This window comes from Castanea sativa, chromosome 11 (genome assembly GCF_040712315.1).
Source record: "Castanea sativa cultivar Marrone di Chiusa Pesio chromosome 11, ASM4071231v1".
Lineage (NCBI taxonomy): Eukaryota > Viridiplantae > Streptophyta > Magnoliopsida > Fagales > Fagaceae > Castanea > Castanea sativa.
The window spans coordinates 62122747-62266925 of record NC_134023.1 but is presented as its reverse complement, the minus strand read 5'-3'; the positions used below and the strand labels follow the sequence as shown (position 1 = coordinate 62266925).

General features: G+C 35.0%; 6 protein-coding genes, 3 long non-coding RNA genes and 3 pseudogenes across 9 annotated transcripts; 6 read left to right on the top strand and 6 right to left on the bottom strand.

Moving 5' to 3' along the window:
• Positions 1 to 13713: 13713 nt before the first annotated feature.
• On the top strand, positions 13714 to 14631 carry LOC142614702 (uncharacterized). Its single transcript, XR_012840514.1, has 3 exons — positions 13714 to 13817; positions 13978 to 14062; positions 14311 to 14631. It is a non-coding gene; the product is annotated as an uncharacterized LOC142614702 (long non-coding RNA).
• Positions 14632 to 20181: 5550 nt separating this feature from the next.
• On the top strand, positions 20182 to 22564 carry LOC142616884 (protein neprosin-like). The gene is made up of 7 exons (XM_075789641.1): positions 20182 to 20328; positions 20523 to 20609; positions 20718 to 20939; positions 21056 to 21223; positions 21323 to 21376; positions 21606 to 21752; positions 22202 to 22564. The coding sequence occupies exons 1-7, from the start codon at positions 20182 to 20184 to the stop codon at positions 22562 to 22564; spliced, it is 1188 nt and encodes a 395-aa protein (XP_075645756.1).
• A 59856-nt stretch (positions 22565 to 82420) lies between these two features.
• LOC142616883 (uncharacterized) lies at positions 82421 to 84748 on the top strand. Its single transcript, XM_075789640.1, has 2 exons — positions 82421 to 83269; positions 84539 to 84748. Exons 1-2 carry the CDS (start codon positions 82421 to 82423, stop codon positions 84746 to 84748), a joined length of 1059 nt encoding a protein of 352 aa, XP_075645755.1.
• A 4260-nt stretch (positions 84749 to 89008) lies between these two features.
• On the top strand, positions 89009 to 91172 carry LOC142616882 (protein neprosin-like). Its single transcript, XM_075789639.1, has 7 exons — positions 89009 to 89149; positions 89344 to 89430; positions 89539 to 89763; positions 89878 to 90039; positions 90142 to 90201; positions 90327 to 90473; positions 90810 to 91172. The coding sequence occupies exons 1-7, from the start codon at positions 89009 to 89011 to the stop codon at positions 91170 to 91172; spliced, it is 1185 nt and encodes a 394-aa protein (XP_075645754.1).
• A 4539-nt stretch (positions 91173 to 95711) lies between these two features.
• On the bottom strand, positions 95712 to 97311 carry LOC142614733 (uncharacterized). Its single transcript, XR_012840530.1, has 4 exons — positions 96929 to 97311; positions 96580 to 96727; positions 96026 to 96127; positions 95712 to 95775 (listed from the first exon to the last, which is right to left on the bottom strand). It is a non-coding gene; the product is annotated as an uncharacterized LOC142614733 (long non-coding RNA).
• Positions 97312 to 97447: 136 nt separating this feature from the next.
• Positions 97448 to 100250, bottom strand: LOC142615357 (uncharacterized). The gene is made up of 4 exons (XR_012840725.1): positions 99967 to 100250; positions 99417 to 99591; positions 97863 to 97921; positions 97448 to 97575 (listed from the first exon to the last, which is right to left on the bottom strand). It is a non-coding gene; the product is annotated as an uncharacterized LOC142615357 (long non-coding RNA).
• Positions 100251 to 109979: 9729 nt separating this feature from the next.
• On the top strand, positions 109980 to 112557 carry LOC142615493 (receptor-like protein EIX2; annotated as a pseudogene).
• A 4558-nt stretch (positions 112558 to 117115) lies between these two features.
• LOC142614715 (GRAS family protein TF80-like) lies at positions 117116 to 120167 on the top strand (annotated as a pseudogene).
• Positions 120168 to 120372: 205 nt separating this feature from the next.
• On the bottom strand, positions 120373 to 121141 carry LOC142617609 (dirigent protein 22-like). The gene has a single exon (XM_075790521.1). It carries the CDS (start codon positions 121038 to 121040, stop codon positions 120489 to 120491), a length of 552 nt encoding a protein of 183 aa, XP_075646636.1. The 5' UTR covers positions 121041 to 121141; the 3' UTR covers positions 120373 to 120488.
• A 5202-nt stretch (positions 121142 to 126343) lies between these two features.
• On the bottom strand, positions 126344 to 126903 carry LOC142614509 (dirigent protein 22-like; annotated as a pseudogene).
• Positions 126904 to 129675: 2772 nt separating this feature from the next.
• Positions 129676 to 130594, bottom strand: LOC142617504 (dirigent protein 22-like). Its single transcript, XM_075790391.1, has one exon. The coding sequence runs from the start codon at positions 130557 to 130559 to the stop codon at positions 130005 to 130007; it is 555 nt and encodes a 184-aa protein (XP_075646506.1). The 5' UTR covers positions 130560 to 130594; the 3' UTR covers positions 129676 to 130004.
• Positions 130595 to 134966: 4372 nt separating this feature from the next.
• Positions 134967 to 135809, bottom strand: LOC142617673 (dirigent protein 22-like). Its single transcript, XM_075790627.1, has one exon. The coding sequence runs from the start codon at positions 135786 to 135788 to the stop codon at positions 135225 to 135227; it is 564 nt and encodes a 187-aa protein (XP_075646742.1). The 5' UTR covers positions 135789 to 135809; the 3' UTR covers positions 134967 to 135224.
• Positions 135810 to 144179: the final 8370 nt, after the last annotated feature.

Genomic DNA, 144179 nt, shown 5'->3' with positions numbered 1-144179 from the left:
CAATATTTTTTCCTAGCCGTGCCTCAAACATCCTCGTCATCATCCTTTGGTAGGTAGCCCCTGCGTTTTTCAAGCCAAAAGGCATTACCTTATAATGATAATTTCCCGTAGGAGTGACGAATGCCGTCTTCTCCCGGTCCTCAACGGCTAAAGGTATCCGGTGATAACCTTGGAAAGCATCAAGAAAACTCATCCGAGGATGTCCAACAAGTAGCGTCAACCGGTTGATCAATCCGAGGCATCGTGAATGAGTCCTTTGGGCAAGCCTTGTTTAAATCTCGTGAAATCTACACATACTCTCCACTTCCCATTCTTCTTTTTCACCACCACGTATGGGCTAACCATTCAGATAAAACACTTCTTTGATAGCCCCGCCGCTTTGAGTTCGAGCACTTCCTCTCGACGCTTCCGAATGTTCCTTTGAGGACCTCCGAGGTGGTTGCCTCCTCGCACTACGGCTGGATTGACCCTTAAATGATGACATATGAAGTTCGGATCAACCCCGTGGCCTCATACGCGTTCCAAGCAAATACATCCATATTTTTCTTTAAAAATAAAATCAGCTCTTGTCTTCTCTCCCGCGGCAATTGAACTCCAACTCCGGAAGAACTTTTCAGATCATTGTCTATGATAATTTTCTCCAATTCTTCACACGTTGCTTCATCTACCTCGGCTATGGGAAGAGGCTTTGATTGCTATGCTTCACCGTTAGCCGAGGACGGGAGTACGGCTCCGGTCGACGCACTGTGTAGCCGTGACACACCGTCGAGCCACGTACCGACTCCCAAGTAACTCCACCACCCGATCTCCGTAATGAAATTTGATTTTGACATGCAAGGTTGAGGAAACAGCCCCTAACGCATGCAGCCAAGGTCTCGCCACAATAGCCGTATAGGGAGAGTAGGCATCGACCACGATGAAAGCTCCGTCTACGACCTCCGGACCGATTGCACAGTACGATCTGTCCCTTTGGAACGGCAGCCCTCCCTTCGAAGCTTATCAAGGGTGAGTCATATGGCATAAGATCTTCAACTCTTAACTTCAAGCCTCTAAATAGGTCCGTGTACATGATATCCGCACCACTACCTTGATCAACCATTACCCTCTTTACATCATAGTTCCCAATCGAGGGTTACCACTAAGGCATCATCATGAGGCCGGATGGTCCCCATCTTGTCCTCTTCGCAGAAACTTAGACCGGCAGGATACTTGCCTTGATCCTCTTCGCCGATCCCGTGACTCCTCGGCCAATGTTCGAGCAATCGACATTACCCCGAAAGGAGCCGAGCCGAGGCCCTACTGCGTGCCGCAAAATGACGTTGATAGTACCTAGGAGGTCTCGGATGAAGGACCGTCGTGGTTTGCCACTCCCGATTGGTTTCCTCGCCCGTTGGGTTGGTTAGCTGCAACCGGCTTCAGCCTTTCCCTCTTTAACCAATTGTTCCAGATGATTCCACAAAGTGCGACAGTCCTCGGTGGTATGACCTCTCTCCGGTGATAATGGCAAAGTGGAGATTTTGGTTGCGTCTCAAAGGGTCCCCCGCCATTTTATTTGGCCATTTGAAAAAAGGCTCATGCCTTATTTTCTCCAACAGCTCGCCGCACCGGCTCCCCGAAGACGGTGTTGACCACTTGTGGGGGTATGTGGCCAGCCCCGCCCGGAAAAATCCCGCGTAGGCCTATTGTTGTTGTATCGGTCCGACTCCGAAATCCCTCCTTTCTTGTGGGATAACCTTCGCCTTGCCCTTTCCCCGTGCGATCTTCCTCAACCCTTTTGTACTCGTCGATGCGATCCATCGGCCGACGTACGCTTCGACAGTGTTTCTTCGTTAAGGATTTCCTCAAGTCATGCTCGTTGGTAGGCCGACCTTGAAGGTCCTTATTGCTACATCGTCAAAGTCTCCGTCAATTTCGTTGAACATTTCCCAAGCACCGGTCCGAATATGTTTTCGTGGTTTCCCCTTTCCCTCATGGCCATGGATAGTAAAGAATCCAATGGACGAGGAACTCTACCGCACGTGATAAAGCGAGAACCAAATGCCCTAGTAAGCTCTTTGAAAGAATCAATGGAGCCTCGCCCTTAAGCCGTCAAACCATCTCATGGCTACGGCCCTAGGCTAGAAGGAAAAATCTTGCATAACAAAGTTTCATTCCCAGAATGCACCGCCATTCTCTCGGTCAAGTGGCTTACGTGCTCTACGCGGATCCGTCCGACCATTGTAAAGAGTGAAGGCCGGTTGTGTGAAGCGCCGAGGCAACCTTCCTTCTTCCAACTGCGCGCGAAGGGTGACCTCGGAGATTTGGTGCAATGCTCTTCCCATTGCGTCATTTCCTAAGCCCCTAGGGGGTAGTCTCCGCCACGTCTCCCATGCATTGTCTTCTTCGGAAGAGGCATATTCACCCGGGGGAGTTCTGGATCTTTGCCCGTAATTGTCATCCCTGATCCTTCCGAAGAGGGGCTCCGGAGGTCTGAGGAGTTCTCCTTCGCCTCTCGTGGCGCAATCTCCTCTTTAGGCCGTCAATCTCCTTCTCGCATGGCCCCGGCATTTCTTTCATAAGGAGCTCGCTTCCTCCTTGCGAATGACTTGCACTTCTGATGGTATGTGTAGTATGTACACTTCCCTCTCGGTTCTCTCCGTGATCAGGATGCAAGGAGAGATCCTCACGCTGAGAGCCCACGGACTCCGCACTGCGTTGTGGTCCTGATCCTACCATGATGTCCTAAACTTCCTTAAAGACTAAATTCCCACAGACGGCGCCAATTGTAAGGACACAATTCAAGTTCCCAAACTACGACTGGGAGAAAAATGGGCTTGAAAGACCTTTCTTTACAATGAATTTGTAGAGGATGGGCTTGTAATTTAGATTTCAAGGATGGTTTAGACAATTACAAAAAGAACGGGCTTTGGGCCCAATAGAACAGAACAAAGAATCGTTTGCAAAGAGTAAGACTGAGAAATCGTCCTCGGATTGTGTCCGAGGATGGTTTCTAATGATATTTCTCAAGTTTGGATACAAGTGTTGATTATCATTTACTATTGGCTCTATCTCTTTTACTCAGAAAAGTCCCTCCCTTCTTCGTATGCCTTTCCTCCTATTTATATCCTTTCCTTTCCCTTCATCACCTTCCACTTTTCTGGTTGCAATCCCCCTTTTTGGATACTTGTCCCATCCATTCTTCCCTAAAGCTTCCGCCGGGATTAGGGACCAAGTTCCAAGCTCGATGTTCGAGTCCCATCCTTCCATCTATACGATCGGCCGTATCAATTTACAGAGCTTTTAATGTATGGGCGGTGGTAGCAGCTTTATTTTTAGGCATTCCACCGTTCTTTCTCTCGCCCTCCACGTATACCGTGCATCCCCATAATTGTAGGACTCATTATAATATAACCCAGGGATACCAAACTTCTCTTTCTATGTCCTCGGCCTTGAAATCCGAGGACAAATCTACTCCTCGGACGTGTTTGGATATGTAAATAGTCCACGACCATTTTGATGTCTTCGGATTTTGGGTTTCCAGCCCAAAATACTTCGTTGGGCCATCCTTCATATACTATTGGGCCCAATACCCCTACAAAATCTATGAACAAGGTAATTAAAACAATCATATTTCTACTCTTCAAAAAGTCACCAATTTTTGTTTTTTCAAAAAAAAAAAAGACCTTTTACATTTCCTTGGAAAATCATTTGAAAAAAAAAAACTTTGATATACCACTAACCTAATTACTTCATACTTAAAAAAAAATTAAGGCTCATTATTACTTCTGTTAAGATATTAATTATGGGTTTCTTAATTAATTGAGACCAGACTAGAGAAATGCCTTTTATATTTCTTTGAAAATTTAGAAGAAGAAAAAAAAAAAAAAACCTTTGACATACTGCTAACATAACTATTTCTATAACTATTTAAGACATCTATGATATCTATTTCTTATTGATAATCATAAAAATTACAGCTACTAAGGGAACATACAAAGTAATAAAGAAATCATAAATAAAGGAAAAAAAAAAGTGAAATCAAACGTCAATTAGAAACTGTTAAATGGAAAATAAAGTCTTCTCCAAAAAAAAAAAGAAAAAAAGAAAAATAAAGAAGTGGTCAAGAGGAGTAAAAAAATAAAATAAAGATGACTATATAGAGGACATTAAAAACTATACAGTGCAATAAAATCAACCATTGAATTCACTTAATTAAATCAACAATCAACAATTAAACATAATAATACAAAATTTAAACTTAAAACTAATCAAACTCTAACTAGGAAAATTATATTTACTATCATAACTAAAAATGAGATGTTCTCTAATTAATAATAATAGAAATCATATAAGAAACAAAGTTGAAAAATTTTATAATCTCATTTTTTGACATTTCTTTTAACCTTTTATATATATATATATATATATATAATCTTCATACATCATGACTTTTAAAAATCTAATGAACAATTCTACCTCTCATTTAATGTCTATGTTATGCAAATCATCAATCAGTAAATATATGATAATAGTAAGAAACGTTAAAGATGAGAACATGAAATATATGATGAAACTAATTATAAAAAATAAAAATAAAAATAAAACTCTTTACAAAGTTTAGGGACCAAAATAGTATTTTACCTAAAACATTATCATGAGCAACGTGTGGGCCTACAACTAGTATTAATAAAAAGGAGTAGTTGCTTAGATTTTATTTTATTTTATTTTTTTTTAGAAGAGTTGCTTAGATTCCAACCCTATCAATTTTCATTAAATAATCCCTAACACAGCCATTTAATAACTACTGCTACTTAACATGGATCACACATTGGGACCACCATTTAATTACTACTACTAATGAATATAGATCACACATTGGGATTTAAATCAACAGCCCATCATTTGCAAAACCAAACCTAAAATCTAATAAGTCCCATAAAATCCTACATTAATCAAAGCCCAAAAAGCTAACATATCATAGGCCCATAAACTTAACTCTTGGTTGAGTTTTCGTCACAAACATTGATGAATATTGACTAACACAACCAATATGATTCTCATCATTTTGAGCTAAAACAACCCCCATCATGTCCAAAACCAATTCCAAAGCCTCCTACCAACTGCCACAAGATCCTAAATTGATCAAAACCTTAAACTGGATAACGTTTCATAGTCAAATAAGCCTAACCCAACCAATCTGATCCCCACCACTTAAATTACTACAACTAATCCACACAGATCACACATTCTGAACCAAAATCAACCACCCATCATTTCCAAAACCAATCCCAAACTCTCCCATAGCTGCCACGACATCCTACATTGATCAAAACCCCAAAAATGGCTAAAATTTCATAGTCAAATAATTCTAACACAAAAATGTGATCGCCACCATCTAATCACAACTGCTATTACACATAAATCACACAATTTGGATATAAATCAAACCCCAATCATTCCCAGAACCAATCCTAGAGTCTCCCAACAACTGCCACAGGATCCAACACTGATCAAAACCCCAAAGTGGATAACATTTCACAGCTAATGTGACACATAGAGCACAAAATTTGAACCCAAATCAACCACCCATCAATTCCAAAACCAATCCCAAGCTTATCCAAAAAGGAAACCATTCTTAAATTTGACCATTGATAGTCTCCTTTCATGTTTATGAGGTCTACACTCATTTTTATTGTCACTTTGCTTGGATTATCTTTTGAACGGTTGGCCATTTAAGATTTAACCATTTTTTTCCTTTACCAGTTTATGTGGAGTCACCTTTTCTTCGTTGTATTGATATCATTAGCATCTAGAAAAATTATCATTATATAATTGTCGGGGACATTTTTGTGACAAGGGCCAAAAATGCGAGAATGACCTAAATCTCCCCTTTAGTTCTTTAAAAGTGATTATTTGTGGAGAATTAAGCCCAAAATTTCAAATGTATAATGAACAAGGCTAATGGTGCTTTAATAAGAGAAAAAATTAAAATGCCAATAACAAAAATGCTGAAAAATGCATAGAAACACGACTCGGATTGCAACCCACCAGAAAAAATGAACCAATCTCAGCCATACCCACCTCTTCTATAGGCATCGGTCACAACAGGAAAAAAAAAAAAAAAAATTCACAGAACCCAAAACCCGAAACTCTAAAACCCAGAACACAAAACACGAGAGAGGATCACAACCCACCAGAAAAAATGAACCAATCTCAGCCATACCCATCTCTTCTATAGGCAGCGGACACAACAGAAAAAAAAAACCCAGAACCCGGAACTCCCAAACCCAGAACACAAAACACGAGAGAGGAGAAGGATGATGCCTGATGGTGTCTCTGATGTGGTTTTGTTTAGGTTTGATCATTGATGTGTGAATTTGGATTTGGGAGGAGGATGGTGTTTGGGTTTGAAGAGAAGAGAGAGCAGATGAGAAAGAGAGAAGGAAGAGAGAGAAAAAGAAAGAGAAATAATGAGAGAGGAGAGAGAAATTCTGGGTTAAAAAGGGGAGAGAGAGAATTAAAAAATTATTATTTTTTATACCATTAAGCTATAGTACCATCTCACAAATAAGATGGTATTGTAGCACTATGCCAAAAAAAATTTGGCCTTTGACATTTGGACCCTTCCGTTGCTGGGCATATTGTGGGCCTGAATGCCAAATGTATCTTACATTTGGCATTTGAAAGGCCCACTGTGAATGCTCTAATGGGCCATTTGATAACGTTGTTTTAGTAATATTGTTTGTATTTTTTGGAAATATGTGTGGGTGAAAAAGTGTGTGAAAATGCATGTAATGTTGTTTAAAAATTGAAAACATTTTGTTAAATTATTCTATCAAACGACTCCTAAGTTTCAAAAATGAATGACTAACTTAAGTAAGGCTGTATTCAAAAAAAAAAAAAAAAAAAAAAATTAAGGAAGTCTGTGAACACCTTGGAAAATAGACCTTTGTAATCCCACATGTTAAGGGAGAGAAAACAAAAATTCTAAAACCACGAAATAAAATGTATAATTTTTGACACAATTGTCTATGTGACAGTTTGAATGGAGAAAAAATAATTAGTTTATGTGAAAATAATAGATAGTTAATTATAGTCTATCAAATAATTGTAGTAAAAATTGTGACTTTTTATATTGTATCAGAAATACTCAAGAAAATTGAACGACCCAAAATTTTCGTCTGAATTCAGATCAGTTTTTTGTTTTGAAAATCGAAACAATCTAAGACTGATTGAGATGTAATAACTTTTTTTTTTTTTAAATTTTTTATGTTGGTTTCATAATTCGTAGCCTATATATATGTTGGTGTTAGGGCAGGATGAGGCAACCGACTACAGTGCACTCAAATATTCTAAGGGACCCCTCATGGCTAATCACACTATAAAGATATGCTCTGATATATTCCTTTCTCCAAGTTTTTTGGACACAATTTTTCAGCTAGTAACCATAATTAATCTGAGCAAAAAAAAAAAAAAAAAAGTAATGTATAAGAAACAATCATTTAGTTTCTTTTTATTTGTTGGTAGAATTTGTTAATACTAAATGGATATTATTGTGTGTTCGTTTAGATCCCTTAAACCAGGTTGTTTAACCTAATATATTAACCAAGTGATTACTTAGATTAATTATTCAGATCTAGGTTAAACACAAATATATCATATTATGCAAAGATGCGGAAAAGTAAATAACATATGATATGATGACCCAAGAAAACCAGTTTCAAGGTAAAAACTTGAAGATGATTTGACTTATCTATCCTAAAAATAAAACAAATCCACAATAAGAGAGTTGGAGTTTTTACAATCATATTTAACCCTAAATCTATTACTACCTCCAGTAGTAACTTACTGACATAACCACATGCAAACTCTGAATCCACAGACTCCTTCTCTCCTTGGAATTACACCAACACAAGCCACCTTGCTTATGACTTTGTGATTCTACTAAAATATTTAGCAACACAAACTTTCCAGTTTGTGACTCCAAGACCACCCTTGAAGGTTTAGTTCATTAGCAGTTGTTGAACTTGTTGCAGCAGCTTCAGATCTACCGGATCTAATGATATGAGAATGATTTTTGGATCTCACAAGAGCACCTCCAAAGTCTCTCAAAAAGCTCTGAAAACATAGTTAGAGTTTTCTTTTATATACCAGAAGTGTTTCACTTGAAACCCAAAACGTTTAAGTAGAGTTTGGGTTGAAATAAAATTCTGTAGAAATTTTATGTCTGCAATTTTCGATCGGTTAGATCTAATTTTTGATCGGTCGAATTTCATTGAATTTGAATTCTTTTTTCTGCAGTTTGTATGTTCTTGTGTTCTGACTTGTACTACCTTGAGCATTGTCTAATAAGCTCTATAGACTCTAAGATTTATACCTAGACAAGTTTGTGCTTACGGTTTGCCAATTGTTCTAAACTTTTAGAACCTAACAATTATTTTGAATTTTCATGAATTTCTTTTGTCCATTACTTTGTCCCCTCAATTGACTTCCTGGCTCTGTCAAATAGAGGAAAGAATATGAATTTGGCACTACATTGATGCTTTTATTATCAAAACAGTTAAGGGACAAGAGCCAACTCAATATGGATTTTACCGCTAATTAAATTTATGCTTTCATGACTGATATAAATTGGACAGGTCAAATTTTCCATGACTTCATAGATCATATTAATTAGTCGCAATGTTAGAAGTTAGGAAGGGTGAAAGACATTAATGGGAATACTTGAAGCCACTAGTAGTAAAATTGTCTGAAATTTGGTGTCCTCAAGGGAATTTATAAAACCACAGTCATGATATGGCTTATGCTACTTTTTGTCTCACATTATGCAAATAATATATTATTGTGCTGGATGGTACGCATGTTAGAAATCAACACTAACTCTCTTGTCTCTAGAAATTTCTAGAGTTTTACTCAATTTGCTTCTCTCCAGAATTCTCTAGAAACTTCTAGAACTTCTCACACAATCTCTCTCTAGAAATTTCTCTCTAATTCCAGACATTTCTCTCTAGCTCTCTTTTTGGAATTCTCTCCAAGACAGTTCTCTAAAAGCTTCCTTACACTAGTGAATTTTAGCCACAAATTTATAAGGTGTCTAGAAGGTAGGAGAATGGCATTAATTTAATGCCAATAAAAAGGGAGATGCTAGAAGCTTCAAGTCGGTTTCCTAACTGACATACATCTAGTATAAATAGATGGAATGGTGTGAAGGGAAGTGTTTTATAAAGCACCAAGTGAGAGATGTGTGAAGTTGTATGAGGTGGTGAAGTGTGTGCCATAGGTAGCAAGTGTGTAGAGTGAAATAGAGTCAAGAGCTAGTGTGTGTAGGTGTATAGAAGTGAGGTGTGTGCAAGTGTATTTGGTGAGTAAGTGCCGTATTTATAGTGCACTTGTGTTAGTGTATGGGAATCAAGCATTAGTGCTTGTAAAGTGTTGTAATTCAAAGAGTCAAGTTTTAAATAAAAGTTTATTGCTCAGTCTTTTGTTCAACAATCTAGTTTCAGAGCTTCCGCTAACTCAACAACACATGGGGAACATGGGGACCTGGTTCGAGTCTTGGGAAAGAGGAGGGGCATTTATGTGGTATTTATAAAAAATTAAAAAAGTTGCATATTTATGTATGAGAAGATCTATATAATATATCGAATGCTGATAGTTACATACTGCGTGTATGGGACATAATTGAAAATACTATTTCACAATTGTAACTGAAATTGTGTTTTCAATTATTGTGTATAGCTCAATATGTGCAACAATGATTAGTGTAAAAATTTTCCATTAACTAGAGCATGAGAGAGAATAGAATAAACAAAAGTACAAGTAGTACAACCAAGGGTTGTGACTCAGTGAATAGGTCAGCAATGAATAGGTCAGCAAGTTGATCATGAGAGAGAACAGAATAAACGATAGGGTAGGTTGGAGTTTCATGTTTCTATTTTGATAATTTTAAAGTGGAGTTTCACATTCCATTCCAAGGTTCCTTCCCTTGCATGTATCTTTTTTAAAGTGGTAGAACTTCTTGTTTCATGCCACTCTTCTGATCTCATATCTAAGAAAAAGCATCAGAATTCAGAATTACACAGAATCTTAGAAACTGGCAAATCTAGATTCTCGTTATAAAGGACTTGTTTTAGCGGATTATTAAGGCCTTTAATGATAATAAATAATTGTATTGTCATTGTTAAGAAGTTATTTCATTTTATTTTCAAGTCATCTCATCTCAAATTTTTTTTTTTTGTTTTTGTTTGAGAAACATATCATCTAAAATTGTGCTAATAAGATTCTCAAAAAAAAAAAAAAAAAGCTGTGCTCATAAGCTAGTAAGCAACAATACTAATACAAGCAAGTTACCTTAATAATAATAATAATAATAATAATAATAATAATAATAATAATAATAATAATAATAATAATAATAATAATAGCACAACTTTCTTTACAATTTTTAAAACAATTAAGTGGTGGGCCCCAATATAAATTAACAAAAACAAAACGATTCAATAATTGTAAAAAATATTGTGTTAATATAGTCTTACTCTATTAGATTGGGTGTGGTTTGTGTTTGAATTTGTTCTAGTTTCAAAATATAAGAAAAGATTGTAAAGTGTAAGATTACATGCACTGATAATATTCCAAGAATGATACATTATTCTTATGTTTGCACATTATTTGTGTTAATAGTACATCGTCTTTACCACTAACATTGAAAATAGAAAATAAATGTGAAGTTGTGATTTACAACTATGTTTTGTTGGCTTTAATTCCGTGTCAAATTTGTTTGTATTTTGTTCAATCATTTCCCTGCATTTTTGTGGGATTTAATGCAAGGGTTGAGTGTGAGAGTTGGGTGAAAATTTGTGTAAAAGCTATGTTTTAAAAACTAGACCAGACCGGCCGGTCTGATCGGTTGAATTGGGAACTGGGAACCGGAGGCTAGTTCGGTTTGAGAAAAAGGCCTAAAATCGGTGAAACCAGGAATCGGAGGCAAATTCGGTTTTGCCTCCGGTTTGGTTTTTAAAATCATGGAAAAAAGTGAAGTTCACTACGTGAGAAGCACATGCTGAAATTTGAATAGTTTCTGCCAGGTTATATTTTGTAAGTCCCTTCGCGACTCAGGCCAAGTTACAAGTGACCCACGTAACTCGTTGCTTGAACCTTTTTGAAATGTGTTTTTCTCATTTCTTTATCAACACTATATAAGCCCACATTACCCACGAAATTGTAAGGAGCTTTTAAGAGAGAAAACCTTAGAAATACACTTGAGAGTTAGAGATAATAAACCCACAATCATCTACACAATTTCTCTTAAGTTTTATTCTATTCCTACCTCTTCAATTACAAATCCTTAAGAGGTCCTAAGCTCAAATGCTTATCTCACCCATTCTGAGTGTTGAGAGAAGATTTGGTAGTGTGAGAAGCATTGGAAGAAGCCGTTGAATGGTGGATGCAATTTGGAGCTAATTGCGGGATCTAGAGAACTAGTGAAGAAATAGCTTGGTAGCTGGAATTTGGAGGGTTCAAGTATTGGGTAGTGTATGTGCAAGTTACATTTGAGCTTATATAGAGAAGTGAAATAAGTTATCTAATAGTACATCGACATGAAAAAGCTTGAAAAGATGCTAGCTTTGACATGACATTCAAATAAGAAAAAGAAAGTGATGGTAGGACATGAAAAAGAGGCACATTTAAATAAGAAGAAGAAACTGATTACTAAAGAAACACAAGATGTACGTGGAAAACCCTAAAGAAGGGATAAAAAACCACGATTTGAGCAAGAAAGTAACATTCTTGCTATGTTTTGATTGTATTATGTGTAAAAAGAGACCAATTTCTTACAATCAGGTTGTCTTTCTTTCCTACCAACTCTCCACTCTCTTCTCAAAATATCTACTTGGGTTCTTGCCTTAATAGCACAATTGCATGTTCCTCTTATACTATGAGGAATTTGGCTGAGTACAAAGACATGTGTCAAGTCATCATATTCTATTTTAGACCTTTTCACAGCTGTGATATTATCTGCTGACTAAAGGATAAGAACTGTGCTAACGTGGCATTGGGACCCGTAGGTAGGTGACTTTGCCACTGCTTAGGAGACAAGTCTTGGACATTGAGAGGGGCATTAGGAGTACTGTGATTGATATATGTGTCTTTGAGGTGGCCCATCATGCATTCAACCAATAAGGGCTGTCCTTATAGCCACTGACCTTAGAAAGTCACTATCTCCCCTTTTGGTGAATACTTGAGTACCATGTTAGGTGCAAATCTCATTTCCTTCCTAAGGCAGTCACGCCTTTAGCACTAACTAAGACAAAATCTCTTAACCAATGCTTCCTCTCCCCTTTCTCACAGCCGTTCCACATGTAAGGTTTAGATCCAACCACTTATACATTCTTCCATGCCTTAATGGTGTAATGTACATGTAGATTAGGTTTGAAGGGTCTTTTTGATATTTATGTACTTCAACTTTATTCACTAGTGGATTGATTTTGGCTTGGAGGGCCACAGAGAGGTTTTTCGTTGAGTATTTCGATTTCCTTTTTGATAACACATCTCAGTATTATCTTGTATTTGCATCTCTCTTCCCTTACTCTTTAAGCTTTATATTTATTGTTGGTTGCTTGTGGTTATGGCTTAGAGAGTTGTTTCGGTTATTGTGTATCATTTACTCTTGTTCTACACTTAGATAAGTTAGAGTAAAAGCAATTAAGCATTGTTTTTAAAATTGGAGGTCTAAACAAACTATAGTGTTTTACACTATTTGAGCTTTCAATACACACACACACACACACACACACACACACACACACACACACACACACACATATACACACACTAGCCTTATCATACATGCTTTGCGTGTGCAATGAGACTTTTTATTATTATTTATTATTTTGGATTTAGTGAAATAATGTTTAAAAGTGAGATAGAGATAGTGTTTTAATTTTTAGGACTTTTCTCTGTGTGAGAGTTGATAAAAGTTTGGAAGCCTAAAACTTAGGAACTTTTAAAAAAATAGTAAATTATTATTTCAATTAGTTTGTGTTTTTAAATTTAAAATTATCTAACTAAAAGATAAAGGTATTTTAGAACGTTTAAGAATTTGTGTGAGGATATTTTAGCACGCAAAATATTAAATATATATTATTTAATATTTAAAAGCATAAATATAACATTTATTATTGATATGCTCCTATTGAGCTATATCAGTTAGCAGTCCATTCACTTTAATTTGGTCCATTTGGTCTACTTCAGTCCACTTTGATCCATTTTGGTGCACTTAAGAATGGAAAAAGACATTTGAGTTGAGCCTTGAAGGTATCTATTCTAAATCCAAATTTATTAGAAAAGAAATATCTCTCTCAAACTTGTTGGTAGTAAAAGTAAAAGAAAGAAAAAGAAGAAAGGTGAACATAGAATTATCAATTATTCATAAATGTACGAAAGTGCTCTTAATTAATTTTGAGGGGTTTGATAGCTAGACAAAATGATAAGGGCTAGAATATAATTCCCCATATTGTTTTCTGTAGATGTATTTTATATGCATTATGTCCAATCTAATTGAGATTAACATTAGATTCTGATTCTAGAACGTGATGAAAAAAGAGAATAAAATGCTAGCTAGCTGTGAAACAATAGCCAAAAGGGAAAGCAAGCCCTCCACAGTGAAATTCCTTCACCCACTTGAATGCATATATATTTTATACACTCTAAAGTGTCAAGAAGAAACTCAGTTGTGTGGAAATACATCTTTGACAAGCTTTAGTGTTGCTTTTGCTTTAAAATGGAGCAGCAGAAAGAGCAGCAAGATGCAAGTGACAAGCACCAGCCACAGTCATCAGGTCTTGTCCATCCTTGTCTCTCTCTCTCTCTCTCTCTCACACACACACACACACACACACATTCACATTTTCATGTAGTACTAAGTTGATTATATTATGTTCTAGACAAGAGTTCCTGGTATTCTTGTAATAAATTATGCCACCAAAAAACAACCAACAGAAAGTAAAGTTACAGAAAATAAAGGGGAGCCGAAGCAAAGTGTTAACCTTGGCCACGAACATGAGAGAACTTTAACTGAGAAATGGTAAGATTATTATTTATTGAACTATATCATCATCATCTCAATTTAATATTCACCAAAAAAGGTTACTCCTTTTTTTTTTCATCATCAACACGAATTTTTCTAATAAAACCAATAGTTCAAGACACTACAAAAAAGTAAAATAAATAATGAAATAAATCAGTTGCACAAATTTCTTTTCTTCTTAATTGTCCACTTCATTATTACTTCTTTTTTTTTTTTTTTTTTTGGTTTCTTTGTCTACTTTGCAGCCTCGATATTTTATGCTGTCGCTGTTTCTGTAAAGAATCTTTCATTCCAAAATAAGAAGTCGCAAAAGATGGATCAATGCTGATTACTTCAGTGTTGCAAAAACTGGCTACTTTCAACTGAAAAGTTCACGAGGCATGGATGACCAAAATATCTAGTGTGCTTCTAGTATATTATTGTTTCAGATTTTTTTACTATGCAAGAGTGGATCTATAATTTAGTAAGTAATTTCGTGAGACATTTATCTGTTTCTCTGGATCTCAAAATTCTGTTCTTGATGTTCATCATTCATCAAGATTATAATCCTCAAGAAAATAACATAATGTAACAAAAATGTATATTTTCATATCTACACTAAGGCTTGTGTCTTTACATTTTTTTTTTTTTGGTTGCTAGCAAGTTGTTGTAGTTGATATATCTAGCCATAATGGGTCCATTTTCAGAGACTGGATTTGTTGTGTACTTGTATGTCATTCCGATGAAATTCTGTTTTTTGTTATTATTTTTTCTTTTTAAGAACAGGCATATTGACCTTCCCTGATAATAGTAAAAAGTTTGGTGTGTACATTTTGATACCTGCCAAACTGGGGTGAACGCATATACTTGAGAATATGAATGGAATTTGCCACTACGTTGATGCTTTCATTATCAAACCATTAATGGTCAACTCAATATGGATTTTACCACCATATTCACGCTTTCATGACTGATGAAAATGGACAACTCAGGTTTTCCGTGACCTTAAAGATGTCTTAAGTCGATTTCAAGAAATAAAAAAGGTAAAAAGACATTAGTAGAAATCCTCAAAATTGGTAACAAATCACATGAAACTTGGTATTCTCAAAAGAATCGGCGTAAGGATATTTAACATTCATAGAACCATGGTAATGACTTTTACAACGTCTCAACCAAAGTCCTTCGTTTAGGCCTCTATTTATTGAATTTACTAATTATAGTAAAATTTTTCATATTATAACTTTCGATTTTAAAGTTAGAATATACATCCCTACTCAATTTTGGGATGTTTCCTAGAGTGCGTAGTATAAAAGCATATTTTTGTAATTAACACGAAGTATACATAAGGCTTTTCTGGTCATTTAAGATTTCTATTACAAGGAACATATATTATGGGTGTGACCACCCTGGATTTGAAGTAGGAGAGGGTGGCAGATTCCGAGCAGGTGAGGGACCTCTTGGTGGCATATTTCATTTGGTATCACGAATAATTTGATACTTATTGTACGTTTGGTATGGGTTGGGTTGGGTTTGCGTTGGTATGCCAAATGCCATAGATGAGACCAAGCCTTTGTTGGACAATAGCAATGGAGTGAATAAGAAATTGATATTTTCTATGTTTACTTGAAGGTGTTATTAAAAGTGGTAAAAATCCTGAGTTCCACATAGGAAAGGAAAGAGATAATACATGAGTTTATATGCTCATTAGTTGGACATTGGGTTGGGCTTTTGGCATATGTGGACTGGGCCTACTTGTCTAAATAATAATATTTTATTATTTTAATTTTTGAGTCAGTTAGTCTGTGCACAACAATTATTACTGAAATAGAAAGCCTGTTCGGTAACGTATAATTTTTCATAGTCCTTCATTCATAGATTTTTTTTTTCCAGAAAAATCTCCTAGAGAGAATATTTTGTGCATTTCATTTTGTGTCAAAGAGAGAGAAAGAGACATTGAGTAGTTTGTAGAGCACGAACTTGTGTGCTTTTTTTTTTTGTGCTTTTTTTTTTTGTGCTGTAGATCATTTTATCTTGGGAGGTAGATGTTTGTGAGTCTCAAAGCAATACAGTGATTGTATGAGGGGTAAAATCTGCTTTAAGGAGATTGTGTCAAACACATGGCTTGATTTGAATCATTCATTCTTCACGCATTTGGTTTGTGAGTTTTTAATTGTATTGTAGATTTCTTTTTATATAAGCAGTATCTATTTATTAGTTTTTCCTATCACATCCTTTTTGTGTTATTGCTTATTATTAGATCTATATGTTGTTCCCTTTTGCTTAATCACAAAGTAAATTGTTGAAATATATCCAACAATTTTTACCCAGAAGGGCTTTCATTCGATGAGAACAACATCTCTTCAAACTCCAAGCCCAAATTACTCAACTATGGCATTTGAATGGAAGGTGCCCGGATGGAACCATTCCCATAAGAAGAACTAAAGAAGAAGATTTATTAAGGGCAAGTTCTGCAGCAAATTATGGAAGGAAAAAACACCATACCACCCCTAATGATATCGTTCAAAGTATCTATGAGGTAAAAATTAATTTTTAACCATATAATTAATAGATTTGAGCTCAATGGTATCTGCTATAATGAAGAACTCAAATCGACATTCACAACCTTATTTTCCTCGTTGAGTTTCTAGTATGGAATACTTAGTGAAGAAGGAGATAGGTATTATGGAATGAATGCAAAAATAAACGTGTGGAAACCCCAAACCCACGCACCAAACGAGTTCAGCTTGTCTCAATTCTGGATTAGAGGTTTTGATAGTAAAGATGCTATTAAGGACATATTTTATGTAATTGGCTAATCCTTTGACAAAATGTACTTTACTTGTAATTGGGTAGATCTAGGATGAGTTGAGTACTTCAAGAAACATGTTGTTCAAGTCTAGTATTAAAGCCATGAAGATTGGACCAAGAAACAAGTGAAGAGAAGTTATTCATTAAAGTTAAATAGATAGCTTGACAGCTGCCAACAGATAGCTATCTATCGAGATTTAATGAGTCTTGACAGCTCTCGACAAATAGCTATCTATCGAGGTCTCGACAGCTATTGACAGATAGCTATCTATCGAGAATTACGAAATCAAAATTTTCAGATCTAATTTTCGGTCCGTGCTGACATGTATGTATAGGGTTTCTTTTCTCACAACCTTAGATATGTATAAGGCTTATTTTAAAGGCTGTCACATATGAGAATACAAGGAGAACATATGCAAAAGGTGACCAATGCCTTATTCTCTCTGAAAGGTGACCGATGCCTTATTCTCTCTGAAAGAAGCTATTGCGTCTTTGCGTCTTAGGGTTTTGTAACCAAGTGCTGACGAAGTGAAGAACTTTGTAGCCAACATTCTTTTTCCTCAAGTTGGTGAGTGAGTCATGTACTAGGATTCGTGAAAAGAAGTTAGTCACGTATTGGGATTCGTGCATCAAAAATGTGGCGTTCATATATTGAAGAGTTTAGAGGTTCTGAAGCGGTAGAAGGTTTCTGCTGTAAGTTCATCTATGGGGATTGTAAAGTCTAGGTACAAAAGTTTTGTATTAGATCTGAAACTTTTCTTTACTATAGTGAATTGCTTTTCAAGAAGGTTCCCCCCCCCAGGTTTTTTAATGTGAAACTAGTTTGTTTTATTGGTTTTCTTGGGTCATCATATCTTGTTTTATTTACTTTTCCACTATACATGATATTGACATGATATAGTTTAAGATGTTAGGAAATGGTAAATTTAATCACTTGACCATAAGTCTAACATTCTTGCATTTGCTAGTAAACACAAACTCGCTGAAAGTTACTTCTATTGGCCGACGGAAAATTATTGTATATTTCCGGAATACCATAAATACGTACTCTCTCCTCTCACATGAATGGTAGGTCCCACTAATTAAATTCATGATGGGGTCTACCATTCATATGAGAGGAGGGAGTATACATTTATGGTACTCTGGGAGTACCTAATAATTTTCCCCGGCCCACACAGAGGTATCATAAATCAACTCCATTTTACCAAAATTAACAATTAAGGAAAATACCTCTATTTTTAAGGAATCCAAAGTTTATGATAACCCTAGGTTTACTAAAAGATGAACTTACCATATATAGTCTGACAGATTGATTAGGACAATAGTAGAGTAATATGAGTCAGCATTCCCCTGTTAAGGTATTTTATATCAACTCCATTTTACCAAAATTAACAATTAAGGAAAATACCTCTATTTTTAAGGAATCCAAAGTTTATGATAACCCTAGGTTTACTAAAAGATGAACTTACCATATATAGTCAGACAGATTGATTAGGACAATAGTAGAGTAATATGAGTCAGCATTCCCCTGTTAAGGTATTTTATCACCTCATGGATTGAATGCAAGACCATCTGACTTAATATCAGATAAACTTTGATTGTCTTATCATTTGTATGCCAGAATGATCTAGTTTGTCCTAGTCCTAGTTGACAGCAAAATCATTAATACGCCATTGCAAAAAAAAATTTACTACCAAAATCTTAGAAATTAACGTGACAATGAATAGTATTGCACTCACATCAACGTCATATTAAATAAATTATTATCATTATTGTTCTTTGTGGTTTTTTTTAGAAACATTCATATTGAGTTTGAATATTAACACGTTGATTTTCAAATCCAATATATTAAAATTATAATATTCCTAAGGCTAAATATTATATGTGTCAAACTAGTGAATTACCATGATATCGAATCTTAAAAAATCTAGTCACTGAGTATGACACATGCTGTTGGGTATACAAAAAATTAGCTACCAGGAGTACGATTTCACACCATAATTTTTCACAAAAATTGATAATTTTTTTTAAAAGTTTTGATATGAGTTCACTAGTAGTGTGTGTCTATATATATATATATATCTGAATTTTGATCAATGACGATAGTTAATAGGAAATTTAACAGGAAGTTTGTACTCATAAGCTAACAAAATTTAAGTAAAACAGATAAATCAAAGTCTCATTTAGGCATTGCCAAAAATAGGGTGATCGTTAATATACATTGATAAATAGCATGTGGAATAGTATAAAGAGGATGAACAAATGCATGTTTAAGTATTGCAAAGGGAACGGCCAAAGCTAGATATTACTGCCAATTGATTCGAGTATTAGCTCCATTTTACCAAAATTAACAATTAAGGAAAATACCTTTATTTTTAAGGAATCCAAAGTTTATGATAACCCTAGGTTTACTAAAAGATGAACTTGCCATATATAGTCAGACAGATTGATTAGGACAATAGTAGAGTAATATGAGTCAGCATTCTCCTTGTTAAGGTATTTTATCACCTCATGGATTGAATGTAAGACCATCTGACTTAATATCAGATAAACTTCGATTGTCTTATCCTTTGTATGCCAGAATGATCTAGTTTGTCCTAGTCCTAGTTGACAGCAAAATCATTAATACGCCATTGCAAAAAAATTTACTACCAAAATCTTAGAAATTAACGTGACAATGAATAGTATTTCACTCACATCAACGTCATATTAAATAAATTATTATCATTATTGTTCTTTGTGTATTTTTTAGAAACATTCATATTGAGTTTGAATGTTAACACGTTGATTTTCAAATCCAATATATTAAAATTATAATATTCCTAAGGCTAAATATTATATGTGTCAAACTAGTGAATTACCATGATATCGAATCTCAAAAAATGTAGTCACTGAGTATGACGCATGCTGTAGGGTATACAAAAAATTAGCAACCAGGAGTACGATTTCACACCATAATTTTTCACAAAAATTGATAATTTTTTTTTAAAAGTTTTGATATGAGTTCACTAGCAGTGTGTCTATATATATATATATATATATATATCTGAATTTTGATCAATGACGATAGTTAATAGGAAATATAATAGGAAGTTTGTACTCATAAGCTAACAAAATTTAAGTAAAACAGATAAATCAAAGTGTATGATCGTTAATATACATTGATAAATAGCATGTGGAACAGTATAAAGAGGATGAACAAATGCATGTTTAAGTATTGCAAAGGGAGCAGCCAAAGCTAGATATTACTGCCAATTGATTCGAGTATTAGCTATTTACTCATGGCACTGCCTTGTGGAGGTGGGAGGACGTGGTCGAGGGTTAAAAAGATGGCCTTGTTCTTGTTCTTTCTTGCACCAATGTCATCAGTTGGAATTGGAATTAGGGACACTAACACCGTCTTTAGTAAGAAACCAAAACCGGAGGTTTGGAAGCAATTGAAGCGCCTTAACAAGCCTGCTCTTAAAACCATAGAGGTTATTAATCACTTCATATAACATGTTTGTGTTCTATATGGTATTTTTAGCTTTGGTCTTAAAAGAATCATTCACTTTTGTGGGTTGTGGTGTCTCCATGACCCCAATGTTCAATAACAGTGTAATTTTATTACAACACTGAGAATTTAGACTAATATCTATGTGTGTGTAATGAGAAAATGTATTTGATACAGAGTCCGGATGGAGATATAATCGATTGTGTAGATATCTACAACCAGCCAGCTTTTGATCATCCTTTGTTAAAAAATCACACAATTAAGGTGACTAGTTTAATTAACTAAATTTCATTTGGTATCACAAATAATTTAATACTTATTGTATTGTGGCATGGGCCGGGTTTGCGTTGGTATCTATGCCGAATGCGATAGATGAGACCCAGTTCTTATCCAGAAGGGTTTTCATTTGATGAGAGCAACGACATCTCTTCAAACTCCAAGCCTGAAATTACTCAGCCATGGCACTTGAATGGAAGCTGCCCAGAAGGAACCATTCCCATAAGAAGAACTAAAGAAAAAGATTTATTAAGGGCATATTATGGTAAGAAAAAACTCAGTACCATCCAAGACGAGACCGATACAAGTATCCATGAGGTATAACTTAATTTTTAACCAATATAATTAATAGGTTGGAGCTCATGTTATTTACTATAATGAAAGACTCAAATTGACATTCACGACCTTTGTTTTTTTTTGGGTTGAGTTTCTAGTATTGTCAGATTTCGGAGGAAGGAGATACGTATCATGGATTGAATGCAGAAATCAACGTGTGGAACCCCGCAGTCATGGCAGAAGACGAGTTCAGCTTGGCTCAATTCTGGATCGCAGGTGTTGATGATATTGATACCGTCATTGATACAATTGAAGCTGGCATCATGGTATATATAATTTCATCTATCACCTTTTCTATTAAGCACATGCAAAACATTGAATTACTAATAATTTTTTTTTTTTCCAAATTATTTGTGGAGAAACAGGTCTACCATGATAATTATCACGATTACGAGACTCATATCTTCATTTTTTGGACTGTACGTGCTTTAATATTTGACTTCCTTGCTAGATCTAGTCATGTTTATATTGTTTTTTTTTTGACAAGTCTCTCTCTCTCTTTTTTAATCATGGCTGCAAAGTGATTCATATCAAAACACATGTTGCTACAATATGTTGTTCTCTGACTTCGTTCAAAATATTGTTTCTTTTTTGAAAAGTGTCTATTTTTTTTTTTTTTTTTTACATTTATTTTTATCATTGCTGCAGAGTGATGGATATAGAAGCACCGGTTGCTACAATCTAGAGTGCCCTGGCTTTGTTCAAGTCGACCACCGGATTGCGGTGGGGGCAAGCGTCGCGCCTTATTCCGTGTATGGTGGTGAACAGCGTTCACTCAACTTCTTGATCTTTAAGGTAGTACAATATTTCAATTTAATTACATCACCAAATACTTCTAATTTTTGGATATACATATATGATCATATCATATGTAATTTTTTTTATCTAGAAAAATTCAAAGTAACAAATGTTACAGATATGTTTGAAAATTCTTTTGGTTTTAGTTGTAACATTGTATGTTTGAAATTCTTTTGGTTTTAGTTGTAACAGTGTGTGTTTGAAATTATTTTTTCTTGGTTTATTTATTTTTATATACAACTTGTTAAATTTAAAGTTTCAATTTTTTTTTTCTATACACAATTTATTTTTACCTGACTTTTTTTTTTTTCAAGACAGTGAATTTAAGTGTCCATGTTGTTCTGCATAAAAGATTCATTTTTTGTTTCTCTTTCATTAGTCTTTATATCTTCATTTATAATTCAGAATATTACAAACTGATTTGTATGCCATGTACAATGAGGTAGGACGATTTTGATGGAAACTGGTGGTTGTACCTTGCGCATAAGTATCTATTGGGATATTGGCCAGCCTCCCTTTTCTCGATCATGGCTGGTAGCGCTACTTATGTTTCATGGGGAGGAGAGGTGACAAACACACAGATAGGTGGGCAGCACACCACAACACAAATGGGCAGTGGCCATTTCGCTGAAGAAGGGACCGCTAGGGCTAGTTACTTCCAAAATCTCGAAGTTATAGACGCTCAACTAGTTCGTCGGGGTCCCAGGAACATTGTCACATCCGTTACGAAACCCAATTGCTATAATCTCGTAAATCATGAAAACTCCTTTTATTTTGGTGGTCCTGGTAGAAGCCTCCAATGTCCATGATCATTTAGATTATTATTTCAAAATTAATGAGAAAGGGAAAAAAATAAGAAGAGGAACATTATTTTCTTTTCTTCATGTCACACCAAATGTACGTACAATCCCTATGTGATTTGAAACTCTCTGATTCATTGATGAAAATAATGAGTTTCTATGGAGTAGTAAAATTTTGAAATTATGTAATTTAATATAGTGGAAGTTAAGATTACATTTGAAACTAAGAAATCTCATCCTCTTCTGAATTCATTCTATCTTTGTTGTTGTGCTTTAAGAGTGTGTCTTTTCCATTATATGTGGTGTATTAGTGTCTGAGAATGTGATTATGTAAAGGCCCACCAACTTTAAAAACACGGTATCAGATCTAGTCATCTAGTAGATTTATGGTGAGAATGACATTTTCCAACTAGATGGTGCCATTTTAATTTTCATGGGTTACCAAATTTTTTTATTTTTAATTGAAATATTTGAATGAAGGTGTTAATCAAATCCCAACATGTATGGTAGATAGTGGTAAAGCATGAGAATGTCCAAAGAAGTTTGGGATGAACCTACTCTCATGCAGTTTATTTGTCCAATTATTATCTCACCTAAGGATTGTACGAGGAAAAACCCCACATAGCAAGCTTGGAGCTGAAAGAATACTACGATTTCTCACTTACGTTTGTTTAATAGCATTGCATATGTGCCTGTACTGGATCAAGAAAGGTCCAAGTTAGATAACCATAGTGAGAAGTATGTGTTTATTGGTATAATACAAGCGCCAAGGGCTCTAAGTTGTGAAATTCAAGCACTAGAAATCAGTTGGGATGTGGAATTTGATGAAAAATGCATAAGCAATTGGAGCACCCAACACTACAACAAATCAGACTTTTTTCAAGGGTCAAAACCCCTAAAAAAAGTGTTACAAAACCTTGAAATAACTTATTTTAAGAGTCCAACCGACCCTTGATAACCTTTGAAACATATACCATCGAAAAGGAATTTTGAAGGCCTTCGTGTCCCTCAAAACAAGTGCTCTAATCTTATTTTGAGGGTCAAGAGACCCTTAAATAACCTTTTACCAAGGTTTAAAAGATTTATATTTACAACTCTTGATATATAAGGTTATTTAAGAGGTCTCTTGACCCTCAAAATAAGATTTTATTTTATTTTAAAAAAAAAAAACCCACAATCATGCACAATATAAATATATATATATATATATATATAATATTCATGTTGAAACTACTATATATAATATTAGTGTAAAGCTTAAAACAAGAAATTAAATGACTGCACAAGAACCCAAATACGCAAAGTGGAAAGTATCAACAATCTTGTATGATCAAACAATCATCAGAGGAGAGAAACATCTATAAAATCCCCTAGGAAAATTTCAATTTACCATGGCTTTAACAAATTTTCAGGACAGTAGATTTTGCATATCATCCTTGATATCAACTAAAATTTGTACAAAACCTATATGTCTAGTTGCAAACAAATTTATTGTTTTCTTCCCCTTCCCTTCTTGGTTGGCTGTGCATCTATCTGTTCCTTCCCAGTAACTTCTTCTACATCCGCTGCACAATGAGAAAGCAGAACAGGTTTTAGTTAGTATAACTTGTATCAAGCATATGTTGACTCATTCAATATCATTGAAATTAAAATTAAAATACACAGCATTAAGCCCTGCAAAAGTGGAAGCTTTGTGCATTGGTTTTGACTATAATTTCACAACTACCACCAAGATCTTCTATATGAAAAATTCCAAAGCTCCAACTTTTAACACTACCTTCAACAACAAAAAAAAAAAAAACGCTTTAGTGAATTAAAGCTTATAGATTTAAGATTCATTGGCCCCATATCAACAAGAAGCATGCATTGGTCCCCATTATTCTCCGCCTTCTGAAGCAATGCAGGTAAGAATAGTATCCAAATGGTAAATACACAATGAAAGAGAAGGGATTACAGCAGAAGAATTATACCTTGTTCAAGCTGTTGATTTTCACCCGAATCTGACATCAACGACTCCTGAAAATCATTGACATATAGTGTCAATCCCATACTAATGATGCAGAAAATATAACAGAATATGTAGCCAAATTTATCGAAACTACTACAAATTTGGGATCTACACAAAAGACCATAATCAACCAAAGAAAATATCCATCTAATGCAGGTCCAGAATTATCAAAAATATACACGTTGATACATATAGATACTACAATGATATATATACACACACAGATACTTCTGTGACACTAAAGAGTGTAACAACAAACATTCAACTATATCTCATTCCTGGCTTTTACACAGCCATGCCCAAGCATACATTTCAAGGATTTGGTGGGATTGGAATTCTGTTTTGTAGAGACAAGTTCATCTCAGTATCAGCAAGGCATGAGACCCTAAAACAAACAATTCCATTCCATCTAAAGTTGGATTAAATTTTAAAAAAAATCTTCAATGAGGGACTCACCTTAAGTTGTCCTCAACCAGAAAAGAGTACTAAATCCAGTGGAAAAGCCTGCATAAAAGAATATTTCAATGTAGAGTTTGAGAAATTATATAATACAATAGAATAAAGTGACTGCTAATATAACTTTTCAAAACAGTAACAAGGTTTGGCTACAGAGGGACCAATTCCTATATAAGCAACAGCTTTCTAGGGTCACACCATTTGAATTTGTTAGGAGTCTACATTATTGTTGTAGTCCATTGTAATGATAGAATTGTATACTGCACAGCACTGTACAGTAATCCGTTGTATACTGCACTGTACTATAAACTGACAGTTGTTAGCTATTGATTCAGTTATTTAGTTAAGCTCACTGGTGGGAAATTGATATCGATGTCTTGTATATAGTCCACCAGAAAGAATAAAAGGGGTAACCAGAAAATTAACTACAATTCAGTTTTAAACTTCTTCTCTATTCTCAGAGGCTGATTAGCCTCAAAGTAATCTTCATCATCTTACTCAGCTACCAAGAGCTTAACAGAATTTGAAGGTTCACTTGTATTTCAACCTTTCTACTAAAGAACTTCACTTAATCACAATCCATGTTATAACATGATCTAAAGTATTTCCATCGGGGAGGGTGGTTCAAATCCCTAATTCCCTCAACACTATTTATCAAATTGTCTAAAAAATAACATGAACTAACATTAACATAGGATCTATACATTCGAATGCACCCTTCAAAACTAGGTATGAGTACTTTTGACTGAATTTGCTTTGTCATTTCTAAATCAAATATCAAGGTATGGGAGATGGTCATAAGAAGAAGATAACAGTGCTAGTTGTGTGTTCCGCTGTGATTGCTTCTGGAATGCTCTTAGCTAGCTATTTGATTTTAAGAATCAGGAAAAACTTAAAAGGTAAACCTTCTCTTCAATAAGAGCCTAGACTTTTTCATTTTTGGTATGGATCCCTTAGAACCTATTGTATTAGTAGGGAATGGCATGTGTAATTCTGTTAATATATATACAAGTCAATGAGTTTTGACAGATATCAACATTATGCTACTTGCTAAAAAAAACAAAGCAAAATCCTACATCTGAAACTTCAAATTTACCGTTCTTATCTCTTTTGTCTTTCTTTTCAACTGTGTTATTTTACAGCCACTAGAGGATGGATACAGAAACAAAGTATGCATATACCTTTGGATAGTTACAAACAGGAAAACTAATAAAAGAATCGCACCGGCAATTGATTTATATTTTTCAGCTCAGGAGGAAGAGCTGACTATAGGCTACTCTAATCCTTTAATCAACAAAACTAAAAAACAATAAAAAACAACAAACTATAGGCTACTCTAATCCTTTAATCAACAAAACTAAAAAACAATAAAAGAATGAAGGGTAGGATACTAGGATGCCCCATGAAGATTAAAAAAAAACTAATTGCAACATCAGCTCAGAGAACAGGGTTCTCACTAGGTATGCATTTAATTTAAAAAAAAAAAAACTAAACCCACCATCAAATTTCCATTACAGTCAAATCACACTCAAAATTCTATAAAACCAAACCAATAATTCACTTTGAAAGACAAATAAACCCAATTCACGCTGTGGATGAACCCAACCAAAACAAATAAACCCCCCTGGTTTCATTTACTTACCACTAACCTCCACTATCAGTAATCTCCCTCTCAATTTCCACAACCCAAAGCTGGGACCCATGAACCTAACATTCCCATAATCCCATGGCAACACCCAATCACAAATGTAGCAAACATATAACCAAAAGCTCCAAAACCCAGTCTACGTCATTTAAGCCAAGACCTCCAGATTTCCTTTTCATGCACTTAGACTTCATTTTTCCCCCTCTTTCTCTTCCCACTCACCAAAAATATCCCCCACAGCACATAACCAGCTCTGCCATACCCAACCAACCTCACCCTCAGTCAACCGACTGCAACAATCACACACACCACACATTAAACACAAAAACTGCACACACATACAGTGCAAATGATGAAACTTGTGGTCATAGACATGACAACTGAAAAATACAAGAAGCTTACTAAATTTCTTTGATATACAGGCCTTTGATGTAACTAATATTGAATATAGCAATTCAGAGCAGATTTCTCGTCTGTTTCAAATTTCAATTAGCATAACACAACCATTAAATTTCTCGATCTTAAATCTCTAAGATCTAGCAAAAAATTAGATGAGAAATAATTTCCATTTGTTTGAACCAAATTTTACATGGAGTACTTGAAACAGAGTATGAAGTAATGAAAAATAATTCTATGGATTTTCTAAAAGAAAATTGAATCTAATCACATAAACAAGGAAAATATGCTCAGATGTAAATTTCTACTAAAGAAATTCAAATGCGATTTTCCGTAATTGAAGTTAAAAGATCAGAATTCTGATGATGATTACCAGAAGAAGCGAGTCCTAGTTAGTGATTTCAGCTTCCTTCACTTTCTGTGCTACAACCTGACGAAAACGATTACGTTACAGTGAGATTCTAAAGCGAATGAACAATTAGAAATCGAAATAGGGAAATCGATGATGAGCTTAGTTTTCTGAGAAATGTGAAACGAAAATCATGGGGAAATCGATGAAAAAGTGTGGATAAACCAAAAAAACAAAAAAAAAATCAAAGACGAAATTAGGGTTTGTGATTCGTACCTAATCGGAGCTGAGAAACGGTGTCGTCTAAATTGGTAGAGAGATGAAGAGTCAACTCGTACCTAATCGGAGCTATGCAATTACGTACCAAATCGATGATCGTCGAGCTCTATGAGATCTCCATGATCGTCGAGCTCTGTGAGATTTCTATGCTCTGAGAGTGATAAGAGCCATGATTTCTATGATCGTCGAGAGCTTTGAGATTTCTATGTGTTTGTTAGCTACGTTGGGCTATATTTTAAAATTTTGTTGTGGGCTTTTTTCAAGGGATGAAAATTTTGTTTTGGGCTTTTTTCAAGGGATGAAAATTTTGTAATATTTTATTGTGGGCTAAAAAAATTGGCACCTTTTTTTTTCACATTTATTTCATGGATGTTTTAACTTATTTTGAGGGACCAAATAACATTTGAAATAAATTTTAGTAATAAAGCCCTCCACATTTTTATTTAGAGGCTGTATCGACAAATTTTAGTAAACCCTCGATAAAAAAGGGTTGAAATAATTACATTTTGTTGTAGTGCAAAAAGAGGAAAATATAATTTTTCCTTCAATTTAATGAGGATGAGCAGATGAATGAAGTTCTGGAAGAACTTCCACTCTTTCTTCATCACTAGTATCTCTTATTTATAAAAGTTCATCCTCAAGAGTCTTCCTAGTTTCCAAGGTATTTATGAGTCAATGGAGAATAGAGATGATCTCTCTCTCTCTCTCTCTAATAAGTTGTGCAAGACTTGAAATGAAAAGTGCTACAAAAATATAGGCTAACATCCAAAACTGACCCACTAATTTTCAACTTTTGTCATTTCAATCCTCTAAATTTCAATTTTGTCATTTAGTCTTCTAAGTTTCAAGTTTGTCAATTTAGTCCTCCATTAAGCTTTCGTTAACTATTGCCGTTTACTAACCAATATGACGCCGTTTTGGACTCTTTTTTATTTATATTAATTCAGAATTAAAAAACTTAAATTACAAAAAAAAAAAAAAAAACTACCCTCACCATATCCTAGCCTCACTGATTTCTAAAATAAAAAATTAGGGGGTTGAGGGACTGACTGAGGGAAAAAGAAAGAGGGGGAAAGAGAGAGTGAGAGATTAAGAGGGGGAAAGGGAGAGGGAGAAACCGAGAGATCAGGATGAGGAGAGGAAGAGATCGGGAGAGAGGGTGAGACCAAGAGAGGTTGAAACCGAGAGGGAGAAAGGCAAGCGACTCCGCTCAACTCCGTTGCTTCAGGCGGTAGCTCTCCAACTACTGCTTTGGCCATCTACAGCAATCACAGTTCATATTCAGGTCACTTTAATGTTTATGTGTGCCATTTATAAGCACATATAAAACCACAGTAAGCCCAATCTCCTTTTGCTTATAACTTGTCTTTCTCTTCAATTCACAGGCGAATGAGCATATAACATTTAAACACTGCTATTCTTAAAATTGTAGTCATTCATCTTTAAAGGCACATACATAACCAACTCAAATGACTTTCTCAATCTTATCCTTTGAAACATGATAAATATACTTTCCTTGCAAGTCTTTGTTTTCAGGGGCAAGGGAATGATTATGGTTTTTTTTTTTTAATAAATTTTTTTAATTTTATTTTAAATAATATATTTTTTTAATTTTTAATTAATAAAAAAACCCAAAATGGCATTGTTTTGGTTAGCAAACGGCAATAGTTAGCCTAACGGAGGATTGAATTGATAAAATCTAAAATTTGGTGGACTGACATGACAAAATTGAAACTTAAAGGACTAAAATGACAAAAGTTAAAACGTAGAAGTTCAGTTTAGAATTTTATCCAAAAATATAAAAGGTTACTCGACGTTTATTTGAACCTTCACTTTAGTCTTTGTAGTTCCAAAATTCACTGTTACAATAAATTCTGTTGGAATTTTCATGTGTGAATAGTGTTGTTAGTTTTGTAGTGAAATCTCGCATTGGATACTAATGAGAAGGGATGCTTAATATAGTATAATTGGACCAAAATTTATTGGCTTAAAATTCTTGGTTTAGTGGTGACCTTATATGTTATATTTTCCAAGGTGTTTTCTCCCTAAAAACCAGTATCCAAAGTCGATAGTTTAAGGACAATTTTTTTTGGTTGATCCCACCAAGTAGAATGAGAAAGACTCCCATATCAGCTCCACCTATGTTTGAGTAAAGGTTCTACTAAGTGTGTCTTGGTGACTCCTATAGTTGTGCAAGAAAAAATCTCATGATTGCTCCACCCATGGTTGGATAAGGGGTACTCTATTGGTGATAATTTTTGATACCATATTTTTTCCGCCTTCAATTAATGTGCGAAAATGTCAATTTAGGCACTAAAAAGTGAAAGAAAATGTGGTATTACATGGAAAAGTTTTTTTTTTTTTTTTTTTTCCAATCGGGCCTTGGGTGAATCATTCTAATGATTCAAGAGCTCAAAATCCTAAACTTTCTATCTTTGGCTAAGTTTGACCAATGTTGACAACCCTAGCCAGGATTAGTAAAAAAGTTGAAGTTTTGATAAGACCTTTTGATTGACAAAAATTTATTACCATCTTAAAGATCATGAAATTACCTTCAAAACAATAGTTGATGGGCCAAAATCAAAGTTAAAATGGATAAAATATCAAGAAAACAACAAAACCCTAATTAAAAGTATTATTTTTCATGAAGGCATGATTTTCAAACCCAGACTGGATTGTACAGTTCGAACCAGTTAACTAAGAACCTCTCACAAATATGTTTTTTTAACCCTAAGAACCATTCTATGCTAAAAAGTAGGAAACTATTTGAACTGTGGTTGAACCACCAGGGTATGAAAAAAAAAAGTATGTACAAGCTCAGAAAAATTTTCATTTAGCAATACCAAGGGAGTCGATTTCGTATCGTATCAGCCGGTATGGCTGGTATTTTTCTTACCGAAACCTAAACTTGTATTAAAACACATTTGTTTCGTGTTGGTTCAAATATAGGTCATATTAGGTTATACCGGCCCTACTAGAGCAAGTATCATATTTTGGCCGAAAAACTTATACCGGTTCGGAATAGAAATATTAAGACTTTCAAATCTGAATAAAAGAAAAGAAAAATTCGCTTACAGATCAAATATCAGTAATATTTTGATTTATTTTCCCTCACATTGCCACTGCGAGTACGTTGCTGAAGTTGATCCCATTTCTCCAAGCTCCCTTCTTCTTTCCCATACGGCCATACCAAATGCCTCTTTCTTCTGTTCTATTTCATTTACCTTTTCAAATTCTTTTTACCTGTCTTTTTTTTTTTATGTGCTGCGTCTATTGACACAAGGTTAATTAAACAATTTTATTTTATTTTTTACTTTTATTGTTTTGTGTGTCTGAGTCAGTGACCCATGTGAACATCAAATCAAACTTAACTCACTTTTTCTTTTTTCCATTTTCTTTTTTTCCCCTAAGTTCAACTATGAACTGTACACACTAATTGCTATTGTTGTGCAATTTTGAAAATGACAAAGAAAAGAAAAGAAAAGAAAAAATATATATTTATTAAATGAGATATGAGTTTATAATTTTAAATATTTTCATTAAATTGTATGAAGTTTGACTTGTTAATATATAAATAAATAATTGTATCTATAAATGTATACAATTAGTGGTAATTTCGAAACGGTATATTGGTATTAATCGGTACCAAAATATCTCATTTTTCTGACTCCAATATTAGCGGTGATCCCATTCTGCCATTTTGGTTTTCCTTTGATACAATACTTTCAACATCAACAACAGGGTTTTGTAGAGTCCAATCTCAACTTCTTTGTAACATCAGCTAGAGAGATACAGGAATAACATAAACAGATGTTGCGTAGCCTAGTCCTAATGACATTTTTTGCAGCCTAACAATGAAATTATGGGCTTGCTCTGAATTGAAAGTAGTTGAAAAATGCTTAGCAACATGCCCGAGGAGCTTACATTTGGGGTTTACCAATCTTGTATTTTCAACAACCTATGTAAACGGATTATTTGGTAAGGATTTCCCATTGATTAATCATAATAATAAACTAATCCAGAAATTCAAAACCAAAAATCAAAACTCTAAGTAGGAGTCGGAAAATTAAGAAGCAATTGGAATCTATATATCTACCAAAACTAAAAACCCAAAGAGAAGGAGAGAAAAACCTAAATAGCTAGCGTTCCAAAGAAAGAAAGAAAGAGAAAAGAAGGTACCTATGAAAGAGGAGATTGGTGGTGAATCAAAAGCAAAGCCAGTCTTCCAAATTAGAACCATAGAAAAAGGAAAAAGAAAAATGGTATGAATGGCATATATTAGAAAACATAGAGGTTGTGGGTGTTAGGTTCTAAAGATTTAGATTTGAATATTTAGAATCACATTTGTATTGTGTTGGCAAACTGAGAACAAAACATGCCTAGTCTAGGTTTTAGGCAATGCTTAAATGTGGGTATTTCAAGGTTCAAGTCTAGTTGAGTTCAGAAAAAGGGTCTGTAATTCTACCTTGCTCAACCGATCAAGAATTAGGCTTAATCGATTGAGAATTGCAAGCACAATTTTTTTTTTTTTTTTGTAGAATTTTAAACAAGCCTAAGCCCGCAAAAACGTTTAGGGTTTTATCTAAACTTCTCCACATATAAAAGGGAAACCCTATCCACGTTTCGAAGACTTTTTGGAAGACGTGTGTTACTCTTTGTGAGATCTGAGAGGTTTTATATCTTCCAACTACACAAGAATCTACCGGAGCAAGAACTACAATCAAGCGTTGGTAGAACATAATTGCTGTAGCAAGATCATTATTGATAGTGATTTGAAACCTTTGAGTGGAATCTCAAAGTCACAAGTAAGGTAGCTTGGTTGTTGTAAATCCGAGAAGAGATTGCACGTGGTCGTGTTAGTAAGTTACTACATAAGGTAGCAATAGATTTATGGTTAAATCTGATTGTAAAAACTTCAATTCTCTTATAGTGGATTTACTTTACCTTGAGGATAGTTAGGTCAAACCCTTCTTAGGTTTTTACCTTGAAACAGTTAGTTTCATTAGTTTTCTTGGGTCATCATATCATGGTGTTATTTACTTTTTCACTGTTTTGCATGGTATGATATATTTGGGTTTACCCTAGATCTGAATAATTAATCTAATTAATCTAAGTAATCACTTGGTTAATACATTAGGTTAAACAATCTAGTTTAAGGGGTTTAAACGAACAAACAAGTGGTATTAGAGCGGGTTAGCTCTTGTTTTTAGGTTTCTTAACCTAGAGTTGATCCTTGACCTCTACTGTCATAGAACACGGTCGCTCTCTTATGATCCCTCCACACTTTGATGGAAATAACTATGCTTACTAGAAGGTTAGGATGAAAGCCTCGTTGAAATCCATTGGTGAGAAAGTATGGCTGTCTGTTGAGAATGGTTAGGAAAGACCAACCACTGCTATTAGTGAATGGACTGCTACCCAAAAGGAAGTAGTATGCTTTAATAGTAAGAATATGAATGTGATATTCAATGCTGTTTCTATGGAAGAATTTAAGAGGATCTTAAATGTGGAGATTGTTCACACTGCTTGGAACATCTTGGAAACTGTGCATGAAGGCACTGAGGCAGTAAAAATCAATAAACTGCAGCAGTTGACATCTAGATTTGAAAGTATTAAAATGTTTGATGATGAATCTTTTGATGAATTCGATGCTAAGTTAAATGATATTGTCAATTCTGCGTTTAATTTGGGTGAAATATATGATCAACCTAAAATTGTTAGGAAAATTCTTAGATCATTGATTGATGATTTTAGACTTAAAGTGATTGCCATAACTAAAAGTAAAGATGTGGATTTTATCCTTGCAGATGAACTTGCAGGAACTCTTCAGTCATATGAATTTGATTTACCAAAATCTAATAAATCCAAATCTATGATTTTAAATTTTGTTGATGATTGTGGATTTGATGATGAACTCTCATCTACTGAGATTGCTTATCTTACTAAGAGCTTTAGAATTTTTTTTTAAAATAATAATAGGAGGGCAAGAAATAGAAACAATGTTGACACTAAGAATGTGAAGAAAAATGACACTGCCAAAAACAAAAATGCTTTAAAATCAAAATATAAAGTAGGTCAATCTTCCAATAGTTCTTTGGGACAATAGTGTTATGGTTGTTAGGGTTATGGTCATTTGAAATCTGAGTGTCCAACTTTCTTGAGGTCAAAAGGTAAAGCTATGGTTGTTACTCTAAGTGATGACAAAGTTTTTGATCATGAGTTTGAATCTGTTTGTTCATCCAACTCTTTTTGAAGTTAAGGCACATAAGGATGTAGTTCCAACTTCTACAAGAACTAGGGTGGATCTGAGTGAGTCTAAATCTAAGAATCCCAATCAATCTAGAAGCAAGAAAACCACAAACCTCAGTGGTTTTGTCACTTTTGTGGTGGAGCTGGGCATACTAGACCAAATTGCTTTAAGTTGCAAGCTTTATAGCAATCTTCCAAACAAAAAGTGCCTATGCAAAAAGCACAAGATTATGTAGCACTCATTCATGAGTTGGTGAAGGTTCTTAACCTTTATACCAATATTGGAGCTAAAATTAGGATAAATTCAAATAGAAATCCCAACTCCAAGTTTGCATCTAAAAAGGTTTGGATGCAAAAGACTCAACCTTAGTGAATTTGTCTGACATGGTTCTTGTGTTAATTCTTTCTATCTCTTGTGACCAAAATTTGTTTTTCTTTAGGATTGCATTTGCATAACATTAATACATTGCATTCTAGGTTTGTTTTGTTTTATGTTTTTTAATTTAAAAAAAAATATATATAGAATTAGATTTTTTTTTTCTTTTTGTTGGTATTATACATCTTCAAAATGTGTAATTGAGATTGGCCTATGAAATTTACATTTCATGGCTGTGTACCTTGTTTAGCTTTGATGAGCTTTATTTTTTTTGCACTTTGCTAGTTTGTGCTATGTAGTGCTTATATTGTGTGAGTTGTTTATGGCTTTTAAACACATGCTCTTGATTTTGAAGTCACAAACTTTTGATTGTAAGGACTAAAAAATCCTAGGAGAAAGGCATAAATAACCATCTTACCACTGTTACTTGCCAATTATGAACATCTGTGTGCAAATCATAAAAGCCATGGCAAGGTGTAGCACTTGCACAACAAAATTATTAAGATGTTATTGTACATTAGTAAAAAGAAGCAAAAAGCAAAATGAAAAACAAAGAAAAATATACTTCAAAAGAAAAAGAAAAAGAAAAATTAAAAAAAAAAGCTACATGGTTGCAAGTGTGTTTTCTAGGAGAAGTGGGAGTTATATTATGTAATTCTTTAGGTGATAGTAATTTTCAAACTTATGTGATTAATATTGTAGAAATTGTACTTATTTTCTATCTACATATCACCTTGTCAGTATCTCATACACTTACAAGATGCACACACCACAAACAAAACTTTGTTAAATATGGTATATGTGATTGTGTGTTAAGTTTTGTGGCCTTCCAAAATTAAACATTTTGATGTGTTCAATGCATTTTGGGGAGTGAGGAAAGAAAAGATTGAGGAAATTTTGGAAAAGTTGAATTTTTCTTTGAAAAGTTTGGTTTTGGAAATCATTTGAAATCATGAATATGCATCTCATATATTAGGTTCTAAGAAATTAGGAACTAATGTATTAGAGCTTCAATATGTATATGTTGGCAAACCATGATCAAAACATTTAGTCAAGATTTATGTTGCTCAAAGTATGTATTTGTGTAAAGTTGAAATCGAGTAATTGTAGGAAATTACTATTAAATTTCTGCAAGGCTCGATCGATCGAAAATTAGACTCAATCGATCGAAACTCATGCAGATTGTTTTTCTGCAGAATTTTTTCGTGTAGGGTTTTATGTTTTATGTATCATATAAATAGAAAAACCCTAGCCACGTTTTAGAGGTTGTTGATATGTTGTGTGTGTGAATCTCTTATGAGATCTAAAGGTGTTTACCTTCATACTTAAGTTATCAAGATCAAGATTGATGTTGAGAGCTTGCTGATTGCTTCAGTTGCTGTTTCAAGAGCTTAAAGAAAAACACAAGTGGGCGTACTTGTGGATGCTGTGGATCTGAGAAAGAAGTAGTCTATGTACTTGGAACTGTCATGTGGTTTTGGTAGTAAGTTTTCTACTCGAGGTAGCAATAGGATATTAATGGTCTAAGTCGCTATTGTAAAACTTCAATTCTTTCATAGTGGATCTTGTTTTACCTTGAGGATAGCTAGGTTAAATCCTCCTTAAGTTTTTTACCGGTTTGGTTTTCCTGGGTTATCATATCATTGTGTTCTTTATTTTTCGCATTGTTTACTTGATATGATTTACTTGTGTTAACCTAGATTTGAATAATTTACCTAAGTAATCACTTGTCTAAATAACTAGGTTGAACAACTAGTTTTTAAGGGGTCTAAAAACGTACAAGTGGTATCAGAGTGGGTTAGCTCTAGTGTTTAGATCTTTTGATCTAAGAGTTGATCCTTGACCCCTGTTGTTATGGAATACGGTCACTCTCTTATGATCCCACCTCACTTTGATGGGAACAACTATGCCTACTAGAAAGTAAGGAGGAAAGCATTCTTGAAATCCATTGATGAAAGGGTTTGGAATTTCAATGAATACGGATGGGAGAAGCCGACTACTCCTGTAAGCGAGTGGCAAACTTCTCAGAAAGAAGCAGCCGCTTTTAATAACAAAGCCATGAATGCTATTTTCAATGCTGTTTCTATGAAGGAATTCAAGAGGATCTCAAATGTTGAGGTTGCTTATACTACTTGGAATATTTTCCAAACTGTGCATGAAGGCACAAAGGCAGTTAAGATCAATAAGTTATAGCAGTTAACAACTAGAATTGAAAGCATTAGGATGTCTGATGATGAAAGTTTTGATGAATTCTATGCTAAGCTTAATGACATTGTTAATTCTACTTATAATTTGGATGAAATTTATGATCAACCTAAAATTGTTAGGAAGATCTTTAGATCTTTGACTGAGGATTTTAGACCCAAAGTTACTGTCATTACTAAGAGCAAGGATGTGGACTCCATCCCTGTTGATGAGCTTGTAGGATTTCTCCAATCCTATGAGCTAGACCTACCCAAGATAAACAAATCCAAATCAATAGCTCTTAAGTCGATTGATGATGTTGATGGGAATGGATTTGATGATGACTCTCTTCTATAGAGATTTCTTATCTTACCAAGAACTTTAGAAACTTTCTCAGGAACAATAACAGAAGGGCAAGAGGTAAAAACAATGTTTAACCTAGGAATTTTAAGAGGAATGAACCCACTAAAGTGAACAATACTGATAAATCTAAAGAGAAAGTAGGTCAAACCTCTAATAATTCTTTGGGTCAACAATGTTTTGGTTGTCAAGGGTATGGTCATGTGAAATTAGAATGTCCTACATTTTTATGATCAAAGGGTAAGGCTATGACTATAACCCTTAGTGATGATGAAGTTTCTGATCATGAGTCTGGTAGTGATGAGGATGGAAACTTTATTGCTTTCACAGCTATTGCTGAAATTGATGAAAGTGTTGTTGTTGAAGAGAGCCTTTCTGATGGGGAACTCTCTGAATATTCTGATTTGCAAGAAGCTTACAATAAGCTGTGCAAAGTTGCTGCGAAAGATGCTATGAATGTTAAAAAAGGTTTAAAGAAAATTACTTCTCTTGAATTTGATAAGAAATATCTGTTGTTGAAATTGCTTGATGTGCACTTTAATTGATAAAGTGAAGACTAAGAACATGATGTTGACTAACAAGATTAAGAAATTGGAACTAGAATTATTTGTTGCTAGAGAACAAACTAATAGGTCTACTAGTTCTAAACTTGATCACATGCTGAGTGTTCAGAAGTCTCCTTTAGACAAAACTGGTCTAGGTTTTGTAAAAAGCATCTCTTTGTCTAAAACTGATTCCACAAATTTTGTTCCTTCTTCTGAGCCTCCCGTGAGTGAGATTGTTAAACCAGTAGAAGTTACATTTCCTAGGAAGATTATGGTTGATCTTAAAGAGTTTAAGCGTAAGACTCCTAACTCGCCTAAGGATAAGTTGCAATGATAGACCTATATGGCTTTGTCTTTTTTGTGGAAAGTCTTGGCACATTTGTCCAAACTATTTCAAGTTGCAAGCTACTAAGCATGCAAATAAGCCAAAAGTACCTGTGCCTCAAGCACAAGATCCTATGGTACGTATTGGTGAGTTGGTAAAGGCATTAAACCTTTATTTTAATCCTGGAGTTGCTCATCATTCTAATATGAATAATAACTTCAATGCTAAAGTTGCATCCAAAAGGTTTTGGATACAAAAGGCTCAATTTAATTGAGTCTTTTTGACATAGTCCTTGTGCTTCATCTCTCTATTCTTTGTGACCATTCTTCTTTTGTTGTTTTGGTTTATTTTTATTTTTAGGATTTGCATTGCATAACATTCATGCATTTCATGTTAGGTTGTTTTTGTTTTTTTTTTTCAAAATAAAAAAAAGGAAAAATGTGTTTTGCATTATTTTTTTTGGACATGAAATCAAGGCTAGCCATATTATTTTTAGATAACATGTTTATGTCCTTTGTTTAGCATGGATGAGCTTATTTTATTGCACTTTACTAGTTTTGACTATGTTGTGCATGTTGTGTGGGAGTTATTTATAGTTTTAGATCACATGATCTTAATTTTGAAGTCATGTGCTTTTGATTGTAAGAACTAAAAAATCATAAGAGAAATGCATAAATAACTATCTCACCACTATTTACTAGTCAATCATGAACACTTTAGTGCATATCGTAAGATTTTGTACTCAAGAAAGTGTAGTACATACACAAAAAGAACATAAGGTGCAGCCTCGGTTATAATGAATTCAAATATAATAAAATTGGTGTATACATTATTGGGCTATAAAAAATTCAAATTGAAATAAAAATTGGTGTGTACATTATGAGGCAAAATCAAAAAACTTACATGATTGCAAGCTTGTTTTCTAGGAGATGTAGGAGTTATATGATGTAACTCTTTAGGTGATAGTCACTTTCAAATTCATGTGATGAATTCTATAGAAAATGTGATTGATTTCTATTTACTTATCATCTCACATGTATCTCTTGCTTTTGCTAGTTGCACACACTACACAAATCACTCTTTACTAAACATAGTAAATAATATTGTGTGTGATCATGTTGTGGCCATCCTAGATTAAATGTGTCCAGATTCTAATGCAAAATATGTTTTAATGTTTGTGTTTTGAAGACAAATTAATTGAAAATCTTGTTTTTGGAAGATTTGGGTTGAATTCAAGGGTTTTTGAAAAACTTTTCATTTCATATTCATGCATTTCATTCATAACACAATGTGTTTTGAGGAATTTCTGCATTAAAATGTGTTGTTTTTCAAAAAACTGATTTTTCAAGATTTTCGATTGATCGAACTTGTTGCTCGACCGATCGAAAATGCGATAAAAATTTTGGTTACAATTCGCCTGGCTCAATTAGTGCTCGACTAGCGCTAGATTGACTGAGGGTGTTCTTTGATCGATTGAATCTATTTTTTCGACCGATCGAAAATTGATCAAAGAGTTTTTTAAAAGGCTTTTCTCACGTGCTCAACACACAATTCATACTTTTTCAAAAAGCTCTTTCTCTCTTCTTCTTCGACCGATCCACTTCAAGTCAAATTTTTGTCGTTTTCTTCAGAAAATTTTTAAAGGTTTTTGTCTTCAAGTGCCTGTAAGACCTTATTATCCTTTCTTTTTCATTTTATTTATATTTTTCATGCATTTTAGGTGTAATTTTCGAACCTATAGGAATTTGGGGTTTTTGATTTTTAAGTTGGTTTCTTTCAAAAGTAATCATTGGGTTTTTGTTCTTAAATGCTATAAACATGTTTCCCATGCATTAATTTGATTATTTGGTGGTTTGAGATCAATTTGAAATTCTAGGTCTTGAAACTACATGAAATTGGGAATTTTGTTCAATTGGACTGTTATTGGTAAAATTGACTTGTGTAATTGATTGATTAATTCATTAGATGATGTTTCCTAACTAGTATGATGGTTAATTGCTCAATTTAGGTTACTTTTTGAAATTAAGTTCTTCAAAATTTGGGGTTTTTTATACTAAAACTCTTTGTTCAAGTCAATTGTTGGTTTCTAAAGTATAATTGAACTGTTTTCAATGCATTAGAGCATGCATCATTTGTTCATTCAGTTCATGCATCATATAGAATGATATTTTCTATTGTTGTTTTCTCTCTAACCCTGTCTGGTGCAGACTACCCTTGGTTTTCTTTGTTTTTCTTTCTTTGGTCTAGTTGGTCTTTCCTTTCCTACCCTTAGCATCATAATTAGGAAGACTAGAGCCAATAAGAAAACCACCTCCTCTTCTACTCTTGATTTCTAGAGTGATAGATTCCTTAGCCCGAAAAATCAGGAAACCTTTGAGAAGTTGAATGTATATAGGAAGATGTGGTCTAAGAGGAAAGTGATTTTAGATGAGGTTGATCTTGAGATTCGTATGAGTTTTGATCGTAAGGGTTGGTTTCCTCTTTTAGATGTAGATCATCCTCCTCTGGCTGTTCTGATCGTAGGGCGTACTTGTGGATGCTGTGGATTTGAGAAAGAAGTAGTCCATGTACTCAGAGCTGTCACGTGGTCGTGGTTGTAAGTTTTCTACTCGAGGTAGCAATAGGATGTTAGTGGTCTAAGTCACTATTGTAAAATTTCAATTCTTTCATTCTGGATCTTGTTTTACCTTGAGGATAGCTAGGTTAAATCCTCCCTAGGTTTTTTACCAGTTTGGTTTTTCTGGGTTATCATATCATTGTGTTTTTTATTTTCCACATTGTTTACTTGATATGATTTACTTGTGTTAACCTAGATTTGAATAATTTACCTAAGTAATCACTTGGCTAAATAACTAGGTTAAACAGTTGGTTTTTAAGTGGTCTAAAAACGTACATCATATCATCCAAATAGTTTTTCAAATGATTCTGCAAAAAATTTTTTAGAATTTTTGAAAATTTTTCTGTTCCTTTAGATTTCAACTTATCAGATTTATTTTTCGACCAATCAAAATGTGAAGAAGAAAAACAGCTTTTTCTTTTAAAAGTTTCAGGTTTCTTTGATTCCTGCTCGATTCCTTTTGATTAGTCGAGCAAAGTTTCATGTGAAACTCAATTCTTGCCTGATTCCTCTTGACCGCTCGGATCTCGCTTTTTAAAAAGAAATAGAGATTAGATATAACTTTTTCAAAAGGCTATTTTTGTCTATCTCTTCGATTCCTCTCTCGATCCCTTCTCTCTAATTTTTTTTTTTGTCGTTTTCTTGGTCAAAGATTCAAAGGTTTTCATTGTACAATTAAGGTAAGACATTTTTGTCCTTTCTTATTCATCTTTTTACAAGTTTTCACACATTTTTCATTGATTTTTTAGGGATTTTCACAATTTTGAAAATTTGGGGTTTTTGATGATTATGGACTATTTGATAAAATCTGAACTATGGGTGTTTGTCTATTCATCATACTAACATGATTCACATGCTTAATTTCAAAATTTTTGTGGTTTAGTAAAAATTTCGAAATTAGGGTTCTAAAAGATGAAATTGATATGTGTTATTGAGAAATAGGGGATTTTGTGAATTTGAGCAAAATTGAGTGAAATTGACATGTGTTATCTAAAAGATGACTGCCGTTGAAAATTAGACAAAATTATACCAAACCTTATAAAAAGCCTAAACCCACTTATTCTCTTACATATTATGACCTAAGCATGATCCTTTCTCACGTGTAGATGAAAGCCATGATGTTAGGATTAGTGCCCTTAAATCCTATTGTATGATGCTATATATGATATTATGTATGGCATTATGTGTGACATTGTGTATGACTTAATATTGTGTTTCATAAAGTTGTTTTATTATTATCTAAAATAATGGTAATATGAATATTTGGACATTATCATATAGTCCATGAGATGCATAGTATGTGATTTATGTGATTTAGTCACAGAAGATATAAGTCACAAGTTCTTTGTAAACTCAGAATTTATAGTTTGTAGTCGATGATGAAATTGGGCATTTCATCTGCAAAGACTATAACGTATCAACTAAGATGATTTGTCTTGATCATGGAAGTGGAGACTTCTAGTTGATATGTTTTAAGAGTTAAGACATATTGAACTGGACTGCTGTGAGATTTATTATTCCCCTAACGACTGTCAAATGAATAATAAATCTCATGACTTCTATTTGCATGAACTCTTAATCCTGAGAGAATAATGGACCTAATCATGAAGTGTAGGTTGCTTTGATATATCAGGAATGAGATCTAAAGTAACGGTCAAAATCTCAGTATGTTGGGCAGCCACATTTAGTGTTGATGGAACATATATTCTCAAGATGGAATTCATAGTTTCTTAACAGAGATATAAAATATTCTCTTGAGATAAGTTTAATGGGATTAGTTATTCAAAGAGTTAGGCCTAACCATTTTGGTAAGAAATTACTAAAGTATATATTTATGAAATTGGATTTCATAAATATATGATGAATAACTTTAAAGGATTAAACCGGGTACTCAAGGATAAGATGTAGTAATTTACAAAGTGGTAGTCTACATTCATGACTTTGTATTACTACAAATATTTTATGAAGAGGTTGCATGTATAATAAAATCTTGGGATATAATTTATTAATAAGGCCTAGAATGCAATTATATTTATATAGTGGTATTAAATATAATTAATGGAAAGTTTGGATTTGTCAAGAGTTGACAAAAAAACCCAAGGCCCATTAGAGCTAGTGTCTTATTGGTCCTTTTTGGTTCCACTCCAAGCCACACACTAAAGTCGAATTGAAAAGGCCCAATAGACCAGCCCAATTAGATAATCAGTTAGTTACAAAGGGAGAAATATACAGAATTTTTATGAGTGATATAAGAAATGGTGTGTATTGAGAGTGAGACACACTTTCATTCTCTCTTTGAAAACTGATCGAGAGACCACACATCTTGGGCATAAAGTGGAATTGGAGTGAAGATTAAAAGTGTTCCCAAGTGCTTCTAATCTTTATTTTGAATTTCTCCACATCAAGGTACGCTACCTTGTTCTTAAATTATGAAATTTGCATAGTGCATGTAATCAATCATGAATGAAATAAATCCTTGTTTGTTGCTTCCGCTATGTGTTTTGTATGAGATACAAAACCAGATTTTCCAACACATGACTCTAACCCATTTACAAGTTAAAAACTCTCTTTCTCCTCTCCCATGTGTATATGAAGCTTGAAAGCCAAGATCATGACTCACTTAGAAACTCTCTTCCTCCGTACAAGTTTCCCTTTAGACTACATACACTCTTCAATTTCTTTACAAACAACAGTTCGCAATCTAAATTCACTGATCCCATTTGACAAAACCAACGTTCCTACTCATTTTTCAAGTCTTAATTCAATTTTCTTATGTAAACTAATGGAGATGTATAGCCAAGGAAAATATACAATCACTTAAAAAAAGAAGAAGGAAATGGACGATCTAACCTCAACAGTCTCACCACTCTATTTTCTGTTCCTCTTCCAAAACTTCTCTCTCTCTCTCTCTCTCTCTCTCTCTCTCTCTCATTTTGAGTGGTATATTAGGATTCCCCAAATTGAAGATAATATTCAATCTTAACAATGGGCTACACATTAATTGTAAGGATTGTCTTCTAAGATAATGATTACTTCTTTTGCTGTGTTATAGAAAATGTCAAATGGTATGCGATAGTACATAGTCACTAATAGTCATATTGCATTCAAATATATTCATATTAAATTTTAAGTTGTCAATGATGCTATGGTACTTGGTATCAAGACCAATTTGTTGATATGACTTTTGATATGCTCCTATAGCTAATTGAGAAATTCATAGCAAGTTGAACCAAACTGTTTGTGATACCTTCGAGCTAATTGAGAATTCTAAGAGCATTTGTCCATTTTAGAAATCTAAACAATTTATAGGATTCTAGCCAAAATTATTTGGCATATAATCTAGATGCAAAAATAATTTTGGTATATATGGTAGAAAATAGAGAGGACTACAAAAACTTTTAGTTAAATGCATACCATTTTTTTTAAGTCTTCCTGTAGTATATACATGGGTTGGCTTAAAGTAGAATTTCATTGGCAAAATTAGTGGTAAGTTCATTTAATCAAATCCATAAGCAACAAGGATTTGCCATATACTATAAATGTTATTTCATTCAATTATTTAACTATATATGTAGTACTTTTTATTATTATTGTTAGTTCTTGATTTATATTTTTTTAATTAAAAAATTATTGTGGTTAACAATATATACTTTTTTTTACTTATTATAGCAAATATTTGTTTATTTAGATGTTTATTTTTGTGAATCCTCTTCAATATCTTCTTGCTTACTTAATTCCTATTGATGTAAATAGTGAAGATTGGAATCCTATAGAAACTAGGTTTATTGTTTCAGTTTGAGACCAACATAATTTAATTATACTTTTTATGCAAAACTTGATACCAACATACGATGCACGGGTTTTGAACTAGTTCTAATATAATAAAACATTAAAAAAATTTAGAGAAAAGAGAGGTGACGTGGAAAGTTGTGGTGCGAGCAAAGCTTATGTGGCATGATATTATGAGTGAAAGCTCGGATTTGTGTTAAAATAACAAAAGCTATTCATACCCCAAATTAAAATATTATGGCTCGGTTGATTTTACTTTAACTTAAACTAAGTGTGGAATAGAGTAAATGCGAGCGAACAAGTATTAAAACTACTTCAAGCCATATTCATCAAATCATAGTAGTAAAATGAAAGCTAAAAGAGTAGGGAAGAGAAATGCAAACATAAGATAACACGTTGATGTGTTATCGAAGAGGAAACCGCAGAACTTGGCGAAAAACCTTTCCGCTACCCTCCAAGCCTAATCTGCCCAGTGCACTTAAGCCCTCCAAGCTCCTACTCCAACAAGGCTTCTTAGAATTGTGTCTTGTCTAGTTTTCCGGATCCTACAATGCGCCCAATTACATCCGCTTGGCTTCTTTCAATGCTTCCCAGTAGTACCAAAACCTCACTTGACACTTAGAATGGGTGTTGTAAGTGTTTAGGCTATCAACCTTTCAAGGATTTGGATATGGAGAGGTAGGAGTTGAGGAAAACCATAATGGATTTTGTAGATGATTGTGAGTATGAAAATCTTTGTCTCTCCAGGGTTGTGGCTAGGGTTTTCTCTCTAAAAGCACTCCTCTCAATATATGGGTAATGTGGGTATATATAGTATGGGTAGAGACATGGTGTATCAGATATAACAAAATAAAAAAATAGAATGTTTTGTGGGTATCTTGCGGGAAGGCCTTACCCACGAAATACTCGCGAAAACCAGCTGTCACCATTTGTCATGACTCTTCTCATTCTAGTCATGTGCTGATCACATGGCTTCACTTCGCGGGAAGGCTTCTCGCGAGCTACCTGCGAAAACTCCTTTGATCTTCAATTTGCCTTGAGTCTTCACACTCTCTCACACACACAACCCTTACAAAAAAATTCCACATAAAATACATGGTACTTAAGATTGAACAAAATTGCAATCAAATTTGGCACGGAATTAAAGCCAACACAAAATAGTTGTAAATCACAACTTTACAATCTTCCCTTTGGCTATTCCATGACAAAACCCCTAAAATAGACTCTAGACTTAGATGCAAGTTTGGGAACAGTGGCAAAACTCACTCACACCTAATTTAGAAGCTGTGAAGCACTTGGATGTATACACCTGTATCCTGAAACACTCACACACAAACAAAACTTTTATTAGGCTTATGACACAACGTACATATAGGAACAAGTAAAATGCAATCAACGTAATAAGCAATATATAAACTATGAAGCATAACTTGATCATATAGGAACAGTCATTAAAGAACGACTACAATGATCATTTAACTAGTAAAAGATCATCCAGACACACAGTGAAATTAAGAGCAATGCAATAATCAATTGCATGTCCAAACACATAACCAATGCAAAACATCAAAGTATTTACCATTAGGGATACAAGATCCAACAAGGGCACATGTGTGTAGTACTAAAGATAATGTATGCATTAATCTAAAAGTACTTTAAAAAGCTACAAAAGCAGAGATAAAAATAAACAAGGTATTGAATATAAACTGAAAATTTTAAACCAAAGTACTTAAAAGCTTTAAAAGAAAGCAATGTAAATAAAAACTAAGAGACAAAATATTGTGCTTGTGTGCTTTTGATTTTGATTTCCAATGCTCCCCCTTCAATCTAGCTCTTTCTCCCCCTATCATTACACTCCCCCTATCATGGACCATCTCCCCCTTCTTGTCATGGAATAGCTAGTCTTCATCTTCCTCTAGCTTCCTTTGAATTTGATCCAATTGGGTTTGGAGAGATGTGAACTTTGTATCGAAGTGAATGTGTTGGGAGCGCATGATAGATGCAAGTCCGAATAGCTTAGTGCTGATGTCATGGGTAGATAGCATGATGTTGTCTAACTTCTCATTATAGGAATGAGAGATAGAGCTTGAACTAGCATGATTAGCATGACTCTCTTGCTTGGTTCCCTTTCGGGTGTGACTAATGCTAGCATTAAGAGTGCGGACGCTGATTGGATTTGGCCATGGGTATGGTCTCTCATCTTCCAACGGATGAACGCCTTTGAGCTTCAGAATTTTTGAGATAAGGCAACTAATGGGAAGGCAGTTCCTTGAGGCAGTCCTCTCAGCTGTTTCGCTCAAGATGTGGAAGATATGAGAGCAAATATCAATCTTTTCATCATTGATCAAGTCATAAAGAAATAAGGCCCGTCTGAGATTCATATAACCGGTGCTTGAGAGAGGATAGAATTTATGGAGCATGATTGTTGTGAGCAGCCTCAATTCGGGTGATAGTGATGCAACGCTTACCTCTTTTCCATTGGAAGCGAATTCCAAGTTCTCTCCTAGAGTTTCCCAAAGTAAATCCTACTTGGGATCTAAGTCATCATACACTAGAGGCTTTGGAAGCATAGGCTGGTTGATACGCAGTATGTCAGCAAGATAAGTGGGTGTCACTGTGAAGCTCTTTCCTCTAACCCAACATTTAAGCTCATCTCCCTCAACAATTGCATTCCCATAGAATTCCTTCACCATATTCTCGTACGGTTTATTAATGCTTGATAGAAGGAAATTCCAATCCTTGGTAGCAAACCATTTTGGAATGCTCGTATCAAGAAGAGTTGCTTGCTCAACTGCCCTTTCAACCAACAAGAGGGCATCATTGAAATATTTCTCATAGACTTGAAATGCGGCGAATGATCTGAACTTGTCAACATCATATAATCCTATTGATGATCTTGTCCTTTTTAGCTTCGGGGTAAAGCTATCAAGATCAATCATGGGTTCTTTCCCTTTGCTACTACTCCCTTACACAGCTGATTTCTTGAAGGGAGACATTTGCAAAAGCAGAGACAAAACATAAAGAAACAAGTACGAAAACACAAACACAAGAACAAAAACTTGATTGGTACCAAGTTAGTCCATAAAACAACTACAAAGTCCTAAACGGAACATAAACAATGTCATAAAATCATGTTATAAGTGCTAAACATGTAATAACATAGATCTAGCATGATTGAAATGCAAAACATGATAAGTGAACAAGTGTGTGCATCAAGTATGCATGTGCTGTGCATATGTGATGCATAAATAAGGCATGACAAAACACATATAGGTCAAAGCGTGTAAAACACACAACCAATGATCAAAACATGATAACCAAGTCCAATCATGGTAATCCCCAAAGTTTGGTACTCATTGGAGTCCAAAACAACACCAAAATGTCATTTTGGCGTTTTATCAAACACTTGATATGCACCTATAAAACTAACATGTAGGGAACGCATGAACATGAGTGAATCTTGCCTAAATACATGTTAAAATGCCATGATTGGCCAACACAAACACAAAAAGATCAAATGGGACAAAGCCAAATCAAGAAATTGAAAATTTTTTCACAAAATTTAAAGTTCCCAACCATTTTACAAAAATGAACCCAACTTAAGAAAACCTAGAATCTAAGGCATAATCTAAGTAAATAAGGAGAAAAGATTGAGTAAAACATACCTTAGAGAGGATTTTTGAAGCAATTGCACTTGAAAATTGTTGAGTTTTTGAGTGAAAATAGGTTTTGGGTTGTTTGAGGCTTGAGGGAGGCGAAGTGAGGGAAAACAATTGAGTTTGAAAAAATTGTCTACATCAGCCCTTTAAAACTGAAAACATACGTTTTTCACGGGTTAGCTTCTCGTGAAGTTACTTGTGAAAAATGCCTTTGAAGCACAAAACTTTTCGCGGGAAGACTTTACTTGCGAAATAGTTGCAAGACAGTTGTGAAAGTTTCTATATGAAATTTGTGTTTTCAATATTTTGTCTAAACCCATTTTCGCGGGAAGAGCTTAGTTGTGAGCTTTTCGCGAAAATGCCTCTGAAGGAGTTTTTGTTGAAAATCATGAAAAATGCAATTTGAACAAAAACTCAAAACATGAAAGCATAAAAACACTTTAAAAAACATTATAAAATACTCAAAAATCTTTTTGGGTTTGATCGACAAGCAATTGAGTATACACGTCACATTTGAGCATGTACAATCACACAAATGAAATAAGTATCCATTGAACAATAGACTTGCGTGCTGTGTGTGTGTATCAAATGTGGAATAGTCCTTAGTCTAGAGTGAAGTTTCAATGATCAATTCAATCAAGTCATACACAACTAGTACTAAGTCAAGTGGTCTATCTCAATTATAGAAATGAGCATATATGACCTCCCACAAGAAAATGATTACATATTTTTGAAGCTTTTCATTTGGCTTCTTTACAATTCATAATATTTGATAGATTTTGAGCAATAAATCTCATTTTGAGATCAGTGCCTGAAATTTTTGATATTTCAACTTTGAGAGTAAGCCTTTGGCTTTTTGAGGCACCATACATTTCAGTACAAGTCGCTTTCCCTTTTTCCTAGTTAAATACTAGTTTATGCTACAGCTTTTGCAACTCAATATCTCTTTTCGAGATTTTACATTTGATGAGCTATAGAGCAAAAACATAAAAATGTGGGAAAATATATAAGAACAAGTCTATGCATGTGTTAAAACCATCAAGACTATTGACTAAACATTCATGACAAGCTTGAAGATCGATTTACGACAATCACATAGATTTCAAGTTTTTCCCACAAAAATAGATGTGCGTACAAAACAAGCTAAACTCGTAAATGCACTACGCCATTAGTACGAAGGTACTAAGCCAAACTCACATGTGATAAATACAACACAAGCGATCAAACTTTTTGGAGATCTTTCAATTTTTATGGGTTTTTGAATTTTTTTTTTCAACACACTAAAAAACAGAACAAGTAAAGTAAGATCAACAAAAACAAGTACAAAACAAAACTTGTAAAAGAAACATGCTATAAACTGGAAGCAAAGGCACAAGTGGATTATGCATGTCATGATGCATCACCCTACACATTGGAAGTATTAATGCATGGACATAGAGAGTGATCATACATGAGTACCCTTCTTCACCCACACTTTACGAGTGTTTTGGATGAGACCCTTAGATGGAGGGGTACGACCAACATAACTTTCCAACCTCGAAGTGAAGCTAGCAAGGCATAGTGAAATGTTCTTCAACATTTCCATAACGTATCCAATGAGATGTCCCTCATTTTCTCCCTTAGGTTGTGCTCCCTTTGGTCTTTTCTTTGAACTTTCTTGACCACGCATAGAGTCAGCCTTCTTGAGTGCATGAAGCTTGAAACAATTAGGCCTTGTGTGCCTTTGAGCGCCACAATGATGTCACACATGCTTCACTTGAGGCCCCCTTTGGTTTTTGCGTAATGACTTCCTTTTATCATTTGATTTTGCACCAATGATTCTCTTTACAGCAGCAAGCATCTCAGTCTCAGGCTTCACTTCTTTGAGTTTCTCAACATTCTTGGCTGATACGAACCTCACTTTCTTCTTAGGTCCGCTGCTGGAGCTTCCTTCTCTGGTATACCCCAAACTGGTCTTATCATGTGAAGATTTTTTTTGAGGATAGCACGTTGTCAAGTTTCTTGGTGGAGATATGCTCAACCTTAACATTAGCTTGGATTATTTTAAGTTCAAGAAACTTGATTTTAGAGTAAGCTTTAACCAACTCTCCCTTGAGTCCTTCTACTTCACATTTTGCTTCCTTAAATTGCACAGTGGTACACCTATGTTCTTCTTCAATCTTCTTCATTTTTCTCACAGCATGGTTCGCAACCTTGTCATATCTTCCACAATCTTCTAGCAAAGAATCATATGCTTCTTGAAGGTTATTCTCACCTTCATTTTGGCATACATCTTCATCTTCCAATTCTTCAACTTCCTCACCCTCGGAATGTACACCAAGTTCATCAACCAAATTGCTCAAATCATTCTTAGAGTCAACAAAGGTAATTACCATGAAAGCCCTATAATTTCCGTCACTGTCACACTTTCCTTCCGTGTCTGAATTTGAGCTTTTGGAGTTGCTAAGAGTAGTGGCAAACACCTTACCCTTTCCTCTCAAATAGTTAGAACATTCTTTCTTAAGGTGTCCATGGCCATTGCATTCGTAGCACACGGTTCCTTAAGGGGGTTGAGAGTCCTTCCCATCTTTTTTCTTGAACTCCTTTCTACCAACTTTAGAGGATGAAAACTTTCCTTTGCTGAAAGACTTCCCATTGTTTTTCATCTTCAGAAATTTTTGGAAGTTCTTGGCAAGGAATGCTACCTCCTTCTCCACATCATCTTCTTTGGAGGAGTCGTCCACTCTCTTGTTGATGGTTTCAAGAGCAAGTGATTTGCTTGGCCTGTGGGAAGATACTCCAAGCTCATATGTTTGGAGAGATCTAATGAACTCTTGAATCTTGATCTCATCCAAATCCTTGCTTCCTTCTATAGCTGTGACCTTTGCATGGTAGCTCTCTGGTAAGGACCTCAAAATTTTTCTTAGCATCTTAGCATCCTCAATTTTTTCTCTGAGATTGAGCTTGGCAATCAAGATTTCATTGAGCTTCCCATAGAATGAATCAAATGACTCATTGTCACTCATCTTGAGCTCTTCAAATCAGGTGGTAAGCATTTGCAGCTTTGTGTCCTTGACTTTCTAGGTACCTTTATAGGTAGTCTCAAGAATCGTCCATGCTTCCTTGGCGGTCTTCACGTGAGATAACCTATGAAATTCATCAGTAGACATACTACAAAAGATAGCATTAATTGCTTTACTATTAGCATTTGCCAAAGCAAAAGCTGCCTTGTTCCATTCGGACTTGGCTGTCGTGGGCCTAACATACCCATTCTAAATGGAATCCCACACGGACTCATCTATAGTACAAAGAAATACCCTCATACAGACTTTCCAAAACGCATAGTTGCTCCCATTAAAGAATGGTGGAGCATTGAGCGATTATGACCGATCCATTACAAAAGGGGTCTAGGATCACACTTAGGTAATGAAACCACATCAACCCGCTCTAATACCAATTGAAAGTTCAGATTTGTGTTAAAAACACAAGAGCTATTTAGACCCCAAATTAAAAGATCACGGCTTGATTGATTTTACTCTAAATTAAACTAAGTGCATAATAGAGTAAATACGAGCGAACAAACAATAAAACTACTTTAAGCCATAGTCATCAAATCACACCAGTAAAATGAAAGCTAAAAGAGTAGGGAAGAGAAATGTAAACACAAGATAACACGCTGATGTGTTATCGAAGAGGAAACTTAAGAACTCGATGAAAAACCTCTTCGCCACCCTCCAAGCGGTAAATCGATCCACTGGACAATAAGTTGGGATACATGAATAGTAAGAGACCCTTCAAGCTTAATCTACCCAGTGCACCTAAGCCCTCCAAGCTCTTACTCCAACAAGGCTTCTCGGAACCATGTTTTGTCTAGCTTTCTGGATCCTGCAATGCGCCCGATTGCATCCGCCAAAGCTTGGCTTCTTCCAATGCTTCTCAGCAGCACCAAAACCTCACTTGACACTCAAAATGTGTGTGGTAAGTGTTTGGGCTACCAACATCTCAAGGATTTGGATATGGAGATGTAGGAGTTAAGGAAAACCACAATGGATTGTGTAGATAATTGTGGGTATGACAATCTCTATCTCTCTAGGGTTGTGGCTAGGATTTTCTCTCTAAAAAGCACTCCTCTCACTATATGGGTAATATGGGTATATATAGTGTGGGTAGAGACATGGTGTATCAGATATGACAAAATAGCAAAACAAAATGTTTCGCGAGTATCTTGTGGGAATGCCTTATCCGCGAAAAATTAGCTATCACCATTTGTCATGACTCTTTGCATTCCAGTCATGTGCTGATCACATGGCTTCATTTCTTGGGAAGGCTTCTCACAAGCTACCTGCGAAAACTCCTTTGATCTTCAATTTGCCTTGAGTCTTTACACTCTCTCTCACACACAATCCTTACAAAGAAATCCCACATAAAATACAGAGTACATAAGATTGAACAAAATTACAATCAAATTTGGCACGGAATTAAAGACAACACAAAATAGTTGTAAATCACAACTTTACAAGGAGGTCAATTAGAAATCAACCAAAAGTTAGAGGTTTCAGTTTTATAGTATAGTAGTCAATAACCCATGCAATGCATGCAAAAGCTATTGAATATAAGATTCAAAAAATAATGTCATGCACTTGAGAAGTTGTCAAATTAAACAATGTTAACGACAAAATCTATTTTACAATTTCTTAAGGTAGAAAGTTGTGATTGGAGAACTATGAAATTCATGTAAACCTACCACTAATATTGCTTCTAACACTACTCTTATGCACCGATCACAAGTTCAAAATTTTATATCCTAGAACTAATTGATTATTAGGTGTCTACTGCAACAGCTATGCTTAAAAGGAAAGCAGATAAAAGACAACTCATCCTCATGTTCTCCAAAACCAAAATCACATACAGTACTTGATTATATCATTATTGATAGGTTCCTCTTGGTCAATGTTGGCACTGTTCATGATCTTTAAGTCCTAGCATTCATCATTAGCCTTAGCATTCTTCAAAGTTCTCTAAATAGTTATCATTCTATGTTATCATTCCTTTTGATATATAATGATGTTACAAATTAATCAAGTTGATCCACCACCCCTGCGATACAATTGAAGCAGCCTAAACGTTATCAATATAACCGCTATCTTACCTATTCAGTCTCAAATCTCAATGCCAGAATTTATCGATACAACAACAATCATTGATACACCACAATTGATATCTAATGATAAGTTATAAATTAATTTGGTTCATCTTCCAATGATTGTGTCAATGATTGTTGTTGTACCTGTAAATCAGGAAACATACCATTCATCTAACATGGCATTTATGTTCATATTCGTCCAAAGGCAGCTAGTATATCACAAGGCAGTAGCATCGATAAAGTATTAACATTGATCAACCAAGTATTCAAGCATGGAATCATGGCATCAATTAAGCATGTTCATTATAATTATCAACCAACTCATGTTAATCAATCAAATGCATATTCATATCCATATGCATGACTTGCCTCACATACTGTACTGTATCATATCACTTATGCATCAATGCATGTTCATGTTCATGTGCATGTTCATAGTGTTCATCCAAACATAAACCCTAACCATACAATCTAAGCAAATAGCAAGTAAAATATGTTATTCTACTAATATAAGACTTAATAATGTGAAATATGACCTAGACAGAAGCAAAAAAAAGAAAAGAAAAAGAGCATTTAAACTAGGTAAAAAGAAAGAACCAACAAATTTGGGTTTCTAGGCTGAACCTGTGTACACGTGCAAGAGCATGCGTACGTAGGGTCATGGAGATGCGTATGCATGCACAAGCTTGTATACGCATCCTTGCCAGAAACGCAGTAGACACAGACACCTAATAAAGCCTAATCTAAACAACCTAGCATGCTTTCTAATCAATCAAACATTAAACCTAAACTACGGCCAAAATTGGCTTTTACCCTTTTTTTTAAAAAAAAACTTTCCAGCATTTTGCCCTATTTTTCAAACTATTTAAGGAAATGCCCCAATTTTGAAATTCGATTTTCTAAAATTTGAGTTCCAAATGTAAAACTCGATTTTTGGACAATTGAGTTATAGCAAACGTGGATATAGAAATATTTTTTTTTGGAACTCGAGTTTCATGAACTCGAGTTCCAATTTTTTTTTTTTTTAATTTTAATTTTCAGTTTTGTATAACCCGATTGTCCAAAAATCAAGTTTTAAATTGGAACTTGATTTTTAGAAAATTGAGTTTCAAAATAGGGGTTTTTCCCTAAATAATTTGAGAAATGGGGCAAAATGCTAGAAAGTTTAAAAAAGGGGCAAAAGTCCATTTTCTCCCCTAAACTACATAGAGGATTATTAGAATAGAGAAATAGTTTTTAAAACAACAAGAAAAGAAGATAAAGACAAGAACAAATACCTCTCATTAAAAGCTTCTGTAGCTTGATTTTGGCCTTTCCCCTCAATTAATCTACATAATAAAATACCTAGAGGGTTAGTAAGTTTAACTAGAAGGCTTTGGACTAAAATAAGTCCTAGCCAAGAAACTTTAGTTTAGGATGATTTTCAAAGTAAAAAAAGTCTCTCTTGAATCACTTTTTGGAGTAGATACTGTGTGTTCAGGAAAAGGGCCGTAGGGCCTTTTGGTAGTTTTCAAAGAAAAGCGGCATAGCTATCTCCAAGTGATGTGAGATTAGCTCCACCACAATTTTTATAAAAAACTTTCCTTACATATTTTTTTGAAACCCCAAGTGCATATGGATGCTTGTGGTTGTGTATGCATGGATTAAGGATGCATACAAACCCTTAGGGTTTCTGCAAGGTTTTTCTCTATTCCAAAAATATCCTTCAACTAAAGAGTTTCTATATCCAGGCCCTAGATCAACCCTAGACCTCCTAGTGTTATCATAATTGGGGAACAAAGACTCGAGTTGTAAGAGGTATAAAATAAGTTATCTACAGACACAATTGGTTTGCCTTGAAGTACCTACAAAGGCAAGTGTGTGTAGCCCCAATTTTCTCCTATGGCTTCTCAATGATTAATAAATAGAAAAAAAATAATAAAAAGAAAGGCGACTAACTTAAAGAAAGCTAGGGCCACATTGGAAAGACAGATCGCACCTGTCTCTCTTCATTCTTTAGGGAGATAATTTTCTTGGACGTCCCATTGGGACCTAAGTATAATTATAGGAGGAGAAAGGGTCCATGCCTCTTGCATATGCTACACGTTCCATATGATAGTATACTGATGTTTCGGAAAAAATATTTACAATAATGCTATATATCCTTGGATGGTTGTTTTTGTTCCATATGAGTGATTTGACAATTAGTAAATTTCATAAAAAGAAAAAAAGAAAAGAAAAGGAAAATTTGAGCCGCAATCCATAGCCAATAAAAGGATTAATTATAAAAGATGTAGTTTCCCATTCACACCGACTTTGAAGGCTGTATGAGAATATCTGATCTCATTTGTAAAGGCTCATATAGTTACAATATGTAGTCTATATATATATATATAGAGAGAGAGAGAGCTTATTTTTAAGTGGTTATCCACAATATGGAATATATAGAACTTGATTCTTAAGTGTTCATCCACATTATTTTCATTTGATGATATATTGACATTTGTGTTTTTTTTTTTTTTTCAATAAAAGAAATGAGAATGTGTATTGCTGTAATTCTTTTTTTTTTTTTTTTGCCTTAAAAGGGAAAGGGGATTTGTTAAAATGTGTGCTATTTTTTGTTTTTTGTTTGTTTGTTTTTTTTTTTTTTTTTCAACAAAAGAAATGAGAATGTGTATTGCTGTAATTCTTTTTTTTTTTTTTTTTTGCCTTAAAAGGGAAAGGGGATTTGTTAAAATGTGTGCTATTTTTTGTTTTTTGTTTGTTTGTTTGTTTGTTTGTTTGTTTGTTTTTTTTTTTTTTTTTTTTTTTTTTTGTTTTTTTTTTTTTATCAGAAAGCTATGAACACCTTGGAAAAAGTAAATGCACACTCTCTTGAATTGCCCTGTTGAGGGAGAGAAAAATTCACTACCAAAAAGATTGCTATTAGCGATAGCTAGAGTTCGGCGTAACAACACAAAAAGCTGTCGCAGATTATTAATGTTGATGGAAAAAGGATATTGATGTTCGTCAGCAAAAGTCTCATTGGTAATACTATATTACTAACAAGGTCGTCACTAACAGTCATTTTCGACAGCAAAACTCCGTCGTAAGTACTTCATACGAGAAACTTAGATGATTAAATACCTTTGGCGATGAACTAAGGCCATTGTTAATGCATAGTTTTGATGAATTAATGCCGTCATAATTACTTCGTTTGTCATTGACAATACAACTTCATACAAGGAAGTTGGATGACCAAATACTTTCTATGACGACCGCAGGCCATTGTTAATACCTATTTTTGACGAATAAAAGCCGTTGTAATTACTTGGTTTGTCATCTACAATGCAACTCTATATGAAGAAGTCAAACAACCAAATACTTTCTGCGACGAACTATGACCATTGTTAATACTTGTTTTTGATGAATAAAAGCTGTCGTAATTACTTGTTTTGTTATCAAAAATAAATTTTGTGATGAACTATAGTCGTCGTTAATATAGTTTTCCAATGACTAAAAGCCGTTGTAAAATACTTGGTTTATCGTTAACAATACATTATCAATGTGACCTTTAAAACTATTTACCACATCACTAATACATTATTTGCAACGGATCGAAAGACCAAGGAAAGAAAGAAGAATGCAACAAAATGCAAGTGCTGCACCAAACGCTAGTGGTTGTTTCTTGTTGTAAGTGAATGCAACGAAAAGACCCGGAAATAACGAATAATGAAACAATTCATATATTGACATTTCATACTCAATTCCAAATTTCTGCTTTGTTATTCCCATCATCCGGTAACCACAGGATGATCCACAAGAAAGGTGGCAGGATTCGAACCTATGTCCAGCCCGCCCCTGACCTGCTGGGTTGGGTGGCCGGGTTAGCACCCCTCGTCGCCTCTGTACCCGAAACAGATGCGCTGCACTACCCAGTGCGTAACCTTCTCTCCCTTACCCCTCTTCTGGTTATGCCATTACCAATCGCGGGTAACCCCCGGGCCGGCCGCCTCTGACCTAATAAGAATGATTCTCCTTATGACCAAACAAGGACCAGCTGACTTACTTCTCGAGCGATAGTTCCACGATCCCGACCAGCAACTTGTTGGGAGTAGGGGCATCCAAGCTTGCCCAACCTAGTAAAGGGGCTTGGAGATAGAGGGTTAACTCTGTTGATAATAAAAGAGAGATCATTTCTAATATTTAATTGCAAGGAAACATAAATCTCCTAAAAGTTTCTCCATTCAAATAACAAGCACAAATCCATAATTATCTAAAACTAGTAAGTGCATAATTCAATAAAAACAAAAATATTAAGAGGTCTACAAACTAGCATAAGATGTTCATTAATACATGAAAGCTATACATTTTTTCACCAGACTTGAAAACATAAATATTGGAAAATCAATCATCATCTGAGTCATTGTCCTCCTTTTGAGAGTCATTTTCCACCTCAGAGTCATCTTCTATGTTTTCGTCCACATTTTGATCTCCTTTTCCAGCATTGGTTTGCAAATTGTATTTACAATACATATTAAAGATATAACTAAAACATATTAATTTAACTACATCAACAACAACCCCCATGATGAATGACAATAGTATTATCAACATCGAAGAATTAAGAATCCTTACTATTGACAATAGTATCATCAATAAACCAATAGGGCAATTACAACTTATCCACTTGTGGTTTGGTTGAAATTTAAGTCACCTATCTGTGATTTGAAATTTGACACTTTACTCACCTACAGTTTGATTGCAATTTAAATTGCCTACTTATGGTTTGAAATCCCATGATGCAAGCGTTCTGCTGGATTCTAATTTTTTTTTTTTTTTTTTGATGTGATGCTGGATTCTATTTGATCTTGTACTTTTATGTTTTTTGTGTTTTTGGAGGAGAGAGACATAAAAGTGGATTAAAATTACATATTTAACCCTGTTTTTAATAGGGATGGGTTACAGGACTCTAAGTGAGCTAACCTTGGGTGGATAAAGTGTTAAATTTCAAATCAAAAGTAGGCAACTTCAATTTCAGCCAAACCACAGGTGGGTAAGTTGTAATTTGCCAAAAAAAAAAAAAAAAATCCTTACTACTAACAAGAACCTTGTAGTTCTCCTGTGAATGAGAACTCTAAAGAATACATTTGCAACCAATAATCACATTAATTAGTGACATTAATAACATTTTCATAACAAACACTACAAATCATGTACTTTGAATGGATAGGTAAAGAGATACTAATTTCAATAACATATTTTTAATCTAAATTTAGTGATCCAAATAATTGAAATCTATATATAATGAGCAACTTCACAAGTTATTTCAACAACCTCAAGAAAATAGCAAAAAGATTTAATTTTGATTGTACTGTATATATATATATATATATGTATGTATGTATGTATATAAACTAAAATAATCTAAATAAGTATATATATATATATATTTATATATATGTATGTATGTATGTATATAAACTAAAATAATCTAAATAAAAAATAGTAAAACAAAAATAAATAGATAAACTACGTACTTATGTCTTATCTTTCTCATCCCTAATGTTTCCATCTCTCCCCCAATATTTTTTCCTTCAATATCTTGACTTTTACATAGTTTAGACGCTAAGTTTTCCCTACAAACTTAAAATTTAAAAAATTGGGATACTAGAGAAAGAAATTTGAATTCTATATTCTTTTTCAAAAGAAATTAAGATGGGTTTAGATCCTCTAGAATTCTTCATCAATCCACTAATAAATCCCAAAATTTTCCTTTAAAAATAAAAAATTCCTATTGACATTTGATAGGAGTACTTTTTTGTCTTTCAAAAGATTGATTTAAGTATGCATTTGTGAATTGATGATGTGGCAAAATCTTAATAATTTATTTTAACGTAAAGTATATATTTGGTCCCTATCATTTAAAATATATGTCAATTTAGTCCATAACCTTTCAAATATGTCAATTTATTCCCTAAACTTTTGTTATTGAGTCAAAATGGTTCTTACCGTTAAGTGATGAGTGAAAAATGTTGATGTTACTAACAGTGAGAATAAAAAATTATTTTTATTATCACTAAATATATGATATATTCTTAAGATTAAGTAATTTACTATCCTAAAACAGTTTTTTTAGGGTAGGATTATGTTCGAAATAAATGATATATGGGCTTGACACCAGCACCCATGCCAAACACACAACCATGAATAGGAGGTCCAGTCACTTCAAAGAATATTTGACTATCATTAACAATCTCACCTTGTGATGCAGTCTTTGATTTTCTTGCATCTATTTTTTTTCCTATAACAACATTAATAACTTATTAGATATATACATACTTTAAATTCAATAAGAATTTTTTTGGAAAAAAATAAATAACATACCAATAATTTTTGTGCTTTTTCACTGGCAAATGTAACACCATGCATCCTTTTTCATATGCATCAACCTGAAACATTCAACTGGACCTCGTTTGCAACCATTCTTCTCCTCCTATTACCATTTTAAAAGGAAAATAATAATATAAATCAATTCAATATACAAACTAATGTTATAGAAATTTAACATGACAATTTTATCATGCCAATTCTTTTCTGCACTTAGTCATTGGTACATAACCTATAGTCACAATGATAGCTTGATTTTTTGAGCGATTTTTTTAATTTTTTTGTTTTTTGTTTTTTGTTTTTTGTTTCTATCACTTTTATTCTGGTTACATTATTTGGCGGATGCTTGTACCAATTAATTCTACACATTTCTTGGACATCCCTATTTAATATTTATTAAAACAATATTATTTTATTTATTATATTTTAAATGGGAAATTAGATTTGGGCACCATGACCGGAAAGTGTACACCCTTTACAAGAAATGCATAAATTAAATCGTATTGCATATTATATGGAGGTAGAATTTACTAGGATTTGATGGTGAAACTGGTTTGCTAAAACATGCGCTAGTATTTTGGACGTACTTCTTAAAAGGAAAATATGATAGTAATACACAATAAGGTCTCCTTTAAGAAAAGTATTAGAAATACTGCCTGAATTATACAATCATCATGATATTCAAATTAATCTTAAATTAAACAATAGGATTGATCTAGGGTTCAAATTTTTTGAGATTCTGCCACTCACACCCCTGAAAGTTTTTCACAAGCAAATATCCCCTGAACATATTCGCAATGAAGAATACATTTTGGGCTTATTTTGTGCTTTTAAATGTCCAAGTCTCCTAAAACTTGTTAGTGCAACTTTGCTGACATTTATTTTTGAAATTCTCTTGCATTTGCTAGTTAACTGGCCGACACAGACGAACCATAAATCAACTCCATTTTACCAAAGTTAACAATTAAGGAATCCAAAGTTAATGATAAATAATCCTTGGTTTACTAAAAGATAAACGCACTATATATAGGACAAAAGGATCCATGTCCCTTCTGTTGCACACGTTTCATGTGACGGCCAACTGTTCTTACAATTATCTATGGGGTAGATTGAGATTGACTGTCAATCACTCTTTACATAGATCTATCAATTTTTTTCAACCACTCACAATCAACCACATAAAACAGATGTAGGAAAGGGTGAGCAAAATGGTGTGGTCCTACAATTATTGTTTGAAATGCAATTTCCATGGTGTATGGTTTGTAGCTCTTTGAAGAAAGGCTAAATATTTTCATATTCTTATTTTACATTCGCCATGTTACGCAATATATATAATTGAAGTAAATAGATGGACCAAATTGACGAGATGTCCACTTTTAAAACGTGAAATTTTTTTGGATGTGGTTTTTTTTTTTTTTTTTTTTTTTTTTTCTTTCTGAGAACCACCCTATCTCTAAGTTAATCATGGATGGCAACTACTAGAACTAGTTTTATACGTGGAGTTTTTGTTTAATAGCCACAACCAAGCAAGAAGCCAAAGATTCGTCCGTAAGGGAACCAGTGGTATGAAGTAGACTTAAGTGGGCAAATAGAGGTATGAAGTAGACTTAATTGGGCAAATATCAATTCACCTAATTTATTTTTACAAACAACAACCAAATTATCTTATCCTTTCAAATAACAACACTGGAATTGATTTTAAATTTTAAAGAAACATGGTTGTGGTGGCTTCCGTGTGAGACTTGAGAGTAGTAGGAGCATCGAAAACAGTTCCACTCTTGGTTGTGGTCTACTTTTAGGAGTATTGGGCCCTAAGATTGAAAATTTTACAGGCCATAATGGTGAAGAGGCAAGTATGGAAAATAATAGTAGTACTTCTGCAAAATATTAAGACTATGCAAGAAGTAAAGCCTCTGAGTAGATTCAAACTATGCAAGAAAAACATTATTTTTACAAAATTGTTTCCAACAAAAAAAAATCTTTTAATCTTGCAATGACTATGCGAGAAATATTTTTCATTTTTGCAATGACTTATATTTTCATGTTATGGCAATATATCTATGCATCACTTGAATATAAGTTTTATATCATTTATTTGTATGAAATTGTTTTTGAGATATATCTTTGGCGAAAACACCAATTTGGTCCTTACATTTTGGTATCATAGTCAATTTGGTTCATACACTTTGGTAGTAGCCAATTTAATCCATGTTATTTTAACTTACAGCTAATTTGATCCCTATTGTTAACTCACAAATGGAAAATGCTTACGTGGCTAACATTGTGCACAGTCGGCACACTTAAAGCTTATGTGGCTATAATAAATTTAAATTAATATTTAAAAATTCCACATCACCATATGAGTGAAATTTTTTTTTTCTTATTATCAAAAAACAAAAACAAAAATCTTAAATCTAAAGAAAGAAAACTTAATCCTTAGCCTTAATCCTTATTTTATTTTATTTTATTGTTCTCAATTTCTTATGCACTTATACAGTTATACATTCTTGACAACAAACTATGCATGAACCACCCAAATTTTGGATCTATTTATTTCTCCCTCACTAAATCACACTAGCTCAACAAATCAAAACCCAACAAAATGATCAAACACATCTAATATAAACTAAATCAGATCAAGAGAGAGAGCCCAAATAGAAGAGGACAAAATCAGGGTTACAACTTGCTCCTCGCCGTTCACTAATAGTAGCCACCATTTGCTTGCTCTCTTCCTCTATTTCTAATTGTAAAGTTGTGATTTACAACTATGTTTTATGTTGGCTTTATTCCATGACAAAAAGTGTTGTATTTGCTCTAATTTGTTCTTTGTATTTTTGTGGGATTTTATTGTATTGGGTTTAGTATTAAGTTGGTAAAGACTCAAGCTTAATTGAAGATAAGTGCATTTCGCGACTAGCTTGTGACTAGCCATCCTGCAAAAAGGGAATATGAGAAGCACATGACTGGAAGTTGAAGAGTCGTGCCAGACTGTCAATTTCATGAGTGTCTCGCGGGTAAGGCCTTCTCTTGAGATACCCGCAAAACTCTCTGCCTGTAGGATTTTTAAGTGTGACTTTCTTACCCTTCACTCATTCTATATATACTCTCATTACCCACAAATGTGTAAGGAGGCCATTTAGAGAGAAAAACCCTAGATAGGTTTTCAACAACACATACATACACCCATCTTTTAGAGAGAGAGCTACTAATCCTTAGTGAGAAATCATCCTAGCCTCTTTTCCTTCCCTCTTCTATTGTCATACCTTGAGCGGAGATTTGTACCCAAACACAGCTCACACATTTTCAGAGTGTAGAGAGTATTTTGGAGTTTGGGAAGTTTTGGGGATTTGCCAAAAGAAGCCGGTGAGGCTTGGCGGATGCAATCGGGTGTATTGCGGGATCCAGAAAGCTAGAGAAGACATGACTCCGTGAAGTCCGTTGATAGCAGGAGCTTGGAGGGATCAAGTACATTGGGTTGACTAGGCTTGAAAGGTCTTTTGTTATTCGTGTACTCCAACTTTATTCTTTAGTGGATCGATTACCGCTTGGAGGGTGGTGAAGAAGTTTTTCGTTGAGTTCTTCGGTTTCCTTTTCGATAACACATCGCCGTGTTATCTTGTGTTTGCATCTCTCTTCTCTTACTCTTGTATTTTACTTTTATTGTTTGTTGTTCATGTTTATGCACTAGAGTAGTATCGGTTGATTGCGCTTCATTTACTTTTGTTTCCACACTTAGATAAGTTCGAGTACAATCAACCGAGCCATAATTTTTTTAATTTGGGGTCTAAACAACTCTTGTGTTTTTAACACAAATTCGAGCATTCAATTAGTATCAGAGCGGGTGCACTTGTTTTGGTTTCATTACCTAAGTGTGATCCTTGACCCCTTTGTGTGTTTTGCCTTGGATAGTGTTTTGTATGCTTCTATGGATGTTGTTGAGTGTAACATGCCATGTGTTTGTGAAAATGCCTCTATGAGTGTTAATCCTCAATATTGTGATGACATGTTACATGACTCTATGAGTGTTGTTGATATTTCAAATGTCAAACTCTTGAAGAAAAAGGTTAAGAAGTTTCATGAGAATTTGAGCAAGTTCACTAGTGAAAAGGATGATTTGATTGCTAAGCTTGATGAATCCAATAAATTGGTTGAAAAGTATAAGAAGCTTACTGAAAATTCTCTTGAAAAGCTGAAAGAGTTTGAATGTTTGAATATGGACTTGGATGCTAAACCTGTTTTGTCTAACAAACTTGTTAATGAACTAAAATGTGAAAATGAATCTCTTAAGATGCATGCCAAGGGTTTGATTGCTAAGCCTATTGCTAAAAAGGATGAAAATATTTGTTGCAATCATGTTGTGGTACCTGATTTTGTGCCTAGTGTGAACTCTACATCTAAAGGCAAATCGGTGTACATTCCTCCACACAAAAGAAACCAAAAAGTGGAGAGAAAGGCTTTTAAGCCAAAGCCTCCGTTTAGGTTTGAACCTAAGGTTTTGGATGGATCTAAGTTTGTTCCAACTTGCCACCATTATGGTGTGATCGGTCATATATGACCTCAATGTCCCAAGTTGAAGAGAGAACAAAACCATGTTGCTAGATCCCTCCCTAAAAAGTCTAGTGGACATAAACCCATTGTTTGTCACCATTGTGGTTCCTTTGGTCATCTTAGACCTCATTATTCTAAGTTTCAAGCTCTTAAAAGAATTAAAATAAAAGAGAAACTTGAGCTTCTTGGAAGTTGTGCTTTGTAAGCTAAACCGGTTTTGTGGGAAAATGGTAAGTTGTTGAAGAAATTTTTTGATGTTCTTACCTCCTTGTCTATGTGCATCTTTGGTTCTCATTCTTCCAACTCTCGTCTCACTTCTCATGAGACACTCATTCCAAACAATCATTCCGTTTGGATGAGGAAGGGTTCCTATGGTTGAGCTTTTGCTCTTTTGGTCCTTGATCTAATTATTTCAATCTTTGTAGGACACTTCATGCATTAGATGCTTCATTGTCATGCATTTGTGCACTATGCATCTCTTTATATGCATTGTTTTTGTTTTGATCTTACTTTTATGCATTTGTTTTGTGTGAGTAAAAAAAAAATCCAAAACCACATAAAAAGTGGAAAATTCAAAACGTTTGATCGTATATGTTTGAGCACATGTCACATGTGAGCTTGGCCTAGCACTTTTGTACTAAGGGCGTAGTGCATTTTCAAGCTCAACTTGTTTTGTATGCACATCTATCTTTGTGGAGAAATCTTGAAATCTATGCGTGATTGATGTAAATCGATCTTCAAGTTTGTCATAAATGATTAGTCAATAGTCTTGTTGGTCTTGATACATGCATAGACTTATGCCTATATCGTTTCCCACGTCTTTATGTTTTTGCTTAAAAAGCTCATCAAATATCAAATCTTGAAAAGAGATATTGAGCTGCCAAAACCGTCACACATACTAGTATTTGACTAGAAAAAAGGGAAAGTGACTTGTATTGAAATGTATGGTGCCTCAAAAAGCCAAAGGCTTACTCATAAAGTTGAAATATCAAAAGTTCAGGCATCAATATCAAAATGAGATGTACTTTGTTCAAAAATGATCATATGTTATGTTTTGTAAAGAAGCCAAATGAAAAGCTTCAAAGAAATGTAATCATTTTCTTATGGGAGATCATATATGTTCATTTCTATAATTGAGATAGTCCACTTGACTTAGTACTAGTTGTGTATGACTTGATTGAATTAGTCATTGAAACTTCACTCTAGACTAAGGACTATTCCACATTTTATACTCACACACAACACACAAGACTTTGTTCAATGAATGCTTATTTCATTTGTGTGTTTATACATGTTCGAATGTGATGTGTGTGTGCTTAACCTTATATGGATTAAACCAAAAATATTTTTGTTCTTTTTCTTTGCTTTTGGAAGTGATTTGTATCACTCATGTTTTTGAAAGTTTTTCAAGTTGTTTTTGTATGAAAAAAATATTTTCTGGATGTTTTTGTGACCTATTTTCATGTGTACGGTCAACTGGGAGTTATGTGGTCCAATTTTCAAGTTTTTCAACCTTGGACAGAGAGTTTTGCTACTATTTCGCGAGTAACTCGCGAGTAAGGCTTACCCGCAAAAAATTTTGTGAGTAAGGCTTACCCGCAAAACTTCCAACGAAAATTCCTAGATCAGCTTTTTAAAAGGCATTTCGTGGGACATTTGTTTTAAATGTCTCCCGTCTTCTCCCAAACCTCTGTTTTAATGTTTTTACATCAAACCCAACTAAATTCAAGTGTTTTTCATTCCATAAACATCTCTAAGGTAATCTTTAACTCTTTTCATTGATTTTGATTTTTAGATTATGTTTTTGGGGGTTTCATGTTCATAGTTGGGATTTTCTCAAATGGGGGTTGGAGAACTTAATTTTTGTCAATATTTTTTTATTGGGCTTTGTTTTAAATGATGTTTTGCTTTGGATGTTGGCCCCTTGTGGAAAAAATAACATGTATTTAGGCAAGATTTTCATATGTTCTTGCATTGTTTAACATACATATGTAGTGTGTAAGTGTTTGATAAAATGCCCAAATGACATTTTCTCACTGTTTTGGACTCCGATGAGTACCAATTTTTGGAGATCACCATAATTATTCATGTTTATCATGTTTTGATCATTGGTGGTGTGGTTTATACACTTTGCCCCATAAGTGCTTATTTATGCCTATGTCATGCCTTGATCTATTCTTTGTTCCATCATCCTTAGCATGTCATGTTTACTTTATGCTTTGTAGCATTGTCTTCTTTAGATGTTTTGTCTTTTATTTGAGCTTCATTTTCTCATTCATCTTGCACCCCTCATGCATCATCGTTTTCCTTGTTCATATCTTCTTTTCTTTCCCTTATTCCTCTTGATTCACTTGTCTATTCGTGACAAAAAGGGGGAGAGTATACCAGGAAGTATACCGATATGTTTCTTCATTTCTATATAACTCATGTGCACATTCTTAGGGGGAGAAATTCTACCCCATGCACATTCGTAGGGGGAGAAAGCCATAGGGGAGATGCATATACTAAGGGGGAGAATACATCTTTTTGAAAAAACATTGTTTTGCTTTGTTTTATATTATGCTTGTTTTCTTGTTACTTTATGTGCTTTGAGTTACATTTAGTATCTATGCTTTGTTGCTCTTATTGCATTGTGTTTATGTGTTGAAACACACTTGTGCCCTTGTTGGATCTTGTATCCTTAATGTAAAGACATTATTGTATTTTGCATTGGTTGAGTGTTGGACATGCATATATCCTTATGTCTTTGTGCTTTAATGATTGCATGTTCGGATGATCATTTGCTTTGCTATATAATCATTGTAGTCATTTTCATATGACTATTTTGGTGTATGATCAAGTTGCTCATATGTTTCAAATGATGTTTACTTGATTGCAATTTACTTGTTACATTATACTTGTCCTTTTATCACTGATTTACCTTGAGGGTCTAATGTGTTTTGTGCAAGTGTTTCAGGTTACAAGTATATATGTTCCAAGTGCTTCACAGCTTCTAGATTTAGGTGTGAGTGAGTTTTGCCATTGTTCCCAAACAAGCGTTTAAGTCTAGAGTCTGTTATAGGGTGTTTTGTCAAGGAATAGCAAAAGGGGGAGATTGTAAAGTTGTGATTTACAACTATGTTTGATGTTGGCTTTATTCCATGACAAAAAGTGTTGTATTTGCTTTAATTTGTTCTTTGTATTTTTATGAGATTTTATTGTATTGGGTTTAGTATTAAGTTGGTGAAGACTCAAGCTTAGTTGAAGATCAGTGCATTTCGCGACTAGCTTGCAAATAGCCATCCTGCGAAAAGGGCATATGAGAAGCACATGACTGAAAGCTGAAGAGTCATGCCAGGCTGTCGATTTCGCAAGTGCCTTGCGGGTAAGGCCTTCTCGCGAGATACCTGCGAAACTCTCTGCCCGGAGGATTTTTAAGTGTGACTTTTTTACCCTTCACCCATACTATATATACCCTCATTACCCACAAATGTGTAAGGAGACCATTCAGAGAGAAAAACCCTAGATAGGTTTTCAACAACACACATACACCCATCTTTTAAAGAGAGAGCTACTAATCCTTAGTGAGAAATCATCCTAGCCTTTTCTTCTTCCCTCTCCTATTGTCATAACTTGAGAGGAGATTTGTACCCAAACACAACTCACATATTTTCAGAGCGTAGAGAGTGTTTTGGAGCTTGGGAAACTTTGAAGATTTGCCAAAAGAAGCTAGTGAGGCTTGGCGGATGCAATCGGGCATATTGCTGGATCCGAAGAGCTAGAGAAGACATGACTTCGTGAAGTCCGTTGGTAGCAAGAGCTTGGAGGGCTCAAGTACATTAGGTAGACCAAGCTCGGAGGGTCTCTTGTTATTCGTGTACTCTAACTATAAACTCTAGTGGATTGATTACCGCTTGGAGGGTGGCGGAGAGGTTTTTCGCCGAGTTCTTCGGTTTTCTCTTCGATAACACGTCACCGTGTTATCTTGTGTTTGCATCTCTCTTCTCTTACTCTTGTGATTTACTTTTATTATTTGTTGTTCATGTTTATGCACTAGAGTAGTATTGGTTGATTGTGCTTCATTTACTCTTGTTTCCGCACTTAGATAAGTTAGAATAAAATCAACCTAGCCGTAATTTTTTTAATTTTGGATCTAAACAACTCTTGTATTTTTAACACAAATCTGAACATTCACTACTTATTTTGGACTCATCCAACTCCATAATGGAAGCCTTTGTCATTTTGCATGAGGATGTAGTCATGGCTTACAGCCAAGATGACGTCGACGGCTAAGGCTTAGCCCAAGACAGTTGCCTAATGGGCATTGAGAGAGAGATGAGATGAGATTGGCTACTTGAGATGGATTTTGGGTTTGCCTTGTGCAACGATGTAGTGAGATCATAGTCATTGGAGAAGTAGTTGCCTTGAGTGATGATGATGGATCTAGGTTTGTTTGTGTGTTTGTGGGGGTGGATATGGGTTTGGATGTAGTGGATTTGTAGTTTGGTGGTAGTTTTGGACTGTGGATTGGGTGGTTATGGATTGTGGTTAGCGGTGGTTTTGAATTGTTAGGCTGGTGATACTTTAGGATTGGTGGTGGTGAATCAAATTGCAAATTTGTTGTTTAGCTACCAAGAAATTGCAAAGAAAGTAAAAAAGAAAATCGAGAAAATTAAAATGAAAATATGTTAGGTTACTAGAAATGGTAAGAAAATTAAATAATAATAATAAAGAAAATGATAAATTTGGTAAAAGGATATATATAAATGATGATGTGACTTCTTTCTCCATTTAATAAAAAATGTTGATGTGGCTTCTTTTGCCATCTAATTGCTAACGGGACCCCTAAAATTTTAATACATGAACATTGGACATGCCAACATTGCACACTATTGCTTTGCTCTCCTTTTTTCTTCTCCTCGTGGTAGGAGCTCTCCTTCTCACCACGGGTGAGTCTTTTTTGCTCTTTATCTTCCCTAGCTTTGACTCCAACGAGGTAAAAGAGCCAAGATATCTCTTTTCCTTCCTCTAGAGTTCTTTTCTCCTACACCCGGGCTTAAAAACTAATATCACCCGTGAAACTCAGCACTCACAAAGGGCAGAGGTGCTCTGTTTTCTACATATCAAAATAGAGCCTCTCGCGACTTTCTCCTTGTGGTCGGAGCTCTCCTTCTCACCATGGGGGAGCTTTTTTCTACTCTTTTTTTCCCAGATAAGACTCCATTCCTTCCTTTAGTGTCCCTCCTCCTTCACCCTCACCCCTAAGTGAAGGACTCAGACGTTATAGAGCAGATTCAGAACATCACCTTAACACCTGACGATGATGAAATTATTACTGTTTGAGCAGTCCATAGAGAAAAAACACTAGAGGAGTATTCCCTAAGCCTTATTGGCAAGTTCTTAACCAACTGGCCTATAAACCTCAAAGCTCTTAAACCTCTCCTCCGCTCGGTGTAGAAACTAGGCAATGATCTAAAAGTGGTTGAAGTGGGGGCTGGGCTGCTTCATTTCAAGTTCTCCCTGGAGAGTCAAATGTGATGGGTGTGGGGCAATGGCCCATGGAGTTTCGACAATAAATCTTGATCTTACGAAGATGGGAAAAGGGGCTAACTCTCAAGACGGTAAGCTTCACGCACCTGCCGATGTGGGTCCAGGTCTGGGGACTACCTTTCGACCTCATCAAAGAAGAAGCAAGAAAAGACATCAGCCGAGGCATTGGGAGAGTGGTCGTGGTAGATAGCAAAGCGCTTGCCTCGGAGCAAGCTCGATTCCTACGGGTTAGAGTTGAAATTCCCCTCGACAGATCGATTCGCAGAGGCAGACAAGTAGAAGGCCTAGAAGGGGACCGTGTCAGGGTGGCTTACAAATATGAAAGACTTGTGGGCTTTTGCTTCCAGTATGGCCGACTGGGCCACGAGGCAGCCCGCTGTCTTCACCCATGTGACGATACAGCGACGAGCAAACCGTACAGCGAGTGGCTTAAGGTAGGTACCAAAACAAAAAGGGAGGGGCCACGGAGCAAGGCGAACAGTCCACCACGGTCCGGTCAGGTGTCGCAGCCCTCAGCCTCGAATAGAGCAACCCCGATCATTGTAACTCTACCAGAAACAGAGGAGGACATGGCTAACAATCCTGAGATTCACGGTACAATAAATGCGGACATGCCACGTCTCTTACGAAAATCGTGGACCAAATGACAACTGAGCCAGAAATGTTGAAACCCGGCCCTTCATTGAATGAGCATACACCAACCTAGGCCTGCCACCCACAAGCCAACCTACACCTCTAGAATTCGAGCTCTGAAATTTGGGAGGGGGGGGGAATTTTTTTACTGTACCTATCTCGTACGACTTAGGGTCCGTTTGGATAGAACTTATTGCTGAAAACTGAAAACTGAAAACACTGTAGCAAAATAATTTTAAAATGTGTAAATAGTACCGCGGGGGGGGGGGGAATTTTTTTACTGTACCTATCTCGTACGACTTAGGGTCTGTTTGGATAGAACTTATTGCTGAAAACTGAAAACTGAAAACACTGTAGCAAAATAATTTTAAAATGTGTAAATAGTACCGCGGGACCCATTTTTAATGAAAAAGTGGCTGAAAAGTGAAATTTGTGGGTCCGTGAACAGTGCACGGATGCACTGTTCACGGAAGACTGGTCAACATCTGCGGCTTGGAAAAAAAAAAAAAAGAAGCTTAAAATGCAAAACGCAAAACGCAGCCTTGAATCCAAACACATTCTTAGTGATACATAAAGAGTTTCAAGAAGTTCACGTGCCTATCAAAAAGGAAAGTCACGTGAGAGAAGCAAAGCAACATGCAACCTCACGTAACTATGCATGTGAGGTGGGACCCAATAAAACTAAAATATTACACCAACAGTGGCTATGGGAAAAAAAATAAATTGGACTCAAAGCAAAGAAAAGAAGGACACGTCCATGGACCCACTGGTTCGGGTAGGAAGCAAGAGAGTAGAGAGGGACCAAACTAAGGATCCAACTGATGTTAACATGGCAATACACAAAAGGCATAAGGGTTTGACCGGCAAAACTAACCCAACTTGCGCAACGATGGCGGCTGCTCCCTAGCCCCGCCAGTCACCATGATCATTATAAGTTGGAACTGCCGGAGGCTTGGGAATCACCGAGCAATTCAGGTACTTACCGACCTAGTAAGGAAAAACAAACCCACAATTTTGTTCCTTATGGAAACAAAGTCGACTAATAAATGAGATGAAATCAGTAAAAACAGAACTTGACTTCCTGTCGATGCTTTGTGTACCTAGTGTGAGGCGAAGTGGGGGTCTTGCTCTGCGATGTGGTGGTTAATACCCAAACCTACTCCCTTACCACATTGATGTGAGGCACCTTAAGGCTCAGGTTTCACTCCCTTGGCTGTGCTTGGGTGATTTTAACGAAATTGTGTGCTCTGAGGAAAGAAATAGCCGAACCCCAAAACCACTACAGCCCATGCTAGAGTTTCAAAATACTCTCCTACAATGTGGTCTAGTGGATTTAGGTTTTCAAGGGTACAAGTACACTTGGAGGAATGGTAGACACGGGGAGGCTTTTGTGGAACAACGACTTGATAGAGCTTGTGCTACAGAGGAATGGCGTGAGCTCTACCCTCAGACGAAGGAAATACATGCGACAACTACCTACTTAAACCATGACCCCATTATGCTGAATACTGAACCCATCCAAGTGCACCATCGCCGCAAAAGAAAGATGCATCGTTTTGAAGAGAAGTGGGCAGCCCACCCCGGGTGTAAGGATCAGATACGGTCTTCTTGGATGCAAAACCAACCTGTTGGCAGACCCATGTGCCTCTTTGAAAAAATCAAAAGGTGTCGGATGGACGTGGTAGCATGGAGCAGAAACGCATTCGGGAATACTCGGGATCGAATAAACTCAAAGCAAGGGGAGTTAGAGGAGTTGATGGTAGCAGGATATGGAGATAATCTGGAGAGAATACATGAAGTTAGGAGAGAACTCAATGAGCTACTGCACCATGAAGAGGTTTTTTGGCGGCAGCGCTCTCGGTCCATCTGGCTCCCGGCGGGAGACAAGAACACAAAGTTCTTCCACCAAAGAGCAAGCCAGCGACGTTGAAAGAATACTATTGAGGGGATACACAATATAAATGGGGAGTGGTGCACAAACAGTGAAGGGATAGCAACTACTACAGAGGAATATTATAAAAGTTTGTTTACAGCTTCAAATAATCTTAGTATGGAGGGTGTGATGAATGCAGTTGACAGGGTAGTAACTGGGGGGATGGCAGAGAACTTGGTACGTCCATATACAGAGGAGGAAGTTCGGGTGGCCCTCTTTTAAATGCATCCATCTAAATCACCCGGACCTGACGGTATGTCCCCTTTCTTCTTCCAAAAATATTGGCACGTTGTGGGGCACAACGTCACTGCAGCAATGCTATCTATGCTACACTCAGGGAGATACTTACATAAGATGAACTATACCCATATAGTGTTAACTCCCAAAAAGAATAATCCACAATATATTTCGGAGTATCATCCTATTACTTTGGGTAACGTAGTGTCAAGAATTATTTCTAAGGTTCTTGCGAACCATTTAAAGCCCATACTACCTAGTGTCATCTCCGACCAGCAAAGTGCATTTGTGCCTAATAGACTCATCATCGATAACACTACAGTTGCATTTGAAATGTTGCATAGGATGCGAAATAGAAGAAGAGGGAAGGTTGGGCACATGGCAGTCAAGCTAGATATTAGCAAGGCTTATGATTGGGTGGAATGGGAGTTTCTTGAAAGAATCATGTTGGGATTAGGGCTTCCGGAGCAATGGGTGCATTTGGTAATGTTGATTATACGATCAGCCTCGTACTCGGTTCTAATTGACGGCGAACCACAGGGCTACATTACTCCCTCAAGAGGTATCAAGTAGGGAGACCCGCTGTCCCCGTACCTATTCCTCTTCTGTGCCAAGGGGCTCTCCCCTTTGTTGAAAAAAGCAACCGATGCCCAACATATGAAAGGACTTCTCTCATGCCAGGGGGGTGTAAGCATTTCACATCTTATGTTCGCCGATGATTGTCTGCTGTTTTGTGAAGCTAAAACCGAGGAGTGCCGCCAGTTGCTGAACTTGCTCACTCAATATGAACAAGCATCGGGGCAAGCTATTAACAGGCAGAAAACTACATTGCTGTTCAGCTGTAACACTTGCCGAGAGACCTAGGAAGAGATACGAATCTTATTTAATGCACACGTAATTTCTAATTGTGAGAAATACCTCAGGCTGCCCATGGTAGGAGGCAAATCAAAAGTGAGCACTTTCAAAGAACTCCAGGATAGGGTTACCAAAAAAGTGATGGGGTGGAAAGAACATATCCAAAGCAGGGAGGGAGGTTCTTATCAAAATGATGGCCCAAGCCATCCCTACATACTCCATGAGCATTTTCAAGATACCTAGAGTAGTTTGTGATGGCATGAACTCAATTTTAGCTAAGTATTGGTGGGGTCAGACCCGTAATGAACGAAAAATTCATTGGATAAACTGGGCGAAGCTGTGTACTCCAAAGGATAGAGGAGGAATAGGTTTCCAAGACATTCACACTTTCAACCTTACAATGTTGGCGAAACAGGCATGGCGATTGATCCATGAAACTCACTCTCTATTCTACAGTGTCTACAAAGGAAGATACTTCCCCACATGCTCATTCATGGAGGCTGAGGTGGGGAGCAACCCCTCTTATGTGTGGCATAACCTACTCAGTGCCAGGGAGTTGCTAAGAGAGGGATCGATATGAAGTATTGGGGACAGGCGAATGGTTGGCAGTAAAAGCCATAAATGGTTGCCTCACGCCCCCAAAGTTCCAAGAAGGTGTGGACTTGTGTCTAAAAGTGAATGAGTTTATAAACCCACACACCAATCAATGGGATAGGGTAAAGATTAACTCATGGTTCCTGTCACAGTCAAAGGAAGAGGTGCTAAAGATTTATTTGGGGAATGTGGAGGCTCGGGATAAGATGGTATGGAATGAAAACAAGTCCAACACGTTCTCAATTCGAACGGCTTACCATGTAGCCCTTCGATTGAAGCAAGGGTTGGGTGGTGAGCACTCTAAAGCACGAGATGACAAACGGGTTTGGAACAGGCTATGGAAGCTACCCATCCCGCCAAAAGTCAGAAATTTGGTGTGGCGGGCTACATCGGACATCCTACCCACCCATGTTTGCCTACCTCGTAGGAAGGTCCCCATTGACCCAACGTGCGTGATATGTGGGGCACAGGATGAGACCGCCATCCATATATTATGGCAATGCCCGCTTGCACGCAATGTTTGGTCACTTGTCAGGGGGAAGCTGCAGAAATGTGATACCTCGGCCCAGTCGTTCCTTAGCCTAACCCGTTCGTTGATGGAGAAGTTGCCCAAAATAGACCTTGAGACGTGGGCCATGGTGGCTTGGTCCATCTGGAATGCTCGGAACCAAGTGCACTTTGAAGCAATCCAAACTCCTCCCCATGCAATCCTCAAGGGTGCAATCTCGCTTCTGAATGACTACCAACGGCTAGCATGTAGCCTGCATGGTCTCTGAGCACTGTGCTGTTTCATGTGGACACGTAAAATAGCACAGAAATCTTTGTATACTTTTCTTTTGTTTATGTGGACACTGTGCTGATGGTCCTATTTTTTAATCTTGTTGTTGTAAGGTCATTGTGCCGGTGTCCTATTTTTTTAATTCTTGTTGTTGCAAGGTCAGTTGGGTGCATGGTCAGAGAGACCCATCCTGATAGCTTTATTTCCTTGATTTCATTTTATTAATATACCTCTACATTTTTCTATCAAAAAAAAAAAAAAAAAAAAACATTGCACACTGTTAGACACATAAACATTTTCTGTTAGTATTTTAAGGGTAGGGACCGAATTAATTGTAAGTTGAAAATAATAAGGACCAAATTCACTGCTACCAAACTATAATGACCAAATTGACTGTAACCCTAAAATGTAGGGACTAAAACGGTGTTTCCACCTATATCTTTTTCAATCTTGATAGAATAAACTTTGATTTCGCAGTGACTTATATTTTCATGGTATATGGAAATATGTCTATGCATCTCTTGGATATAAATTTTATATCATTTTGTAATTTTCTATGTGTGAGTAGTGTAATTTTTATAGGGAATCCTTTTGATCACAGAAGGAATTGGATGGTGCATATTTATTTTTTGGTTTTGGATCCATAGGAGCGACTCAAAATTTTGGGACTAATACTTTGTTATTAGAAGGACAAGCACTCCTCATATAAAAAGTCTACAGGATGTTTAAAACTACTCCTAAAATAAATTTAAAGACATATAAGGAAATTTCATTTAGGCATTCTTTTAAAAAAATTAATAAATTTCTTTTACAAACTTTTCTCACTTCCCACTACATTCTTATCACTCCTTCAAAAAAGAAAAGAAAAGAGATTCTATAATTTTTGAGACAACAAGTCTAACATAATAAAAAATTTTGAGACACTATCCAAAACTTAAATCATTACTAAATTTCTCATTTATCTCATATTCTCTGATTTTACGATTTTTTTAAAGAAAAATTTAAAATGACAAACCTCCCAAATTTTTAGCTTGTGGAAAAGTTCAAAGAGGACAAATTATTTTTCCTTAATTTTTGACCAATCCTAAAAAATAACACAAAACAAAGAATGGCAGTAGTTCAAAAAGGGCGAATTACTTTTCCTTAAATTTTGACCAATCCTAAAATATGACAAAAACAAAGAATGACAGTAGTTTATAGGAAATTTAACAGGGAATTTGTACTTATAAGCTAAAAAAATTAAAGTAAAATAGCTAAATTAAAGTCTTCTTTAGACATAGTCAAAATTAGAGTGATCCTTAGTTTAGAAGTCTATTTATGCATATATTAATAAATAGCATGTGGAATAGTATAAAGAGGTTGAACAAATACACATTTTAATATTACCAAGGGGATGAACAAAGCTAGCTGTTTTTGCCATTTGATTCGAGTATTATCTACTCACTCATGGCACCGCCTTGTGGAAGTCTATATAGTATATAGTAAGACTTGTTGATTAGGACAATAGTGAGTACGTAATATGAGTCAGCATTCCCCTTGTTAAGGTATTTTATCATCTCATGGATTGAATGTAAGACCATCTGACTTTATATCAGATAAACTTCGATTAGTGTCACACTGGTGTCACCCGATTGTCTTATCCTTTGTATGCCAGAATGATCTAGTTTGTCCTAGTCCTAGTTGACTGCAAAATCATTAATACGCCATTCCAAAAAAAAATTACTACCAAAACCTTAGAAATTAACGTGAAAATGAATAGTATTGCACTCACATCAACATCATATTAAATAAATTATTATCATTATTATTGTTCTTTGTGTGTGTTTTTTTTTAGAAACATTCATATCGTGTTTAAATGTTAACACGTTGGTTTTCAAGTCCAATATATTAAAATTTATAATATTCCTAAGGTTAGATATTATGTGTCCAACTACCATGATATCGAATCTTAAAAAATATAGTCACTAAGTATCACACATGCTGTAGGGTATACAAAATATAAGCAATCAGGAGTACAATGTCACACATAATATTTTTTCACAATAATTGATAATATTTTTTGTAAGTTTTGATATGAGTTCACTGGTGTGTGTAATATATATATATATATATATATATGTATGAATGCATGTATGTATGTATATAGATCTTATTATCTATCATTAACAATTTTCCAATTCGTTATAAAATTTTTGTATGATAATTGTTATGAGTTTCAGGTGGTTTGACTTGAAGTCTGATTGTCCAAAGGCTTTGTTAACAGCAAAGTCAAGTGTGTAGCCCTAGTTTTCTCTTATAGCTTCTCAAGGATTACAACAAGACTAACTTAAAGAAAGCGGAGGGCCATATTGGCAAAATGGCGCACACCGGTCTATTTTCAGGGAGAGAAAATTTTCATGGACATCCAATTGGGACCCAGGTATAATTATAGGACGAGAAAGGATTCGTGCCTCATGTGTATGCTACATGTTCTATGTGGTTGATTGTGATAGATCTATGTAAAAGTGACTGACGATCTATCACCTTTTTTCTATCATTCACAATCAACCACGTAATACATTTGTAGGAAGAGGTGAGAAAAATGGTTTGATCCCAGAATTATTGTTTACAATGCAATTTCCACTACGTCTGGTTTGTAGCTCTTTGAAGAATGGCTAAATACTTTCATATACTTATTTTACATTCACCATGATACACCATATCTATAATTGATGTGCTGATGTACACATTTTAATATACAAAAAATGTGATGTCCATTTTTAAAACACGCAACTTGGATGTGAAATAATGAGTGTGAGGGAATTGTTACCCTATTTCTATTTTATTCCCCTAAGAACCACCCTATGTCTAACTTTAACATGGATGGCATCTACTAGAACTTTTTTCAATAGATCGGTTTTTGTTCAATAGTCACAGGCAAGCAAGAAGCCAAAGATTCCCCATAAGGGAACCGAAGGGATGGAGTAGACTTGAATGGGAAATATCATTTCACCTAATTCATTTATGCAAACAACAACCAATATAACCTTTTCTTGTCCAATAACAACATTGGAAATGATTTTAGGGAAATGCTAATAAATGCCTTTAGGGCATTAATTAATAATCAATTTAAAGCAAGCTTTTATGGGAAAAATTTTTTAATATTTTGACAAATTTTTTTTTTCATTTCCCATAAAAGTGGTTTAAAATTTTTTTTAAAACGAATTGTTAATCAATACCCTAAGGGTAATCGTTAGCGTAACCCATGATTTAAAATTTTAAAGCAACATGGTTGCAGTGGTGGCTTCCACGTGAGACTTGAGAGTAGTTGGAGCGTCCAAAAGAAATTGAAAATTTTAGGAGTAATGGGCTTTAAAATTAAAATTTTTAAAGGCCATAATGTTGAAGAGGCAAGTATAGATAATAATAGTACTACCTCTGGAAATATTAAAACTATGCAAAAAGTAAAGAAATAAATCTCCGAGTATATTCACAAGAACAACATTATTTGTACAAAATTGTTTCGAACCAAAAAAAAAAAAAAAAAAATCTCTTTTAATCTTGAAAGAAATGTATTTTTCATTTTGCAATGACTTATATTTTCATGTTGTGACAATATGTCTATGCATCACTTGAATATCAGTTTTATATCATTTATTCGCACGAAATTGTTTCCAATTTTGTTTTTCTTAATTTTAAAATAAGTCTTTTTCAATCTCGATAGAATAGATTTTTCATTCAAAATGACTTATATTTTCATGGTATATGGCAATATGTCCACGCATCTCTTGCATATAAATTTTATATCATTTTATTTATTTATTTATGTGTGAGTAGTGTAATTTTTAGGGATTATGTAAGTGTGCGTTTGGGACAAGCTCAAAATTTTATCTTATTTGCAATTTCAATTTATTTTTGCTACTATTTATGGATCCTATTACACTTTTTGTTACTATTCATGGACCCCATTGTACTATTCAACTAACTTTTACTTTTATCTACAACACTGTTAGTAAAAAGTTTTCAATTTTAGCTAAGTCAGTTTGAAGAAATTGGATGGTGCATATTTTTTGGTTTTGGATCCATAGGTGCCAACCCAAAATTTTGGGACTAATACTTTGTTATCAGAAGTACAAGTACTCCTCATATAAAAACTCTACATAATATTTAAAACTACTCCTAAGTTAAGTTTAAAGACATATAAAGAAATTTCATTTAGGCTTTATTTTAAAAAATTAATAAACTTCTTTTACAAAATTTAAACCTAATCTATTCTCACTTCCCACTAAATTATTTTCTCTCCTTCAAATTGAAAAAAAAAAAAAATGAGATTCTCTTATAGTTTCTGCCTCAAAATTAGCCCATAAGTCTTACACCACCAAATTTTTTGAGACACTACTAAAGAGTTAAGTCATTACTAAATTTCTCTTTTATCTTAGATTCTCAAATTTTAAGTTTTTTTAAAAAGCAAAGATTAAAATAACAAACTTCCCAAAATTTTAGCCTGTGGAACAATTCAAAGAGGACAAATTATTTCACTTGAATTTTGACCAATCCAGCTGAAGAGGATAAAGTAGGAGACGGATCTCTCTTCGTGAAGCACGATGGTACGGTATTGGCATGTGGATGGTTGACGGGTCAATGCTACAAGGACACGTAGTGGACGGTTGTAACATTTGGTCTCCATCCGTATTGATTAGGCTTCATGGATTCCTAATCGGAATCAACTTGCATCTCGCGATAAGTCTGATATGGCTTTGCTTGATCTCCACACAAACGTGAATAAAAGGAGTTCTTGCGTTACACGTTTGACCATAATCAAAAGACTCCTATAAGGAAAAGAACTCTATAAGGAATGCAAAATCAAAGAAGTGTTATTCTAAAAGGAAAAGGTTTCCTAGCCAAGGCATGGATGATAACCCTACACCAATATAAATACCCCAAAACCCTCGTAAATTAAGATACACATAATTAAGTCGACTCTGGCACTTTAGGGTTGTGAAAAACTCTAACTTGACCTTCGGAGGGTTTTTGGCCGGCACCACACTGGTGCTCTCTGTTAGGTCTTTTCTTTTCGTTTTGCAGGTGTTGTTTCGATTCAGAAGTGCATGCAGCTTACTGGTGACTTTTTCAGTATCATCAGTTAGCGCTGTCTGTGGGAAGGATTTAGCCTTTGCTCTATTCCTGAGACAAAAAGTTGCATGGTACTTACCCGATCGATGGCAACAACCAACAATCAAGGCGACGAACCACACGCCACAGCTCTAGAGAGGCAAGTCCAAACGCTTGCGGCGGCGATTGAGCGCTTAACCAAGCAGAATCATGATTTAGAAGAGCAACTGTAGCAAAGGAATGCACACCCAAGCACACCAGATGAAGACCAGGAAGGTGCTAGTGTGGAGGGGAGGAACGCGGAAGGGCCTAAGGGTAGCAACACTCCGACTAGACCGGAGCGGCAGGAAACCAACCGGCCATCCATCTCGGACACCTTAACAACTCACATAGCAGCTGAGATGCAGGAGATGAGGGAACGTATGGATGTGATGATGAACTCCCTTAGAGGACGAATCTCCAGCGACCTGGACGACCTAGTCCATAGAACAAATTCACCTTTCACAGCGCTCGTAAGTTCATGCCCCCTTCCCCTAAAATTTCGCATGCCTCAGGTGGAGAATTACGACGGATCCAAGGACCCATTGGATCACTTGGAATCTTTCAAGATCCTAATGCATCTTCAGGGTGTACTGGATGAAATCATGTGTAGGGTTTTTTCCACCACGTTGAAAGGACCTACGAGGGAATGGTACAGTAGGCTGACACCTAATTCCATCGGCACTTTTAAGGAATTAGGTGCACAGTTCGTATCACACTTTATCGAGAGTCACCGGCATAAGAAGTCTACCGCGTGTCTAATGAACATTAGGCAATGAGAAGACGAGACTTTAAGATCAAACATAGCCCGCTTTAATAAGGAAGCCCTCTTGATAGACGAGGCAGATGACAAGATACTTGTAGCAGTGTTCACAAACGGGCTGCGAAAGGGTAAGTTCCTGTTTTCTCTGTACAAGAATGACCCAAAGACTATGTCTGAAGTGTTTTATAGGGCAACGAAGTACATGAACGCAGAGGATGCCTTATTGGCCAGAGAGGAAAAACCTAGAAAAAGGGAAAGACAGGAAGATATACAATCGGATAAGGGATAGAAGATGGCTAGAACAAGAGAGCGACGATAAGATCGACAACCCAAACTGCCCACTGGAAGATTCACGAACTTCACCCCTCTCACAGCCCCAATCGACCAAGTGTTAATGCAGATCGAAGATGAAGGAACTCTGACGTTTCCCGGCAAGCTGAAGGGATACTGCCGTTTGCATGGCGATCATGGCCACGATATAACGGACTGTTACGACTTAAAACAACAAATTAAAGCCCTCATTAGGCAAGGAAGGTTGCAGAGATTTATGAGGAAGAAGAGAACGGATCAACTCCAGGAACAAAATCAACGACGGGAGAACGAACGTCCCAGACCGCCCGTAGGAGACATACAGATGATTGTAGGGGGCACTACTTCTGCAGGGTCGTCCAAAAAGGCCAGAAAGGCCTATTTGCAGATGGTTCAAAGCGTCCAGTCGACAGGTTCCTCACTGAAAGTGACATGACGAGATAACCCCAACATCGGGTTTTCGGAAGAAGATGTGCAACGCCTTCACCACCCACATGACGACGCGCTCGTCGTCAGTATACGGGCAGGGGACTACAACATGCATCGAGTTTTCATGGACAATGGAAGCTCAGCGGATATCCTCGACTACCCCGCATTCCAGCAAATGGGGATTAGTAGGGAATGACTGGTCCTAACGAATGCACCCCTAGTTGGCTTCGGAGGGACAAGGGTTTATCCTTTGGGAGTCGTCACACTGTTTGTGACGGTCGGGGATTACCCACAGCAAGTAACCAAGGATGTAGCTTTCCTTATGGTCGATTGCTCTTCTACTTATAACGCCATCCTTGGACGGCCCACTCTCAATGCATGGAAGGCTATTACCTCGACCTACCATCTAATGGCCAAATTCCCCACCAAATATGGAGTTGGAGAGTTGCGTGGAAATCAGGTAGCTGCACAGGAATGCTACATCGCCATGATGGAAATGGATGATCACCTACAAGCAATGAACGTTGAGGAACAGTGAACAGTGGCAGAACCGGTGGAAGAGCTAAAAGAAGTACACCTGGATGATTCTAGGCCCGAACGGATCATAAGAATTGGCACCTTAGCCAGCGAAACAGTCTGACAAGCGCTAGCATTATTCCTCAAGGAAAACCAAGATGTTTTTGCATGGAGTCACGAGGACATGCCGGGGATAGACCCGTCGGTCATAGTTCACAGATTGAACGTGTCACCTTCTTTCTCCCCAGTCAGACAAAAGAAACGAGTGTTCACTCTTGAACCAGATCGAGCCATAGCGGAAGAAGTACAGAAGCTATAAGAAGTGGACTTCATACGCGAGGTGTACTACCCTAATTGGTTGGCAAATGTAGTAATGGTTAAAAAGGCAAATGGGAAGTGGAGAATGTGTGTTGACTTCACAGATCTGAATAGGGCCTACCCTAAGGATAGTTATCCACTCCCACGTATTGACGCCCTAGTAGACTCCACTGCACGACATGAACTCTTGAGCTTCATGGACGCCTTCTCCGGCTACAACTAAATTAAATTGGACAAAGTTGATCAGGAGAAGACCTTGTTCATAACAAGTCAAGGGCTTTTTTGCTACAATGTAATGCCTTTCGGGCTTAAAAATGTAGGAGCCACATATCAGAGATTGATGAACAAGATGTTCACACACTAAATCGGCAAAAACATGCAGGTTTACGTAGATGATATGTTGGTAAAAAGCGTATGGAAGTCCGAACACCCGAGGGACCTCCAAGAGACTTTCGATACTCTTCGGTCATATAAAATGAAGCTAAATTCAAGCAAATGCGCATTCGGAGTAACCACAGGAAAATTCTTGGGATTTATGGTATCCTAGAAGGGCATTGAAGTCAACCCAAAGAAGGTAAAGGCAATCATGGAACTATCTCCTCCAAGGACGGTAAAGGAAGTACAAAGCTTGACCGGCAAGATCGTAGCCTTGAATAGATTCGTATTAAGAGCGACGGACAAATGCCTCTCATTCTTCCGCACACTGAAGAGGTCATTTCAATGGATAGACGAGTGTCAGAAGGCATTTGAAGAGTTAAAGGTGTACCTCTCCACTCCGCTGTTGCTTAGCCCATCTATGCCGGGGGAAGAATTGTTCCTGTACCTTGTCGTCTCCTTAGCCATGGTTAGTGTAGCTCTTATTAAAGAAGAAGGAAAGGTACAAAAGCCCGTGTACTTTATAAGCCGAGCATTGAGAAGAGCAAAAGAGAGGTACCCTCAAATGGAAAAACTCACGTTTGCTCTGATGACCGTGGCTCGGAAGCTCAAACCATACTTTCAAGCGTATACCATAAATGTCTTGACAGATAAACCCTTACGGAGAGCAATGAGTAGTCCCAAAGCTGCTGGACGGATGGCGCTTTGGGCAATCGAGCTGAGTGAGTTCGATATCCGATACCAACCACGGGCAACAATGAAAGGACAGATATTGGCAGACTTCGTTGCTGAATTCACTATCGCAAAGGATCAGGGGGCAGAAGAGACTCCCATATGGAGAGTTCATACAGACAGATCTTCCAATAAGCATGCTGGAGGTGTTGGAATTGTACTCCACACCCTGGAAGGAGACAAGATCGAATGCATGATCCATATGGACCTCACTACTACTAACAACGAGGCGGAATACGAGGCCTTGGTAGCAGGACTAGACCTTGCGATAACTGCAGGAGCTAAGAGTGTGGTCGTCTACTCCGATTCTCAAATCATGGCCAGTCAGGTTAATGGGAGCTATGACTGCAAGAATGAAAGGATGAAAAGGTATCTTGAGGAAGTGAAGGGTCGAACGAATAACCTCCAATTCAAGATGATTCAAATCCCAAGGGAGGAGAACCAAGAAGCCAACCAACTTGCAAAGACAGCTTCGGCCGAACCCATGATCATCCCTAAACAGGTATTGTCCTTCGTCCAGCTCTCATCATTATTAGATGACATTAGCATGTAAGAGGTAAGCAATGAGTGTTGTTGGACGGCTCTAATAGTGGCGTATCTCAAGGAAGGCAAGCTACCCGACAACAAAGAGGACGCAAGGAAGTTAAAGGTTTAAACTGCCCAGTTTGTTTTGATTAAAGATGTCCTATACAAAAAAGGATTCTCCCGACCATATCTAAGATGCCTCGGCTGCGAAGAAGTGGACTACGTAATGAGAGAGGTCCATGAAGGAGTTTGTGAAAACCATTCTGGATCAAGGTCTTTAGAGCACAAGCTACTCCGAGTAGGATACTACTGGCCAACAATGCAGAAGGATGCCCACACATATGTTAGAGTTTGCGACAAGTGCCAACGATTTGGCAATTTCATAAGGTAGCCAACGGAAGAACTTACCCCTATGATGGCCCAATGGCCATTTGCACAATGGGGGTTAGACATCATGGGTTCGTTCCCGACAACGGTAAGGCAACTGAAGTTCTTGGTGGTTAGTATTGACTACTTCACCAAATGGGTGGAAGTAGAGGCTTTGGCCACTATCACGGAGAAAAACATCCTAGTTTTGTATGGAGAAGTATTATTTGCAGCTATGGAATTCCAAGGGTGCTCGTTTCGGACAACGGGAAACAATTCAACAACGACACATTCAGAGACTTTTGTTCCCAGCTTGGGATAAAGAATCACTACTCGTCACCCGCTCACCCTCAGGCCAACGGATAGGTTGAAGTCACAGACCGGTCCTTGCTTAAGATTATCAAGACCCAGCTCGAGGGGGCAAAGGGCCTATGGCCAGAAGAATTACCAAGTGTCTTATAGGCGTACAGGACAATGGTGAAAACACCAACAAGGGAAACACCATTTCGATTGGCATATGGCAACGAGGCTCTTGTACTAGCAGAGGTAGGGTTAACAAGCTATCGTGTGGAGAACTACGATAGAGCAAGAATGATAAAGCTTTGCGTTTACAACTCGACCTTGTGGATGAAGTCAGGGCTACAGCTGCACAGAGACTAGCGTGATACCAAGACCTGATGGCAAAGCATTACAACTCCACGGTTAGGCACAGGAATTTCCAGGTGGGAGATATAGTCTTAAGAAAGTACTCGGCGCTGCAAAGGATGCCTCCCAAGGGAAAGTGGGTCCTAACTGGGAGGGACCATACATGATCATCTCACGGCATAGGAAGGGAATGTACTACTTGGAGACACTAGATGGAAAAAAGCTGAATCACCCATGGAACACGGAACACCTGAAGAAATACTACCAGTAAGCGAAGGACAGAGACAACAGCATCATTTACCTTATTTCCAGTTTATCTTTTAATTTTTATTTCCTACCAACACTTTTAGAGCCAAATGGCGTTTTTCATTTTTATGAACAATGTTCTAGCAATCCATTATAATGAGGAGTTTATTCAGAGCATATGGAATATGTTTTGCTCAAAATCTACTAAGTCCACATAGTGGACGGATAATCCAATAAGGATAAAAATATACAAAGTCCACATAGTGGACGAATCATCCAAAAGGATGAAAAATATAGTCCACATAGTGGACAGATAATCCAATAAAGATAAAAATATACAAAGTCCATATAGTGGACGGATCATCCAAAAGGATGAAAAATATAGTCCACATAGTGGACGAATAATTAAAGAAGGATAGAAATATACAGTCCACATAATGGACGGATCATCCAAACGGATAAAAATATACTAAGTCCAAATAGCGAACGGATCATGCTCTCAAGGATGAATATGTGTCCAAAGTGGACGGATCATCCTCTCAAGGATGAAATGTATAAGTCAAATTGTGAGATGGACGGACCTCACAGGTAAAAGATGTCTTAATCGCATATAATTCACAATTGGACGGACTCCTGCGACATGATTAGATTATCTATTGTACGAGGAATAAATTAAAAAATGTACGACGGATAAATTTTGTCCTACAAGAGGAATTATGTCCACAAACAAATTACGACGGTTAAATTTTGTCCTTAACATTTAAAAAAAAAAAAAACACTACTACTGATGATGCTCGGGGGGAGTGCTTTCAAGTTTCTGGTTATCGTTTGGTTGATCTTGAGCAAGAGTCTGGTCTTCGTCCACAAGAGGAGCAGTGACAGCAAACACATTTTCTGTACTCTCTGAATGGACGGAGTGAGCTAGTGTCTGCCTTTGGCCGTTAATGGAGACATGGGACACGTCCAGATCAGGATATGAGGCCTTGACCTGACGAAGGGCATCATCAAATCCGTTAGCAAAAGAGCTCCCAAGCTCTGCTAAAAGAAGGTCGGAGTCACGATACTCCCGGATCGCCTCTTCTTTGGCATCGCGAAGCTGATTCCTAGCGTCCGTCACCTCCTTTTCTTTATCCTTCAGAATTTGTGTCAGCTACTCCGTCTACCTCTCTAGCTCTCCTCTGACCTGCTCCAAATAGGTGAGTTTTCTCTCCATATTGATCTTCCAGGCCTTCAGATCATGAAGCTCGTCCTCCATCAGCTTATTCTTCTTCCTAAGACGGTCCAAAGTTGTCTCATGATTCAGACAACGACCCATCAGCCCCTTCATCATCAACATGGCCTGAAAACAAAGTCAAAATAAATGTGATATAAATGACGGATAAGGAAGGACGGTTTCAAGGCCGAGGACGGGTTTAAAATACTTGAGCAATGGTAAAAAGGCCCGTCTCTCCCATCTCCTCTGTAGCGTGGTTACCAAGGTCCTCATAATCGTCAACAGTAATGATAGACGAGAGTTTTTCCAAGGCATATTCAGAATCTTCTCACAGGAGGATGGGTGGTTTCTCACCAGTAGGAGCTGGACCTTTCATCAAACCTTTACCTTTTCCATGCCCTATGGGAGTGACCGTTCTTTTGGTCTCGGCTTCCAGCGCTACGACGGGCTCAGGGGTGGTCTTCTGCTTCTTTTGTTGACGGTCCATCTTCTCCAGTTGCTTCCGTTTGGACGGAACGGATGAACCCGTCCCTTTAACTTGTTGACCGACCTCTTGTTTCTTCTTTGCTGCTTGCTGCTTGATGGAGGCTCTTCTTTTGGCAGCGTCCATTTCTGCAAAGAAAAAACGGATGTGCAACATTAGAAAAGAATGAGTAAAAAAAATTGAAAGCGTTAAATGACGGGCTTACATTTGCGAACTCTATTATCGTAACGACGGGCGGCTGAAGTTGGTTTGGGGCCTTCACAATACCAGTGGAGTGTGTCGAGGGTGACTAATTTTGCCTACGTCCTCTCTTCGAGCTTCGTCTTATTAAAAATCCTCTCCAAGAAGCTCCACTGCACCAAAGTAACTTGCGGACGGTCTCGATCTGCAAAAGAAGACGTTTAGAGTAACTTACAAAAAATAAAAGTAAGGTTTGAACACACGGGAACTAAAAGCAATTGCATACCTGACGGAGGCATTATGCCCCATGTTGTGTCGACAGGCATATATGTGTTATCTCCTGGACGACACATCCACTCGTCCCCTTCCATGAAAAAATACCTACTCTTCCAGTCCCTATTAGAGTCGGGTGTATCATGGACGAGCCTCAACAACGGGCTCCTAGCTACGAAACTATACATACCCTTTGACTTTATGATCTTAGTGGGACGGTAACAGTGAAAAAAATTCTTCCAACGTCAGCCTTCGTGCACCGTCTAACATGGCCCCGTACAAGATCTCCACGCCTATGAAAACCCTCCAGGCGTTTGGGGAGATTTGTGTGACGGATAAACCAAGATACTAAAGTAGTTGATGATGGAGAGAGCTTAGAGGAAATCTGAGCCCTGCCTTTAGCGTTTGCTCATAAATTCCAACACCGTCAACACCCCTGTAGTAACATTTCTCGGATTTATGGGGGAGACGGAGACGGACGTTGTCAGGAATTTGGTACTTGGCCCTAATTGTTTTGAAATGAGATTCTTTGACCGTGGACCTAAAATCATTGACCGTCCACAGGTGTAGCATGACGAACTCCCTAAGGCTATCAGGACCAATTACAGATTGAACAGGGGGATCGACGCCGTCTAGGCCATCACTTGAAGCCTCCTCTGAACTATCCGACTCTAAACCTTCGTCATCTAAGGAAGGAGAAATAGCGGACGGATTCCTTTCTTCACTTGAAGTGTCAGGGTCTTTTTGACCTGACAGGAATCCTTCATCGTAGCCCGCCCCGTCGCGGACAAACGAATGATTACTCGATGAACTAGAGATTACCTACATATGACGGTAAAACCTAAAACACTGACAGATCTACAGAAAGTGCGTGAAAAAAGAGAAAAACCTCAGAGAAGTACATACCAAATTGAGATCAAGCAATATAAGATGACGGAGAGATTAGCAAGACGGTACAAGTGTGCAAAGTAAATGACGATGGTGCTCCGATTGCAAAATTTCTATAAGAAGGTGAGAATGAAGAAAGAGAAGGCAAGCTTTTATAGAGCAAAAGGCACAGAATATGAAGGGACGCCTCGCTTAGGGAGAACAGCTAATCAATGAAGGCCGCGTGTCCTTTGTCATAAATAATCCTAGCCCGTCTGTCTCGATAGGTTTCCATGAGAAAGGAAGACTGCCACTTCATGAGTCCGTCTAGTTCGTAGCAACGGACTCAAGGAGTGAGGGGGTAACTGAAGAGGATAAAGTAGGAGATGGATCTCTCTTCGTGAAGCACGACGGTCCAGTATTGACATGTGGATGGTCGACGGGTCAATGCTACAAGGACACGTAGTGGACGGTTGTAACATTTGGTCTCCGTCGATATTGATTAGGCTTCATGGATTCCTAATCGGAATCAACTTGCATCTTGCGATAAGTTTGATATGCCTTTGCTTGATCTCCACACAAACGTGAATAAATGGAGTTCTTGCGTTACACGTTTGACCATAATCAAAAGACTCCTATAAGGAAAAGAACTCTATAAGGAATGCAGAATCGAAGAAGTGTTATCCTAAAAGGAAAGGGTTTCCTAGCCAAGGCATGGATGATAACCCTACACCAATATAAATACCCCAAAACCCTCGTAAATCAAGGTACGCATAATTAACTCGACTCTGGCACTTTAGGGTTGTGAAAAACTCTAACTTGACCTTCGGAGGGTTTTTGGCTGGTATCACACCGGTGCTCTTTGTTAGGTCTTCTCTTTTCGTTTTGCAGGTATTGTTTCAATTCAGAAGTGCGTGCAGCTTACTGGTGACTTTTTCGGCACCATCACCAGCAAAATGACAAAGAAACAAAAGAATGACGGTAGCCAACAGGAAATTTAACAATTAGTTTGTACTTATAAGCTAACAAAATTAAAGTAAAACAGCTAAATCAAAGTCTCATTTAGAAATGGCAAAAAATAGGGTGATCATTAGTATACATTGATAAATAGCATGTGGAACAGTTTAAAGAGGATGAACAAATGTATGTTTAAATACTGCAAAGGGAACGCACAAAGCTAGATATTACTGCCACTTGATTCGAGTATTAGCTAGTTACTCATGGCACCGCCTTGTGGAAGTGGGAGGTCGTGGTCGAGGGCAGTAAAGATGGCCTTGTGCTTGTTCTTTCTTGCACCAATGTCTTCAGTTGGAATTAGGAACACTAACATCGCCTCTAGTAAGAAACAAAAACTGGAGGTTCGACAGCAATTGAAGAGCCTTAACAAGCCTGCTCTTAAAACCATCAAGGTTATTAATCACTTCATATAACATGTTTGTGTTCTATATAGTATTTTTAACTTTGGTCTTAAAAGAATCATTCACTTTTGTGGGTTGTGGTGTCTCCATGACCCCAATGTTCAATAACAGTGTAATTTTATTACAACGCTGAGAATTTAGACTGATATCTATGCGTGTGTGATGAGAAAATGTATCTAATACAGAGCCCAAACGGAGATATAATTGATTGTGTAGATATCTACAACCAACCAGCTTTTGATCATCATTTGTTAAAAAATCACTCAATTAAGGTGACTGGTTTAATTAACTAAATTTCATTTGGTATCACGAATAATTTGATTCTTATTGTGTTGTGGTATGGGCCGGGTTTGCGTTGGTATCTATGCCGAATGCAATAGATGAGACCCAGTTCTCATCCAGAAGGGCTTTCATTCGATGAGAGCAACAACGTCTCTTCAAACTCCAAGTCTGAAATTACTCAACCATGGCACTTGAGTGGAAGCTGCCCAGAAGGAACCATTCCCATAAGAAGAACTAATGAAAAAGATTTATTAAAGGCAAATTATGGTAGGAAAAAACACAATACCGTCCCTAATGTTATTGATACACCAAGTCTCCATGAGGTACAACTAAATTTTTAACCAATATTATTGATTGAATTTAGCTTATTGGTATCTACTATAACGAAGGACTCAAATGAACATTCACAACCTTTATTTTTATGGTTGAGTTTCTAGTATGCAACGCATAGAGAGGAAGGAGAAAGGTATTATGGGATGAATGCAGAAATAAACGTGTGGAATCCCCAAGTCCAGGAACAAGCAGAGTTCAGCATGGTGCAATTCTGGGTGGAAGGTGTTGATAATAATGGTGTATTCCTTGATTCAATCGAAGCTGGTGCAATGGTATATATAATTTCATCTATCACCTTTTCCTTTAGGCGCATGCAGAACATTGAATTATTAATAATTTCTAATTTTTACAAAATTATTCGTATGGAGAAACAGGTCTACTATGATCTATATAAAGATTTCGAGACTAGACTCTTCACGTATTGGACTGTACGTGTTTTAATATTTGACTTCCCTGCCAGCACTAGCCATGTTTATATTGTCTCTTTTTTGAAAAGTTTTATTTTTATCTTTATTCTTATTATTTTTTTTTTTTTTTTAAACCATGGCTGCAGAGTGATGGATATCAAAACACAGGCTGCTACAATATGGTGTGCCCTGGCTTTGTTCAAATCAACACCCGGTTGGCGCTTGGGGCAAGCTTCATACCTTATTCCGAATATGGTGGTGTCCAAAAGTCAATCAACTACTTTGTCTATAAGGTAGAACTATATTTCAATTTAATTGATTTATCAAATACTTCTAATTTGGATACACATATAATCATATCATATGTAATTTCTTTTTTCTCTTGAAAAAATTCATCGTAACAAATGTTACAGATATGTTTGAAATTCTTCTAGTTTTAGTTGTAACAGTGTATGTTTCAATATTTTTTGTATACACAATTTATTTTTACCTAACTTATTTTTTAAGACAGTGAATTTAAGTGTTTTGCACAAAAAGCTTCATTTTTTTCCTCTTTCATTAGTCTTTATACCTTCATTTATCTTTCAAAATATAACAAACTGATTTGCATGGCATGTACAATGAGGTAGGACAATGTAGATGGAAATTGGTGGCTGCATCTAAATAATATGTATCTAATAGGATATTGGCCATCCGCCCTATTCTCGGTCCTGTCTAATAGCGCTTCATCGGTTACATGGGGAGGAGAGGTGGCAAACTTAAACATTGGTGGGCAGCACACCACAACACAAGTGGGTAGTGGCCATTTCGCTGAAGAAGGGCCCAGCAGGGCTAGTTACTTCCAAAATCTCAAAGTTATGGATGCTGAACAATTTCTCAGGGGACCCAGGGACAATCATAGAATTGTTACGTATCCCGATTGCTATAATTTCTTAAAAGGGGATGACTTCTTTTATTATGGTGGTCCGGGTAGAAGCCTTCTTTGTCCATGATCATTTAAATTATTGTTCAAAATTAAGGAGAAAGAGGGAAAAATAAGAAAAGGAGAATTATTTTCTTCTTCTCTTCATGTCACACAAAATGTACCTACAAGCCATATGTGATTTGAAACTCTCTAATTTATTAATGAAAATAAAGAGTTATTCTATGGGTAGTAAAATTTTGACATTATGTAATTTAATATAGTGGAAGTTAAGATTGCATGGTATAGTATATATACACATGCTTTTCTCCATTCCAAACCAAGAAATCTCATCCTCTTCTCTATTTATTCTATCTTCATTGGTGTGCTTTGAGAGTCTCTCTTCCATTATTTGTGGTGTATCAGTGTTTGGGAATGTGATTATGTAAAGGTCCACCAACTTTAAAAACATGGTATCAGAGCTAGTAGATTCATGGTGAGAATTCCATATTCCAACTAGATGGTATCATTTTAATTTTATGGGGTTACCAGTTTGTTTTTTTGATAATTGAAATATTTGAATGAAGGTGTTACTTGAATCCCAACATGTATGGTTGATAGTGGTAACATGACCAAAAGAATGTTAAAGAGCTTGAGAATGTCCAAAGAAGTTTGGGATGAACCTGCTTATGCAGTCTATTTGTCCAATTATTGTCTGACATAATGATTGTATGTGGAAGAACCCCACATAGCAAGCCTAAAGCTAAAAGAAGAAAAATATCATTTTTTCCCTCTATATAATGAAGATCAGCATATGAATGAAGTTCTAGAAGAGCTTCCACTCCACCTTCATCATTGGTATCTCTTATTTATGAAAGTTCATCCTTAGGAGTCTTTCTAGTTTTCAAGGATATCTATGAGTCAATGGAGAATATAGATAACATCTCTCTCTCTCTCTCTCTCTCTCTTTATATATATATATATATATATATATATATATATATATATATATATATATATATGAATATATAATCAGTTGTGGAAGATTTAAAATGGATTAGTGCTAAAGGTTACTCGATGTTTTTTATTTTATTTTATTTTTTTTGAGCATAAACTCGATGTTTATTTGAACCTTCACTTTAGTCTTTCTATTTTCAAAATTCATTGTTATAATAAATTATGTTGGAATTTTCATGTGTGAGTAGTGTTGTTAGTTGGATAAAGGGTACTCTGTTGGTGATAGTTGTTGATACTTTATCTTGTTTGACCTCGATTAGCATGTCAAAATATCGATTTAGCCATTAAAAAGTGAAAACAATGCTTTCAAAAAAAATAAGAAAATGAATTATTACATGGAAAAAGATTTCCTATTCCAATTGAGCTTGGGATTAATCATTATAATGATTCAAGAGTTCAAAATCTCAAACTTGCAATTTTTTGCTAAGTTTGACCAATGTTGACTAAATCTAACGTGATTAGTCAAAAAGTGGACCTTTTGATCCAACCATCCAATTGACATAAATTTGTTACCATCTTAAAGATCATTAAATTACCTTCAAAACGATAGCTCATGGGCCATAATCAGAGTTAAAATGGATAAAATATCAAGAATACACCAAAACTCTAATTAAAAGTATTATTTTTCATGTAAGAGGCATGATTTTAAGACTGGACCGGCCCATATGGTTTGAATTGGTTAATGGGGAACCTCTCACAAATATAGTTTTTCAACCCTAACAACCATTCTATAATAAAAAAAAAGCAAGAAACCATTTGAACCATTGTCAAACCACCCAGGATTGAAAACCGTGGACAGTTCTCACGGTTCGGGTTAGCCCTTTAGAAAAACAAAAGGTGTTTACAAGCTCAGCAACTTATCACCATTTTCTTACCTTCAACCCTACCAAACGTTGAGATGAATGCTTTTGCAATATTTTTAGACAAAAAAGAATAGAAGAAGAAAGGAGCAAGGTGATGATGCAATGCTTGGGGCAAGACTTTTTGGAAAAAACAAGAAGAAGAACATTTTGATTCTTTTTATGAGTGGGACAGAGAAGAAGGGAGAAGAAGAGATTTGTGAAGAAGAGAGAGAGAGAGGTGAGAACATCTGATTATTTGAACGTGTAGTTGTGTAGGCATTCGAAAAGTAAAAAAATTTGAATGTGTGGATGAGAGAAATTCAAGATAAAAGTAAATAATAAATAAGAAAGAGATAAAGATGAGAGAATTAAAAAAGTGGTGGAGCTTGAGATAAATCAATCAATCAAATGGTGGAGAAGGAAAATAAATAGAAGGAAAAAGAAAAAGAAATAAGAAGAAACGTATAGGAGTTGAGTAATTTGAGAAGTATAAATAATTTAAAACTTCTTTTTACCAACTACTTACCCCACCCACATATCACATTAGCTTCAGTAGTTCTCACTTATTGATTTTTTTTTTTTAATAATAAAATGGGCTGAGTGAGTCATATTGGACATGTATGAACTTATAGCTTGCATTTGTTAAAATTCATGACAACATATATGATTTTTTTTTTTTATCAAATATGTGTGTGTGTGTATATATATATATATATATATATATATATATATATATATATATATATATATATATATATGTTGATACCTTGTGGCAATCGACCACCACATACAGTGATGTTGTGCGCCCTCTATCCCTGGAGGGGGAGGCTTGTGCTAGACACGAGTGTTGTCATAGACACTGCATTTTGTACATCTTACGACTCAGGCTCTTATCCCCCAAAGATGGTGAAATTCTAAAGCTCAAGGTTGGTTTAGGGCCCGATCAGATTATAAATTGACTTAAGGAAGGTTTTAATGAAAAATATAACTCTTTTATGAATAAAATAAAATTATTTTTGAAAAATAAAGGCCAAAGAAACCCTAGGGCTGCATATGCATACATGCGTATACATATGTAGGCTTGATGTATGCGAACGCATACACAGACCCTGCGTACGCAGTTTGGGTTTTAGAAGCTATAAAAAACTAATCGCTAACCTGTGCAATGCATGAGATTCATTAGAAAGGGAAAATGTCTGAAGATTCACTAATTAAATAATACAACTAAATGGAGAAGACCCAAGCATAACATAAAATCTTTACTAATTCAAATATTAAACATTGTCAAACTTAGTACACAATGTGCTTGTGCCCAATAAAAAATTATAAACACAATAAGGGATAAAGAAATCCTGTATATCAGCTCCATAAAAATACAAACATGCCGATAAGATTAATACCACTACCATAGGTCCATTGAAAATGAAATTATTTTCATAGTTACATATATAGTGTGTGTTTGAATACCGCTTATTTTGCTGAAAACTAAAAATAATAAAAAAATCATTTTTCGGTTATTGTTCACTTTTAAAATTACTGTTCATATGCCTGATTGCACTGTTTATGTTCCATGAACAGTGCAAAAGGTGTTGAGTTGGAAAAAAAAAAAAAAACTGAAACGCAAGCGCAATAAACCCAGCCTGGATCCAAATAGAGCCATATTGTGAATAAAAAAAATAAACAAATTGCAATAATGATCGCCGCCTTGTTTTCATAATAAATAAATAGAATATAGTTACCAATGTCAAATTTTTTTGCTATGACTCAAAAAGAGTAAAAACATAATGCAACACACTGCATTATATAGGAGAGTACATCATATATGTATTCAACATAAAACATTGAGTTCTATAAATTGTTATTAATCTGTATTTCAAATCTCTTGTTAAATAAACTAAAGACGCAACCATTTAGTCCATCAACACATTTGGCAGCTATGTAAATGCAATAACAAAACTCAAAACAATAGAAGAGACATCCTAGGGTAGTGTCCTACACAGCCTTATTAAGTGCATCCCTTTTCTGAGGATCCAAATGTCCCTTATAGTGAAATAATTGGCAAATGGCCACTAATGTCTTTGCATTTTAATCAACCTCAAAGCCTGCATAAAATTAAAGAATAATTAGTGTAATAATTTTTTATAAATTATATCTTCAAGTGATAATCTGCCAACCACATCCATCTAAATCCACATATCCACCTAATTTCACAATCTAAGCAATAATTACATCAAAAGCTAAGTGTCCTGTATTAGATTGTTAGAGCTATTTATGTCAAATCAATTTCCATTCTCAAATAAAAGACAATGCATTGTTTAATTCCTAGTTTTATAATATTGAAATCAAGTTAGAGCATATACATAGCATTTTGTATGCAAACTTCAACCAAATCACAACGAAATAACTAGGGTTATAAGACAAACCAATTTTTGCAACTCCTTTCATTTAGTTATTTCTTATCTATTCATTTAGTAGTTCAACTATTTCAAAGCAACAACTTGAAGAACTTGCTTTTCCCATTTCTCAAATACACAATGGAAGGCCTTGCTCTCTTTTTTTTTTTTTTTTCTACATTGGATGGTGACTACCCTTGAATATGATGTCTGCTTCAAAAGTAACCATTAAGAGACGTGAGAACTTAACAGTACTTCAGCAATCATCAATTTGCATATTTTAAATAAGTATCATGCAACATAAACTTACCATGACACATAATGTTCACAAATCATTGTTAAGAAAAATCTAATGCACCTACTTTCATAAGAAACTTACCATGATACATACAATTCTTTTAGGCAACCAATCATGGGTAGGGGGCCATGCAAGCAATTCCTTCTGCCAAGGAATTTAGTACATTCTAAGAAACAAAAATGTTATATCCCTCATAACTAAAAAGCAATGCTCTACCAACTGGAACTCATAAGAATTAAAGAATTCACAAAGTTGTAAAGCAATCTCTTGAAAAACTAATAAACAAACAAACAAAGAGGATAAATTGAAGATAAAAGGGAAATATGAAAAGAGAAAACATACAGATACAGTATTTAAAATTTTAAAATAAGAATAGAGAAAGCAAATATTTGACCTCACATCACATGGAGAGAGAGAGAGAGTAAGAAAGCTTTTACGAATTTGAATCAAAAGAGGATGTCCACGGCATCTTGATTTTGCTCCTTCAATCCCAATTCTACAAAGCTCACAAAAAACCAATAGGAAATCGATTTTCAATTGAATTGAAGGTGAAACAAAGAGAAAGCAAATCTCTCTATTTACTTTTTATCACTTAACATCATTAGGAGTGGAGACAAAGGAGAAGGTGCACTAAAGAGGCCGGAGAGAGAAATGAATGAGAAGCTATGGTTTTCCTTTTTTTCTTTTTTTGATAGGAAGGGGCTATGGTTTTTGATTTGGGGATATCCTGCATATTAGTGTTATCATGGGAAATTTTAGTACTGCTCCAAAATCAGTTTTAGTAAACCATCAGTACTGATTTTTTTTAACCAAAAAAGGCCAAGAATTGTTGAAATAAACAGAGTATCTATAGGAAGATTTATAAACAGTAAACAGATGCAGGATATGACTAATCTAATCCTGAACAAAAATTAAAGCATGATGGCATTAAAATTAGATAAGTTTGACCTGTATAAAGAGAACATGAATCTTCACATTCCCAACCATGTCTCTTGTGCTAAGATACCATAGATATTGCTTTTTCAAAATCACGATCAGACTTTGCCAATAAAGCCTTCTCCATGTCAAACCCTTTTGCTTTGCCTTGAAATAGTTCCTAGAAGTTAAGTAGACATTAAACATAAGTTATTCCCAATTAAAAAAATAAGCATAAGTTATTATACTTAAATGGCAGCCAACACAATTCAAAGCATACCACATCAATGAATATGTTTGTTCAACATTAAAACAATGCTAGAATGGAGGGGCATAAAGCATTTGAACCAAAATAGAAAGAAGATTGAAAGCAATCACCAACCTTATTAGATCTTAGAATATCTATTAGTCCACCAGTGAGCTTTTGATCAATGGCCATGTGATAAGGAGAGGACCTTATAGCCTCCTCTAAGTCAAATGGATTGTCTATGCACGTGGCAGCTGCAAGCGGTGTATTCTCTCCAGCTTCTGCCAAGTACTTTGTCAATATGTTTGAACCATATTCCCAGCCAACGGCCATCAATGTAATCCATGGCCTTGCCTTATTGATGAACTGTATAGCTGTGGAGATATCATCGCTGTCAGCATCTGAAAACAACCTACAGAAAATAGGATAGTAAAGAACCTCCTACTATCAACACATTCAAAAGAAAGCTGTAATAGACAATTCTCCTGCCCATGAACCTGAGCATGAGATTGATTAGAATTTACCATGAAAACAACTACTTTGAAGTAAAAGCGGCAAGGTTTCCTCCCTTGCCCACACCACAAAATTAATATATATATATATATATATATATATATATTAAAAAAATGGCCTGTCCTAATTCACCCCACACATCTGGAATGCGATCCCTTATTCCTTGATATTGTGCAATGAAAAACCATGTAAAGTATTTGTCCATTTTCACCACCCTTTCTTCTACCAAAGTTCCAAACTTGTCCTGTAAATTCATCTACTCAGCTGCCCTGTTTTCAATGGATATAATGGTGGTTAGGATGTTGATCAGTGTTCCACGGTAGAAATAAATGTTTTTGTTTAAGATGTTTGCCTTAGAACTCATTGCTAGACCCTTTCTTTGGTCGATATTGGTCATATCATGGTGCAATTTGTATTATGCTAATATTGAGCCTGCTATGAGTAGTAATTAATTTGTTATCCAAAATATCTATTCATTTCTTTATTTTTACTATTATTATTCTAGAAAGTATGCTTCAAACATGGATGGAATTTTTGAAGAAAAATAGCCTTTTACCTTGCACAGCCTTAGGGTGTTATCTTTAGAAGCAGCAGCCACAATGATACCTTCAACGCCTGTATATAGAAAACAACTTTAACATTGATAGTGTAAAGAAGTAGAGTCACTGAAACATTTACCATTTGAAAGAAATAAATATTGGCAAACAAAGAATAGATGAAAAAAATATCTTCAGAAACTAAGTAGGATTAAAAACTATGAAGCACGGGTGCGGGTGCGGGTACGGGTACGGGTGCGAGTACGGGTGTGGGACTCGGCAATTTTTGAAAAAGGTGGGTGCGGGTGCGGCGGGACTCGGCAATTAAAAAATTATTAAAAATATTTTTATTTATATTTTCTATATATTTTTACTATTAAAATATTCTTGAAAAACATATTACTAATTTACTATGCCTTGATTCACAAAACAAAGAAAGAAAAAAGCAAGAAACACAAAACACAACACAAAACCAAAAAGAAAACACAAAAGAAGCAACAAATACTCAAAATAAAATTAAGAAATGATAGATTTAGGGTTTTTGGGTCTCATTTAGAGCCGATTTCGGCTGTTGCAGCCTGAATCGAGGCCTGTTTCGGCCGTTTCGGGCCTGTTTCGGCCGTCTCGGTCGCCAGCCGATACGGCCCGATACAGCCGAAACAGGCCCGATTCTGGCCGAATCGGCCCGAATCTGCTTAAATCGGCACCGCGTCAGCACGATTCAAGCCGCGTCGGCGCGAGTCGACTGGAAAAAAAAGGAAAACACGTGGCCGACGCGGCCCGACGCGGCACCGATGCCCGAGCAGCGGCGTCCCTCGCGCATCACCGCGTCGCGCCGCGTCGGACGCGGGTGCGGCACCTCCGGCGCCGCGTCCGTGCTTCCTAGATTAAAAAATGAAAATTATTACTAAATTGCTTCAGACATACAAAGTTCTTAGACAATTTAAGCCATATAGGTCCCTAGTTCATGTGAAACAGTTATTTTTGGCATTTTTGGGAAGTAACAATGGGGAAAGAAATACCCTTTCTTTATCTCAGATTTAGGCTTCTTATAAACTTCCTTTTCCCCTTTTTCTAACAAAGACAGCACCACCTTAACAAAAACAGTTCCCATGAATCAAAATTCTTAAGCAAATATATATATCCCCATAAGCAGAGCACTCAACAACAGGAGTATAGGACTGCTATATTGATAGGAAATATTTTCCTCAAAGTTAAAACTTATCTGTAAAAATTCAGTGAACACTTCACATTGAAGTTAAGATTCAAAATAACTTTCAGCAAGGATGGAAAGTTTTCTATTAGATTTTTTACCTTGTACTTCCTAAGTGATGGAAAGTTTGGTTTAGGCATTTTTAAAAACACTTTGGGGAGCAAATAACACAGTCACCAACCAAAATCTTCAACTGGTAGTACAACTTTAAACAAAATACAAATGTATAAATAGTTACTAAGTATTTAACATCTAACCACTGTAATATATCACACACACACAATGAAGTATACAAAAATTTCCAATACCAAGAGCAATATAAACAAAGAGAAAGTAAGAAAAACACTGAAAGGACACTCACAATGTGGTTCATATGGGCAAGAGAGATGCAAAGGAAGTCTTGCTGTATTGCCTGCTAGGGACAATGACCAATATTGAAAGCCAAATTGAGAATATGCAAACTTATGCAGGTTTTGCAGCCTGCGATTGACAGATCCTTCACCAGTAACTTTGTTTTATATTCATCACACTCTCAACTTTGAGACTCAATCGAGGAGAACAAACCACCATCTGAAAAATACACATAATTTAGTAAATTGACACAAAATCAAAATAGAAAGGAAGGAAAAATCCACAATAAATAGAGGCCCAAGAAGGACAGTAAATAAATAAAACTTACTAAAATTAACAACAATTTATAGCATAATAACATATTACCAGTAAATTTTATTTATTTCAATCAACCTAAAAAAGATGGAGAGGATGAGAGAGAGTTGAAGAAGAAGCAAATATCTTCAATTTTGCACAGGTTCAATCTTAATCAAAACCAATTATCCAAATACCTAAATTAAAGAAAATCAAAACAAAACAAATCCAAATACCTAAATCTAAGATAACAAAAATTAAAATACCTGCATTGGTAACGGCTTTGGCAGTATATGATGGTGGTAGGAGGCTGACACTTTTTGCCACTGAAAGAGTGAGAGAGTGCCCATGGGCTATGGTGGTTTTGAGAATTGAGTGAGGAAGAGAGAACGACAAAGAAGAAGAAAGGGCATAAAACCTAAAATAAAAAAGAAAAAGAAAAAGAAAATAGTCACATATCTCTGTTTCTTTCTCCATGTCTTCATAGCCTCTCTCTCAATTTCATCGCCTCTCTATCTCTGCCTCTCTATTTCTTTGTCTCTCTTTTCTCTCGCTTTCTCTTTCTCGTTTCTCCATGCAGTATTTTTTTTAAGCAGTTATACCAAGAGACTCCAAATAGTATTTTAATGGAGCGAAAAATTATAATTTATCAACCAAACAATGTAATGTATCATTTTTTTAACTTAAATGTGTCTAAATTTTAAATCGCCACTTTTCCTACATGGCAGCATCTCCTTAATTGTAGGAATCAACTTTCTCTTAGCTTCTGCTATTATATATAGTATATGACAAGTTTTCTACATTAAAGCTAAGGTTTGGAATGAATCCCACATCGTCGAGGAGTCGTTTCCAAACCCCCATTTTTTAACTATATAAAGTATTACATGGTATATTTCAAAAACACATAGAAAATCCTAAGGGAAAATACAAGATTCACTAGAAATAGTGAATCAAAGAGTCAGTTTTTCACTAAACATCCTCAAGCCAATATTTTCTGATTGGGGGCCTTTTTTGGCCTTGATCTTTGAGTTTTAAAATTACTAATCACTATTATATTTGATTGTGAATAGATTGACTGAAGGGAATGGTCAAAATTAAGTTTGAAAAGCTTCTTGTTTGAGTTATTGAGTTCTAACCCTTTTCTTTTTCATTTCCTTGTTTTAATTCTGTTTTCTTTTTGTTTTCTTGCCTTGTTTGTGTTTTAATGTGTTTAAGTAGCCTAGAGTTTAGTAGCTCTCTATTTTAAAGCATGTTAGGTTGTTAGTTTCTTTAGTTTTTGTTTTTGCACTGTTTTTCTATGTTTCTATTTCTAGGTTAGGGTTCTAGGGCGTGTCTACGTGTGCATGCTTCTTACAAAAGTATGCAGGCTCGAAGTATGTGTAAGCATTCAACTAGGCTACGTACACAAGCCTATGTTTGTACACGCATACTCGTGCCTAGAAACCCAAATTTGAGTTTTTCTGCTTTTGTTTATTTATTTTTTTCACATAATATGCCTTTGTTTTGACCTTCTCTTATGTTTTAAGTCCCTGTTTCTCTGCTTGATTTTTTTTTTTTACCTTTAACATGCTAGATTAGGGTTTCTTTCTATTACTTGCTATGATATACTATGAACATGCATTAATATAATCATGCATTGATGCATAGGTGCTATGATGCAGTAAGGTAAGTGAGATAAGACATGCATTCATATGAACATGAATTTTGGATGTTGAACACAAAAAATATTTTGTTTGATGCTTAGATACTATGCTTAGATGTTTGGGCTATATTTGATATCAATACCTTGCTGCAATGTCCATGTTTCTGACCTTGTGATATCTTGTTTGTTTGCTGCCTTGGATAAGCTGATATGATATGCATGATAGATGTATGTTAGGTTTGATATGCATTGCCATGATAGGTATATATTAGGGTTTTGGGATGATTGAAGCTATGTTGATTGTTAGATGTATGCTAATGTGCGTGTGAGTATAGAATTCAATGTTGAATATGCCTTTAATGAGATTAAGATGTAAGACACAATAAGTGGAAGCCGACACACAAGTCTAGCGGTTTTGGGTGCCTAACACATTCCTAAAATCATACCTAAACTCCAAACCCAGACTCTAGTAGTAAGATCAGTCATTCCACGTAAGGGCGCTATGTAAATGGTTCCTAGACTTAATTTAGGTGGTGACTCCATATTTTCTCTGCCCTGGTCCACTTGGCTAAGGTGTACTCCCCTTTCCTAGGAGGAATTTCGTTGTGCCCACAATGGCGACTCCACTAGGGATAGAGAGTTTGATTCCGATGTGTCTCATTTCTTAATCTTAATAAAGGCCTGTTCAATATTTGTTTGCACACACTTTCACTTAATTCTTTTGTCTCTTTACCTTGGTTGGTGATGAGTTGGAAGATGAGCACGCTCCATTTGGGCCAAAGTCTTTCAAAGTTCATTCCAACAACTCACAGTATGTGCCATTGCCTATGATAGGCTTTAAGTATGCTAAAGGTTTGCCACCAATCCAAACGGTCCATTTAGGCCCAATGTTGGAATCATAGCCCATCTAGTTGTGAGTGATCTACTTATCTATCCTTTTAGCTTTAGGGAGCCTACCCACACTTAGAAAGATCTTAGATCTTATCAAAAAGAGGGTACTCTTTTATATCGCTTGTTTGTTTAACAATATATCTTGTGTTCACCTAATTCTAAAAGACAACTAAAGGCAAAAGATATAAAATTGAAAGATGACTCAAAAGTTATGGCATACCTCAAGATGAAAAAAGAAAAAGAAAAAGAAAAAAGAAAGATGAATGATGATAATGGAATGGAAGAAGAAGAGCTCAAAAGTGATGAATACATTGTAAGCCCACATTTGAGATAAAGAATTGAAAATCTCTAAGTACATTCTAATGAAAGCCCATGAGAGTAAGATATGAGCTTTATTGTAAATAGACAAAGGCCCAATGAAACAAGGGGCAAGGTTCATACAAGGAAAGTGAGTGATTTTGTAATTGGGTCTTCATTAAAATGGACTTAAATACTTTTTTAAGAACATCTAATAAGGGACTTTTAATTGGGACTTGTATTGACCAAATTCATTAAACTTCCCAATTTTCCACGTACCACAATGTTTGACAACTTGACTCAAGAGGATATCAATCAACTGATGACTAAAGGGAAAGTTCGCTTCCTTCTACTAGAATTCTTACCACAACTGAGAAGCACTCCTGGACCATGGATCTTTTAGAGGGCCCACGTCAATGATTTCTTGGAATTGGGAAATGTAGGATCGTGGGAAGATCGTGACTGGCTAGAATGGACCTCAACAGCAAGAGCAACTCAAGTTACCCCAGTCTGCTTCATGCTTGAACATGACGCAGACCCTCCTTTTGATGACAATCAATACTTTGTTTTGGCCCAAGATGGAGATGAAGAAAAAAGGAGAACGATGAAGTGATTAGATATTGGAGTGAAGATGGTGACTAGTTTTTTGACAAGGAAGATAGAAATTTTCCCAATGAAGGTGAACTTCTGTGTGACATAACCAAAGCTATAAGCATGTGGGGGTCTCTAAAAGATGAGGACTAGTTCATCGAGCTGAAGACTTTGTTCGAAGAGGAGGACAAGAAAGAAAGCAATGCACCCTAAAGGAGAGGAAAGGCAAAATTCATCAGAGGATAACTTAATAATTGGAATTGGGTTAAGTTTTCTAAGAATATGGGAAAGAAGTTTTGTGATGCAAGTTCCAATGTACTTTTAAACATTTTCAATAAGATGAATTTTGATTTGGCTTATTTAGATGTGTCTCATAATATTGAAATTCTACACTTAAATGATTCTAATGAATTTGAAAATGAAATTAATAAACAATTGGAAAAGAAAATTGAACCTATGGAACCAACTTTTGAAACTCTTAATTTAGGCAATGATGAGAATCCATACTTAATTAAAATTGGCTCAACCCTAAATGAAAAAGAAAGAAACAATCTCAAAGAGCTTTTCATAGAATTTCAACAAGTGTTTGCATGGTCCTATGAAGATATGCCTAGTATTGATCCCGAGATAGGTCAACACCATATTGATACCTAACACAACAGGTCTGAAACTTTGACCCACAATCAGCGAGAAGAGGAAATTGAGAGGGGTTGTGAGGAAGAGAGGAAAGGTTCTCCTGTACCCATATTTCCATCCCTAAGCTTCGGAATTGTGAAAATGCTGGTTGACTGAATGAGTTTTTGCTCTAAAGTTTCAGCTACGTGGGTAAAACATGGTTCGTTCATTTTAGCAGAAGAGAGAGTTTTGTATTAAGTTTGGGGTGTTGCTAATGACTGGTTTTTTGGTAGTAGCAGAGGCTTTTATCCAACATGATACTACTTTGATGTCTTGGCTTGGGTTGCTTTTGTTTAGGGAAGAATTTGGCATGCATTTAACATGATTTAGGAAATAAAGGGGGTTTGCTCTAATTGGCTGCCTTTTGTCAGCCATTTTAGATTATTGGAATACTCACCTAAGTGAGGGCTAGCAGCTGGAGTTCGCGAATAAGAGTCAACTATATTTTAAAGGAAAAAATGGTTTAGGGCAGAAACTTTAGGTTACAAACAACTAGAGCATAAAAACTCTTCTGAGGTGAAAATTTCGGGTATAAGACCTCGCCATGAACCTGAGGTGCTACCATTGTCCCTTACCCACTTGGTAGCCACACTTCCTCAATTTCCCCAATAAATCGTATGGGATTGGGCTATACTTAAAATAATATAATATAATACATTAATTGAGCCCACAAGGAAGTCGGGCTTGGTTGAATCAGGCTTATGCAAAATGTGTCGCGAAAATGGGTATCAACAATAACTACAATAATATTTTGTTTCAAAATTACAAAAATATCAAGTAAATCTACCTCCACTTCCTTTAGTTTAGGTTAGTGTAAATAAATAAAATTTCAAGGCAAAAGAAGGTGAAAAAAAAAAATCAACTATTAGGCAGACAAAGTTTTCAATATTACTAGCGGGATTCAACTTTATTTGGCTCATTAATGATTATTGTTTAAAAAATATAATAAAAAGAACACGGCATCTAGAAGTTGGATATTTGACATATGGTCTTACATGAAAATTATGTCACATGGTAGAAAAATGTGTAATGGTTGAAAAGTCACCCCCCACCCCAAGATGGGGTGGGAGTTAAAGAAAAAGAAGCCAAAAAGTTGATAACATTGATATTGATGAAGAAAATCTATGCGGTTTATGTGAAAAATGATTGTTAAGTGAAATGATAATCCTTTGTTCCACTATCAGTATTCAATTTTATGCACCAACAAATGTAATATACTATGGGTCTTATTTCTTTCCACTTTGGTTACTTTATTAGAAAACATGGCGTGTAGTAATTTGCAATAAACGAAGCATAAAAGTGGAAAATGGAACTTTTATTTCGTCCAATGAACCTAGCACATCTCATCACTTGTCTTTGGCAAATATTGATCTAGCAAGCTTTGGCTTACTATCACTAAGGGAATTATGCCATTAAGAGCACACATGCATACGCATGAGATTTTTCACCGTCATGAACCTTAGGTTCTGGAAAAATGTCCTCCACATGAATTTCTAAACGTGTATTCTTGACCTAATAAGCATATTGCTTAATTATTGTATCAAGTATCAATAACACTAACTCAACTAGAAGAAGAGAAATCAGGGAATAATGATCCCATATTTTGAAAAAACACTCCACAGGCACTTATATTTATGGAGTGACTTTCACGCTAAGGATGCGTGGTGGTGACCATTTTTTAAAATGGTGCCCATTTAACCATTATTCCGTTTGCCAGTTTGTGTGGAGTCACCATTCCTTCGTTGTAATGATATCACCAGCGGAAAAATTATCATTATATAACAATAATAAATTTTCTTTAAATCTTCCTCCACTTCCTTTAGTTCAAGTTAGTGTAAATAAATAAAACTTCAAGGCAAAAGAAGGTGAAATAAAGAATCAACTATTAGGCAGACAAAGTTTTCAATATTACTAGTGGGATTCAACTTTATTTGGCTCATCAATGATTGTTTTTGAAAAAAAATATATTAAAAAGAACACAACATCTAGAAGTTGGACATTTGACATATGGTTTTACATGGAAATTATGCCACACGGTAGAAAATGTGTAGAGGTTAACAACTCACCTCCCACCCCAAGATTGGAGTGGGGGTTAAGGCAAAAGAAGTCAAAAAGCTTTTAGAAACAAGTTAGAAAGTTGATAACATTTATACATGAAGAAAATATGTGGTTTATATGAAAACTGATAGTCCTTTTTCCACTATGAATATTCAATTTTATGCTCCACCAATTGTAATACTATGGGTCTTATTTCTTTCCACTTTGATTAATTTATTAGAAAAAGTGGCATGTGAAATATTGCGATAAGAGCATTGCAATAATAAATGTTATATTTTAACTTTAGTTATATATATCGCATTGTATTAATTTAATGTGTTTGATATATTATTACATTTATAAAGTGTAGATTCCATTAAATAGTAAGTCTTTGTATACATCTTATACGTCATAAAATGTGAAATAGAAAAAAAACCACGTACAATAGATCGTTTGAAACCATTTGTTCTTTGGGTGACTTGGTTAGTTGGTTATGCTCAACCCATCACCACTTACCAATTAAGTGGCGTTTCATTTGCGTAATGCTAGATTCCATGGAATCACATACATGGAATGTTAAGGTTGGCTACTGAACATTCCACTCTATCTACCCTGAAATGGTAATTATACTGCAATCGTGTCATTTTTTAAGAGTGCAATCATATTAGTAAGGCCACTAAACAGTAACACATGCATAAAGGAAGAATTGAAAAGCACATACATGAGATTTTAATCAACCATGGGCATTACTCTTTTGCTAAATGTGCGGAAGGTTAGAACAAAGCTATATATATATACACTATGCCAGGGCCGCCTCTAGGTATAGGGGCGGCTTGATGCATTTGAGGGCCTAAGGCGAAAATTGATTATATTGTATTAGATGCAATATTACTACTAATTAATATAAACTACGCAGAATTTTTTCTTTTTTTTTTAGAAATTTTATAAACAGAAAAAGTTTGACAAAATTTTTCATACTTGTTAATGTGGCAGATTGATAGTGGAAAGTAAAAAAGCGGTGTAAGTGGTAGACTTAAATGAGAACTAGTAAAAGTTTGCTAACTCAACTCTTATTATTATTCTTTCTTTTTTTAGAAGTGCAATATTCACAATATTTTAAAAAAAAAATTCTAAGTTTTAAGTTGCTTTTTGTTTCCTATTTGAAAATATCACTATAATTATTTTTTTGCCATCAATAACAACCTACTACTTAACATTAATTGTAAAAGTGTTGTGAAAAATATTGTGGACGTTACATTTTTCTCTCTTTTTTATTTGTTTTTCATCTGATAAGAAAATATTGTTTTATTTATTGATTATAAATAACCCTATTCGTTAAAATTTGGGAGCCTTTTTTTTGCTTAGGGCTTAGGCAACCGCATTTTTTGCTCTAGTATTCAACCGGCTCTGCCTAGGTAGGGGTGTCAATGTTCGACCCAACCTGCGAACATAACACGAACCCGACATGGGTTTTTTCATGTTAGGGTTGGACCTTAATGGGTTTGGGTCATAAACGGATTGACCCGAAAGCGACATGATAAGAAACGTGTCATAAGCGGGTTAACCCGTGTAACCCACAATAGACACGTTTGACACGCTAATTTATTTGTGTCAATCCGAAATGACCCACTTAACACAACTCATTTAACTCGTATAACAAATAAATATTCATTTTATTTTAGATTTGTCAAATACCTTTTATATCCAACATATATTTTAAATTTAAAAAGAAAAGTAAGTAATTACAACAATTTACAAGGGATATAATTGAAAATTGAAACTTTACAAACCCTAAATCTCTAAACCCTACAAACCCTAAATCTCTAAACCTTCTTAAATATCTTTTTTTTTTTTTTCCCAGCCACACTACTCTTTTCACGCTCAATTCTCAAACTCAAAGTATCAACTCTCAAACCGATTATTGCTCTCTCTCTCTCTCTCTTTGAAGTGTATGTACTTCATTTGGAATGTAAAGAACTTATTTCTAGATGAATGTTATATTTTTGTTGAACTATATTATTTTGAATGTGGGTTGAAGACTTGAAGTGTATGCACTACTTTTGGGATGTAAAAAAAATTATTTCTAGATTGATGTTATATTTAATATTATGCATGTTGAAATGGATTGTGTTATATTTGTGTCAACCCAACATGACTTTTTTATTAAGTGTGTCAAATGGGTTGAGTCAGGTCAACCCGTTTTATTAATAGGTCGGGTTAGGGTTGAAAGATCATAACACGATTATTAAATGGGTTGGGTTAGGGTTGGGTCATTTAGTCGAATACCCCTACCTCGACACGACACGAATCTGACACGCTAACCCGAATTGACACCCCTAGCCCTAGGCTTAGGCCACTTAGGCAATCGCCTAGGGCCCCCTACTAGAGAAAGGCCCCCAAATTTCGAGGCAAAAATTGAAATATATATATATATATTTTTTTTTTTTGAGATATAGGAAAAAAAATTAGTTTTACATTTTTCCTCTGCTTTTAAGAAGTCCCAAATAATTGAGTAATGCTATAGATAATACAACTTTAAATACATAAGGCTTACAAATATGTGTCACTAATCACAAGAAATAATGTAAATAGGAAAATGATATAAATATTATAAATTTTTCTTAAAAACCTTTACAAAATGTTGTGACAATTAATATGATTTATAGATGTCAATAACCTATTAAATGCATTTTTAAATTACTTAGTAATACATCTTTTTAAGTATCATGTGTATAAAATTTATAATATCCTTAACATCATTCATTCAAATACTTGTTTATTACTTTCTTGAAGTGTTACTAATCACATTCATTGTTACAATGTTCGTAAGTTTTTTGTAGTAAAATTTGTTATAGTTTTAGCATTTCTTCAACAACAAAAAAAAAATTACATGATAAAAAAAATGCATTTTTGTTATATAAAAATTATGATATTGAAAATTAGTTAAATATTATTTAATTAATAACAAAAAGACTCCATTTAAATATATCACCTTAGGCCTCAAAGTTTGTAAGGCTGCCCCTGCACTATGCTCATGGAAAAAAGCCTTTCTTCAAACAATTTTATCAAACACCTTACAAGCTTAGGCCCCGTTTGGTAGAGTTGTTAAACAACTCATTTTTAGTTTTCAAATAACATTACACATTTTTTCATACACTTTTTCACCTACACGTATTTCAAAAAACTACAAACAACATTACTCAAACTCCTCTATCAAACGGGCCCTTAATCATTATTGGAGTAATTTTTTTTTAATTATTTAAAAAAAAACACTTTACAAGCAAACCGTGAGATGTCCATTGGCAGATAAAAGTCACTGAACAAAAAAAAGATAACAGCAATTAATAAGTCACTGAACAAAAAAATAGAAAACAAAAAGTAGTTGACAAATCAAAGTCTTGAACTGCAATTTCTACTCAGTTTCGTGAAACATGTGTATTTCATGAAACACGAGGATTGATCTTTGGCATTTGGTTGAAGTCATCCAGTCAAAAGTCTTCATTAAAATTAAAAGGGTAATTGTACTCTCTTCTGTGTAGAAATGACACCCTACCCCAAATTTGAAGGAAAAAAAAAAGCACTTTTTAATTTTCTTCATTGATATCGGATTGACTGAATTTTATTAAATTAATATTGAAAATTTTGTGTACTATCATACCCTTTGCATTAGGACAGATTTCTAAAATTATCTTATTTTCAAAATTTTGAATATGTATTTCTGATATACTCTCATTTTCTAACATTCCAACAACGCTCATTGCTTGTTAAAATTGTGTTATTAAATGATTAAATTTTTTACATCTCAATAAATTAATCTTTGAAAACAATCGATAATTTAACATTGTTTAATTATTGTATCAACAACACTGTAATAGAAAATTCTTCGCCAAAAACCAACCTTTAGCTTGAAAATTATGAATTAAATGTTAATTCCACCGTCATATCATAGGCCCCTAAACGGTATTTCACATGCATATCAGATGAATTTCAAAGCACAAGTCAACAAGTCAAGGTCTTTATTAAAATAATATAATAGTAATAAGGAAAATAAGAAAGGGTTTGAGGAATTGCCATTATGGCGAGCTAATTACCATATACTCACACTTTTAAGCTTTTCTTCCTTCAAACTTCTCTTCCTTCATTACAATGGTTACCTCTTTTGCAACTCTTCTTCATGTGTTTTTCTTAGTATGGTTCCTTCCCGCTACCTTTAGTTTAAGCTTCTTCTTCTTCAAAGAAGAGTCAATCTCAAATGTCTTTTGCTATGAAAAAGACAAGCAAGCCCTTCTAATCCTCAAACGTGGTCTCACTGATCATGGACACGTCCTCTCATCTTGGTTTGACCATAAAGATTATTGTATTTGGGACAGAGTTTTTTGCGACAAGAAAACTGGCCGAGTCACTGAGCTCCACCTCAATAATTTGAGGTTAGGCGTTGAGATTAGTGGTTCATTGCTCCAATTAGAACATTTGAACTACTTGGATTTGAGTTACAATGACCTTAATTGTACTCCGATCCCAACTTTCCTTGGTTCAATGTACAGTCTCACACATCTTGACCTCCATTGGGCTAACTTCTATGGACTCATTCCTCATCAACTTGGGAACCTTTCTAGCCTTCGCTATGTATCTCTTGGATCTGATTCTGACCTCTATGTAGATAACCTTCATTGGATGTTTGGTCTCTCTGCCATTTAAACCCTTGACCTAAGTGATGCTAACCTTCACAGAGTCCCATCTCTTTCGGAGCTATGCTTGCAAAATTGTCAACTTGATAGCCTGAATCCATCTCTTGGATTTGTCAATTTCACGTCTCTTCGAGACCTTGATCTTTCTGGAAATCATTTCAATCATGAGATACCTAATTGGTTCTCTAATCTCAGTACAAGCCTCTTAATTCTTGACCTGTACAATAGTTCTTTGAAAGGCAATATACCGCCTAGCATTTTCAATTTAGAGAAATTAGAATATCTTGATCTCGGAATTAATTCTTTAAATGGTCCTATACCTTTGTCTGTTGGGAATTTATCTTGTATGAGAATATTATTGCTCGATCGAAATCAGTTGAATGGCACCATTCCAAAGAGTCTTGGGCTTCTCTCTAAGTTAGAGACATTGTATGTTGGAAAAAATCCTTTAATAGGTACCGTAGATGAAAGACATTTCAGAAAACTCTCAAAATTAAAGAATCTTTATATGTCTGAAGCAGGTTTGTTCTTTAATGTCAAATCCAATTGGGTTTCCCCCTTCCAACTTGACTATGCCACCATGAGCTCAATCAAGATAGGTCCTAATTTTCCTTTATGGCTACAATCACAAAGATCCCTCAGGTTTTGGATATGTCCATGTCTAGAATTTCAGGAAAAGCTCCAGGTTGGTTCTGGAATTGGACTTCAAATATTACATTTATCAATCTCTCTAACAACCATATAAAATGTGATGTATCAGACATTTTTCTGGGTTCTACTGTCCAAAGGCTCAATATAGCTAACAACTCATTTTATGGACCCATTTCTACTTTCTTATGCCAAAAGAAAATTAGAAAGTATAAATTAAAGGTTTTAGATGCATCAAACAATCTCTTATCAGGAATACTTTCTCACTGTTAGAAGTATTGGTAGTCTTTGATCCATTTAAACTTAGGGAGCAACAATCTAGAAGGTAGAATTCCCTACCCCATGGGGGCTTTAGTTAACCTCCAATCATTGCGTTTACAAAACAATAGCATCTATGGAGATATTCCTTCATCGTTGAAAAAATGCTCAAATCTGAGGCTCATTGATATGGGTGATAATCATTTGTCCATCATACCACTATGGATTGGAGAAATGACAAATCTTTTAGTTCTCTGTTTAAGATCAAGTGAATTCAAGGGTTATATACCTCAACAAATATGCCAACTATCTTCTCTTAGAATATTGGATCTTGCCAATAATAGCCTATCAGGATCCATACCAAATTGCTTGGAAAATATTAGTGCCATGACATTCCCAAACTCTGATGATATTTCATTTTCTTATTTTGTGCCTTTTGTATATTGGGATTTATCTGCATTTTATGTTGAGAATGTTCAGTTGGGTCCCAAAGGGAAAGAAATGGAATACAAAGAGAACCTTAAATTAGTTAGGCTCATAGACCTTTTAAGTAACAACTTATCTGGATCAATCCCTGCTGAATTTCAAATCTTTCTGAGTTACGTTTTTTTAATTTGTCTCGAAATCATTTGATGGGAAAGATACCAAAAAAAATTGCGAGTATGAAAGAGTTAGAGTCAGTTGATCTCTCAAGAAATCATTTATCGGGTAAAATTCCTCCAAGCATGTCTAATTTGACGTTTCTTAGTCTCTTGGACTTGTCATACAACAACCTCTCAGGTAGAATTCCTTCAAGCACCCAGCTTCAATCATTTGATGCCCTTAGATGCATTGGAAATCATCAGTTATGTGGTGATCCTCTTCCAAAAAGCTGCACAATTGAGGAACAATCTTTGAATAGATCACCAATTGGCAGTGTTGAAGATGATTCTAAAAACTCCAGCTTCTACATTGGTATGGGAGTTGGATTCGCAACGGGCTTTTGGGCAATCTATGGAGCTCTCTTCTTTAATAGGACTTGGAGGCATGCTTATTTTAGATTTGCTGATGAAATAAAAGATTGGATTTATGTGACTACAATGATAAAGATGAATTTACTGGAAAAGCTAAGAGTTTGCCTTAGTAAGTAAGGCATCGTTATCTAGCCAAAATGTATTGCTTCAAGTTATATGTCCTTAATATTGTTTCTTTTATGTTAATGTTGTAGTTAGCTACTTTGAATATACAATTTAATTCATAGCTAAATGTGATAGTCATTTGGATTTTATTTCACAAATATGATATAACTTTAGCCTCGGTTTATGACATAATAGTTTTACTAATAATACTGTTCCCTATTTCAAAATGGGTTTCTCATGTTGGAACCAACAAACTCTACTCAATTGAGACAAATCTATGACTTTTATTGAATTGAGTTGGGTTTTTGATAACAATATTAATCATAAAGATTAAAACTTTTTTTCATTTATGCTATGCTTTTTTTTTTTCTTTTTTTCGTGCTTTTGTATGACCCCTTTGCTCTTTTGCCAAAAATATCCATAGGTTGTGAAAACTCTTACAATCCAAGACAATTACAATTTGAAGCAGACATAAATAATTTGTTTCTTTATACCAGGTCAGTGTAACTATGACTTTGTCATCTGAATTATATCGTTTGCTACCTCTACATATGAATTGTATGAGACTATTGCCTATTGGTATTGGCTAGTTCACTAAGGATATTGTTTGTATTAATGTGCAAAGATAGGGACCATATTAGTAGTGTAGACCATTTGATTGGTTTTTATTAACCTCTTGAATGAAATTTTTACCCAATTATGTTGATATGCATGCTTATGTTTGAAGTAGTAACTATATGGAGTCTGATGTTATGGTCAAATTAATTAAAGCAAATTTACCATGACAGTGAGATCTACCTCAAATGACTTCCTCGTCCATAATAATGAGATAGAGGGTAAGGTTTTGATTCAAAACGTACTGAATGCATAATATACCAACAATAATAATAAATGATAAAAAAAGACTAGATGCTAAGGTCCAACCCTATCAATTGCCATTTATTGTGTCAAATCTATTTGTAATAAGTGAATGCATTAGTTAAAGATTTTTATTTTTATTTTAAATTTAATAAAAAAGAAGTGTTAAATTATCATTGAGATTGAGTATGGATGACCTTATTTTGACTGTCTTACTTTGTTTAAAAGTACAACTATAGTTAAAAAAAAGTGAGGCTTTAAAAAGCTTTACATAAGTTCGTGGTGAAATTAAATTGACATTTTAATCTAAAACAAACAGAATCTTAGCATATAAAGTTCATGGTTAGGCATATACTATTTTCGAGTATAAATAAATCATCAAAAACCCAATAATTAAAAAAAAAAATTAAACTCATGTTTATATTCAAAAGAAATTAAAATAATAAAATAAAATAAAGAAAGAGTATAATTTGAATTTATATATGTATGTAATTGTAATTTTCTTTAATTGTACCGTTCCTATGCATGGATTATATACTAATTTTAAATAATGCTCGACTACAACATTGACGAGACTTTTCCTTAGCAAAAGTGTGAAAAAGTGGCCCCAAAATTGGTGTCTTAAGCACCAGTGTACCCTTGGAAACAGCAAATATTATAGACTCACTCAATTTCACTGTTGATTTCACAATATGCTAATTTTTGCAAGCAAAAAGTAATGGTTCCGTATAATTATTAGTATGCAGAAAATATTCAAATACTCGTAATGGCATATTTTAGTAAAGTTGTGAACTTGACACAAGACTTTCCTTGGTATCAACGTCAGCCCCTAAAACAAGAAGCAAGGAGTTTTGTCTTATTTTCTTATCGCATATTTGGATTAGTGACAGTAACACCAAGTTTGGCCATCTCTTATTCCAATCCACTTCACTTACTGACGAGATAAGAATCCACTTTAGAGAGTGACAGGAATGAAATCTTGAAACAAAAACCTCTGTATATTAGAAACAAACCTCAATGACGACAAAAATAAATCTCCCCTCATCAAAAATAAATAAATAAATCTCCAATATTACCACCAACGTAGCCATGGATTCTAGTCCTTCAAGTCAAAGAGCTTAATTCCATTTGACTCACTCTTCAATCAAGTAACAGACACCAAACCCTGTTTTTGTTCTGAAACTACTTTGATTGTTTAAGTAGATTGGCTCAACAAGCATGGGAATTTTCTAAGGGGGTTTTCTGGGTTTTTGATCAATTTCAAAACCCAGCTGGGAATTTGAAGTTGGTGGTGTACTTGATCAGTTCTCAAGGAGGAGCTAATTGGGCATTCTCTGGTAATTTTCTATCAGCTTAAGCTTTCCTATAAGCTTAAATAATGTCCCCACAGTCAATAGTTATCAATACACATCCACTTAAGCATGCTATTTGTTTTTTGTATAATAGGTAACATTTTATATAATTCTGGCATGGTTTTCATTCAGGCTTTGTTTAGTTGCAGGGAAAATGTTAAAGCAGAATAAAAACTAGGTGTTGAATTTGAACATTTGTTTTTTTAATGTTATTTTGGAACCTAGAAGCATTTAGCTTTGTACTTTTTTTTTTTTTTTTGGGTTAACTTTTTGTTGAGCTTTTTCTGTAATTTTAGAAATTTTCTTGAATTATGTCATGGTTTCATTCAGGCTGTGTTCGGTAGCTGGGAAAATGTTGGAGCAGAATAAAAATAAGGTTGCCTGTTACAGTAGCACTATTAATTATTTGTCTTTGTTTTGTTTGGCCTTTTACCTTTTTTTTAGGGTAACTTTGTATTGAGCTTTGTATTTAGTTTTAGAATCAATTGCAGGGTAAAGTTTAGGTACAAAAATTGCCTTTTCTTTTCTGGCATAGTTGTTTTCAGATTTTAACGTAAATCTGGATACAATTGCAGAAGAAATTTGGATTAAAAATTGGTATTTTTGGTGTCGGTTGTTCTGCTTGTTTGAAGTTTCTTGGACTTTATGTTTCTACTTCATGATCACTTGCCTGATACAGTGATACTGTTGACATGGGGAGGAAAAGTTTCATTGAATTGAAACTGCTTTCGGATAAAGTTATTAGAGCATCCACATCAGTGTATCTAAAATCATGTATAATGCAAATTTTTTTTAATTTTACACATTTTGAGCTACATCAGTGTATCTAAAACTAGCTAAAATAGTGTAAAATCATCCCGAGCTACAGTACCGTGTATATTTACACAGTTACTGTAGCTCGGGTAAACAATATTTTATCATTTCTCCTTCGCTCCTTTTTTTCTCTCTCTGATCCGTTCTTAACAGACTCCATCATTTTCTCAACACAGAATACAGAGATATACTTTGCTCAAAAAAAAAAAAAAACACAGACATACACAAACAACCACAGATCGGTGCTTGACTTGTAGATCGGTGCTTGACTTGTAGATCGGTGCTTGACTGGTCGGAGCTCGTGGGTCTTGCCGTGGATCGGAGCTCGCGGACGCTGGATCGGAGCTGGCGGATCGGCGATCGGAGCTGGCGGATCGGCGATCGGAGCTGGCGGATCGCGATCAGAGTTGGCGGATCGGTGATCGGAGCTCGCGGATCGGCGATCGGAGCTCGCAGATCGCCGATCGGAGCTCGCAGATCGCCGATCGGAGCTCGCCGATCGGACTCGCGGATGGTGATCGGAGAGGGAGTTGATGGAGAGGGAGAGGGAGAGGGAGTTGATGGAGAGTCTGAGAGAGATGGGTTTAGAGAGAGAGAGCGAAAGTGAGAAATGAGTTAGGAGAGAGAGAGAACGCGGTAATTTAAGAGGTTGTTGGAGAAAAGAATAAAATATTAAAGAAAATTAATTATTTAATTAAAAAGGGTGTAGGATAGATGAACTGATGTGGAGGTTTTGTAAAATTAGATGGGTAAAATAGAAAAAGTAGATTTTTAGTGTAAAAGTGGGTGTGTAAAATGGAGGATCTGATGTGGATGCTCTTAGAAACCTAAAATTGGCCCTGTTTAATTCTGTTCTGGAATTTATGGGAAATTTTATTTTTTGACATTTTTGGCTGTTTTCAAAAAGTAGTGTTTAAAACAAGGTGAATATTAACCAGCACCGCTTTAAGTGCAAAAAAGACAAAAAATATTGTCAGAAAAAGTCAAAAAATATCAAATAGTACATATATATCTGAAAAAGTGACCTAAATTGTAAAAAGAGTAAAAAATTGTGTTAGAAAAAAGCAAAAAAATTTGTAGTTAGCTGGTGTCCGTTAACACAACCCTTCAAACAAGTAAAGAAAAAAATTGTGACATGTTTCTATTGATACTAATGAAGTGGAGAGAGAAAACATAAACGGAGGTTATTCACTCACATGATAATTTGTTGAAAGCAAATTTTAAAGAATGTGTGTTCTTTAACTTCTTCCTTTGACTTGGAAAACTAAATCTTTTTCCTCAAAATATATTTTTAAAATTTAGCTTTTTTTTTTTTAAACCTTTGTTGGATTAAGTTTATAATTATTTGAAAAAAATCAAACAACTTAAAGAGAAAGATTCAATATCTTTCTTCCTTCTCTCAGCTTTCTCAATTTCTAAATAATCATAGTTTACTGTTATTATTTGTGGCAATTATTATTTCTCCTACACATCTGATCTCATTCTAGCTGTTTTAAAAAAAAATTCAGATATCCATTCCCACTGCATAGAGTTTACTCTCAGTTGTTATGGCAGGAGCCAAAGATGGCAGACCTTCTGCATCCCTTGAATCCGGTCCCTGGATGCCACTATCTCCTGGGTTAGGATCACAATTCAGGAGGCCACTATCTGGGGAGGTGGCTCTGCAGTTGATAAAACTTCTTGATGAATGTGCTATCCATATAGCTGCCGATAGTATGCAGAGTGCTAATATCTGTCTTGAACATATTTCCCATTTTGCCTCTGCTGATGGTGATGCAATTCAGCGAATTACTGCATACTTCATTGAGGCATTTGCTAATAAAATGCTTAAAAACTTACCTGGTCTGCATAAAGCCTTCAATAAGACAAAAATATCATCAGTTTATGAGGAAATTCATGTTCAAAGATTGTTCTTTAAGCTTTGCCTTTTCTTAAAGGTTGCATATGTGATCACAAACAGGGGCGGAGCCAGGGGGGGTCGAGGGGGGGCAGTCGCCCCCCCTGGCCCGCCCAAAAATAACTTTAGTTATTTTGTTATTTTCCAAATATTTGTTGGTTATATTAATTACTATCCAGTTACATTTATGGATGAACTTGTGTTTTGTTGTACCTGACGTTTATTACTGTTAAGCGTTTTAACTATGTATTTTGATCATTGGAATTGATCAGGTAAACTCACACAAATTGTCAATCATCCTTTTTCGTTTAGTAACTTGGCTTTTAAATTGACCTATATGTTAAAAAGGTCAATTAATTTATCATCTACCTACTGTTTTAAAGGGAGGGGTAAATTGCCTTTCATGTTAGGAGCTATGCTCTGTTTCTTGGTCTAGAAACAGAGTGTTTCTGAACCCAATCAAAACCTTTTTTTCTCATATCACTTCATTTCTTAATTAAGTCTTTTTTTTTTAATTAAAATAATCTTCTACTAAACCAAGTTTAAAATTTCTCACCGCTTCAATTTAAAGCAGCAGGTCTATAGCCGATGTCCCAATGACTCATTATACAAACATTTTAAATATATTGTTATAGTTTTGACACTTTTATATTGAGTTAATCTCACAGTTTATTTTGAGTACATTGATTAATTTCTTGAATTGTAGATAAATACATTGATTAATCTCTTCAATTAATTTTTATTTAATATGAATCGATTATCTTTATTTATTTATTATATTGTTATTTATTTATTTTTATTAATATAGACTAATAATTTTTAGATTAATTTTGTTTTCAATCATAACCTTGCCCCCCCCTAAACTAAAATCTTGGCTTCGCCACTGATCACAAATCAGGCAATTATAGAAGCTATGGAGGGGGAGAAAGGCAGTTCATATTATTGATCGCTATTCATTTGGGCCTGCCCAGTGGTTTGATCTTCTTCAGAAATTAAGTTCACAACTAGACGGCCCACCCCATTTGAAAATTACAGCAATTTATGAAAACAAAGAGGTATTAGAGCAAATGGATCTTCAGTTAACGGAAAAAGCAAACAATTTGAACATCCTATTTCAATTCAATCCTATAGTGAGCAAATTAGAGAATCTTGATCTAGAAAGTTTGCACGTTAAGACTGGAGAAGCTCTGGCAATCAGCTCTGTACTTCAGCTACATTCTCTCTTGGCTACTGACGAGGGAATGGTGAGGAACTCGCCTGTGGCATCAAAGAACCGGCCGAAAGTTTTACATATAAACCAGCGGCCTTAAAGAGAGCTCCTTAAGAAGGATCTGGTTAGTTTGTACATGGACACACCTGATTACACTCCCACATCCAGAGGCGGCCCAATTATATTGGGCTCTAAAGTAAAAAATTTATTCGGAGTTTTTAATATATAAATATTAATTAAAAAAATTATTTAATACTAATTAAATTATGGTTAATTTGATACATTAAATATATAAATAATATCAATTAGACTAATGTTAATTCTATATAAAGAATTATAGTTGAACTATAAATATTAAAAAAAATAAAAATATATTGAGATTAAAAAAGGTACTTTATTTTAGATATAAGACGATGCATAGTTAAATAAAATTGTAATCTAATTTTTAATTTTATATTTTGATTTTACGAGAGGGAGATAGATATTATTTGGTGTGTGGTTTTGTAGGATATTAGTTTACAAAAGTTAAAGTCTCAAACTATTAGGGGAGATTAATCTATAATTGATGATTTAACACATTTGCAACATCTTTTTGAAATATTTTAGGATTTTAATTGAGTTAAGGTTCTACTGAACTCATACTTTGAGAATCTTAATAGAAATAAAAAAGAAAAATATACTAATTAAAAGCACTATAAAATTTTCAAAATATAATATGACATTGTTTCTCATTGATGAACTTCATCAGTTTAACTAATGAATGTTTATATCACTTTTTTGTAATTAATAACATGACAATTTGTAAGTCAATAATAAAATTTGTAGTATTTTTAACATCATTAATATAAAAAAATGTACAACCTTTAGAAATATATATAATTTTATAAAATTTTAGGACTTTTAACTATGAAAAATTGGGACTCTTTTTCTAAGAAAAATTTTGTTTTTCGGTGGGCCTTTAGGCGTAGGCCTAACTTGCCTAGGCCTTGGGCCGGCCCTGCCCACGTCATCCCCACTATCTCTAAGTGTTTCCTCAAAGATGGAGAGCTTTCTAAGTTCTCTTCGGGGCCTCTCACCGAAGTTGATAGTGATAACTGAGCAGGAAGCAAACCATAATGGTCCTACTTTAATGGAGAGAGTCGTAAATTCATTCAAATTCTATGCTGCTCTCTTTGATTGTTTGGATTCCACAGTATCAGGAGCACTGATAGATCGACAGAAGATTGAGAAGATGCTTTTTGGAGAGGAAATTAAAAACATCATAGCATGTGAAGGAGTGGAGAGAAAGGAGAGGCATGAGAAACTTGAGAAATGGATTTTAAGGCTTGAGTTGGCTGGTTTTGGGAGGGTACATTTTAGCTTTCTTGGTATGTTAAAGGCAAAAGAGTTATTGCAGAGCTATGATCATCAGTATAATGTCAAAGAAGAGAATGGATGTTTGGTTATCTGCTGGCGAGATAATCCCCTATTTTCGCTTTCAGCTTGGAGGTAAAACTGAGATTATTTGCCATGGGGCCAATGATTTCTTTTCCTTTTCCTTTCTGTTTGTAATTTTTCTTTATCTTTGTAGAAAAGGGATCTATATGTTTTTCATTTCTGCAAGTGTATACGGAATGGTTTTATAGATTGAGCTTTTTTCTATTTGGCTGAGACAAATAAGTTTATGGATAATGAATAATCTGTCTCTCTAGCATGTGATATACCCCAATAGCCTTATTCTATTATTAGAAAAATTACACTTGTATCCAATAGTAGAAACACTGCTACAAACATGACTGATTTGGAACATGTAATACTGAAGAACTTGGAACTCTCAGAAGTGCAAGACAGACACATTGTATTCAACCACAGCATCTCCAGTTTTTGGAGTAAACGACACTGTCTTCGCCAAGGCATAGCCCCGAGCATATCGGAAAACTCCACTGCCTCCAACGATTGGCATTTCCCTGACCTTATTGAGAAAAGGATTACGCCCAAGAATGCTAAGGGCACTCCCATTATACTTACCTTCCAAGAAAGCGAAATTCATCACCATAAGCAAGGCAGAGTCATGTTGAGAAGCAAATGCATATATTCCCTGAGCTCTTCCCACAAGCTTTGAACTAGCCTCTGGCCATTCAGTCAATGGATCATCTGTCATAAAAGTAGTGCTAAATGACCTGTTTGCTGGTCCAGCGATTCTAATGGCAGTCGGGTTTGTTCCATCAAGGGTGTCATGGAAATAGAAGTGGAGGCGGGTCAGTTTCTCCATGTGTTTTGTTAATATGGTCATGGGGGATTGTTCAGAGAATACTCCATTAATGATGGTGAAGGAAGTTGAGAAGAGCATGAGATAGAAGGAGAAGAAAGTGAGAACAGAAGTCATATTGTAATAGTAAATTTTCCACTATGTTGTTCATTGGTAGAGAAGATTATTTATGGGGTGCTAAAATAAAAAGTGACAATGACATAAGCTTTTCATATGATTTGTGGCATATGAAATGGCAATATTGCTTTCATGGTTCTGAGAGTCTTCAAGTTTTATCGAAGATGGAATAAAAAAAAAAAAAGTTTTATCGAAGATGACACTCAGCCTCCTCTCAACAATAACAATGAAGGGACATGGGTTGCTTAATTGTGGGACTCTATCTTCTAGAAACATGTGACATGATATGTGAAATGAGTAACTCAGACTCAGCCACGTGTTAAAGTTGTTCCCAAGTAATAAAACCCTCCTGGTCAAGTTGATGAGTGGTGACAAAAGCATGACCATGGAGTGACTAATATCTGAAATTAATATATAAAAACCCCCCTCATAGTTTTAAAAATGACAAGTTAACAACTGATATTAATATTTGTATTATTTTTAATTTTAATTTTTTTGGTTATATAACCAACTTAATTAGTATGTTTTATTATTTTCTATGAGAATTTAATTTGAAAGTTATTTATTTTGACTTATTTGTAATGGACATTAAATGGTCATATGGAGTTACGTATTTGTTATATAAATCAAAACTTTAAGGGATAGAAATTTGTTTATAAGAATAGGAAGGAGTTCTTTACCTTTTCCATAACCTCAAGTGAAGTTATTGTAATTTTAATTCACCATTTGTTTGGTTATTTGTTGGCAAAATAATCCCATATTTTCCATTTAAGCTTGGAATTAGTCTAAGAGGTAAAACTAAGATTATTTTTCCATGGTGTCAGTGATTTCTTTCCCTTGTACTTTCTATTTGTTAATTTTATTTTCCTTTTTTGTACAAAAGAATCTTAAGTTTTTCATCTCCAACAAGTGCATATGGAAAGGATTAAGAATTTCATTCTGTTGTTTATTTATTAGTTGTTTCCTTTAAATATGTAGACTGAGCTTTTGTATATTTCAGGATTTTTAGATTTTGGCTACTTCTATGACAAATTTATTTGTAATTATTTTGGGTCTTGATTTTGTAATAAATATTGGCAAACTTGCGCGATGCGTAGAAAAAATTGATATTTGTTTTATGTTAAATATAAAAAGAAAATATTAAAAGACAGTTATAAGTGTTAGTCCCAAACCCTTCTTAAAATGGTGTGATTATTTTCTAACAAATTATTGCTTATACAATATATTTCATTTTCTAAATTAAGTTATTATATTTGTTATTTGAATACCAGAGATCAAAAAGCAGAGATCAACAACCAGAGATAAACAACGAAGAAGAAAGAAGCAACGATGCAAAACCTAGCAACTCAGGCACCGATTCAGGCAATGGAAATTGGATCGGACGTGTGGTTTCTTGCCGCCGTTCCAGTGGAGGAGAAGAACACGTAGCTAGCAACCCAGGCGCCGATTTTGACCAAACCCAAGCAACGAAAGCTTTAGGCGATGGAAATCGGATTGGACGTGTGGTTTCTCGCCGCCGCTCCAGTAGAGGAGAAGAACACGTTGGAGTGGGGAGTTGGGAGTGGAGAGTGGAGAGTGGGTTTGATTTGTTTTGGATTTGATTAGTTCATGGGTTTTTGGGGCTTGGAAGTGGAGAGTGGGACGACATAAGTGAAAAAGGGAAAGGAAGAACAAGAAAGTCGCTCGGTTGCTGAAACAAAACGGATTTCTGAAACAAAAAGAAATCGAGTCCGTAGGACTTGATTTCTATTTGACAGAACTCGAGTCCTATGGACTCGAGTTCTATGCCTACGTGGACCAACTATCCACATAAACTACGAACGATATTGAAATCAAGTTCAATGCACTCGATTTAGCATTCCAAAATCGAGTCTAAAGAACTCGATTTTTTAGATACCAAATTAGTTTCAAAACTTGGCTAACTAATAATATACTTTGGTTTTTATAGTTATTTTAAAAAAAAAAAAAAAAAAAATCCCATCATCTTGTATTGAAAGGAAACAGCACCAGTGAGGTCCCGATACCACCTGTGCATCAAGAAAAAGCACCAGTGTCTCAGGAGTGCCATTGTGTTGCCATGGACTTCTGGTACTCCTGCAGAAACCCGAGAGCCCCATTCAAAATTTCTTTTGGATGAGTTTGGATCCTTTCAAAGTAGTACTTATTCCCCGCGTTCCAAATAATAAGGTTTATTATTTTGAAGTTATTTTGTATGAGAATTTAATTTGAGAAATATGTACTTCGACTCATTTGTGATGGACATTAAATGGTCATATGGGGTTATTTGTTATATAAATCAAAACTTCAAGGGATAGAAATTTCTTTACATTTTCCAAAACCTCAAGCGAAGTTATTGTAATTTTAATCTACCATTTGTTTGGTTATTTGTTGGCAAAATAATCCCATATTTTCCATTTCAGCTTAGAAATCTAGGAGGTAAAACTAATATTATTTTTCCACGGGGCCTGTGATTTCTTTCCCTTGTCCGATCTATTGATTAATTTTCTTTTCCCTCTTTGTCCAAAAGGATCTTAATTAAGTTTATTTTTTTTATCTCCAGCAAGTGCATATGGAAAGGTTTAAGAACTTCATTCTGTTGTTTATTTATTAGTTATTTCCTTTTTATATGTAGACTGAGCTTTTGTATATCTTAGAATTTTTAGATATTGGCTAATTCTTTGAAAAAATTATTTGTAATTATTTGGGTTTTGATTTTGTAATAACTAGTTGTAGAATTGCGCAATATACGAAAAAATTTGACTGTCTATTTTTATATTTTGTTAAGAGACAAATGAAAATATGAGACTTATAGGTGTTAGTCTCAAATTCTTCTTAAAATGACATGATTATTTTCTAAGAAATTATAGTTGATAAAATATATTAGATTTCTAAACTAAGCTCTTATATTTATTATTTGAAAGTGTTTTAAATTTTGTAAGGTTTTTCTAAATAATGTAATGTATGGTTGTTATATGTTTCTAGTACTCCTTACAAATGGTCTCTATGCATCTTGAATGACCTAAAGAGTAAGCAGATATAAGTCATATAAATCCATCATTTATATTTGAAAAAAAAAAGTACAAGACTTTAATAAAATAAGAAAAATGTAATTTTATCAAGAACTTATCAATATTACATTGAGAATGTGACATAAATTATCAACGAAGCTACTCATCTTTTTACACAAACCTGTCCTCACAATGCATCACTGAAATGGACCAAATGGATTGAAGTGGACTGGAGCAAGAACCTACCAACAATATGTTGAAAATGTGACATAAATGTCAATGAACCAACTTCTCTTTCTACACAAATTACACAAACCCATCCTCACAATGCATCACTAAAGCGGACCAAATGGACTGAAGTGGACTGAATCAAGAACCTACCAACAATATGTTGAGAATGTGACATAAATGTCAATGAACCAACTTCTCTTTCTACACAAACCTCTCCTCACAATGCATCACCGAATGGACTGCATTGGACCGAAGTTGACAAACAGACTGAATTGATTGAATTGAATTGAAATTGACTAAACTAACCAAACTGGACTAAAATGGACCAAAGCATACCGAAATGAAATAAATGGACCACAATGGACAAGACGGACTGATCAATGGATTGAATTAGACCAAATAGATCAAAGTGAACCGAATGGATCAAAGTAGACGGAACTAGACTGAAGTAGACAGAATGGACCAAAATGGACCGCAATAGACCGAAGTGGACTGAATGAACCAATATGCTACTTTGATGTAATTCAATAAGAGTGTAGAAACAATAAATGTTACTCTTCAGTTTTTAGATATTACATATGTAGATGTAAAAAGTGGTAATGAAGGCTAAAGGTGAAGTTTTTGTTACTATACAAGAATTCCAATCTCTCAATTGTGGAAAATTCAATTAAGCTCAATCTTTTGAGGATTAAAGTTTTAGTAGTGCAAGCCCAAGTTTGATAGTGTGAGATTCATATATAAACTCTTGGTAAACTCTAGGTCAACCAAAACTTTGTTACGAGAATTCCGAGATTTTCTTCAAGAGTCAGTTTTGTGATAACCTCTAGCCCAAACAATATATATAATTCGACATTATGTTAATCCTAATTGAAAGTAGAGGAAGACTGCTACTAGAATACAAAGTAAAACCATTGAACCCATTCTTGTCTTCCACCCTCTCCAATTGAATTATCCTATAGAGGAGAATTTGCCACCTACCCACAATATCACCACTTGTGTCATTGGAGTGCTATTTTGAAACCATATAGATGGCAAAAATCTTAAATTAGCCTTGAAGTAATTGTGAGATATGTTTTGCATTTGGAAATCGACTTGTGACGTTGGATTACTGTGAAGATGAAGGCTATATCTAGAGTTGTAGCAGGATTAGGGAGCTCAAATACAATGTTTGTTTACCTTTACTAGAGGTCTTATAATTCAACATGCATCACAACTTTTTCATAGTAGATTTAACGAGCTGAACTAGGTCTTGGAGTGTTTTTCCCTATTGGAGTTCAATTCGTGAACAATTCATTGTCTCTTGTGTGTGATTGTTTTTGTTGTGTTTCATAAACTGTGTTTATCAAATCACCATTGAAACTGTGTGATTGTTTTTGTTAACTTATTTTACTATTCAGCTTATTTTTGCTATTATTCATGGGTTTCACTATACTTTTTGATACTATTTATGGGTTCTATTGTACTATTTATAGGTTCTACTGTACTATTTCATCTAACTTTTACTTTTATCTATGGTATTTTCAGCAAAAAGTTTTTAGTTTCAACAAAATGAGTGGATCCCAAACGAATCTTATAACTGTAAATTACTTGAAACCAGTAGAAAGCTGAAATAGGAGCATAAACGAAAATTTTAGTATATTTGGCTGAGAGCCCCTTGAGACAATGTTTATTTTATGGAAGTTTACGGATAATGAAATATACCCCATTGTAGTTGCATTAGGTCTTGGTGAGTAATATACTTTCAATTTTTTGAGGACCTAACTAGTCACTAGTTTTAGAATAGAGATTGTTTTTTTTTTTTTTTTGGATAGTCAAAAAAATGGGTAGGGAGGCAACCAAGGTGTCAATCTTACTTGGGTGTAACCATAGTAGCACCCTATTTGTTGGATTCGAATCCTGCTGAGTGCAGAGGGACGCGATGAGCCATAGCTACTAGGGGAATGATAGTACTTTCCTACAGTAGAAACACTACTACAGAGTACAGACATGACTGACTGGGAATATAACAACACGATGAAAAACTCAAATAATACTGATTAGTGATTACTGAAGAACATGGAACCCTCAGAAGTGTAAGACAGACACATTGTACTCAACCACAGCATCTCCGGTTTTTTGATTAAACGAAAATGTCTTTGCCAAAGCGTAGCCCCGAGCATAACGGAAAACTCCACTGCCTCCAACGATTGGCATTTCCCTGACCTTATCAAGAGTTGGATTACGCCCAAGAATGCTAAGTGCACTCCCATTATACGTACCTTCCAAGAAAGCGAAATTCATCACCATAAGCGGCAAGCCAGAATCACGTTGAGAAGCAAATGCATATATATTCCCCGAGCTCTTCCCAGAAGCTTTGAACTTGTCTCTGGCCTTCCTGTCAATGGGTCATCTATCATCATAGTAGAGCCAAATGACCTTTTTGATGGTCCAGCGATTCTAATGGCAGTCGGGTTTGTGCCATCAAGGGTGTCATGGAAATAGAAGTGGAGGCAGGTCAGTTTCTCCATGCGTTTTGTCGATATGACCGTGGGGGATTGTTCTGAGAACACTCCGTTGATGCTGGTGAAGCAGGAAGTTGAAAAGAGCATGAGATAGAAGGTGAATAAAGTGAGAACTGAAGCCATATTGAAATAGTTAATTTCCTACCGTGTTGTTTAGTTGTAAGCGCATTTGCAGCAGTGGAGCTAAATAGCTATATAGCTATTTTAGCTCCACCAAAACACCAAAAAGAAGCATGCATGAAATGAATCTATATTTTTTTAAATTATTCTTCTGACTTGTATCTATAGATAGATGTGCACTGTTCATGAGAGCTAAAAAAAATTAATTTTTTATTTTGTGTTCACATTACCTTTTTATTGTGGTGTTTATATTGTAGTAAGATGTATTATTTTATTGTGGTAGATATATTATTTTATTGTAATGTTTATATTATTTTATTGTGTTGAAAGCTAAAATAGATTCACTGCTGTAGCATGTGTGTAGGTAAAATAGATAAAGTAACTTTTGGTGGAGCTAAATTGCTAAATTTTTAACTCCACTGCTGTGAATGCTCTAAAAGTTATAATAGGTGGTAAAAACTAAAAAGTGGTTATTGTTGGAAATTGAGTAACTTCGACAGTATGTCCTATTTCGGCTGAATAACTTGGACATTATATCCAATCAGGGCCGGCCCAAGGCGCCTAAGGCCCACCAAAAAAACAAAATTTTCCTTAAGAATAAAGGTCCCACTTTCCATAATTAAAGACCCAAATGTTTATAAAATTATATTTATTTTTTCTAAATGTTGTACATTCTTTTTATTAGGGACGTTAAGAATACTACAAATTTTATTATTGGCTTACAAATTGCCATGTTATTAATCACAAAAAGTGATATAAACATTGATTAGTTAAATTGATGAAGTTCATCAATGAGAGATAATGTCACATTATATTTTGAACATTTTATAGTGCTTTTAATTAGCGTATTTTTCTTTTTCATTTCTATTAAGACTCTCAAAGTACGAGACCAATAGAATCTTAACTCAATTGAAACCCTAAAATATTTCAAAAAGATATTGCAAATCTGTTAAATCATCAATTATAGATTAATCTCCCCTAATAGTTGAGATTTTGATTTTTGTAAACTAATATCCTACAAAGCCACACACCAAATAATATCTATCTCTCTCTCTTAAAATCAAAATATAAAATTAAAAATTAGATTACAATTTTATTTAACTATGTATCGTCTTATATTCAAAATAAAGTATCTTTTTCAATCGTAATATATTTTTATTTCTTTTTATTAATAATTATAGTTCAACTATAATATTCAATTCTCTATATGAAATTGACATTAGTCTAGTTGGTATTATTTATATATTTAATGTATCAAATTAATCTTAATTTGATTAGTATTAAATAATTTTATTTAATTAATATTTACATATTAAAGCCTCTGCATAAATTTTTTGCCTTAGGTCCCAAATTATGTTGGGCTGGCCCTGCACCCATTTCCTTCTGGCTAACTGACTTAATATTGCTATATATAAACATGAAGTTATTTGAAAGAATAGACACAGTTTTGTATTAAAAGGAGTGGACGATTACTTAAAAATTAAGTTCTATATACAATCACTTATAGAATTTTCTATTTTGTCTCCTACAATTCCTTTCTATTTTATTACAGCTATGAGATAAGCTTTCAAATGATTTATGGCATATGCAGTTGCATTCACCAAAAGTGATGAAAGAAAAGCTATTGCTTTCATGATTTTGGGATTCTTCAAATTTTATGAAAGATGGCTCTCTCGGCCTCTCACCAGTATCAATGAAGGGAAATAGGATGCTTATTAATTGTGAATATCTATCTGAAAACCTGTGAAATGAGTAGATCAGAGTGAGCTAGGTGTTTAAATTTTCTCAAGGAAATTAAGCTCTTCTTATCAAGCTGGTGACAAAAGCATGACCATGGATTGCCTAAGCTAAGATAGTCGTTTTTTAAGTAACTAACACCTGAAATTAATATTTCTATTCTTTTAATTTTTAATTTTTTGGTTATATAACCAATCTAATTAGTAAGTTTTAATATTTTGAAGGAAATTATTTTGCATGAGAATTTAATTTTTTTTTTTAAATGTACATAGACTCATTTGTGATGGACATTAAATGGACATATGGGGTTACTTGTTTTATAAAACAAAATATCAAAAGATAAAAATTTGTTTAAAAGGGTAGGAGAGAGTTCTTGACATTTTCCAAAACCTCAAGTGAAGTTATTGTTGTTGAACGTGGCCGAAATCCAACCTCTAGCCCAAACCATACCTATATTTTGACCTTCTGTTAACCCTAATTGAAAGTGAAGGAAGCCAGCTAACATAATACAAAGTAAAACCAATGAACTCATTCTTGTCTTCCAACCCTCTCCAATTGAATTAATTTAGAAGAAAATTTGCCACCTAAACACAAGATCTTCACTTGTGTCATTTGAGTGTTGTTTTGAAACAACATAGATGGCAAAAATCTTCAAGTGGCATTGAAGTAATTGTGAGATCGGTTTTTCGTTCGACAATCAACTTGTGACGTTGAAGATGAAGGCTAGATCTGCATTAGTTGCAGCAGGGGTAGGTGATCTCAGATACAATGTTTGTTCACTTGTATTAGAGGTCTTATAAGTCAATGTGTATTGCAACTTTTTCATAGTGGATTTAACGAGTTGAATTAGGTTTCGGAGTGTTTTTCCCTGTTAGATTTTTACTTAATGAACAATTCTTCGTCTCTTTTGTGTGAATATGCGATTTTTTTTTTGTTGTGTTTGATTTACTGCTTTATCTAATCACCATTGAAATTGGCAAGGTAACTACTTAGACTATAATTGAAAATTTGTTAAAACTTGTAGAAAGCCGAACTAGGGGCATAAACGGAATTTTCGGTATATTAATTTGGCCGAGAGTCTTGAGACAATGTTTTATATATAGAAGTTGATGGATACTGAATACTCTTGCCTCTCTAACATGTGATAGAACCCATTGTAGTTACATAAGGTAGTCTTGATGAGCAATATACTCTCAATTTTTTGAGGACCTTACCAGTCACTCGTTTTTGAACAGAGATACTATACTTGTTAATTGAGAATAGCTAGCCTTAGTAGAAACAATACTACAGACATGCATGCATGACTGACTTGGAATACAAAAACAACTACTCTCAAACAATATTGATTACTGAAGGACTTGGAACCCTCAGAAATGCAAGACAGACACATTGTATTCAACCACAGCATTTCCGGTCTTTTGGTTAAACGAAACTGTCTTCGCCAAAGCGTAGCCCCGAGCATATCGGAAAACTCCACTTCCTCCAACGATTGGCATTTCCCTGACCCTATCAAGAATCGGATTGCGCCCGAGAATGCTAAGTGCACTCCCATTATACATGCCTTTCAAGAAAGCGAAATTCATCACCACAAGCAAACCAATGTCATGTTGAGAAGCAAATGCATAGATGCCCTGTGCTCTTCCCACGAGCTTTGAACTTGCCTCTGGCCCTTCTGTCAATGGGTCATCTGACATCATAATAGTGCCAAATGACCTTTTTGATGGCCCAGCGATTCTAATGGCAGTCGGGTTTGTGCCATCAAGGGTGTCATGGAAATAGAAGTGGAGGCGGGTCAGTTTCTCCATGCGTTTTGTCGATATGTCCATGGGGAATTGTTCTGAGAATACTCCATTGATGGTGGTGAAGCAGGAAGTTGAGAAGAGCATGAGATAGACGGAGAATAAAGTAAGAACAGAAGCCATATTGAAACAGTTTTAATTTCTTACTGTGTTGTTTAGTGGTGGAGGAGAGTATTTATAGAGCAGTAAAAAGTGGCTATTAGATAAGTTTTAAAATGGTTTGTGGCATATGATGCGCAATTGCATTCACCAAAAGTAATGAAGGAAAAGGAAAGTGAATGCTTTCATGATGATTCTCGGAGGCTGCAAGTCTTGTTGATGAAGATGGCTCTCACCGTTAACAATGATGGTCATGCTTTTGTTCCAAAAAATAAAGTTCTCCTGCTCAAGCTGGTAAAACTGCTAAATGTGTGGATCGAGAAGCTCATGACAAAAGCATGACCATGGATTGTCTAAGATAATCATATATTCTTTTATTTGCTAATCTTGATATACTAGTATTCCAAATCATGTCAGTGAGTTCATCTTCCTGTTAAGAGATGGCCTAACCTAAAACATGGCTTTTTTTTACCTTCCAATGTTTTGATAAATTTGGCTAGTCTTTGATTTCATAATTTCATTGTTATCTCAGTGTTACATTGTTAACCAGGTTTGATTAACTTCATGATGATTTTTATTTTTTCTTGCACTTTTCAACCTTATCATGAACTGAGATCTTGGTCCTTCATTTTAATCACAAAACTTGAAATGGAAAATCGTCGCATTAAGCTTCAACCATAGATGATAGGTGCATACTTAATCATTTAAACGAGAAAAAGGTTGAATTGCATGTGTGGTATTTCATTTAAATGGTTGGTAACAAAATGTAGAACCTAAAAAAGAAGAAGCTTTTCAGCGAAAGCAATTTGTTTATTTATTGAAAGTTGACAAAAGTATAGTTGTACCCAAAGAAAAGTGAGAGTTTAATGAATTGTATATGAATAAATAAATTAACATACTATAACGCTAATAGCCAAAAGCTAATCCAAACTCACAACTGATGTGATTGTTCCCAAATTTGGAGTGTTATTATGAGAATCTAAATTGGTCCCCGGTGTATGTGCTTTAATTGGAGAATACTGGTTCAACACTGAGATTCTCATTGTGGTGTCCATACCACTTTTCTTTTTGCCTCAGAGGAAAAAAATGATTGAAGATGAGCATGCTTGCTTCATAAACAAGGCTATATAACTTTATTTTTGGCAGCTTTCTTTAATTTTCCTTGTAAGTAACTTAATGTAAGTTGTTACAACTGCATAGTATTCTTGAACGATCCTTGTCTCACAAAAATGAATGTGATACACACACAAAAGCAACTGTTAATTGCATACAACTATGCACAGGGAATGTTTTTTTTTTGGAACATATATGGTACAGGTTGTTCTAGGAAAAGAAGAGAAGATGCCCCATATTGCTTAACAAATAGACACAACTGATTTAATTGGCCAAATTTGGACTAAATTTAACCCACGTTTAGCTCAGCCTTAAAAATTGAGCAAGCATAGACAAAGGTAACAGGCCCGAGCCCAGAACATTGGGACTAATACAATAAGTATGTAGACATGCCAAAATTGACAATAAGGCTGCGTTTGTTTCAACAGTAAAGTAATTCCAGAAAATGTTTTCAGGAAAGGAAAATATTTTCGGGAAAGGAAAATATTTTTAGATGTTTGGTGGCATTTTAAAAAATACTTTGGAAAATATTTTCAGGTGTTTGGTTGTCATCTTGAAAATATTATAGAAAATGCATTTTGTATTTGTTTCTCACATTTTCTTACATTTTCTCAGCTTCCAAACAAATATTATTTCGTGATATAGAACAACAAAACCCCAAAAAAAAAAAAAAAAAACTCATAAAATTTTCTCCATTCAAATCAACAAAAGCCAAATCGGTCAGAGAAGAACGAAGACAGAGAGAGAGAGAGAGGCGACTGGCGATGGCGCGATCGGCGAAGGCGCGATCGTCGAAGGCGCGATCGTCGAAGGCGCGATCGGCGAAGGCACGATCATCGAAGGCGCGATCGTCGAAGGTGCGATCATCGAAGGCGCGATCGGCGAAGGCGCGATCGGCGAAGGCGCGATCGGCGAAGGCAAAGGCGTGATCGACGAAGGCGAAGGCGCGAATCAGATCGGCGATGGCGAAGGCATGATCTCGCCGGTGCTGGGGTGTGACGAGACCGGTGCGATCTGGGGTTGGAGCCAGTGGTGGGGTGCGACTCGCCGGTGCTTGGCGCGATCTCTCTCTCTCTCTCTCTGCAAGTCTGTGAGCCCGGAAATCATTTGAAGTGAAAATAAGAACGGAAATGGTTTTACAGGATTTTGGGGCATGATTTACAGTCAACGGAAATCATTTTCCGTTTGACTGAATTTTCCAAGACAACCAAACACGCCCAGTGGTGTAAAATTTTTTCCGGAAACTGTTTACTGCCGAAACAAACGCAGCCTAAATTTTACGATTGCATGACATGGCATGTTGTTAATTGTAAATAATAAAGTAATGTTAATATTGGATAATATGAGAATCAATGGTAACCTACCAATTTAACATGAGTAAAATTTGTTGTGTATTTAATATTGCTCTTATGACGATTGAATCATGTCATTTTAGGTACACAATTTCTGTCTCTAGACTTTCTTATTGTTTTACACCATATAAGTTAAGTTTTTTGATCTCTTCTAATTCAATTTACTTATAAAAATTTGTAAGTATATACAACCATATTATTGTCCCCTCTTTGTTAACATTTGTTAGAATCTTGACACTAACTCACTCATATAAAGACAACATCATATTTGATAAGGGAAAAAAATGTAATTTTTAGTAAGATTAACGGTAAAAATGTGTCTGACAAAATTTGACATTGTTTTAATTGTTGAGATCTAAAATTGCAAGTTTTAAAAATCAAGAGACCAATTCAAAGGTGATTAAAAGTAAATTTTAGCCAATTTTTTTTTTTTATGTATTTTGGTCCACTACCCCAATAAATTGCATTATGAGTTCTTCTAGAATCATAACCTTTGTGTTACGACTCTGATGTAGTAGACTGTGGTTGGCTTCTTATCACTTTCATATAAACTCATCACTTTTTTTCTACCACTCACAATCAATTGTGTTAAAACTTAAAAGTTATGATACAAATACAAATATTGTGTCCCTACATTTTCTTTGTGACTTTTTTCAACTCAAATATGTTGCATGACAAAAAGATAAGCTAACTGATGATTCTAGTTCAATGTTTTCATGCTAGGGCCTGGCGCATCCCACCAAAATAGATCTGATCAGTTTAATATCAGTAGTTCAATGTTTTCATGCGTGAATATAGTAGAGTTTGGTGGGCTTTTCCTAAGGGTGCTTAAGCTTTAAAGAAAGTATAACGCTACCTACGTACTCGTTAGTCATCCCAAGGGTACTAATTGTTTACTGCTTTTATGAAGAGCTTGGGCTTGGGCTTCATAGCCGGTCTTTGAGAAACAAGTAAGGTCAGTTCATAAAACAGCTGCAAATTTTTAAAAGCTTAATCCCAATTGGGCCCTACGAATCTGAATAGTTGGACTTGGGTTGGACCTTTTGAGTACAAAGTATTAAGTGGCCCAAGCGCTAGTTGAGGCTTTGTCTTTTGTCTGATTTAACATGCTCTTGTACCAAAGCCTAGATGTATACTTGTCCAGGCCCATTTTCAAAGGGCAGTCAATACTAGGAGGGTATTTTGTGCATCGATTGCATACAATATCCATATTACTTGGGATTCACTGTAAAGAAAGGTATTGTATGCAACCATTTTATAAAATATAAATCCGATAAGTAAATTTTAAAATGTTGCTAAAAGAGAAGGAAGATGGTATATAAGTGTAATATCATGTCAACCTTAGAATTAAATTAGTATTTGATGCATATATATAATGATAATGAGCATGCATAAACTCACATTCATTCTCACACCTTAATCACATGAGATTATGGTGTGCATGAGATTTTGTTTTATTTATTTATTTTTTTTTTTGGTGTGGGAAAAGTATTAAAGCTAAAGCTTTGAGTAAGAATTAAGGGGAAATATCATTTGGCATCATATGCTTGTTATTGACTAGAAGAATGCTATCTTTGATTTTTTTTGGTGTGGGAAAAGTATGAAAGCTAAAGCTTTGAGTAAGAATTAAGGGGAAATATCATTTGGCATCATATGCTTGTTATTGACTAGAAGAATGCTATCTTTTATTATTATTATTATTATTATTATTATTATTATTATTATTATTATTATTTTTGGACTGAAAATGTGAGATATATACGCATATTGAGTCAACATAATTTGTGTTTATAACAGTTTATTGTTCAACTAGATCTGTGAAGAGAACTGTTCAAGCATGGCACAAATAAAGTTGGTCATTGAAGAGGTTACTCAGTAGTTAGAAGAGACATTTGGTTGGGAATTTAAATGTGGTAGACAAGGCATATATGTATAGAATTTCACTAAGTTTCATTGCAACAATATATCTGAGGCAACCATTGCGCCTAATACAATAGACTACTGTATTCGTTAAAACAAGTATATAAATAAAAACATAACCAAGAAAGCACAAGGAAATATCAACATATACGCCAATGACCTATAGCTTATCTGGGACCTCCTCTTACAAGTATTAGAAGAGTGAGAATGCGAATTTAAGATCCATTGGTACATGTAGCTTGCCCAAAAAAAAAAAAAACAACAAAAACTACTACTGCTATTGATCGAATGTGGCTATATCATACTAAGCCCTCACATAAACATTGTACTCAACAATGGCATCTCCTGTGCTAGGATCAGCTGAAATTGTATGTGCCAATGCATAGCCACGAGCAAACCTGAACAGCCCATTACCTCCAACAATAGGCATCTCTCTCTGATCATTAAATATTGCATTTCTCCCAAGAATGCTAATGCTACTACCATTATACTTACCTGCCAAAAATACAAAGTTCATAACCATAAGCAATGCCAAATCATTTTGAGCAGCCATGGCATAGAGACCTTGAGCTTTTCCAACAAGTTTTGATGTGGGTTTTGGCCCTTCGGTTAGTGGATCATCAGCCATCATCGTGTTGCCAAAGGTCCCAATAAAACTGTCAGGTGGCCCTGCAATTCTCACAACAGTTGGGTTTTTGCCACCTACAATGTCATGGAAGTAGAAGTGGAGGTGGGTCATCTTGTCATCTCGCTTTATTGCTATGTCCTGTACGACTTCCTCAATAAAAACTCCATTGATTGTATTGAAAAAGATAGAGAAGTGGGTGAAGTAAAGGGTGAAGAGAGTGAAAGAGAGAAAACAAGCCATTTTGGTATATTGTCACTAGCTCTGTTCTATGTCTTTTTTTAGTAGTAACACATTACACTTGTATCATTTATAGACTAGGCAAAGGACAGTTGATTTTCTTACCATTATTTAAGTTACACGAACTTTTAAAAAATAATAGCCAGCCTGCAGGTTGATGCATCTTGAAGAAACCATTTCTTTTGTTGCCTTTTTTATGGCTTTTAAAAGATTTCGGAAAGTTGTAGTAATTTTGAAGGGAGAATGATTATGTTTCCACTCATCACAAGAAAAATCACTAATTACACACAAAATGAGTCTGTACCATTTTTAGAAAACCAATATGTTTCTTCCTTCCCCTTTTAATTCTTTGGCCTCATCCTAACCCTAGGAAAACAACGAAAGAAGTAAGAATTAAATCTCAACATAATGCCGTACCAACAAAAAGAAATTCCATTCAATCTAAGAGTCTGTTTAGCTGGAGGGGTGGAAAAGTAGAAGAATAGAAAAGAGTGAGAGGATAGAAAAGTGGGAATATAGAAAAGATTTTAATTTCCTTCATTTTTGATTGGTTGGGAGTGAAAAAGTGGAGGAATAAAAAAAGTGAGTTTATATAAATTTACTCATATACCATTACTAAAAAATGATGTCCAATTAAAACAAAATAGTGACAAACAGCCCAAAAAAAGAAAAAAGCAATCACCCAAATTTATTAAAAAATAAAAATCATATCCTGAAAAAAAAAATCTAACGTAACAAAAAAAAAAAAGCAAAGGACCACATGACAACCCAGAAAAAGAAAAAAAAAAAAAAAAAAAAAAAAGCAACGTCTTAGGAAAGTATTAAAAAATTTATAACAAAAATGAGATAAAAGAATAGAAGAGGCAAACACCTAGTAAAACAGAAGGCTAAAAAAAAAGAAGCAACATTTTGAAGCCCATGTGCAACTTGCACATGGGCTTTTTGTCATTCAACCATCAATTTTTTCCATTGAGTTTTCTCTTTTCTCCCCTTCTTGGGGAGAAAACTTCTGAGTGGGCTCAACGAGAAAACACCCAGGCCACATCATTATTTTCCCCTCTCCCTCCTAACTAAACAACCTCCAAAATGTTTTCCCTTTTCATTTTTTTCTCCCTTTTTTTTTCCATCATTCCTAAAATCCACTCTACCAAATTCACCTTGAGGTCATGATTGCTTCAACATAAAACATTTCCCTAATAATGTTTAAAAAAAAAAAAAAATTCGGCGTTTAAGGTGGCTAACAACACCTAATCAAACCAAAATACTTTTCAATGATTAGTGTGGATGCCCCAAAAAATGAAAAAAGAAAAGCTAGTTTAGGGCTTTTCCCTATTTCTTTGAGTAGTTCTAGGACCACAAATTATTCCACAATTTTTTTGCCACAACTCTAACGTGGCAGATTGTGAGTAGTTAACTATCACTTATACATGGACCCACCATTTTTTCTTAAATTTATCAATCACACTCTACCATATCATAGTTGTGGCAAGAAGTTGTGAAAAATTATGTGATCCTAAACTTTTCCTATTTCTTTTGGTTTATCACACATTGGATTCTTAGCGACGTGACTCTTTGTGTAATTGTGTTTCTAGGGTGATGTGTGTGCGTATGAGTCCCTTTTTTTCTTACTTTTATTTTAAGAGTTGCCACTACCTATTGGTATTGTATTAGGTTTGACTGGTCACCTATTCGTCTAATTTATTTTAAGTTACCTAATTAATTAAACTGATTTTAAGAGTTTACAAATTAAGGTAAACAAAAAGTCTCGAACCAAAGATCTTAGACTCAGAAATTTAGTTACATGTGGGGAAGGTGTTAGACACTCCACAACGCCTATCCAAAGGATAGTACCCTATTTTAATTTAATTCAAACTTTTATCTTTTAAGTGAACAAAATAGATACTTGGCATTTTGATTTTTGAAAAAAGTTTGTGCAAACAATATATATATATATATATATATATATATATATATATATATATATATATGGACACACACACACATATACATGTGAGTATTTATTTACGTATAACATAACATGTGACTATTTAAGTCAAAGAATATTTACAATTAAAGCATGTTAGATATATACATAAATAGCATGTGAAGGAGCATGAAAATAGAGGAATATAGGAATAATATACAATAGCATGTGAGTAAAATATTTACTAGATAGATAGCACATGATTACTAACTACAACATACAAGTAAAGCACAAAAAATAAAGAGAGGGAGTTGGAAGGATAGCATCTTGTTGTCATCCACAATTTTCTAATTTTTACCATGCATAAGAGATGACATTAAAAATATGTTAGTGCCAAAGCAAAGAAAGAGGCTATGTAAGCTTGATGGGTGCCTATGAGTTCAATGGAGATTGAACCATAGGCACAAATTATCAACAATGCTATTCCAAGGAAAAGTTTTAAATTGCAATGCATGCACAAGTTTTGAAATGTTAGTTCTATTTTATTTTTGAAAGGAAAGTTTGGAAAAAGGTGTTGTTTTTTTGTTAAAGAAAAATCTTATTTTTGAAAGGAAGAAGTTTTAAAACTATACATTTTTTTTAGGAAAAAAAAAAAAGATTTCTTTCGAACAAGCTAAGTTTGCAAAAGGGAAATAAGTTTTCATCTTTTAGAAAAAGATTTTCTAGATATTTAAAAAAGAAAAAAAAAATCAAATTAGAGAGAAAATTCCAACAAGAAAATTATTGTATTCATCTCACTCCTATTTTGCTAAATGGTAGCCACACCCAAGTAAGACGTAGCTGGGATGCGCTACGACTTGGATGTGACTCCATGCACGTTCCACACCAAATCTTTTTTTTAAAGCCATAAAATTTTGAATTATAAACTTCAAATCAAATATGCTACAATACTACCAAATGATTTTTTTTTTTTTTTTAAAAGAAGAAAAAGAAGAATAGAACAAAAATTTAGAGCCGTGGTGGAGGAAGCTCAAGTTTTGGTTGCGTTTGAAACTTTCTTTTTTAGTTTTGCACTTAACTTCTAGGTCTTTAAAACTTTTTAAAAAAATAGGAGTGATGAGATATTGTAAGTTGGAAAACTGATGAGATTTTAAAATAAAGTAGAATTGGAGTGGAGATGTCATTGCTTGTGGCAAGTGGTGGAGTGTGGTTTAGGTGAAAAGGGAGCTTCATGGAAGCTTCCTAGCCTCAACAACGTTTGTTTATTTACAAAAAATACCCTAACTTGATTTTTAAAATAACCAATCTAATCACTTTATTGTTATGATATTTTTTTTAAAGCACTATATTACCTTCATTAAATGATATTATATTCATTAATTTATATCAATTGGCTTAAGAATAGCAATGAGTAATAATTTTTTATTATTAATTACTAACATTAAATATATATAATTTAAATATATATAAAATATATAAATACATATATATTTAATAATTAATTAATAAATATATCATGCTGCACCCGTGTTTTACTTTTTCAAAAATTGACGTACCGCTGCACTACACATGCACTTGTATCTGTGCAGGTGCTTCCTAGTTAAAAATACTACTCAAAGAGGGCGTTTGGATGCAGCTTATTGCTGCGTCCACGTTTTGCCCCCTTTTTTTTTTTTTTTTTTTTTTACTCGCTGCTGTGAGGGACAAGCGCGCAGTGCGCGCACTGTGCACGTACTGTGCATATACTTTTTTAGCAATTTTTAATTAAAAGTGGGTCCCGCAGCACTATTTACACATTTAAAAATTATTTTGCTACAGTGTTTTCAGTTTTCAGCAATAAGTTCTATCCAAACGGACCCAAAGTGTCTTCTATTTTGATTTTCCATCCATATAGAAGCAGCCGAAAACCAACAAAAAAAAAGTTAAAAAGAAAAGAGTTTCCACTACTATCCAGCACAAGAAAAGTAGGGTGGAGATGGCACTCCAAGCTTGGAAGGCTGGAATTAGTTCACTGCTCACGTTTTTAGTTTTAGTTTTATTTTATTTTTTTAATGAGCTATAGCTCCTCATTTAACAAACTGGTAAACAAAGTCCTAATTAGACTAAAATTGTATCAAAGCTCAAGTGTAATTTACCCTAAATTAAGCTAAAGCCAGATATTAACCCCTAAATTAACAATCCTAAATTAAGCTAAATCTAGAAATTAACTCCATATTAACACGTAAAGTAGAGTATAATTAACCCTAACCTATATTGATAATAGAGGGATAAACACTACAAAATAAATTAGTCGGTACAAGTAACACAAGGTTCGCCATGATAGTCAATGTCGGCGATGGTACTTCAGGTCCGACATCTCAAATCTCCAATGTTCATGGACAATGCAGCTCAAACTTGCAGTTTGCTTTATCTAACCCTAAGTAAAAAGGAAGCTCAGACTTATGAGCCTCCTTTTCACTTAGGGTGTGTTTAGTTGGAGGAGTGGAAAAGTGGGAGGATGGAAAATATTTAGTTTTCCCTCTTGTGTGTTCGGTTGGAGGGGTGGAAAAGTGGGAGACTGGAAAACTCTTTTGTTTGGTTGGAGAGAAAATGAGAAGAATGGAAAATGTAATTTATATAAATTGACTATTATACTCTTGTTACATAATATATAAGAAATAGATTTATTTGTACTCATTATATAATATAAAATTTATTACATCATATATATAAATTTATATTTATATTTTTATTATTATAATGTAAAAATTAGATTAGGTCATGTTGAAAAAGAGAGAGAGAGAGAGAGAGAGAGAGAGAAGAGAACGTTCAGGTAACGTTGAAAAAAAGAAAAGAAAAAAAGAATGTTGAAGATCAGGTCACGTTGGAGAAAAAAGAAAAAGACGAGAATGTTTCAGGTCACGATGAAAAGAGAGAGAGAGAGAGAGAGAGAGAGAGAAGAGAACATTGAAAAAAATAGATGAGAAGAGGGTATTTTTGTAAAAGTGCTACCATAACACTTTTCTCTCCAGATTTTCCTTCCGATTTGGAAGGAAAAAATGTGGGCTAGGAGAGAAAACTTTCTCCCCGGTTTTCTCTCCTTCCTATTTTCCTTCCCTAAACGAACAGTGGAAAACAGTATTTTCCACCCTATTTTCCTTCCTCTATTTTCCATCCTCCTTATTTTCCACCCAAACGGACGGACCCTTAGTGTAGATAGATTGAACCACAAAACTAACAAAAAGATGGATTTCCCTTCATAAAATTACTATGCACATGGTTATTGTGTGAGGACATCAAAACAACTATTTTCAAGTTTCTTTTGCAGGGATGGCAGCAGTTTGTGCAATGCATATGATAGTGCTAACTAGACCTCTTCATCTTTTTCCTACCCCATTTTTTCATGGTGGTTTGGTGAGTGGTGAGGGTTTTGAAATTTAGTCCAACTTCAGCCTCTCTTAGAGTTTGGTGTTTGTGCTTGTGTTTGGTTTAGTGGCCACTTCAAAATTTCTTTAAAGGGGTCACTAGTATCAGAGCTAGATTTGTTGTGGGGAATAAAAAATAAAATGATTTTTTTTTTTTGTATATACAATTTTCATACTATATACAGTAATCTAAAAATAGTATTCTAAATACAATTTAGTATACAATACAATTATATTGTACAATAGCATAAAACAATTATTAATAGTTTAAAGATTGCTAAAACAACTACAATTGAATGCATAAATAAATATAATTAAATAACTAATCATATATTTTATCAAATTAATAATAATTTATTATATTTATGTTTTATATCAATTAAACCAAAATATATAATAAAGAAGAATAGTAACATACCTAGGACTAGGACTGAGAGTAAATGTGAAACTAAGAAGAACATAGTAACAGATATAATTTTTTGCAGCGAGCATTAAAAAAAATTTTGGACTGGGAAATCTGTTGAGCACTTGTCAAACTACTTGATTAGATAGAAAGAAAATATAGAATGGAGAAGAGAGATAGAGAGAATGAGGAAAAAATCACATATGTAAATACATATTGGTTGGTTGTATAGGTGGTGTAATTTTTTGTTTTTTTTTTTTTTAATTTTGGTGCTAAAAGTAGTGAACTTTTTGTTGATGAAGAAGAAAAAATAAATTCATTCTAGCTACCATTAAAGGTAAATTAAGCTAGAATCCAGATAGAAAGTTTATTTTTAATGAATGAGCAATTTTATGAGTAGAGCTATTAACACAACACTTTCACCAAAAAAATCTAGGTAGTAAGTTGTTAAAGATATGTAAAAAAGTTATGTCAATTGTTGGTCTAAATAAAAACCAATTACAACTTACCACTTAACCTTTATTGTAAAATTGTTATGAAAATAATATTGTAAAAGTAGCATTAAGATGATAATATTCAAGTTTATTTCAGCTGTGATTGAACAAAGTTTAGAATTAGGGTGATCAAAAATCTTTTTTAAGGGAGTTAAAAAAATTAAAAATTAAAAACTTTACACACATTTTTACATTTTACACATATTTTCACACATTTTTTCACCCACACAAATTTTAAAAAGCTACAAAAATCTCATCTTAGACTATTCCACCAAACATCCCATAATTTTTTATATTTCGGCCAAGTCAGGGGTTAATTTGAACCCCTGCACCCCTGGGCTGGCTAGTGGCTATATCGCGCGCACTTCGGCTGATTGTGTTTGTGAGGAAATTGGTTTACTTATTTATGGGCTGGGCTGGTCTGGTCTAGTCTGGTACCAATATTTTTTCTGATTTTCTGAAGCAGATTGGGCATGCGGTCTTTGTCTTTTGAGAAACAGTAAAGTGGGTTTAAAAAAATAAAATAGTTGAATTTTTTAAAAGGCATCTTCCCCATTGGGCCCTTCGAATCTGTAAAAGTTAAACTTGGGCTGGACCTTTGAGTACTAAGTATTAAACGGTCCAAGCACTAGCTGAGAGGCTTTGGTCAGCCTTTTGTCTGAATTAGCATGCTCGTGTACCAAAGTCCTGTAGTTGAGTCCAGGGGCAGAGCTACATTTCTCCCCCCAAAAATTTTATTTTCTCCTCCAGTTATACTAGTAATAGAATATAGTTGTGGGTTCTAATTAACTCAATTAGTAAAATTTTTAACGGTTGAAAAAGAAATTTGAGGTTCAATCTCCACCTACCCTAAAAACTGATTGATGTTTTAATCTGATAATAAAGAACTATCATCTAAAGTGGACGTCATAAGTTAAAATTATATATATATATATATATATATATATATATATATATATATATATATATATATATATATATAGCTCCCGAAAAAATTAGAACCGGCCCCCCCAATTATTTCTAAGATTTCTAGTTGGCCTCTATAACTGTCCAAAACTTTACCGGTCTCTTTCAATTATTCTTAAGATTTATAGTTAGTCCAAAGGATAACAAGTAACAATTGGTCTTCTTATTTGTCCAAAAAATTTATAATCAATCTAATGGATGATAACTAACTCTCATCACTACAACCTATTTCCCAACATAATTTCAATTTTTTTACATCTTTCTTAACTCAACACAAAAACTCATATATATATATATATATATATATATATATATATATATATATATATATATATATGTAGGTAGGTATTTTTTATTTTGTAATATGATTTTTTTAAGATTTTTAATAAGTTTTATGCATATTCTTTGTTAATTAAGATTTTGTTGTTCATTTTGTTTTATTGCTATATGATAATATATTGAATTGCTATCTTTATTTCTTGAAAGATTGCCAGCCATAATTTTGATGAGTAATGTTTTTGTATGGGATATTTTTGTATTTATCTATAATGAACTATATAATTTTTTTTTAATGTTCAATAATATTTAAGAATATAATAATATATCAAAGTTGATAATTTTGTATTCAATATGAACTATGGAGAAAGCCAAAGTTGAAGGCTAAAGCTTTCTAGTACCTCCAACAATTGGCATTTCTCTCACTACTTGCCCTCCCAACAATGCTAATGCTACTCCCATTTTTGGCAGCCATGACATAAATCCCTTCGGCTCTTCCAACAAGCTTTGTTGTGAGCTTGGGCCCTTGGTGTTCTTAAAGGTACTATTTGGTAATCTAGCAATTCTCACAGCAGTTGGGCTTTTGCAAGGAAGGGTGTCATGCAAATAGAAGTGGAGGTGGCTCCTCTTCTCCACAAGGGGCATGTGGAATTCTTTAAAACACCATAAATACTTCTGAAAAAGGTTGATAAGATTAGAAAATGGAGGGTGAAGAGAGCATGATTAGTGAGAAAAGAAGACATTTTGGGATAGCCTATTAAATTTGTACTTTGGTTCCACTATATAGAGTGTATTAGTTGATAATGGCTGTAACAATTTGACTATGGAAAGATTGGAAGCAAGAAAAGTTATATAAGATATATTATTTACATTTCTTCATTTAAACGTAAATCTTTTTGGTTGGTCACATATGGCTTGTGATGAAGC

Excerpts from the sequence above, each read along its gene's own strand:
- LOC142617673 (XM_075790627.1), bottom strand. The coding sequence starts at position 135,788 with ATGGCTTGTTTTCTCTCTTTCACTCTCTTCACCCTTTACTTCACCCAC.
- LOC142616884 (XM_075789641.1), top strand. The coding sequence starts at position 20,182 with ATGGCCTTGTTCTTGTTCTTTCTTGCACCAATGTCATCAGTTGGAATT. Across the intron at positions 21,377-21,605 it reads ATATCTTCATTTTTTGGACT|AGTGATGGATATAGAAGCAC; the intron begins GTACGTGCTTTA and ends TCATTGCTGCAG. Across the intron at positions 21,753-22,201 it reads TCAACTTCTTGATCTTTAAG|GACGATTTTGATGGAAACTG; the intron begins GTAGTACAATAT and ends ACAATGAGGTAG.
- LOC142616883 (XM_075789640.1), top strand. The coding sequence starts at position 82,421 with ATGGAACTATCTCCTCCAAGGACGGTAAAGGAAGTACAAAGCTTGACC. Across the intron at positions 83,270-84,538 it reads CTCAAATCATGGCCAGTCAG|GCACAGGAATTTCCAGGTGG; the intron begins GTTAATGGGAGC and ends CTCCACGGTTAG.
- LOC142616882 (XM_075789639.1), top strand. The coding sequence starts at position 89,009 with ATGGCCTTGTGCTTGTTCTTTCTTGCACCAATGTCTTCAGTTGGAATT. Across the intron at positions 89,764-89,877 it reads ATACACCAAGTCTCCATGAG|TATGCAACGCATAGAGAGGA; the intron begins GTACAACTAAAT and ends TTGAGTTTCTAG. Across the intron at positions 90,040-90,141 it reads TTGATTCAATCGAAGCTGGT|AAACAGGTCTACTATGATCT; the intron begins GCAATGGTATAT and ends ATTCGTATGGAG.
- LOC142617609 (XM_075790521.1), bottom strand. The coding sequence starts at position 121,040 with ATGACTTCTGTTCTCACTTTCTTCTCCTTCTATCTCATGCTCTTCTCA.
- LOC142617504 (XM_075790391.1), bottom strand. The coding sequence starts at position 130,559 with ATGGCTTCTGTTCTTACTTTATTCTCCGTCTATCTCATGCTCTTCTCA.